Raw genomic sequence first — 142,756 nt, 5'->3', positions numbered from 1 at the left:
ATTATAAGCTCCTCGGTGCTCCACAGACTACTAGGCTGGGCTCTGTTACTTATCAGTTATCAATTTCCCTCTTTCATATCAAATCACTGTATCTGATTTGCCATCTAAGGCATTCTGTTGTGACAGTGTTCAAGTTACCAATAAGGTGGATACGTGTCCCTTAAAGTGCCTAATTGACAGAGTCAGCTGCCACCCAATTTGTCTTGTTCAGATCAGGTGGAGGAGAGTAATAATACTCTAGAGAGAAGCAGGGGAGTTCATGCAGACAATAGTATTTTCCATCAGGATGTTGCTCCTGCTGCTTCTGCTGCTCCCCAATCTGGTGTCCCAAGTACAAAGTGTTAACTGCACAACTAATAATTCTGTTCATGTTCCACACGAGTGGTATGAGCCAGGTGACCTGGTCATTGGGGCAATGGCATCTCATATGTATTATATAGTCCCCGAGGTTTCCTTCAAGAAAACCCCTTCCCAGGACTTCATTGATACTCCACTGTAAGTAATCAGTAATTAATATTATTTTATTTATTCCTTATATGCTATATCTGACTGAAAATAACTTTCATTGATTTGGAAAAATATAGCTTTAGAACTTTTTTTTTAAATGAGTGAAGAGATTTTATTAGAAATCTCTGTGCACATAGGCTATGTGCATACTGTCAATGAACAATAAGGTTTTTTTTTAGTCTAATTGAGTAAAGAGTGATAGAAAAGAGAGTACGAGAAAGCAAAAAGAGATGGCATAAAAAATAGGAAAAGCCTATAGCCAAGTATTATGTTACTGAACTTTGTTAATGATACCCAGATTTTCAACTGGTGAAAACAAACATGGGATGCTGATGATATCAAAGAAATGTACAACAGCATTTTTAATGACATAGTATTATTTGATTGTCTAAATATTTTTAAAAAAACTTTGCTGGCTTTGTCCTTTCTGTATAGGAAGGCAGGTGAGTCTCTCCATACCTAGATAATGTACAATTTACCCACTCTAACTTCATTTTCAGGGTGGTGGCAAAGTTTTACCAGCAAATCCTGGCCTTGGTGTTTGCTGTTGATGAGATCAATGAGAATCCCAGGATGTTGTCCAATGTCTCTCTTGGATTCCACATCTATGATAGCTATTATGATTCAAAGATGACCTACCGAAACACTCTGGACTTGCTCTTTAAATCACATCACTTTGTTCCCAACTACAGATGTGGCATCCAGAAAAATGTAATAGGAGTCATTGGGGGACTTAGCTCTGATACTTCCTGGTGCATGGCAAATGTCTTAGGTCTTTTCAAGATTCCACAGGTAGAATATGGCTTTTGAAAAACAGATTTCATGCTTTCCTTGCATTAGGAATCCACTGTTTCATAAATATGGAGTGGGAAAATGGACAAAGAAAAAGGGGCATAATATGCATCTCCAACAATGTGCGTAAGAAGGGAAATTTGTGTTTAATAGATGTAATAGAAAATTTCTGTAAAGTTGCCAGGTTTGTAAAGGAGGCACCTAGACTGGTTCATATACGGTATATAAGTCCTGAAAGCACTGCACTGGCTTCCTGTGAGCTACTCAATTTTTGACATTGACAATGGCTTCAAAGGTATGAATAACTTAGGACTCATTAATTAAAAAATTTCCTCCCTTTAAGAATCAAGATAGCCTTTCCCAAAGTATGATGTTAATCAAGATTTCTTGAAAACACTGTTTTCTTGCTATTGTTCTGGCATTTGGCATCTGTCCTTTCAGAAAGTTATATAGTGAAGACAGAATTGGGCTGTTCTGCTTCATTGTTGGATTTCAATTTAGTTGTCTGAATTAGTGCTGGTACATTATTTTGCATTTTACTGATATTTTATATTATGTGGTAGATAGAGAATCAATCTCTCTCTTTAACAGCTAAAAAGGTTACAGAGCAAAAGTACATGATCCACGTCCACTTTGGAGTTTTGTTGAGTCATTCATTTAGTATATTAACATGAGCGATGTTAAATGCTCCTCTCTACTTGGAGACAATCAGTGTGTACAATTATAAAGCTGTGATGGTGCCATAATCTCTATATATAAAAATGTAGAAGGTCCATGTTTGTTAAAGAACAATGTTTTCCGAAACCGCTTACCCGATTGGCCTCAAATTTGGCCACAACCTCATATGCGGCTGCGGGAGTGTTTCCATGCACTTACATTGGATAGAACACATCTAGGGCAGGTAAAGAAAACCTGGATTTCCGTAAAAAAAATAATTGCGCCCTCCAGTGGACGTCAAACTCACATACAACAAAAATACTGCCACAATCCTGCCCACTCATCAACCCCCACCACCCGGGACCCACCCCACCCCAGAGACCACACCCACCCTGAGAACAGGCCTATCCCCTGGGAGCAGGCCGCTCCACAACCCTCGCCCGCCCCAGAGATCCCGCCGCCGCTAGGCAACAGGCCACCCCGAGACCAGGCCACACCCCATACCTCACCACCCAAGGAGACCGCCACCATCCAGGGACCATGCCAATTCCCATCCCACACCCGCCCCGGAGATCGCCACTGTCCACGGAGCAGACCACGCCAGAGGCCTTGCCCGCCCCGGAGATTCCGCCGCCAACAGGGAACAGACCCCGAGACCAGACCACTCCCCATCCCACAGCCGCCCTGGAGATCACACTGCCGCCAGGGAGTGGACCGCCCCAAGACCAGGTCGTTCCACGTGACAACCCCACAACCCCCATGAACAAGGGGGATACAAGTAGAGGGGGGAGTCACAGGAGTGAGCTGAGGGGTGGGAGGAGGAAGGGGGTTCAGGAAAGGGTGTTGAGACACTCACAGGGATGTGTTCGGTGATTGGAGGGAGGGGCCACGGCAACGCATGGCAGGGTACAACTAGTAATAACAATAAATATCTACAGAAACCATGAGCAAAATTATCTCTGCTTTCTTAAGTTGGGGCTGGTGCATTTGGGATATATAGTCATACCTCAGTTTAAGTACGCTTCGGTTTGAGTACGTTCAGTTTAAGTACTCCACGGACCTGTATGGAACAGATTAATGCACTTTCCATTACTTTCAATAGGAAAGTTCGCTTCAGGTTAAGTTACGCTTCAGGATAAGTACAGACTTCCAGAACCAATTACATTCATACTTCAGGTTAAGTACGCTTCAGGTTGAGTACTCCTCGGACCCATCTGGAACGGATTAATTCACTTTCCAATACTTTCAATAGGAAAGTTTCTTTCAGGTTAAGTTCGCTTCAGGTTAAGTACAGACTTCTGAAACCAATTGTGTACTTAAACCGAGGTACCACTGTATAGTCATTGTGTGTGTGTTTATATTTGAATAAATTGGAATATCATGAGTTCTTGTTTCCACTTGAAAACATTTGGCTTTTGCATTTTCCAGATTTCATACGGTTTATTTGAACCTGCCATAAATGATGGAACCAAGTACCCTTCCTTTTACCGCATGGTCCCCAATGAAGACCTTCAGTATCGGGGAATTATCCAGTTACTTCTGCATTTCAGATGGAAATGGGTTGGGCTCATGACTCCAGCTAATGAAGCAGGAGAACGTTTCTTGCATAACATTGAGCCAATGCTTTTCAAGAATGGAATCTGTTCAGCATTCACAGAAAGAGTTAAACCCAATGTGCATTATAAGAGTAACTTACTAGATATGCTGGACACAAAGATTTTGTTACCAACTTTCACAACCAGCAAAGCTAATGCAATTCTTATATATGGAGAAAGTAGATTTATTATATGGTTGTCAAGTGCTTTAAGCATAATGGAGTTTACTCAGTTACTATTTCCTGAGAAGAAGTCAGGTGAAGGAAAAGTATGGATTACAACTACCCAAATTGATTTCATATTATATAGCCTTCAAAAAATTACTGTTAATATACGAATGTTCCATGGTGCTATATCCTTTGCAATTCACTCCAAGGAGATTCACAACTTTAAAGACTTTCTTTGGAATATACAACCTCATTGGACAGACACAGATGGTTTTATCAAAGATTTTTGGGAAGATGCATTCAGTTGTTCACTTTCAAATTCCACTCTCTCAACAACCATGTGTACTGGAGAGGAGATGCTGGAGAGCCTTCCTGCACCATATTTTGAGATGAGAATGACCGGCCATAGCTATAGTATCTATAATGCTGTCTATGCTTTGGCACATGCCTTAAACAGAATGCACTTGGCTGCAGTCATCCGCAAAAGGAGAGATGCTCAGGGAAGACTCTTTACTCAATATATAGAACCCTGGCAGGTATTTATTCCTGTTACTGCATTGTATTCACTGCATTGGTCATTATGATAGTAGGCATTCACTTATCAGTAAAGAAATAAAAGAATAAAATGTAAGAAATTACAGATAAACCTAAAGTAATTTTATTGTATCAAAGATGGGAATTAGAATATTTCCTACTAGCTGTACCCTGCCACACGTTGCCGTGGCCCCTCCCCCCTCCCCCGGCACATCCCCGTGAGTTTCTCGGCCCCCTTTCCTGAACCCCCTTCCTCCCCCCCACCTCGGCTCACCCCTGTGACTCCCCCCCCACCTGTATCCCCCCCGGTTCACGGGGGTGTTTGGGTTGTCGCACGGGTTGTGGAGTGGCCTGGTCTCGGAGCGGTCTGCTCCCTGGCAGCGCTGTAATCTCTGGGGCTGCCGTGGGAAGGGTATTGGCCTGGTCTCGGAGCAGCCTGTTCCCTGGCGGCTGTGGTATCTCCAGGGCAGGCGAGGCCTGTGGAGGGTCTGCTCCATGGATGGTGGCGATCTCCGTTGCGGGTGTGGGATGGGGATTGGCGTGTCTTTTGGGGTGGTGATGGATGGGGGCGGCCTGTTCCATGGCGGCAGCGGGATCTCCGGTGCAGGCGAGGGTTGTGGAGCGGCCTGCTCCTTGGGGATCGGCTTGTTCTTGGGGTGGGTGTGATCTCTGGGGTGGGGTGGGTTCCGTGGTGGTGGAGGTCGATGAGGAGTGGGCGGGATTGTGGCAGTATTTTTGTTGTATGTGATTTTGATGTCCACTGGAGGGCACAATTATTTTTTATGGAAATCCAGGTTTTTTACCTGCCCTAGGTGTGTTCTGTCCAATCATGGAAGTACTCCCACAGTCGCATGTGAGGTTGTAGCCAAATTTGAGGCCTATCGGGTAGGCGGTTTCAGGGAACATTGTGCTTTAAAAAACATGGACTTTCTACACACACACACACACACAATATATATATATATATATATATATATATATATATATATATATATATATATAATGATCCTAAACACACTTTATGTGGAACAGACTTTCAGAAGCAACAGACTACCAACAACTACACGTAACTGAAGCTGTGCCAATCATCTTCTCCACACTGCAAACCCCTCCATTTTCTATCCACATCCCTCCGCGATTCTCTCTGTCTATCTCTTAGTCCAGTTACCCAGTGGTATAAGGATGGAGGATGGAAGCCCGTGTCCCAGCATACATAATTCTGAGGGAGCACAACACGGACCCACACACCATGAATTCGGGGGGGGCGCCCCTGCCTGGTCACATCCTGGAAGGCCCCATCTTTCCCTGTCTGCCCACCGCCAAGGGTTTCTGAAGCCGATCCTGGCCTCACTAATAGATCCCCAGAAGAGGTTAGCAACTGTTTGATCATTGTCTCTAGACCCTGTTTTTCTCCCTCCTTTGCCCCCTTCAGTCCAGTCTCCTCTTCTGCCTCTAAGTCTGTATTGCTGTCTGCCACAGCCTCTTCCTGCTCCCTTAACCCTGTTGCTTTTTCAGTTTCTGACACCTCATCCTTCCAGTCAGCTCTCTCTTCTCCCACTGACCACTCCTTGTCATCCCACCACCAATCCCCTGGCTCTGAGCCTCCTTTCCTTGGGGTATCCTTTTGGGGTCCCCCAGCTGCTGCTTCCTCCCACTCTTCTGCATCCAGCAAGTCCATGACACCATGCTCAAGTCCACTCTATAAACTAAAGAAACGTCAAGTCAGACGTTCTCATGTTGCATTCCTATCCTTTGAGAACATGAGCTCCCATCGCTTCTCTTACATGACTTCTCAAATTCTGTGCCTCTCATGCATCTTGACAAAGTCAGGTGCCAAGCAAGCAGGTCTAGGAGCTCAATGTTCCTACATAATATCTTTATAGAAGTCTGTCGAATGTTGAATTGATACAGATTCATGATTTCCTACACCTCCTGTATGCGCAACTGAAATATGGATGTTCCCCATTGTGAACTGAAGTGTTTACCTCCTAGAGGAAAAGGAATTAATTCCCTTTTGGAAAGCTATTCAACAATCTTAATCAGGCTAATGGAATGCTTTATAGACTTTTTATTCTCTTCCTCTTAGCTCCCTTCATTCCTGCAGAGGATCTCATTCAACAACAGTGCTGGGGACGAAATTACATTAAATGAAAATGGAGAGTTAGCGGCTGGCCTTGATATTACAAACTTGGTCACATTCCCAAATAGATCATACATCAGAGTCAAAGTGGGGAGGCTGGATCCTCAGGCCCCTCCTGGCAAAGAGCTAACCATTAACGAAGACGGAATCAAATGGCCCAGAGACTTCACTCAGGTATGGGAAATAAATATACATTCCCCGAAACGCCATAATTTGTGGTTCTCCACAAAATGGGATGGAACAAAAGAACTTCAGACTTTATTAACTTTGATATTCACTATTGAAATTATTATCTCAAAACAAGAAGATTTCAATCAACATAATACTGTTTTGATGGAGAGATACACTATTGGAAAGGGTGTCCTCTATGTTTGCACCATCATCTCCTAAGGCCCTGCCTGTTTGAATGTATACATCATAATATATTGCATGTGAAACTGAAATTCCCTGTACTGTCCAGTATTTTTATTTCATGCCTATAAGCCATCTAGGAGAAAGAATAATTATCAGAGAATCTAGCATTGGCCAACATTCCTGTTTGTGGAATCCCCGAGGCAAATTTTCAGCATTAGATTGAAGGCTAAATTTGGGCTGAGAAGGAACATTATAATCTTCTTGAGTTTGTATGATGCCAATTTCAGGGTGTGTACATCTAGGAGCAGTTATAGCTGGTGAATAGGTCTAAGGTGGAAGTCAGCCCTCCTAGCCACAGAAGCCACTTAAGAATCCAGTGGTGAGTTAGAATCAAGGAGTACTCCCAGACATAAGAACCTCTGGCCTCAGAGGGAGTTCAACCTCTCACAGAATAGGTCAGGAGTAGGAACCACATTCCCAAAGCATTTCCCTCTTATCAGGATCCAGCCCCCATCCAATCCATCACTCTCTCCAGACACCTGTCCATTACCTTTACCACCTCCTCTCTTTCCAATCATCAGCATACAGATGACACTGTGTTCCGGATCCTAGGATATGATTCATACAGATGATGAATGGCAACAAAGAACAGAATGGGTCCTAAAGGGACACCAAAGCCCAAAAGCCAGAGAGTGGTTCCCTAGTACTAGTTTCTCAGAGTGACCCTGCAGGTAGGAAGAGAACCTCTATAATGGGGTACCTTTAACCCGCATCTCTTTGAGTCACAATAAATAACATATTTGATATCATTGAAGAAAATGCAGTTAGGTTGTGAGGTGAAATTAAACTGAATTCTGGCACAGCTGTAAGGGTGGATGGTCCAGGTATGAATATTGCAGTTTTCTTGAGTTTGTATAATGCTTAGAGGAGCTGTTGTTTACCACACTATATGTGCATATATGGATCATATATTTCTCATTATGAGTCCTCATATTTACTGTTAAATCACCTGATATTGGATACTAGATAAATCCCCCCAAACATTTATCTCTCCCTACCTCTTTGGATAGGTGCCACCCCCTTCCATATGTAATGACATCTGCCGTTCTGGATACGGGAAGAAAAAGAAGGAGGGGAAGAAGTTTTGCTGCTATGATTGTGATCCATGTCCAGAAGGAATGATCTCAAATGAGAAAGGTGGACAGTGTCATCTTAAGACAATACCAAACGATGCAAAAAAAATTTGTCGGCTCTGGGCTCACTGGCAATTCTGTGGTTATTATACTGCTGGAGAAGGACAGGTTTAAATCAAATTGATGTGTTGGTCTAATTTTTTTTATAGATAACTTCGATGTAACCTTATATTTCAAATGGTTTTTTCCACCCAGTGGAACGCCCTCCAACCAGATGCCAAAGAGAGAAACAACGACCAGACTTTTAGAAGACATCTGAAGGCAACCCTGTTTAGGGAAGCTTTTAATGTTTACTAGATCATTGTATTTTAATATCCTTCTGGAAGCCGCTCAGAGTAGCTGGGGAAACCCAGCCAGATGGGCGGAGTATAAATAATAAATTTATTATTATTATTATTATTATTATTATTATTATTATTATTATTATTATTTGAATAAAATTATTTAAATTGTAGGCAATATATTTCACCTTCGACTTCTGCAAACTTGGGGGGGGGGATAGAAGTGGTGGTTTCTGCTCTAAGGTTGTTTCATGAGAGAGTGAAAATCAACCTCACCTTTCTGGGCTCCAAAGATTTCGGCATGTATTTCTCATTTTGCTGTGCAGTATATGTGGTTCTAAGAAAAAGGAAGGAGGGCACTAAAAACAGATGTCCTCGGTGTAAAAATTCCAGAGTTCATACATGAGATTTATTGTTGATGCATCAAGAGGGAAGGCATATGGGCTGGAAGTTCAGAAACATTTTCAGATAGAAAGCACTATGCCGAATGAACTAGTGATGAGACAATTCTTAAGATTAGTTATGTTTGCTTCAAATTGTCATGCACTGTTTGTTTGTTTTCAGACATGGAAACATGTGTCAGTTGCCCAGGAGATCAATATCCAAAGAAAGACCAGGATCTATGCATTCCTAAGATTCCAAACTTCCTAGCCTTTGATGAAACCCTGGCCATTGTTTCAACTTCCTCTGCACTTTTATTCTCTCTGATCACAATTCTGGTGCTTGGCATCTTCATTAAGCATCGTGATACAGCCATAGTCAAAGCCAACAACCGAAGCCTCACCTATGGTCTCCTTATCTCCCTCCTCTTGTGTTTCTTCTCTTCTTTGTTGTTCATCGGAAAACCTAATAAGGTGACCTGCCTTCTCCGGCAAACTGCTTTCGGCATCGTCTTCTCTGTGGCCCTCTCCAGCATCTTAGCCAAAACTGTACTGGTGGTTTTGGCATTCATGGCTACTAAACCGGGAACCAATATGAGGAAATGGGTAGGCAAAGAACTGGCTTATTCCATTGTCTTTTCCTGCTCCATTGTTCAAGTAGGGATCTGTGTTCTCTGGCTGGCAACCTCTCCCCCATTCCCAGATGTGGACATGCACTCAATGACAGAAGAAATCATATTTCTTTGTAATGAAGGGTCAGTCCTCATGTTCTATTGTGTTTTGGGCTACATGGGCTTCCTGGCCACTGTCAGCTTCACGGTGGCCTTCCTAGCCAGGAAGTTGCCTGACACTTTCAACGAAGCCAAGTTCATCACCTTCAGCATGCTGGTCTTCTGCAGTGTTTGGCTCTCCTTCATTCCAACCTACCTGAGCACCAGAGGAAAATACATGGTGGCTGTGGAGATCTTCTCCATCTTTGCTTCTGGTGCTGGGTTACTGGCTTGCATTTTCACCCCCAAATGCTACATTATTGTAGTGAGGCCTGACCTGAACAACAAAGAGCACCTAATGCAAAGAAAGGTATAAATGACAGTGGAATTTGTGGTTCTGTTGGGTCTAAGAATACATGGACCTGCTGGCTGGTATCACTTTCCAGGTGCCTACTCCAGATATTTTTGTAGAGTTTGGTCCTTACCTTTTTCTTCTCCCAAAGATGTCTTGAAGGCAATGGGTACAGATTTTTTTCTCAGGCTCTACTCCCAAAGCCCTTTTCACAAAGGAGTAAAGCTGTAAAGCAGTGGTGGTTTAAGTTCAAAGTTTCCTTCTCCTAGATGTGACAGTGGAATTTGTGGTTCTGTTAGGTCTGAGGCTACATGGACTTGCTGGGTGGTATAAATTTTCGGGTCCCTACTCTGGATATTTGTAGAGTTTGGTCCTTACCAAAGAGAGAGCTGAGTGCAGGGTGAGGATCAGAGGTAGACACACTACCCCAGAAGGAGCATGACTTGTTCCCCACTAGAGTTACTCTCCACCCCCTTACACTCTATACACCCTTGATATGTATTGCAGTACTTTGAAACAAATAGATTCTTAATAGCCAAACTGTCAGACTATCAATTAAGAAAGGGTTAAGTTTATGGATGTTGTACATACTTGAGTGCTTGATTATTAATAAAAAGTCTCTTATCAATTATTTCATGTAATCTGCAAATTCATGTTAAAGACAACACAGGGTACCAGAAGGAACACACATTGTGAAATAGTTGAGGGCTCTACATTCTTCATCTCTCTCACACAAGGCAGCTGGGGAATAGAAGAAGGACAAATTTAAAACGGCCATTTCCCCTTATTTTTTAAAATAGTTTTTAAAAGGAAAGGAAGCAAAGATATGCAACAATATCTGGAGGGAAAAACATTGGATATTACTAACCCTAATAGGACAAGACTTTTAGTCTTCTGAATTGCAATTGTGTTGTTTCTAAAGTTGATTATATGTCTAAGTTTATGCTATTTCTTTTACAATCATTTTTGTTAATTTTCAATTACCATCCAATAATAGCCTCATTAAAACAATACCAAATTATAGTCTCCAGCCGGACAAGGACAGAATGCAACTTTTGCTACAATTAGTGTATGAACTAAGAGAGGACGTGTATGAATACACGAAACAGACACAAAATCTCAAAAAGGAGATACAACTGTTTCCCCCAAAGGTTGCTTTAGACTTACAGGAAGAAAGCAAAGAAGAGCCGAAAACGGAGGAACCCGAGCAACTTGTGAGAGAGGCTGCAAAGGACATGGATTCTACTAAGATGGCATTAGCCCAAGAGACCCAGAATGCTGGACTCTCAGTGAGAGAGGGAGCCCAGAATCTGGGCATGGACAACCAGAGAAAGTTTGCAAATTTGATCAAGTGGTGGCTTTGGGGGGGGGGTAAAGAGGTGACAGTGGGGAAAGAGAACTGGAGAAGGAGATTGTATCAACACAAAGAGGAATGGAGAGAGGAAGGGGGCATGGAGTGGGTAAGAGATGGAGTGGGGTGAAAAAATAATGAATTTTTAATAGGGGATGGATTAAATGGCTGGAAACTGGACTGTTATAAGGAACTGGTCGAGGTTTTCGCAGGGAATTCCCTAGCAGGGGAAGAAGGGGGAAGCTAATAAATTAATGGAGATTTCTTTTATTCTTTTATTCTTTTTTAAAGTAATTAATGGGGAATATGTTTTAGGGAAAATATAGGCTAAGGGGTTTAGTTTAGATACTTTAAGTATTTTTGAGGGAATTTTGATGGAATGTGAATATAAACAATTATGTAATAAATTAGATTATTGATATAAGAATAATTTGAAAATAAGGAAACTGTTAAAGATGGGTTTAAAATGGACTCGGTAAGGGAGGAACGGGGAGGTCGCAGATATGTTAAGTAATATTAGATGAGATCAAAAAAATCTTTTTTGTTTTCTCTTTTTATTATTTTTCTATTTTTCTTGTTCTTTTCTTTTTTCTTTTTTTTGGATGTGCCTTTTTTGCATTGTATTTAGGATATTATATGTTATGATGATATGGAAAATGTTTAAGTTGAAAATTCTTAATAAAAATTATTTTTTTTAAAAAATAAAACAATACCAAATTATAATACTAATCATTCATATACTGAATCATATAATTTAGGTGCCCCACCCCACATGCTAGAAGTGATGGTTTGATTATTTCCTTTATTTCTGCATTCCAAAATCTTATTAATTCTATTATATTCCGGTCAAAATAATAATCCTTTCTACAACAACTGCAATATTAATAACTTCTTTTCGTGTTGACACATTAAATGATTTATAGAACTACAAATGAGGCACTCAAACTATATCCCTGTACTTCCTGTGTGTGGCAATTATTCTGTTCGTGGTGTTTCTTCCAGTGCTTGTAAAATGTTGTGTCTCTTGTGATGGAAAAGTTCGTTCCACAAGTATTTCTTTTTACTTTTTTCTCCTGCCAGAAAATGGTTAAAGATGGCAGCCTCTGATTGCCTGTGGTTCCAAGAGGGAGAGTTTAAAAGAGAGATGGATTTAGAGTGTGGTAAGAGGGGGGTTGAGTTGAGGTGGTTGAGGAGGGAGTTAGGGAGTTAGGTAGGGAGATAGGATAGGAGTCAGGTTGAAATACAAAGAGTGTTGAGAAGGGAGAGTTGGTTCTGGAATAAAACATCCACTCCGAGTGTACAGTGAAGAACTGAGTGTAGTGTCCTGCAGGAGTAATAGGACCGAATCTTGCTGAGAGACTGGGGGTGGGACAGGAGAAGTAGGAGCTGAAAGAGATGAGTCTACAGTGGTGCCTCGCTAGACGAATTTAATTTGTTCCACAGGTCTTTTCTTACAACGAAAAATTTCTCTAGCGAATCCCATAGGAATGCATTGAATTTTTTATTTTTATTTTGCCCATAGGAACGCATTAATTGAATTTCAATGCATTCCTATGGGAAACCGCGATTCGCTAGAAGAATTTTTCGTAAAACGCATTCGTCTAGCGAGGCAACCTCCGCTAGAAAAAATCTTTCGTTAAGCGGAAATTTTGTTAAGCAGGGCATTCGTTGAGCGAGGCACCACTGTACTGAGGTCTCAAACTAATCTGGAGGGGAGATACTCTTCTGAGGAATGAAGAGACTCCCAAAACCCAGTGAAGGAAGGGTGTGTGTGGTGAGCCCTTAAGTCTATTACTGAAAGTACCTCAGGAGCTGGATTGGTTAAAGTGGTGGATAACTGAAGGAAAGTACCGTCTTAGAAAGGAACCGAACTATAAAGCAGAAACCTCTGAAAGTGAATTGAAGTGAACTAGAATATCATTATTGAAGTAACCTAAGTTTCTCTGAAGCTCAACATAAAAAAAAACCTAAGATCATGGCCACTGGTCCCATCACCTCCTGGCAAACAGAAGGAGAAGAAATGGAGGCAGTGAGAGATTTTACTTTCTTGGGTTCCATGATCACTGCAGATGGTGACAGCAGTCACGAAATTAAAAGATTCCTGCTTCTTGGGAGAAAAGCAATGACAAACCTAGACAGAATCTTAAAAAGCAGAGACATCACCTTGCCGACAAAGGTCCGTATAGTTAAAGCTATGGTTTTCCCAGTAGTGATGTATGGAAGTGAGAGCTGGACCATAAAGAAGGCTGATCGCCGAAGAATTGATGCTTTTGAATTATGGTGCTGGAGGAGACTCTTGAGAGTCCCATGGACAGCAAGAAGACCAAACCTACCCATTCTTAAGGAAATCAGCCCTGAGTGCTCACTGGAAGGACAGATTGTGAAGCTGAGGCTCCAATACTTTGGCCACCTCATGAGAAGAGAAGACTCCCTGTGAAAAATTGAGGGCACTAGGAGAAGGGGACGACAGAGGATGAGATGGTTGGACTGTGTTCTCGAAGCTACAAACATGAGTTTGACCAAACTGTGGGAGGCAGTGGAAGACAGGAGTGCCTGTCGTGCTATGGCCCACGGGGTCATGAAGAGACGGACATGACTGAACGACTAAACAACAACAACAATCCAATTCACTCAAAAAAGGTGCCAAACTGTTGCAAATCCTCCCCTGATACGTTTGGCGGTAGAAACAGAAGGTTTTTCATCATTGCCCAAAACATCAGGCCTCGAAAACTTACCCTGCGGAAAGACATTTTTTAGAAAAAATCCCTGACCCGCGGGTCAGAATTTCAAAAAAATCTGAAGTTATCCAATTCACGCAAAAATGGTGCCAAACTGTTGCAGTTCCTCCCCTGATACGTTTGGCAGTGGAAACAGAAGGGTTTTTATCGTAGGCAAGAAAATCAAGCCTTGACAACTTAACCTGTGCAAACAATCTTTTTTGAAAAAATCCCTGACCCGCCCCATGGATCAGAATTTCAAAAAAATCTGAAGTTATCAAATTCACTCAAAAATGGTGCCAAACAGTTGCAAATCCTCCCCGGATACGTTTGGCGGTGGATACAGAAGGTTTTTCATCATTGCCCAGACCATCAGGCCTTGACAACTTAACCTGCGGAAAAACATTTTTTTGAAAAAAAATCCCTGACCCACGGGTGAGAATCCCTGGTCAGAATTTCACCAAAAATCTCAAATGATCCAATTCACTCAAAAACGGTGCCAAACTGTTGCAAATCCTCCCCTGATACCTTTGTCAGTGGATACAGAAGCGTTTTTATCATAGGCAATAAAATCAGGCCTCGACAACTTAACCTGCAGAAAAACATTTTTTTGAAAAAAAATCCCTTACCCCGCGGGTCAGAATTTCACCAAAAATCAGAAGTACAGTGGTACCTCTACTTACGAATAACTCTACTTACGAATGTTTCTACTTACGAATGGAGCTCCGTCCACCATCTTGGGTGCAGTTTAGATAGGATTTTTTTCTATTTATGAATTTTTAGATAGGGTTGCTTCGACTTACAATTTTTTTCTCCCAATGCATTCCTATAGGATTCGACTTACAATTTTTTTCGGCTTACGAATGTGCGTTCGGAACGCATTAAATTCGTAAGTAGAGGTAGCACTGTAATCCAATTCACTAAAAAAAATGGTGTCAAACTGCTGCAAATCCTCCCCTGATACGTTTGGCGGTGGAGACAGAAGATTTTTAATCATTGCCCAGAACATCAGGCCTCGACAACTTACCCTGCGGGAAAACATTTTTTTGAAAAAAAAATTCCTGACGCACGGGTCCGAATTTCACCAAAAATCTGAAGTTATCCAATTCATGCAGAAATGGTGCCAAATTGTTTCAAATCCTCCCCTGATACATTTGGCAGTGGTAAAAGAAGGATTCTTCATCATAGGCAAAAAAATCAGGCCATGACAACTTGACCTGCGGAAAGACATTTTTTTTGGGGGGGGGAATCAGTGACCCGGGGGTCAGAATCTCAGCAAAAATCTGAAGTTTTCCAATTCACTCAAAATTGGTGCCAAACTGTTGCAAATCCTACCCTGGTACGTTTGGTGGTAGGAAAAGAAGCTTTGTAATCATTGCCCAGAACATCAGGCCTCAACAACGAACCCTGCGGGAAGACTTTTTTTTGAAAAAAATCCCTCAGTTACTTATCAGCTCTGTTACTTATCAGTTATCAATTTCCTTCTTTCATATCAAATCATTGTATCTTATTTGGCATCCAGGGCATTCTGTTGTGACAGTGTTCAAGAAAACAATACGGTGGATACGTGTCCCTTAAAGTGCCAGATGGACAGAGTCAGCAGCCACCCAATTTGTCTTGTTTAGATCAGGTGGAGGAGAGTAATAATACTCTAGGGAGAACCAGGGGAGTCCATGCACACAAGAGTATTTGCCATCAGGATGTAGCTCCAGCTGCTTCTGCTGCTCCCCAATCAGGTGTCCCAAGTACAAAGTGTTAAATGCACAATTAATAATCCTGTCCATGTTCCACGTGAGTGTTATGAGCCAGGTGACCTGGGATTATTTTAATTGCATGGAATGTAATGGAAATTATTAACTTAGTGGAACGCAGAAATAATGAAGAAGAATGAAGCCATCAAATCTAGCATAAAAGGGGCTAGTTTAATTAAATAATATAATTTGACATTTGAATAATTGGCATTCATAATTGCATTAATTAGATATAATTGGTATTGTTATAATGAGGCTGCTAGTGGAACAGTATAGCAAAATAAAGAAAAAATATATTTTGAAAATAATAATAGTAATATTTTGGCAGTTTCCCAACTACTGATGCGCCATAGAATACAAAAACACTGCGCAAGCGATTCTCTCCCCTATCATTATGAAAATTACAATAATCAATCCACCTGACGGAACCTCCAGGTGTCAGAGTGGAAAAAAAGGAATCAACAAGCAAGCCTGTAATGATTATAAGCTCCTCAGTGCGCCATAGACAACTAGACTGGGCTCTGTTACTTATCATTTATCAATTTCCCTCTTTCATATCAAATCACTAAGTTGTTTGGCATCCACGGCATTCTGTTGCGACAGAATTCAAATAAACAATAATTGACAGAGTCAGCTGCCACCCAATTTGTCTTGTTCAGATCAGCTGGAGGAGAGTAATAATACTCTAGAGAGAACCAGGGGAGTCCATGCAGAAAAGGGAATTTGCCATCAGAATGTTACTCCTGCTGCTTCTGCTGCTCCCCAATCTGGTGTCCCAAGTACAAAGTGTTAAATGCACAACTAATAATCCTGTCCGTGTTCCACATGAGTGGTATGAGCCAGGTGACCTGTTCATTGGTGCAATGGCATCTCATATCTATTACAAAGTCCCTGAATTATCCTTCAAAAAACACCCTTCCCGGGACTTCATTGATTCTCCACTGTAAGTAACCAGTAATTAATATTATTTTAATTATTCCTTATATGCTATATCTGACTGAAAATAACTTTGATTGATTTGAAGGGGGGACAGATTTAGAACTTTATTTTTAAACTATGTGGAGAGATTTAGAAATCTCTGCGCAGAAAGGCTATGTGCATACTGTCAATGGACAATAAGTTTTTTTGAGTCTGATTGTGTAAAATGAGAAATAAAAGAGAGTAGGAGAAAGCGAAAGGAGATGGCATAAAAAATAGGAAAAGCATATAGCCAAGTATTATGTTACTGAACTTTTTTGATGATACCCAAATTTTCAAGGTGGCGAAAACAAACATGGGTTGCTGAAAAGAACAGAAGAAATGTGAAACAGGCTTTTTTTAATGACACAGTATTCTTTGATTGCCCAAAAAAATTAAATAAACTTTGCAGGCTTCATCCTCTCTTTATAGGCAGGCAGGTGAATCTCTCACATCTAGATTCTGTGCGCTGTTTAATTTTCCCATCAAACAAAATCTCTCTTCATTTGCAGGGAGGTGACAAAGTTCTACCAGCACATCCTTGCTTTGGTGTTTGCTGTTGATGAGATCAATGAGAATCCCAGGATGTTGCCCAATGTCTCTCTAGGGTTCCACATCTATAACAGCTATTATGATTCCAAGATGACCTACCGAAACACTCTGGACTTGATCTTTAAATCACGTCACTTTGTTCCCAACTACAGGTGTGGCATCCCAAAAAATGTAATAGGAGTCATTGGGGGACTTAGCTCTGATACTTCCTGGTGCATGGCAAACGTCTTAGGTCTTTTCAAGATTCCACAGGTAGAATATGGATTTTGAAAAACAGAGTCCTGAAAACTCTGCACTGGCTTCCTGTGAGCTACTCAATGTGTGATTTTGACATTGGCTTCATAGGACACGGGTGGCGTTGTGGGTTAAACCGCAGAGCCTAGGGCTTGCCGATCAGAAGGTTGCCGGTTCGAATCCCCACAACAGGGTGAACTCCTGTTGCTTGGTCCCAGCTCCTGCCAACCTAGTAGTTCGAAAGCACGTCAAAGTGCAAGTAGATAAATAGGTACCGCTCTGGCGGGAAAGTAAACATCATTTCTGTGTACAAAATAAAAACTTAGTTGGTCTTTAAGGTGCTACTGAAGGAATTTTTTTATTTTATATCATTTCTGTGTGCCGCTCTGGTTCGCCAGAAGCAGCTTTGTCATGCTGGCCACATGACCCAGGAGCTGTATGCCGGCTCCCTCAGCCAATAATGTGAGATGAGCACCGCAACCCCAGAATGGGTCATGACTGGACCTAATAGTCAGGGGTCCCTTTACCTTTACCTTCATAGGCAAAAATAACTGAGAACACATTAACTATAAATGTTCCTCCATTCAAAAATCAAGATAGTCCTTTCCCAAAGTATAATGTTAATCAACACTGTTCATTTTAACAGGCTAATTGAAAACACTGTTTTCTTGCTAAAGTTCATTTGTCACCTGTCATTTCAGAGTGTTATATACACAGTGGTGTCACTCTTGTGCTATTCTGCTGCATAGCTGGATTTCATTTTAGTTGTTTTAATTAGTGCTTGTACAGTATTTTGCATTTTAATGATATTTTATATGATTTGGTTTATTGTGTTCAGAGAAGAATAGCATGTACAATCTAATGGAGATCTTCAGGATTTCCCAGGAAACCTTCCCAAGAGAGTAGATAGAGAATCAGCCTCCCCCATAGCTGCCAAGTTTTCCCTTTTCTCGCGAGAAAGCCTATTCAGCATAAGGGAAAATCCCTTTAAAAAAGGGATAACTTGGCAGCTATGGCCTCCCCCTACAATCACTATAAAGGTAACTGACCAAAAGAACATGATCACCAATTTCTATCACTCCACTTCCATCTTGGAGTTTTGTTTAATCAGCCACTTAATATATTAACATGAACCATAATAAATGCTCCCCTATTCTTGGATACAATCAATATGTACAGGAATGAAGCTGTGATGATGCTATAATAATAACAATAAATATCTACAGGAAACATTGAGGAAGGTTTTCTGTGTTTTCCTATATAAATTTGGTTGATGCTGTCCCTAAACTTCGTAAAATTGGGATATAGATTTAATATATATTCAATATTTAAGTGTGTGTGCGTGCACATGTTTATATTTAAATAAATGGGAATGCCTTGAGTTCTTGATTTCACTTGGAAACATTTGGCTTTTGCTTTTTCCAGATTTCATATGGTTTATCTGAACCCGCCATAAATGATGGAAACAAGGTCCCTTCCTTTTACCGCATGGTCCCCAATCAAAACCTTCAGTATCGGGGAATTATCCTGTTAATTCTGCATTTCAGATGGAAATGGGTTGGGCTCATCACTCCAGCTAACGAAGCAGGGGAACGTTTCTTAGAGACAATTGAAAAAATGTTTTTCCAGAATGGAATCTGTTCGGAATTCACAGAAAGAGTTGAATTCAATATAAATTATAACAGTAACAAACTAGAAATGATTGGCAAAAGGGTTTTGTTTTCACATTTAACAACCTACAAAGCCAATGCAGTTCTTGTATACGGAGAAAGTAGACTTATTATATGGTTGTCAAATGCTTTAAGTTTAATGGAATTTACTCAGCTACTATTTCCTCAAGAGAAGTCACTTGAAGGAAAAGTATGGATTACAACTGCCCAAATTGATTTCATATTAGATAGCCTTCAAAGATATTATATTAATATACGAATGTTCCATGGTGCTATATCCTTTGCAATTCACTTCAAGGAGATTCACAACTTTAAAGACTTTCTTCGTGATATCCATCCTCATTGGACAGAGACAGATGGTTTTATCAAAGATTTTTGGGAAGATGCATTCAGTTGTTCGCTTTCAAATTCCACTCTCGCAAAAAACATGTGCACTGGAGAGGAGATGCTGGAGAGCCTCCCGGCACCATTTTTTGAAATGAGCATGACTGGCCATAGCTACAATATCTATAATGCTGTCTATGCTTTGGCACATGCCTTAAACAGAATGCACTTGGCTGCAGTCATCCGCAAAAGGAGAGATGCTCGGGGAAGACTCTCTACTCAATATGTAGAACCTTGGCAGGTATTTATTCCTGCGTTGTATTCATTGCATTGGTCATTATGGGAGTAGGCTTATCAGTAAAGAAATAAAAGAATAAAACTTAAGAAATTACAGATGAACCTAAAGTAATTTTATTGTATCAAAGATGGGAATTAGAATATTTCCTATAATGATACAAAACAGACTTTAGATGACACAGACTTTCAGAAGCAAAAGTCTACCAACAACTACACATATGTGAATCCGTGACAACCACCTGCTCCACACTGCAACCCCCTCTGTTTTCTCTCCAAATTCCTCCGCAATTGCCTCTGTCTCCTTATCCTGTCCAGTTACCCAGTGGTGTAAGGTTGGGGGCCAGGAATGCATGGCCCCAGGCACATAATTCTGAGGGATCACATACAGGACCCCAAACCCCAGGCACTGGCTTCTGTGGGGATCCTCATCCTGTCCAAGAGAAAACAGAAGAGCAGTCAATCAGGGAGCTGCCGCTGCTTGGGCACATCCTGGAAGGCCCTTCCCCAACTCCTCATATTTCCCTGTCTGCCCACTGCCTTGGGTTTCTGGGCCCTCAAGCCACATCTGACTTCACCACTTTCTCCAAAGAAGATGCTAGCAAAATGTTTGATCACTTTCTCCAGACCCTCCTTCTCTCCATCCTCCTCTTCTACCTTTGAGCCTGGATTGCTGTCTGCCTCTTCCTGCTCCCTTAACCCTGTTGCGTCTTCATTTTCTGACACCTCCATCTCCCATTCAGCTCCTTCTTCTCCCACTGACCACTCACTGTCATCCCACCACCAATCCCCTGGCTCTGAGCCTCCTTTCCTTGGGGTGTCCCGTTGGGTTTCCCCAGCTTCTGCTTCCTACCACTCGTCTGCACGCAGCAAGTCCATGATACCATGCTCAAGTCCACTCTATAAACTAAGGAAAGGTCCAATCAGACGTTCTCATGTTGCCTTCTGATGTTTTGAGAGCATGAGCTCCCATCTCTTCTCTTACATGACTTTTCAAATTCCTTCCCTTTCTTGGGTTTTGACAAAGGCTGATCCCAAGCAACCAGGTCTATAGGCTTAACTCTCCTCAACATTTCTTTATAAAAGTCTCTTGACTGTTGAATAGAGTCTAATGCATGCTTTCCCACTCTTCCTGTATGTGCAACTGAATATGGATGCTCTCCATTGTGAACTGAAGTGTTTAACTGCTACACGGAAAGGGTTTGATTCCATCTAGGGATGCTATCCAAAAATCTTAATCAGACTATGGACTTTTTGATTCTCTTTCCACTTAGCTGCACTCATTCCTGCAGAGAATCTCATTCAACAACAGTGCTGGGGATGAAATTACATTAAATGAAAATGGAGAGTTAGCAGTTGGCCTTGATATTACCAACTTGGTCACTTTCCCAAATAGATCATACATCAGAGTCAAAGTGGGAAGGCTGGATCCTCAGGCCCCTCCTGGCAAAGAGCTCACCATTAATGAGGACAGAATCAAATGGCACAGAGCCTTCACTCAGGTATGGGAAATAAATACACAGTCCCTGAAATGCCATAATTTGTGGTTATCCACAAAATGTGATGGAACAAAAGAACTTAAGACATTAGTAATTTTGATATTCACTATTGAAAATATTTTCTTAAAATAAGAAGATTTCAATCTACATGAATACTACTTTGATGGAGAGATACTCTATTGGAAAGGGTGACTTTTCCTCTATGTTTGCATCATCATCTTCTAAGTCCCTGCCTGTTCGACTGCATATATTGCATGTGAGACTGAAATTCCCCGTATTTTTATTTTACGCCTATAAGCCATCTAGGAGAAAACATTGTATAAGTAGTACTGTAAGATCTATCCGTACATTTTTTAAAAAAATCAGCCACAATACCAAAAAAATCAACAGGTGCAGAAGACATCTCACACTAAGAAGGAAGAACAACTCATCAGAGACTCCAGCATTGGCCAACATTCCTGTTTGTGGAATCCCTGAGGCAAATCTTCAGTTAGTTGCATTAGATTGAAGACTAAGTTTGGGCTGAGAAGGAACATTATAATCTTCTTGAGTTTGTATGATGCCAATTTCAGGGTGCATACATCTAGGAGCAGTTATAGCTGGTGAACAGGTCTAAGGTGGAAGTCACCCCTCCTAGCCACAGAAGCCACTTAAGACTCTAGTGGTGAGTTAGAATCAAGGAGTACTCCCAGACGTAAGAACCTCTGGCCTTAGAGGGAGTGCAACCTCTCCCAGAACAGGTCAGGAGTAGGAACCACATTCCCAAAGAGTTTCCCTCTTATCAGGATTCAGCCCCCATCCAATCCATCACTCTGTCCAGACACCTGTCCAATACCTTCACCACCTCCTCTTTCTCCAGTGGAATGGGGGGGATAGAGCTGCAGATCATCAGCAGACAGATGACACTGTGTTCCGGATCCTAGGACATGATTCCGGAGAGTTTCATACAGATGATGAATGGCAACAAAGAACAGAATGGGTCCTAAAAGGACACCAAAGCCCAAAAGCCATAGAGTGGTTCCCTAGTACTAGTTTCTCAGAGTGGCCCTGCAAGTAGGAACAGAACCACTGTAACGGGGTACCTTTAATTCCCATCTCTTTGAGTCACAATAAATAACATATTTTATCATAGAATCATAGAGTTGGAAGAAATCATAGAATCATAGAATCGTAGAGTTGGAAGAGACCACAAGGGCCATCCAGTCCAGCCCCCTGCTGAGCAGGAAACACCATCAAAGCATTCTTGACATATGCCTGTCAAGCCTCTGCTTAAAGACCTCCAAGCATGACATATGCCTGTCAAGCCTCTGCTTAAAGACCTCCAAATCAAGATAGGCTACATCCACAGCGTTCCCTTCATCTACCAGGCTTGTGATTCTGTCAAAAAATGAGATCAAATTAGTCTGACATGACTTATTTTTCAGAAACACATGCTGACTTTTAGTGATCACAGCGTTTCTTTCTAGGTGCTCACATACCGTTTGCTTAATGATCTGCTCTAGAACCTTTCCTGGTATTGATGGTATTCTCTAGAATCTTTCCTGGTATTTTATATCCTTGAAGAAAATGCAGTTAGGTGGTGAGGTGAGGTTAGACTGAATTCTGGTGCAGCTGAAAGGGTGGATGGTCTACGTATGAATATTCCAGGTTTCTTGACTTTGTATAATGCTTAGAGGAGCAGCTTTTTACTGCACCGTATGTGCCAAATCGTATGTACTGTTACATCACCTTATATTGGATATCAGATAAATCCCGCAAAGCATTTATCTCTACCTACCTCTTTGGATAGGTGCCACCCCCTTCCATATGTAATGACATCTGCCGTTCTGGATACGGGAAGAAAAAGAAGGAGGGGAAGAAGTTTTGCTGCTATGATTGTGATCCATGTCCAGAAGGAATGATCTCAAATGAGAAAGGTGGACAGTGTCATCTTAAGACAATACCAAACAACGCAATTTATTTTAGTAAGGTCTGGGCTCGCTGGCAATTCCATGGTTATTAAACTGCTGGAGAAGGACAGGTTTAAATCAAATTGATGTGTTAATCTCATTTATGTAAATTTATATTTTGAATGGCTTGAAGAAAATTATTTAAATTGTAGGCAATATGATTCACCTCCAACTTCTTTAGGTTGTTTCATGAGAGGGGGGAAATAAAATCAACCACACCTTTCTGGGCTTCAAAGATTTCAGCTGTAATGGATTTCTCATTTTGCTGTGCAGTATATGTGGTTCTAAGAAAAAGGAAGGAGGGCACTAAAAACAGATGTCCTTGGTGTAAAAATTCCAGATTTAATACATGAAATTTAATGTTGATGCATTAAGAGGGAAGGCATTTAGGCTAGAAGTTCAGAAACATTTTCAGGTAGAATACACTATGCTAGATGGACCAGTGATGAGAAAATTCTTAAGATTAGTTATGTTTGCTTCAAATTGTCATGCACTGTTTGTTTGTTTGTTTGTTTTCAGACATAGAAACATGTGTCAGTTGCCCAGCAGATCAATATTCCAACAGCGGCCAGTATCTATGCATTCCTAAGACACTAAACATCCTATCCTTTGATGAAACCCTGGCCATTGTTTCAACTTCCTCTGCACTTCTATTCTCTCTGATCACAATTCTGGTGCTAGGCATCTTCATTAAGCATCGCAATACAGCCATAGTCAAAGCCAACAACCGAAGCCTCACCTATTGTATCCTTATCTCCCTCCTCTTGTGCTTCCTCTCTTCTTTGTTGTTCATTGGAAAACCTAATAAGGTGACTTGCCTTCTCAGACAAACTGCTTTCGGCATTGTCTTCTCTGTGGCCCTCTCCAGCATCTTAGCCAAAACCATATTGGTGGTTTTGGCATTCATGGCTACCAAACCAGGAACAAATATGAGGCAATGGGTGGGCAAAGAATTGGCTTATTCCATTGTCTTTTCCTGCTCCATTGTTCAAGTAGGGTTCTGTGTCCACTGGCTGGGAACCTCTCCCCCATTCCCAGATGTGGACATGCACTCAATGACAGAAGAAATCATATTTCTTTGTAATGAAGGGTCAGACTTCATGTTCTATTGTGTTTTGGGCTACATGGGCTTCCTGGCCACTGTCAGCTTCACGGTGGCCTTCCTAGCCAGGAAGTTGCCTGACACTTTCAACGAAGCCAAGTTCATCACCTTCAGCATGCTGGTCTTCTGCAGTGTTTGGCTCTCCTTCATTCCAACCTACCTGAGCACCAGAGGAAAATACATGGTGGCTGTGGAGATCTTCTCCATCTTTGCTTCTGGTGCTGGGTTACTGGCTTGCATTTTCACACCGAAATGCTACATTATTGTGGTGAGGCCTGACCTGAACAACAAAGAGCAGTTAACACAAAGAAAGGTATAAATGACAGTGGAATTCGCGGCTCTGTTGGTTCTTAGACTACATTGTCTTGCTGGCTGGTATCACTTTCCAGGTGCCTACTCCGGATATTTGTAGAGTTTGGTCCTTACCTTTTTCTTCTCCCAAAAATGTCTTGAATGCAATGCGTACATATTTTTTCTCAGGCTCTACACCCAAAGCCTTTTTCACAAAGGAGTAAAGTTGTAAAGTAGTGGTGGTTTAAGTTCAAAGTTTCCTACTCCTAGATGGGCTCCCTTCCTAGGTTTACGAGACCCATCTGCCCCTCATTTCCCTCTGCAGCACCTACAGTAGCCACCTTTTTGAGCATTGGACCCACTTTCGCTCTCATCCACTCAATCTGCTAGATCATGTCTTTGCATGCAGAGAAATTCCCCAACTCACTGAGGATTTGAGGCCCATTGTCTCCCCTCTCCTGGTTTAGGCAGCCAGTTGGATTTGTTTCCTGGGGTGTGGCTGCTGTTGCATCTTGACAGCTTCTAGGAGCCCCAGGTGAGAGCTGAGTGCAGGGTGGGGATCAGAGGTTGACAAACTACCCCAGAAGAAGCATGACTTGTTCCCCACTAGAGTTACTCTCCACCCCCTTACACTCTATACACCCTTGATATGTATTGCAGTACTTTGAATCAAATAGATTCTTAATAGCAAAACTGTCAGACTATCAATTAAGAAAGGGTTAAGTTTATGGATGTTGAACATATTTGAGTAATTGATTATTAATAAAAAGTCTCTTATCAATTATTTCATGTAATCTGAAAATTCATGTTGAAGACAACACAGGGTACCAGAAGGAACACACATTGTGAAATAGTTGAGGGCTCTATATTCTTCATCTCTCTCACACCAGGCAGCTGGGGAATAGAAGAAGGAGAAATTTTAAAAAGCCATTTTCCCTTTTTTAAAAAATAGTTTTTCAAAAGGAAAGGTAGCAAAGATATGCAACAATATCTGGAGGGAAATACATTGGATATTACTAAGCCTAATAGGACAAGACTCTTAGTCTTCTGAATTGCACTTCTATCCAGGTTGAAAGAGTAGTGGCAGAGAATATCTCAAGTAAGCCAAATGGCTTCAGAGAATACAGATGTGTTGTTTCTAAAGTTGATTCTAAGTCTAAGTCTATTTATGCTATTTCTTTTACAATCATTTTTGTTAATTTTCTATTACCATCCAATAATAGCCTCATTAAAAACAATACCAAATTATAATACTAATCATTCATATACTGAATCATATAATTTAGGTGCCCCACCCCACACGCTAGAAGTGATGGTTTCCTTTATTTCTGCATTGCAAAATCTTATTAATTTCTGTTATATTTCGGTCAAAATAACAATCCTTTATACAACAACTGCAATATTAATAACTTCTTTTCGTGTTGACACATTAAATGATTTATAGAACTACAAATGAGGCACTCAAACTATATCCCTGTACTTCCTGTGTGTGGCAATTATTCTGTCCGTGGTGTTTCTTCCAGTCCTTGTAAAATGTTGCGTCTCTTGTGATGGAAAAGTTGGTTCCACAAGTATTTCTTTTTCCTTTTTTCTCACAGTCTCTGATTGCCTATGGTTCCAGGAGGGAGAGTTTAAAAGGGGAGGCTTTGGAGGGAGATGGATTTAGAGTGTGGTAAGAGGGGGTTTTTGAGTTGAGGTGGTTGAGGAGGGAGGTTGGGAGTTAGGTAGGCAGATAGGATAGGAGTCAGGTTTAAATATAAAAAGTGTTGAGAAGGGAGAGTTGGTTCGGGAATAAAACATCCACTCTGAGTTTACAGTGAAGAACTGAGTGTAGTGTCCTGCAGGAGTAATAGGACCAAATCTTGCTGGGAGACTGAGGGTGGGACAGGAGAAGTAGGAGCTGAAAGAGATTAGTCTACTTCAGCCCTGAGTGCTCACTGGAAGGACAGATCCTGAAGCTGAGGCTCCAATACTTTGGCTACCTCATGAGAAGAGAAGACACCCCGGAAAAGACCCTGATGTTGGGAAAGATTGAGGGCACTAGGAGAAGGGGATGGCAGAGGACAAGATGGTTGGACAGTGTCTTTTCCAAGTTGTTGCTGTTCTCCATCATGCCTTGTGTGGATCTGATATCCCAATGGTCTATTGATGTTTTATTCCAGTGTCCCTACTTCTTGATTAGGCAAGGATAAATTATCTAATATAACGAACAGAAATCACAAGACTGTAGCTGTTATATGTGCATGGAATGTAATGGAAATTATTAACATAGTGGAACGCAGAAATAATGAAGAAGAATGAAGCCATCGAATCTAGCATAAAATGGGCCAGTTTAATTAAAAAATAGGATTTGACATTTAAATAATTGGCATTGATAATTGCACTAATTAGATAAAATTGGTATTGTTATAATGAGGCTGCTATTGGAACAATATTGGGAAATCTATAAAAAATATATTTAAAAAATAATAATAGTGGCAAATCCCCTACTACTGATGCGCCAAAGAATTCAAAAACACTGCGCAAGCGATTCTCTCCCCTATCATTATGAAAATTACGATAATCAATCCACCTGAGCCTCCTGATGCCACAGTGGGGGAAAAGAATCAACAAGCAAGCCTGAAATGTTTATAAGCTCCTCAGTGCTCCATAGAAAACTAGGCTGGGCTCTGTTACTTATCAGTTATCAGTTTCCCTCTTTCATATCAAATCACTGTATCTTGTTAGGCATTCTGTTGTGACAGTGTTCAAGTTAACAATAAGGTGGATACGTGTCCCTTAAAGTGCTAAATTGACAGAGTCAGCTGCCACCCAATTTGTCTTGTTCAGATCAGGTGGAGGAGAGTAAGAATACTCTAGGGAGAACCAGGGGAGTCCATGCAGACAAGGGAAATTGCCATCGGGATGTTGCTCCTGCTGCTTCTGCTGCTCCCCAATCTGGTGTCCCAAGTACAAAGTGTTAAATGCACAACTAATAATCCTGTCCATGTTCCACATGAGTGGTATGAGCCAGGTGACCTGGTCATTGGTGCAATGGCATCTCATATCTATTACATAGTCCCTGAATTATACTTCAAGAAACACCCTTCCCAGGACTTCATTGATACTCCACTGTAAGTAACCAGTAATTCATATTATTTTAATTATTCCTTATATGCTATATCTGACTGAAAATAACTTTGATTGAGGGGGGAATAGCTTTAGAACTTTATTTATAAAATATGTGGAGAGATGTTTTTAGAAATCTCTGTGCATATAGGCTATGTGCATAATGGACACTAAGCTTTTTTGAGTCTAATTGTGTAAAGAGAGAAAAGAGAGTAGGAGAGATCGAAAAGAGATGGTATAAAAAATAGGAAAAGCATATATTATGTTACAAGTATTTTGTCACTGAACTTTTTTGATGATACCCAAATTTTCAAGGTGGCGAAAACATGGGTTGCTGAAAAAAAACAGAGGAAATGTGCAACAGGCTTTTTAAAAATATTCTTAGATTGCCCAAATAATTAAATAAACTTTGCTGGCTTCATCCTCTCTTAGATTCTGTGCACTGTTTCCTTTTCCCATCAAACAAAATCTCATTTCATTTCCAGGGTGTTGACAAAGTTCTACCAGCACATACTTGCTTTGGTGTTTGCTGTTGATGAGATCAATGAGAATCCCAGGATGTTGCCCAATGTCTCTCTCGGGTTCCACATCTATGACAGCTATTATGATTCCAAGATGACCTACCGAAACACTCTGGACTTGATCTTTAAATCACATCACTTTGTTCCCAACTACAGGTGTGGCATCCAGAAAAATGTAATAGGAGTCATTGGGGGACTTAGCTCTGATACTTCCTGGTGCATGGCAAACGTCTTAGGTCTTTTCAAGATTCCACAGGTAGAATATAGCTTTTGAAAAACAGAGATTTCATGCTTTGCTTGCATTCAGAATCTACTGATTCATATACATGGAGTAGGAAAATGAACAATGTAAAAGGGGCATAATATGCATATAAAACAATGTGTGTGTAAGAGGGGCAATTTGTGTGTAATAGATGTAATAGAAAATTTCTGTAAAGCTGCCAAGTTTGTAAAGGAGGCACCTAGACTGGTTCATATATATCAGTCCTGAAAACTCTGCACTGGCTTCCTGTGAGCTACTCAGTATGTGATTTTGACATTGGCTTCATAGGACACAGGTGGCGTTGTGAGTTAAACCACAGAGCCTAGGGCTTGCCGATCAGAAGGTCGACGGTTCGAATCCCCACGATGGGGTAAACTCCTGTTGCTTGGTCCCAGCTCCTGCCAACCTAGCAGTTCAAAAGCACGTCAAAGTGCAAGTAGATAAATAGGTACCGCTCTGGCGGGAAAGTAAACGGCATTTCCGTGTGCCGCTCTGGTTCGCCGGAAGCGACTTTGTCACGCTGGCCACATGACCTGGAAGCTGTATGCCGGCTCCCTCAGCCAATAATGTGAGACGAGCGCCAGAGTGGGTCACGACTGGACCTAATGGTCAGGGTTCGCTTTACCTTTACATTCATAGGCAAAAATAACTGAGAACACATTGACTATAAATGTTCCTCCACTTAAAAATTAAGATAGTCCTTTCCCAAAGTATGATGTTAATCATTTTTCATCTGTCATTTCAGAGTGTTATATACATATTGGTGTCACTATGGTGCTATTCTGCTGCATTGCTGGATTTCATTTTAGTTGTTTTAATTAGTGCTGGTACAGTATTTTGCATTTTAACGATATTTTATATGATTTGGTTTATTGTGCTCAGAGAAGAATAGCATGTACAATGTAATGGAAATCATCAGGATGTCCCAGGAAATCTTCCCAAGAGAGTTCTTAGTAGATAGAGAATCAGCCTCCCCCTACAATCACTATAAAGGTTACAGAGCAAAAGTACATGATCAACAATTTCTATCACTCCACTTTCATCTTGCAGTTTTGTTTAATCATCCACTTTGTATATTAACATGAGCCATGATAAATGCTCCCCTATTCCTGGATACAATCAATATGTACAGGAATGAAGCAGTGATGATGCTATAATAATAACAAATCAAATCAGTTTATTTCAGCTTTAAGGTCATAAAAATAATAACAATAAATATCTACAGGAAACATTGAGGAAGGTTTTCTGTGTTTTCCTATATAAGTTGGGGTTGGTGCTGTCCCTAAACTTGGTAAACTTGGGATATAGATACAATATATATTCAATATATTTGGGTGTGTGTGTGTATGTTTTTATATCTAAATAAATTGGAATATCTTGAGTTCTTTTTTCCACTTGAAAACATTTGGCTTTTGCTTTTTCCAGATTTCATATGGTTTATTTGAACCAGCCATAAATGATGGAACCAAGTTCCCTTCCTTTTACCGCATGGTCCCCAATGAAGACCTTCAGTATCGGGGAATTATCCAGTTACTTCTGCATTTCAGGTGGAAATGGGTTGGGCTCATCACTCCAGCTAACGAAGCAGGGGAACGTTTCTTACAGACAATTGAGAAAATGTTTTTCCAGAATGAAATCTGTTCGGCATTCACAGAAAGACTTAAATTCAATGTAAATTATAACAGTAACAACCTAGAAATTCTGGATGACTCATGGATTTTGTTACCAACCTTAATAACCCACAAAGCCAATGCCTTTCTTGTATATGGAGAAAGTAGATTTATTATATGGTTGTCAGTTGCTTTAAGCATAATGGAGTTTACTCAGTTACTATTTCATCAAAAGAAGTCACTTGAAGCAAAAGTATGGATTACAGCTACCCAAATTGATTTCCTATTATATAGCCTTCAAAAACAAATTAATATTAATATACGAATGTTCCAAGGTGCTATATCCTTTGCAATTCACTCCAAAGAGATTCACAACTTTACAGACTTTCTTCAGAGTATACATCCTCATTGGACAGAGACAGATGGTTTTATCAAAGATTTTTGGGAAGATGCATTCAGTTGTTCACTTTCAAATTCCACTCTCTCAACAAACAAGTGCACTGGAGAGGAGATGCTGGAGAGCCTCCCGGCACCATATTTTGAAATGAGCATGACTGGCCATAGCTACAGTATCTATAATGCTGTCTATGCTTTGGCACATGCCTTAAAGAGCAAACACTTGGTTGGAGCAATCAGCAAAGGAAGAGAAGCTAAGGGAAAACTCTCTCCTCAGTATGTAGATCCTTGGCAGGTATTGTTCCCTCTTACAAAGCATTCACTGCATTGATACATTATTTGAGTTGGCATTTAATGATCAGTAAAGAAATAAAGGAATAAAACTTAAGAAATTAAAAATAAACCTTAAGAAATTTTATCGTATCAAAGATGGGAATTAGATTATTTCCTATAATGATACTAAACAGACTTCAGATGACACAGACTTTCATAAGCAAAAGTCTACCAACAACTACAGGTAACTGCAGCTTTGCCAACCACCTTCTCCACACTGCAAACCCCTCCATTTTCTCCCCATATCCCTCCCCAGTTCTCTCTGTCTCTCTTACCAGTCCAGTTACCCAGCGGTGTAAGATTGGAGGCCGCAGTCCATGGCCCCAGGCCCTTAATTCTGAGCGAGCACAACCAGGACCCCAACTCCAGGCACTGCCATTAGCATGGAATCTCTTACCCAAGAGAAAACAGCCCATCAGGGAGCTGCCACTACCAGGGCACATCCTGGAAGGCCCCGTCCCCAAATCCTCATCTTTCCCTGTCTGCTCACCACTAGGGGTTTCTGGGTCCCGAGGCCTCACTGGTAGGTCCCCACAAGAGGCTAGCAACTGTGTGATCACTGTCTCTAGACCCTGCTTTTTTCCTCTTCTGCATCTATGTCTGGATTGCAGTCTGTCACAGCCTCTTCCTTCTCTCTTAACCCTCTTTCCTCTTCTGTTTCTGACACCTCCACCTCCCAGTCTGCTCCCTCTTCTCCCACTGAACACTCCTTGTCATCCCACCAAACCCTTGGCTCTGAGCCTCCTTTCCTTTGGGTGTCCCCTTGGGGTTCCCCAGCGGCTGGTTCCTACCACTCCTCTGCATCCAACATCCAACTATGCACAAATCCACTCTATAAACAATGGAAAGGTCCAGTCAGATGTTCTGCATTCCTATTCTTTAGGAACATGAGCTCCCATCTATTCTCTTACATGACTTACATGATTTCTCAAATTCCTTCCCTTTCTTGGATATTGACAAAGGCTGTTCTCAAGCAAGCAGGTCTATGGTCTCATCTCTCCATAATATCATTATGCAAGTCTGTTGATTGTTGAATTGGCACTGATTCATGATTTCCTACTCCTCCTGTATGTGCAACTAAAATATGGATGCTCTCCATTGTGAACTGAAGTGTTTAACTTTGATTCTCTTTCCACTTAGCTGCACTCATTCCTGCAGAGAATCTCATTCAACAACAGTGCTGGGGATGAAATTACATTAAATGAATATGGAGAATTAGCAGCTGGCTTTGATATTACCAACCTGGTCACTTTCCCAAATAGATCATACATCAGAGTCAAAGTGGGAAGGCTGGATCCTCAGGCCCCTCCAGGAAAAGAGATCACCATTAATGAAGACGGAATCAGATGGCACAGGCGCTTCACTGAGGTATGGGAAATACCGTAAATGCACAGTCCCTGAAATGCCATAATTTGATTTCCTAGAGGAGGAGGAGGAGTTTGGATTTGATTTCCCGCTTTATCACTACCCGAAGGAGTCTCAAAGCGGCTAACATTCTCCTTTCCCTTCCTCCCCCACAACAAACACTCTGTGAGGTGAATGGGGCTGAGAGACTTCAAGGAAGTGTGACTAGCCCAAGTTCACCCAGCAGCTGCATGTGGAGGAGCAGAGACGCAAACCCAGATCAATAGATTATGAGTCTACCGCTCTTAACCACAACACCACACTGGCGCTCCTAGTACTAGTTTCTTGTACTGACCCTGCAGGTAGGAGCAGAACCACTATAATGGCTTACCTTTAATTCCTTGAGCCACAACAAAAAAAACACCACTTGATTTCCTTGAAGCAAATGCCGTTAGGTGGTGACTCCATCAAAAGTCAAAGCCAGGGGTGAAATTACACCGAATTCTAAGACAGCTGTAAGGTCCAGGTATGAATATTGAAATCTTCATGTGTTTGTATGATGCTTAAAACAGCAGCTTTTTACCACACTGTATGTGCCATTTGTGTACTACATATGGATCATTTCACGCTATTAGTCCTATTTACTGTTAAATCACCTGGTATTGGATATTTGATAAATTCCCCAAAAGAAGATCTTAATATTAAACTCTTCCTATCTCTTTGGATAGGTGCCACCACTTTCTATATGTAATGCCAACTGCCTTCCAGGTTACGGGAAGAAAAAGAAGGAGGGGAAGAAGTTTTGCTGCTATGATTGTGATCCATGTCCAGAAGGAATGATTTCAAATGAGAAAGGTTGGAGATGACATCTTAAGATAATGCAAAAGCTCTGGGCTCCTGTCAATATTGTTGACATTAACCTGCTGCAGGAGAGAAGGCTTTAATAATAATAATAATAATAATAATAATAATAATAATAATAATAATAATAACTATTGAGAGAAGGCTTAAATCAGGCATCCCCAAACTTTGGCCCTCCAGATGTTTTGGACTACAATTCCCATCATTCCTGACCACTGGTCGTGTTAGCTGGGGATCATGGGAGTTTTAGGCCAAAACATCTGGAGAGCCACAATTTGGGGATGCCTGGCTTAAATTAACAGATGTGTTGTTCTCATTATTTATAGATAACATCAATATATTTTTATCTTTAAAACATCTTGAAGATTTCTTTTTTAAGTGGAAGCTAATATATTTTACCTCCAAATTCTACAAAATTAGGGTGGGCTAGAAGTGGTGCTTTCTACTCTAAGAATTATTTTGTTTGACTACAGGTAGGTAGCCGTGTTGGTCTGGGTCGAAGTAAAATAAAAAAATTCCTTCAGTAGCACCTTAAAGACCAACTAAGTTTTTATTTTGGTATGAGCTTTCGTGTGCATGCACACTTCTTCAGATACAGTGAAATAGAAATCCCCAGGCACTTATGTAGAGAAGGGGTGGGGAGGGGTGGGGATGGGAGGGGAGGGGGGATCACTCAGAAGGGTGGTGGAAGTGGGTGATTGACTGACTGATAGCTGTTGATGACCGAAAACGACTGCAAATGGTTTTGCATGAAAAAACAAGGGTTGAGATGGCTGAAGATCGCTTATCATGTATAATGAGATAAGAATCCGATATCTCTGTTCAAACCAGGTCCCTCCATGGTTTTGAGCTTGGTGATAAGTTGTAATTCAGCAACTTCTCTTTCCAGTCTATTTCTGAAATTCTTTTGTAGTAAGACAGCTACTTTGAGATCTTGTATAGAATGTCCTGGGAGATTGAAGTGTTCTCCTACTGGTTTTTCTGTCTTCTGGTTCCTGATGTCAGATTTATGTCCATTTATCCTTTGGCGTAGGGTTTGGCCTGTTTGTCCAATATAGAGAGCTGAAGGGCACTGTTGGCATTTGATGGCATACACAATGATAGAAGATGAGCAATTAAATAGACTAGAGGGTGAAAATCTCATTAAACATGCCATTCTGGGCTCCTAAAATTTCAGCTGTAATTTAATCCTTAATCTGCTGAACAGTTAATTTGGTTCTAAGACACGGGTGTCAAACACAAGGCCCGGGGGCCAAATCCGGCCCGCCAGACCTCGTCATGTGGCCTGCCGAGCGCCCCAGCCAGCGGGACCCAGCAGTGGGACCTTGCTGCTGAAGCGCCGCGCCAACAAAGCGCCGGCAAACAGCTGGGGCCAGGGAAATGCTTTTTGCCCCTGGGTCCCTTCGCGCTCTTTTCTGGCGCTGAATCAAGGCGGCGACCCCCCCCTTCCCTTTCTTTGTTCCTCTCTCTCGTTCTTATTCTTTCTTTCCCTCTCCTTCCTTCCTTCTTTATCTCTGTCTTCTCTCCCTCTTTCTTTTTCTTTCCTTCTTTATTCCTTCTTTCCTACTCTTCTTTCTCTCACCTCTTTCCTTCCTCTCTCCCTCCTGCTCCCTCTTTTCTTTGTTTCTTTCTTTCTTTCTTTCTTCCTTACTTCCTTCCTTTCTTCCTTCCGTCCTTCCCAACTTTCTTCCTCTCCTTCATTCTTATTCTTTCTTTCCCTCTACTTCCTTCCTTCTTTCTCCCTTTCCGTCTTCTCTCCCTCTTTCTTTTTCTTTCCTTCTTTATTCTCTTCCTTATTTCCTACTCTTCTTTCTCTCCCCTCTTTCCTTCCTTCCTTCCTTCCTTCCTTCCTTCCTTCCTTCCTCCCCTCCCTCTCCCCTCCCTCTCCCTCTCCCTCTCCCTCTCCCTCTCCCTCTCCCTCTCCCTCTCCCTCTCCTCAGAAACATAGGATGCTGCTTTATACTTCTGGCCCTTAAACCCTGGAATCAGGAGAGCAGCTTCAGTGAGTCAACCTCAGCCAGTCCCTTTGGTGAAGGGTAGTGGCTCACTGGCAGAACATCTGTCTTGCATGCAGAAGGACCCCAGCATCTCCAGTAGCTCTGCAAAGGTCCTGCATGAAACCCTAGCGAGCCTCTACCACCCAGTGCAGTTACCAAAAATCATTTTTCAATAAATTGTACAATAATTGTACATTTAAATATCTACTTGCCATTATTCTGACTATGTTTCTGCTTTCAGAGCTAGTTATTACTTACATTATTACAAAAACAGTAATAATTGAATGCAGTGACAATAATTTATGATAATAAAGAGTGGACACATAGTCCTACAGATACAACTGGCCCTTTGAGGGTGACCAAACTGCTGATGCGGCCCCCGATGAATTTGAGTTTGACACCCCTGTTCTAAGAAAAAGCAGGGGGACTGTAAGAGCAGATGTCCTCCAAGTAGAAAATTCCAGATTTGATTCATGAGGTTGATTTTTGATGCCTCTAGGTTAAAATCATTTGGGTTTGAAGTTCTTAAACCTTTTTAGGTAGAAAAAATACTATGCTAGATGGTTACAAGTAGGTAGCCGTGTTGGTCTGAGTCGAAACAAAATAAAAAAAATCCTTCAGTAGCACCTTGAAGACCAACTAAGTTTTTACTTTGGTATCAGCTTTCGTGTGCATGCACACTTCATCAGATAGGATTATTAATGCTAGATGGATTATTGATGAGGAAATTCTTAAGAATACTTTTGTTTGCTTCAAATTGCAATGCATTTTTTATTTGTTTTCAGACATGGAAACATGTATCAGTTGCCCAGCAGATCAGTATCCAAACAATGATCAGGATCTATGCATTCCTAAGATCCCAAACTTCCTAGCCTTGGATGAAACCCTGGCCATTGTTTCAACTTTTTCTGCACTTCTATTCTCTCTGATCACAGTTCTGGTGCTAGGCATCTTCATTAAGCATCGCAATAATGCCATAGTGAAAGCCAACAACCGAAGCCTCACCTATGGTCTCCAAGTAGAAAATTCCAGATTTGATTCATGAGGTTGATTTTTGATGCCTCTAGGTTAAAATCATTTGGGTTTGAAGTTCTTAAACCTTTTTAGGTAGAAAAAAAACTATGCTAGATGGTTACAAGTAGGTAGCCGTGTTGGTCTGGGTCGAAGTAAAATAAAAAAATTCCTTCAGTAGCACCTTAAAGACCAACTTAGTTTTTATTTTGGTATGAACTTTCGTGTGCATGCACACATCATCAGATAGGATTATTTCTGCTAGATCATAGAATCATAGAATCGTAGAGTTGGAAGAGACCACAAGGGCCATCCAGTCCAACCCCCTGATGAGCAGGAAACACCATCAAAGCATTCTTGACATATGCCTGTCAAGCCTCTGCTTAAAGACCTCCAAAGTAGGAGACTCCACCACACCCCTTGATAGCAAATTCCACTGACGAACAGCTCTTACTGTCAGGAAGTTCTTCCTAATGTTTAGGTGGAATCTTCTTTCTTGTAGTTTGAATCCATTGCTCCGTGTCCGCTTCCCTGGAGCAGCAGAAAACAACATTTCTCCCTCCTCTATATGACATCCTTTTATATATTTGAACATGGCTATCATATCACCCCTTAACCTTCTCTTCTCCAGGCTAAACATACCCAGCTCCCTAATCCGTTCCTCATAAGGCATCGTTTCCAGGCCTTCAACCATTTTCGTTGCCCTCTTCTGGACACGTTCCAGCTCGTCAGTATCCTTCTTGAACTGTGGTGCCCAGAACTGGACACAGTACTCCAGGTGAGGTCTGACCAGAGCAGAATACAGTGGTACTATTACTTCCCTTGATCTAGATGCTATGCTCCTATTGATGCAGCCCAGAATTGCATTGGCTTTTTTAGCTGCTGCATCACACTGCTGACTCATGTCAAGTTTGTGGTCTACCAAGACTCCTAGATTCTTTTCACATGTACTGCTCTCAAGCCAGGTGTCGACCATCCTGTATTTGTGCCTTTCATTTTTTTGCCCAAGTGTAGTACTTTACATTTCTCCTTGTTAAAATTCATCTGGTTTGCTTTGGCCCAGTTGTCTAATCTGTTAAGGTCATTTCGAAGTGTGATCCTGTCCTCTGGGGTATTAGCCACCCCTCCCAATTTGGTGTCATCTGCAAACTTGCTCAGGGTGCCCTCAAGCCCATCATCCAAGTCATTGATAAAGATGTTGAATAAGACGGGGCCCAAGACAGAACCCTGTGGCACCCCACTAGTCACTACTCTCCAGGATAAGAAGGAGCCATTGATGAGCACCCTTTGGGTTCGGTCAGTCAGCCAGTTACAAATCCACTGAATGGTAGCATTGTCTAGCCCGCATTTCACCAGCTTCTTTACAAGAATATCATGGGGCACCTTGTCAAAGGCCTTGCTGAAATCAAGATAGGCTACATCCACGGCATTCCCTTCATCTACCAGGCTTGTAATTCTGTCAAAAAATGAGATCAGATTAGTCTGACATGACTTATTTTTCAGAAACCCATGCTGACTTTTAGTGATCACAGAGTTTCTTTCTAGGTGCTCACAGACCGTTTGCTTAATGATCTGCTCTAGAATCTTTCCTGGTATTGATGTCAGGCTGACTGGGCAGTAATTGTTTGGGTCCTCTCTTTCCACCTTTTTGAAAATAGGGACAACATTTGCGCTCCTCCAGTCTGCTGGAACTTTGCCTGTTCTCCGGGAATTTTCAAAGATTATTGCCAGTGGTTCTGAGATCACCTCTGCCAGTTCTTTTAATACTCTTGGATGTAGTTCATCTGGCCCTGGAGACTTGAATACATCTAAACTAGCCAAGTATTCTTGTACTACCTCCTTACTTATTCTGGGCTGTGTTTCCCCTGCTGAATGATCGGCTCCATATTTTTCAGGTCGGGCATTGTTTTCTTTTTTGGAGAAGACTGAGGCAAAGAAGGCGTTGAGGAGTTCTGCCCTTTCTCTATCCCCTGTTCGCATTTCACCATCTTCTCCTCTAAGTGAACCCACTGTTTCCTTCTTCTTCCTTTTGCTACGGACATACCCATAAAAGCCCTCTCTAGCAAGCCTGAGTTCATTCTGTGCTTTAGCTTTTCTGACTTTGTCTCTACACGTGCTGGCTATTTGTTTGAATTCCTCTCTGGTGATTTTCCCCTTTTCCCATGTTTTGTACATATCCCTTTTAAATCTTAACTCAGTTAAAAGTTCTTTAGCTAGCCACCCTGGCTTCTTTAGGCACTTTCCATGTTTCCGTCTCTTTGGTATTGCCTGAAGTTGTGCTTTTAATATCTCCCTTTTAACAAACTCCCAACCATCATGAACTCCCTTCCCTTTTAGTATTTCTGTTCATGGGATCTCACCCTGCATTTCCCTAAATTTTCTGAAGTCGGCTTTCTTAAAGTCTAGGATTTGAGTCTTAGTATGCTTGGTTGCTCCTTTCCTCTCAATAATAAACTCCAGAAGAGCATGATCACTCCCACCTAATGCTCCTGCCACTTCTACCCCACTAACCAGGTCATCACTATTGGTTAGGACCAGATCTAAAATGGCTGATCCTCTTGTTGCTTCTCCCACTTTTTGGACAATGAATTTGTCTGCAAGGCCAGTGAGGAATCTGTTCGACCTTATGCTCTTGGCTGAGTTTGACATCCAACAAATATCAGGATAGTTGAAATCCCCCATTACTACTATCTCACTTCCTTTAGAATGCTTGGTCATCTGTTCTAGGAAGGCATCATCTGTGTCCTCAGTTTGGCTTGGGGATCTATAGTAAACTCCCACAATGAGTTACAGGTAGGCAGCCGTGTTGGTCTGAGTTGAAGCAAAATAAAAAAATTCCTTCAGTAGCACCTTAATCTGTTAATCTTAGTTGATCTCTAATCTTAATCTTAGTTGGTCTTTAATCTTAGTTGGTCTTTAAGGTGCTACTGAAGGAATCCCACAATAAGATCACTGTTATTTTTCTCTCCCTTAATTTTGACCCAGATACTCTCAATTTGGCTTTGAAGTTTTAAATCCTGGGTCTCTTCACAGGTATACACATCCCTGACATATAACACTACCCTTCCTCCTTTCCTGTTTGGTCTATTTCTCTGAAATAGATTGTATCCCTCTATTACTACATTCCAGTCATGAGACTCATCCCACCAGGTTTCAGTGATGCCTATTATGTCGTATTTAGTTTGCTGTACCAAGAGCTCAAGTTCATCTTGTTTATTTCCCATGCTCTGTGCATTAGTATACAGACATTGAAGACCACTGATCATTCCCCCCATGTCTCTTATTTAAGGATATTTTCCTCCCACCACTAGGTCTGCGTGCTGTTTGCTCCATTTGGTCCTTGACATTTGGATGAACATCTTCAGCACTTGGTAGACTCCTACCTTCAGGACCACTGTCTCCCTCCCCCACATAAGTCAGTTTAAAGACCTCCTGATGAGGTTTTTGAGTTTCATAGCAAAAACATTCCTCCCAACCTTTGTGAGGTGCAGCCCATCACTTGCCAGAAGTCAATCTTCAAGAAACTGCAGACCATGATCTAAGAATCCAAACCATTCCTGTTTGCACCAATTGCGAAGGCAGTTGTTCACTTCCCCTATTTTTCCCTCTCTCCCAGGGCCATGTCGTTCAACTGGGAGGAGAGATGAGATGACAATTTGTGCATTTAATTGCTTCAACTTCCTGCCCAGAGCCTCATAATCACTTTTGATCTTCTAGAGGCTATGGCTTGCAGTGTCATTGGTTCCCACATGGACCAAAAGGAAGGGGTATTTATCCGTGGGTTTTATGATTCCTTGCAGCCGTTCTGTTACATCTTTGATCTTGGCCCCAGGGAGACAGCACACCTCTCGAGACATCTTCTCAGGCCCACAGATCACTGCTTCTGTACTCCTCAGTAGGGAATCCCCTATCACCACTACACGCCTCTTCATAGGCTTGGTCAGGATTCTTCCATGTGCTGTCCCTTCCAAGGTTACCTGCATATTCACGGAGGACTGACTTTGCTGCTCGTCTTCATATTCCTGACTATTGATGAGGAAATTCTTAAGAATACTTTTGGTTGCTTCAAATTGTCATGCATTTTTTATTTGTTTTCAGACATAGAAACATGTGTCAGTTGCCCAGCAGATCAGTATCCAAACAATGACCAGGATATATGCATTCCTAAGATTCCAAACTTCCTAGCCTTGGATGAAACCCTGGCCATTGTTTCAACTTTCTCTGCACTTCTATTCTCTCTGGTCACAATTCTGGTGCTTGGCATATTCATTAAGCATCATGATACAGCCATAGTCAAAGCCAACAACAGAAGCCTCACATATGGTCTCCTTATCTCCCTCCTCTTGTGTTTTCTCTCTTCTTTGTTGTTCATCGGAAAACCTAATAAGGTGACCTGCCTTCTCCGACAAACTGCTTTCAGCATCGTCTTCTCTGTGGCCCTCTCCAGCATCTTAGCCAAAACCATATTGGTGGTTTTGGCATTCATGGCTACTAAACCAGGAACCAATATGAGGAAATGGGTAGGCAAAGAATTGGCTTATTCCATTGTCTTTTCCAGCTCCATTGTTCAAGTAGGAATCTGTGTCCTCTGGCTGGCAACCTCTCCCCCATTCCCAGATGTGGACATGCACTCTATGACAGAAGAAATCATATTTCTTTGTAATGAAGGGTCAGTCCTCATGTTCTATTGTGTTTTGGGTTACATGGGCTTCCTGGCCACTGTCAGCTTCACGGTGGCCTTCCTATCCAGGAAGTTGCCTGACACTTTCAATGAAGCCAAGTTCATCACCTTCAGCATGCTGGTCTTCTGCAGTGTTTGGCTCTCCTTCATTCCAACCTACCTGAGCACCAGAGGAAAATACATGGTGGCTGTAGAGATCTTCTCCATCTTTGCTTCTGGCGCTGGGTTACTGGCTTGCATTTTCACCCCCAAATGCTACATTATTGTGGTGAGGCCTGACCTGAACAACAAAGAGCACCTAACGCAAAGAAAGGTATAAGTGACAGTGGAATTTGTGGTTCTGTTAGGTCTGAGGCTACATGGACTTGCTGGGTGGTATAGATTTTTGGGTCCCTACTCTGGATATTTGTAGAGTTTTGGTCCTTACCTTTTTCTTCTCCCAAAGATGTCTTGAAGGCAATGGGTACAGATTTTTCCTCAGGCTCTATTCCCAAAGCCCATTTCACAAACGAGTACAGGTGTATAGCAATGGTGGTTTGAGTTCGAACTTTCCTTCTCCTAGATGGGCTCCCTTCCTAGGTTTACGAGACCCACTTCCCTCTACAGCACCTGCAGTAGCCACCTTTTTGAGCCTTCAACCCACTTTCAATCTCATCCAGTCAATCTGTGAGATCCTGTCTTTCCATGAAGAGAAATTCCCTAACTCATTGAGGATTTGAAGCCCATTGTCTCCCCTCACCTGGTTTAGGGAGCCAGTTGAATCTGTTTCCTGGGGTGTGGCTGCTGTTGCATCTTGACAGCTTATAGGATCCACAGGTGAGAGCTGAGTGCAGGGTGGGGATCAGAGGTAGACAAACTACCCCAAAAGGAGCATGACGTGTTACCTGCTAGAGTTACTACCCTTCCCTCACACTCCATACTCCTCTGCCGTGTATTACTGGGTATTTAAAACAAATGAAATCTTAAATGCAAAACTGCCAGCCTTTTAATTTAGAAATGGTTCAATTGATGTATGTTGTACATATATGGATTTTTGATTGCTAATAAAAAGTCTCTTATTAGTTACTTCACAGAATCTGAAAATTCATTTTGAAGACAACATATCATACCATACCATAATCCAAATGCATTGTAAAATAGTTGAGGGCTCTACAATATTGATTTCTCTCACACCAGGTAGTTGGGGTATAGAAGAAGGGGAATAAATGCACAGTCCCTGAAATGCCATAACTTGTGGTTATCCACAATATGGGATGCAACAAAAGCACTTCATACATTATTAATTTTGAAATTAACTAGCACCTGAAACCAGTTCAGACTCTAGTGATGAGTTAGAATAGAGGAGTGCTCCCAGACCTCTTGCTTCAAATAGAATGCAACTCCTCCCAGAACAGGTCAGGCATAGGAACCACCCACCCAAAGCATTTCTCTCTGGGACAGGATGTGGCCCAACAGGAAACCACAGCCGAAAAGTCATGGAATGAAGAAGAAGAAGAAGAAGAAGAAGAAGAAGAAGAAGAAGAAGAAGAAGAAGAAGAAGAAGAAGAAGAAGAAGAAGGAGAAGGAGAAGGAGAAGGAGAGGAGGAGGAGGAGGAGGAGGAGGAGGAGGAGGAGGAGGAGGAGGAGGAGGGGGAGTAGTAGTAGTTTGGGTTTGATTTCCCGCTTTATCACTACCCGAAGGAGTTTCAAAGTGGCTAACATTCTCCTTTCCCTTCCTCCCCCACAACAAACACCCTGTGAGGTGACTGGGGCTGAGAGACTTCAAAGAAGTGTGACTAGCCCAAGGTCACCCAGCAGCTGCATGTGGAGGAGCGGAGACGCAAACCCAGATCCCCAGATTACGAGTCTACCACTCTTAACCACAACACCACACTGGCGCTCCTAGTACTAGTTTCTTGTACTGACCCTGTAGGTAGGAGCAGAACCACTATAATGGCTTACCTTTAATTTTGATTGTTAATAAAAAGTCTCTTATTAGTTACTTCATGGAATCTGCAAATTCATTTTGTTTTTGTTTTTTAAATGTATTTATTGAAGATTTTTTAACAAACAACAAAAACATACAGAAATACAAAACACAAAAAATAAAAAATAAAAAAACAAAAATTCTATTTTATATCCCTTATTTCTAATCTACTTCCTCATTCCACCTACTTCTGTGTTTCTTTACAGATCATCCTTAGTAAACTCTAAATCTTTATACCTATTCCATACATTATATAAGGATTTTCTAATAATATGACTTTTAAAACCTTTATGGAACTTAACTTTGTCATACCGTAAATATGCATGCCATCCAAACACATTATCATGTCCTTCCAGATCAAGTATATCATTATTATCTAACAGAAACCATTCTCTTAACCAACAAAAGGCTGCTGCTTCAAAGTATAACTTCAACTCTTGCAGGGGAAAACCTACTCTTTCTTTAACATCCATTAAAGGTTTATACTTGATTCTTGGTTTTTTCCCTTGCCAGATAAATTTTGATAATACCTTTTGCCATTCTTTAAAACAACCAACAGAATGAACTCAGCCTTGCTAGAGAGGTTAAAAGCAACAAAGAGGGCTTTTATGGGTATGTCTGTAGCAAAAGGAAGAACAAGGAAACAGTGGGATCACTTAGAGGAGAAGATGGTGAAATGCAAACAGGGGACAGAGAAAGGGCAGAACTCCTCAATGCCTTCTTTGCCTCAGTCTTCTCCAAAAAAGAAAACAATGCCCCACCTGAAGAATATGGAGCAGATGATTCAGCAGGGGAAACACAGCCTGGAATAAGTAAGGAGGTAGTACAAGAATACTTGGCTAGTTTAGATGTATTCAAGTCTCCAGGGCCAGATGAACTACATCCAAGAGTATTAAAAGAACTGGCAGAGGTGATTTCAGAACCACTGGCAATAATCTTTGAAAATTCCCGGAGAACAGGTGAAGTTCCAGCAGACTGGAGGAGGGCAAATGTTGTCCCTATTTTCAAAGGGGGGGAAAGAGAGGACCCAAACAATTACTGCCCAGTCAGCCTGACATCAATACCAGGAAAGATTCTAGAGCAGATCATTAAGCAAACGGTCTGTGAGCACCTAGAAAGAAACTCTGTGATCACTAAAAGTCAGCATTGGTTTCTGAAAAATAAGTCATGTCAGACTAATCTGATCTCATTTTTTGACAGAATTACAAGCCTGGTAGATGAAGGGAATGCTGTGGATGTAGCCTATCTTGATTTCAGCAAGGCCTTTGACAAGGTGCCCCATGATATTCTTGCAAATAAGCTGGTGAAATGCGGGCTAGACAATGCTACCATTCAGTGGATTTGTAACTGGCTGACTGACCGAACCCAAAGGGTGCTCATCAATGGCTCCTCCTCATCCTGGAGAGTAGTGACTAGTGGGGTGCCACAGGGTTCTGTCTTGGGCCCCGTCTTATTCAACATCTTTATCAATGACTTGGATGGTGGGCTTGAGGGCACTCGGAGCAAGTTTGCAGATGACACCAAATTGGGAGGGGTGGCTAATACCCCAGACGACAGGATCACACTTCGAAATGACCTTAACAGATTAGACAACTGGGCCAAAGCAAACCAGATGAATTTTAACAAGGAGAAATGTAAAGTACTACACTTGGGCAAAAAAATGAAAGGCACAAATACAGGATGGTCGACACCTGGCTTGAGAGCAGTACATGTGAAAAGGATCTAGGAGTCTTGGTAGACCACAAATTTGACATGAGTCAGCAGTGTGATGCAGCAGCTAAAAAAGCCAATGCAATTCTGGGCTGCATCAATAGGAGTATAGCATCTAGATCAAGGGAAGTAATAGTACCACTGTATTCTGCCTTAATTTCTGTCAACGCCATTAACAGTTGCTCAAATTGTGATCCTTGTTGTCCTTGTTGTGCAACTCGTGGTTCTCCAGGTAGCTTAGATGGGATAGATGGTCTTCTTGGTTGGGCCACAAGTTGAGCTTGTCTTGCTTTTTCCAATTTTTCTTGCGCTTTTGATATTTCCTTTGGGGATTTTGAACCTGTTCCCGACATCCTATAAACAAATTCTTGCAGAATAGACAATCTTGATAAACAATACTCTGCAGCTGCACTTCAAGGTCAATGCTAAGCAAAACAATAGGGCCTCATAGAATATTCCCAGAGACTTATTAAATGAGATCCCAGTATCGCCCAGCAGGGGGCAGAGTAATATCTTTTACATTCTATCCCAGCTCCTTTATTTTGTTTCCACATCCCTTGCTTTTTACTTTCAAAAGCACTTATTTCTTCCCTAACAGCATACAGGCAGGAAAAAATGCAATTTTTCAGTTCTGTTACAGCTCTGACAGCTGTCAAAATACTTCAAAGAAGTCCTTTAAGAAGCGAGAGTTGAAGAGTTCATGAGAATAGCAGAAGCCTTTGTGACGTCACAATGGTAACTGTCTGGATCCGGGGGGGGGCACTTTTGGAGCAAATTGCAGCGGAAATACACGACCAAATTGAATTAAACTTCAGGGGTCTCTCAAACACAGTTTTTTCCCCCTTTCCCCGATTTTGGGGGGATTTCGGATTGCCGTTGAGGAGATATTATTTTTAAAAGTCCATATCCGGCTATAGCTGCTTGTTTTTACTTTCATTTTTAGCGCAGCGGAGGGGGGTGACTTCCCGTCCCTTTTAAACCCCTCTCCGCACTTCGAATTTTCTCAGAATTACAATTGATGTTACGGGGTCCAAATAATCCTTCTAATCCAATTTGGGAAGGATCCATCGCTCCAATTGGTGCCGACTCGAAGCTGAGCTTGGTAGAAGTAGCGTCGGTCCAAGAGCCTATTGAAGTGTAGCAGAGAATTTAGCAGGCAGCGCAATAGTGTGGCGGTGTAATCCAGGACTCAGGAAACAGAACTTGATGAACAGTAGCTTTTATTATAAGCTGCTTTGTACAAGTTACTATATACACAGACTCTCAGAACTCTCCTCACTAATTCCTTCTCCAAAGAGCTTCACTTTACCTCAGCAGAGAACTGCTAGTGACAAGCTGCCTATAGGGGGAGTTTAAACCAATCAGCAGCCTGTCACCATGCTTCTCTGTCTACCTATAGGGGGAGTTTAAACCAATCAGCAGCCTGTCAACATACTTCCCTGTCTCCAGGCAAAAACTCCCTTGTTTAACTTAGCTTCTGGCCAACTCACTAATTGTCTACTTTAAAGCTGCAGTTTATCACAAAAACTTCAACAGAGCCTTAATCTACCACTCGCCTGCTCTCGCAGACTCCTAACAGGGGCTTTCGGGGGGCGAGGAGACAAGTCCTGGCTCCCCTGAAACCACGTACTCAGGCAGCTCAGCCTGAGGTTTCTTCACGGGGGGTCGTGTCACTTTCACGTCCCCCCTTCTTCCACCAGGCAGGGAATCTCGGAGCCCCGAGTTTCCCCCGTTGGCTGGCCACAATGGCGGTAGACCGGAAGTCCTGCAAATTCATTTTGAAGACTACATACAGTAGGGTACCATAATCAAAATGCATTTTGAAATAGTTAAGGGCTCTACAATCTTTATTTCTCTCACACCAGGTAGTTGGGGAATAGAAGAAGGAGAAGTTTAAAACAGCCTCTTCCCCCTTGTTTTTTTTTTAAAAATAGCTTTAACAAAGAAAAGTAACAGATATATGCAACAATATCTGGACGGAAACACATTGGATATTACTAACCCTAATAGGACAAGACTTTTAGTCTTCTGAATTACACTTCTAATGAGACTGAAAATAAATATCTTATGCCAAATTGCTTCAGAGAATATGGATGAGTTCTTTCTCAAGTTGTTTGTAAAGTATATTAATGCTTTTATCCAGGGTCTCCACATCTTGATAAGGCAAGGATGCTCTGCAGAATTGCTGCCACAATTCAGTTAGGGTGATGGCAAACCATGTCTGATCAGTGTTACATAGGTGGGAGAGTGACGGATCTCCCAAATTAGGAAGCGAGGAAAGGATGGAGCCAGCTCAACTCTAGAAATCCTGCCATAGCAAGGAGTGAACTAGAAGACCTTGTAGGTTCATTCCTTACCTATGATTTTGTGCTGTGACAGATATACTTGCATTGGCAGATCCAGCTTCCGGTCTACCAGCTGCAGGAATAGAAGTGTTTGGATTAACTATCAGCAGTCTGGGTTCAGACCATACCTCCTAGGCTGGAAAAAAATGGTGAACACTGCTTTTTTACATGAAGCAGAAGCACAGGTCAAAGCGATGGAGTGACTTTTGGAAACGTTGGGATAACCGCTTCTCACAGGGCATGATGAGAACAATCAACAGCTGTAGGAATGAAGGATACAATAGCATATATGGACGGGAAAACATCATGAGGGAAACCTGTCACGCAGGAAAGAATAAGGAATACATTAAAGCTCCTCACTTGAAAATTTATATAAATTACCTAATATACCAACACAAATAGAAATCACAAGACTGTAGCTGTTATATAAGGGATTATTTTATTTGCATGGAATGTAATGGAAATTATTAACATAGTGGAAAGCAGAAATAATGTAGAAGAATGAAGGCATCAAATCTAGCATGCAAGGGGGCCAGTTTAATTAAATTATATTATTTGACATTTGAAAAATTGGCATTCATAATTGCATTAATTGGATATAATTGGTATTATAATGAGGCTGCTATTGGAACTATACTGGTAAATCAAGAAAAAATATATTTAGAAAATAATAATAGTTATATTTTGGCAGTTCCCCTACTACTGATGTGCCATAGAATCCAAAAACACTGCACAAGTGATTCTCTCCCTATCATTACGAAAATTACAATAATTAATCCGCCTCACAGAACCTCCAGATGTCAGAGTGGAAAAAAAGAATCAACAAGCAAGCCTGAAATGATTATAAGCTCCTCAGTGCTCCATAGAAAACTAGGCTGGGCTCTGTTACTTATCAGTTATCAGTTTCCCTCTTTCATATCAAATCACTGTATCTTGTTAGGCATTCTGTTGTGACAGTGTTCAGGTTAACAATAAGGTGGATACGTGTTCCTTAAAGTTCCAAATTGACAGAGTCAGCTGCCACCCACTTTGCTTTATTTAGATCAGGTAGAGGAGGGTAATAATAGTCTAGAGGGAAGCAGGGGAGTCGATGCAGAAAAGGGAATTTGCCATCAGGATGTTGCTCCTGTTGCTTCTGCTGCTCCCCAATCTGGTGTCCCAAGTACAAAGTGTTAAATGCACAACTAATAATCCTGTCCATGTTCCACACGAGTGGCATGAGCCAGGTGACCTGGTCATTGGGGCAATGGCATCTCATATCTATTACATAGTCGCCGAATTATTTTTCAAGAAACACCCTTCCCAGGACTTCATTGATACTCCACTGTAAGTAACCGGTAATTAATTTTTTTTAATTATTTCTTATATGCTGTATCTGACTAAAAATATCATTCATTGATGTGAAGGGGGGATAGCTTTAGAACTTTATTTTTTAAATGTGTGGAGAGATTTTATACAGCATATAAGTGCCTACAGGCTATCTGCATACTGTCAATGAACAATAAGCTTTTTTTTAGTCTAATTGTGTAAAGAGAGATAGAAAAGGAAGTAGGAGAATGAGAAAGCAGATGGCATAAAAAATAGGAAAAGCATATAGCCAAGTAGTATGATACGCAGCATTGTTGATGATACCCTAATTTTCAAGCTGGTGAAAACAAACATGTGTTGCTGAAGATATAGAAGAAATGTGCAACAGCTTTTTTAATAGACAGTATCATTCTATTGCCCAAATAATTAAATAACTAAAAATAACTTTTATTGATTTGAAGGGGGGATAGCTTTAGAAATTTATTTTTTAAATGTGTGGAGAGCTATTATTCGAAATCTCTGTGCATATAGGCTATGTCCATACTGTCAATAATAATAAAGCTCATTGTTCGAGTCTAATTTTGTAAAGAGAGTTAGGAAAGAGAGTAGGCGAAATAGAAAAGTGACGGCAGAAAAAAATAGGAAAAGCTTATAGCCAAGTATTCTGGTACTCAACTTTGTTGAAGATACCCAAATTTTCAAACTGGTGAAAACAAACATGGGTTGCTGAAGATATAGAAGAAATGTGCAACAGCTTTTTTAATGAGACAGTATCATTCTATTGCCCAAATAATTAAATAAACTTTGCTGGCTTCATCCTCTCTTTATCAGAAGGCAGGTGAATCTCTCATATCTAGATTCTGTGCACTGTTTAATTTCCCCATCAAACAAAATCTCATTTCATTTCCAGGGTGGTGACAAAGTTCTACCAGCACATCCTTGCTTTGGTGTTTGCTATTGATGAGATCAATGAGAATCCCAGGATGTTGCCCAATGTCTCTCTGGGGTTCCACATCTATGACAGCTATTATGATTCCAAGATGACCTACCGAAACACTCTGGACCTGATCTTTAAATCACATCACTTTGTTCCCAACTACAGATGTGGCATCCAGAAAAATGTAATAGGAATCATTGGGGGACTTAGCTCTGATACTTCCTGGTGCATGGCAAACGTCTTAGGTCTTTTCAAGATTCCACAGGTAGAATATGGGTATTGAAAAACAGAGATTTCATACTTTCCTTGCAGTAGGAATCTACTGATTCATATATATGGAGTGAAAAAATAGACAAAAGGGGCATAATATGCATCTCCAACAATGTGTGTAATAGATATAATAGAAGATTTCTGTAAAGCTGCCAAGTTTGTAAAGGAGGCACCTAGACTCGTTCATATACATTAGTCCTGAAAGCACTGCACTGGCTTCCTCTGAGCTACTCAATATAGGATATTGACTTAGGGTTCATTGCCAAAAATAACTGAGAACACATTAACTAAAAATGTTCCTCCCCTTAAAAATCAAGATAGTCCTTTCCCAAAGTATTATGTTAATCAACATTGTTCATTTTCAGAGGCTAATTGAAAACACTCTTTTCTTGAAAGAACAATAGCATTTGTCACCTGTCATTTCAGATAGTTATATACATAATGGTGTCACTATTGTGCTGCATTGTTGGATTTCATTTTAGCTGTTTTAATTAGTGCTGGCACAGTATTTTATATTTCACTGATATTTTATATGATTTGGTTTATCGTGCTCAGAGAAGAATAGCATATACTATTTAGTGCAAATCTTCAGGATTTCCCAGGAAATCTTCCCAAGAGAGTTCTTAGTAGATAGAGAATCAACCTCCCCCTACAATGAGCAGAGCAAAAGTACATGATCAACAATTTCTATCACTCCACTTCCATCTTGGAGTTTTGTTTAATCATCCACTTAGTATATTAACATTAGCCATGATAAATCCTCTCCTATTCCTGGATACAATCTGTCAGAGGGTCGTCGTGGCTACTCTAGAGTAACTCCGCTTGAGTCTAGTTTGTCTTTAAAGACTTTTATTGTGCATAGTATTTACAGTGCATGACCTCTCAGTCCGAACCAGAATCCGGCAATTGCGTACGTCTCTTGGGGCACCCCAAAACGCTTCCCCCTTGACCTGCGTCACGGTCCTCTCCTTAACTCTTGCGCTGAAAGGAGCAATACCCTCTCAGCCTCCTCCTGGTTAAAGCGGTGTAATTGCTCTCCAGCATCCTGGAGCCCTTGCCTACATCTCTCCTCCCCTGAGCTTTCCCATCGTTCCGCACGCTTGCTGCTCTCTCCCTCCGAGTCTCTCCCTTCCCCCCTGGCTGCTTCAGACCCACTGCTGTTCCCTGTACTTGGCGAGGTGGACGTTAGGATGATGGGGGCTGGCTCCCTGTGGGGAATCACGCTTACACAATCCATATGTACAAGAATGAAGCTGTGATGATTCCACAATAATAACAATAAATATCTACAGAAACATTCAGGAAGGTTTTCTGTGTTTTCCTATATAACTTGGGGTTGGTGCTGTCCCTAAACTTGGCAAACTTGGGATATAGATTCAATATATATCCAATATTTAAGTGTGTGTCTGCGCGCATGTGTGTTTATATTTAAATAAACAGAAATATCATGAGTTCTTGTTTCCACTTGGAAACATTTGGCTTTTGCATTTTCCAGATTTCATACGGTTTATTTGAACCCGCCATAAATGATGGAACCAAGTTCCCTGCCTTTTACCGCATGGTCCCCAATGAAGACCTTCAGTATCGGGGAATTATCCAGTTACTTCTGCATTTCGGATGGAAATGGGTTGGGCTCATCACTCCATCTAACGAAGCTGGGGAACGTTTCTTTAAGACAATTGAAAAACTGTTTTTCCAGAATGGAATCTGTTCGGCATTCACAGAAAGATTGAAATTCAATATGAATTATAACAGTAACTATCTAGAGATGCTGGAGGAATCAAGGATTTTGTTACCAACTTTCACAAGCAGCAGTGCCAATGCAGTTCTTGTATATGGGGAAAGTAGGTTTATTATATGGTTGTCAGTTGCTTTAAGCATAATGGAGTTAAGTCAGCTACTATTTCATCGAATGAAGTCACATGAAGCAAAAGTATGGATTACAGCTACCCAAATTGATTTCATATTATATAGCCTTCAAAAACAAATTAATGTTAATATACGAATGTTCCAAGGTGCTATATCCTTTGCAATTTACTCCAAAGAGATTCACAACTTTACAGACTTTCTTCAGAGTATACATCCTCATTGGACAGAGACGGATGGTTTTATCAAAGATTTTTGGGAAGATGCATTCAGTTGTTCACTTTCAAATTCCACTCTCTCAACAAACAAGTGCACTGGAGAGGAGATGCTGGAGAGCATTCCTGCACCATATTTTGAAATGAGCATGACTGGCCATAGCTACAGTATCTATAATGCTGTTTATGCTTTGGCACATGCCTTAAAGAGCAAACACTTGGGAAGAACCATCCGCAAAGGAAGAGAGGCTATGGGAAAACACACTCCTCAGTATGTAGATCCATGGCAGGTATTCTTCCCTCTTACAAAGCATTCACTGCATTGATACATTATGTGAGTTGGCATTTAATCATCAGTAAAGAAATAAAGGAATAAAACTTAAGAAATTAAAAATAAACCTTAAGAAGTGTTATCGTATCAAAGATGGGAATTAGATTATTTCCTATAATGATACTAAACAGACTTCAGATGACACAGAGTTTCATAAGCAAAAGTATACCAACAACTACAGGTAACTGCAGCTTTGCCAACCACCTTCTCCACACTGCAAACCCCTCCGTTTTCTCCCCATATCCCTCCCCAATTCTCTCTGCTTCTCTTACCAGTCCAGTTACCCAGCGGTGTAAGATTGGAGGCCGCAGTCCATGGCCCCAGGCCCTTAATTCTGAGCGAGCACAACCAGGACCCCAACTCCAGGCACTGCCATTAGCATGGAATCTCTTACCCAAGAGAAAACAGCCCATCAGGGAGCTGCCACTACCTGGGCACATCCCGGAAGGCCCCGTCCCCAAATCCTCATCTTTCCCTGTCTGCTCACCACTAGGGGTTTCTGGGTCCTGAGGCCTCACTGGTAGGTCCCCACAAGAGGCTAGCAACTGTGTGATCACTGTCTCTAGACCCTGCTTTTTTCCTCTTCTGCATCTATGTCTGGATTGCAGTCTGTCACAGCCTCTTCCTTCTCCCTTAACCCTGTTGCCTCTTCTGTTTCTGACATCTCCACCTCCCAGTCTGCTCCCTCTTCTCCCACTGAACACTCCTTGTCCTCCCACCACCAATCCCCTGGCTCTGAGCCTCTTTTCCTTTGGGTGTCCCCTTGGGGTTCCCCAGTGGCTGCTTCCTACCACTCCTCTGCATCCAACATCCAACCATGCTCAAATCCACTCTATAAACCATGGAAAGGTCCAGTCAGATGTTCTGCATTCCTATTCTTTAGGAACATGAGCTCCCATCTATTCTCTTACATGACTTACATGATTTCTCAAATTCCTTCCCTTTCTTGGATATTGACAAAGGCTGTTCTCAAGCAAGCAGGTCTGTGGTCTCATCTCTCCATAATATCATTATACAAGTCTGTTGATTGTTGAATTGGCACTGATTCATGATTTCCTACTCCTCCTGTATGTGCAAGTAAAATATGGATGCTCTCTGGTGTGAACTGAAGTGTTTAACTTTGATCCTCTTTCCACTTAGCTCCACTCATTCCTGCAGAGAATCTCATTCAACAACAGTGCTGGGGATGAAATTACATTAAATGAATATGGAGAATTAGCAGCTGGCTTTGATATTACCAATTTGGTCACTTTCCCAAATAATTCCTACGTCAGGGCCAAAGGCTGGATCCTCAGGCCCCTCCAGGAAAAGAGCTCACCATTAATGAAGATGGAATCAGATGGCACAAGCGCTTCAGTAAGGTATGGGGAATAAATGCACAGTCCCTGAAAACCCATAATTTGTGGTTATCCACAATATGGGATGTAACAAAAGCAATTCATACCTTATTAATTTCGAAATTCACTAGCACCTGAAACCACTTCAGACTCTAGTGATGAGTTAGAATAGAGGAGTGCTCCTAGACCTCTTGCTTCAAACAGAATGCTACTCCTCCCAGAACAGGTCAGGCATAGGAATCACCCACCCAAAGCATTTCTCTCTGAGACAGGATGTGGCCCAACAGGAAACCACAGCCCAAAAGTCATGGAATGATTTCAAAGGAGGAGGAGGAGGAGGAGGAGGAGGAGGAGGAGGAGGAGGAGGAGTTTGGATTTGATTTCCCACTTTATCACTACCCGAAGGAGTCTCAAAACGGCTAACATTCTCCTTTCCCTTCCTCCACCATAACAAACACTCTGTGAGGTGACTGGGGCTGAGAGACTTCAAGGAAGTGTGACTAGCCCCAGGTCACCCAGCAGCCACATGTAGAGGAGCGGAGACGCAAACCCGGATTCCCAGATTACGAGTCTACCGCGCTTAACCACAACACCACAGTGGCGCTCCTAGACCTCTTGCTTCAAACAGAATGCTACTCCTCCCAGAACAGGTCAGGCATAGGAATCACCCACCCAAAGCATTTCTCTCTGAGACATTTCTTGTACTGACCCTGCAGGTAGGAGCAGAACCACTATAATGGCTTACCTTTAATTCCTTGAGCCACCACAAAAAAACACCACTTGAACTCCTTGAAGCAAATGCCGTTAGGTGGTGACTTCAAAAAAAGTCAAAGCCAGGGGTGAAATTACACTGAATTCTAAGACAGCTCTAAGGTCCAGGTATGAATATTGAAATCTTCATGAGTTTTAGAACAGCAGCTTTTTACCACACTGTATGTGCCATTTGTGTACTACATATGGATCGTTTCACGCTATTAGTCCTCCTATTTACTGTTAAATCACCTGATACTGGATATTTGATAAATTCCCCAAAACAATATCGTAATATTAAACTCTTCCTATCTCTTTGTATAGGTGCCACCACTTTCTATATGTAATGCCAACTGCCTTCCTGGTTACGGGAAGAAAAAGAAGGAGGGGGAGAAGTTTTGCTGCTATGATTGTGATCAATGTCCAGAAGGAATGATTTCAAATGAGAAAGGTTGGAGATGACATCTTAAGATAATGCAAAAGCTCTGGGCTCCTGGCAATATTGTTGACATTAAACTGCTGCAGGAGAGAAGGCTTTAACAACTACAACAACAACAACAACAACAATAATGACTTGAAAGAAGGCTTAAATTAACAGATGTGCTGTTCTCATTGTTTATAGATAGCATCAATATATTTTTATCTTTAAAACATCTTGAAGATTTCTTTTTTAAGTGGAAGCTAATATATTTCACCTCCAAATTCTACAAAATTAGGGTGGGCTAGAAGTGGTGCTTTCTATTCTAAGAATTATTTTGTTTGACAAGAGGGCAAAAGTCTCATTAAACGTGCCATTCTGGGCTCCTAAGATTTCAGCTGTAATTTATTTCTTAATCTGCTGTACAGTTAATTTGGTTCTAAGAAAAAGCAGAGGGACTGTAAGAGCAGATGCCCTCCAAGTACAAAATTCCAGATTTGATTCATGAGGTTTATTTTTGATGCCTCTGGGTTAAAATCATTTGGGTTTGAAGTTCTTAAACCTTTTTAGATAGAAAAAAACTATGCTAGATGGTTACAGGTAGGTAGCCGTGTTGGTCTGAGTCGAAACAAAATAAAAAATTCCTTCAGTAGCACCTTAAAGACCAACTAAGTTTTTACTTTGGTATCAGCTTTCGTGTGCATGCACACTTCATCAGATAGGATTATTAATGCTAGATGGATTATTGATGAGGAAATTCTTAAGAATACTTTTGGTTGCTTCAAATTGCAATGCATTTTTTATTTGTTTTCAGACATAGAAACATGTCTCAGTTGCCCAGCAGATCAGTATCCAAACAATGATCAGGATCTATGCATTCCTAAGATCCCAAACTTCCTAGCCTTGGATGAAACGCTGGCCATTGTTTCAACTTTTTCTGCACTTCTATTCTCTCTGATCACAGTTCTGGTGCTAGGCATCTTCATTAAGCATCGCAAAACAGCCATAGTCAAAGCCAACAACCGAAGCCTCACCTATGGTCTCCTTATCTCCCTCCTCTTGTGCTTCCTCTCTTCTTTGTTGTTCATCGGAAAACCTAATAAGGTGACTTGCCTTCTCCGACAAACTGCTTTTAGCATCGTCTTCTCTGTGGCCCTCTCCAGCATCTTAGCCAAAACCATATTGGTGGTTTTGGCATTCATGGCTACCAAACCAGGAACCAATATGAGGAAATGGGTCGGCAAAGAACTGGCTTATTCCATTGTCTTTTCCTGCTCCATTGTTCAAGTAGGGATCTGTGCCCTCTGGCTGGCAACCTCTCCCCCATTCCCAGATGTGGACATGCACTCAATGACGGAAGAAATCATATTTCTATGTAATGAAGGGTCAGACCCCATGTTCTATTATGTTTTGGGCTACATGGGCTTCCTTGCCATTGTCAGCTTCATGGTGGCCTTCCTAGCCAGGAAGTTGCCTGACACTTTCAACGAAGCCAAGTTCATCACCTTCAGCATGCTGGTCTTCTGCAGTGTTTGGCTCTCCTTCATTCCAACCTACCTGAGCACCAGAGGAAAATACATGGTGGCTGTGGAGATCTTCTCCATCTTTGCTTCTGGTGCTGGGTTACTGGCTTGCATTTTCACACCGAAATGCTACATTATTGTGGTGAGGCCTGACCTGAACAACAAAGAGCAGCTAACACAAAGAAAGGTATAAATGACAGTGGAATTTGTGATTCTATTGGGTTTGAGAATACATGGACTTGCTGGCTGGAATCACTTTCCGGGTCCCTGCTCTGAATCTTTGTATACTTTGCTCCTTACCTTTTTTTATGTCCTGAAGGCAAGGGGGTACAAATTTTTCTTCAGGGTCTACTCCCAAAGCCCTTTTCACGAATGAGTACAGGTGTAAAGCAATGGTGGTTTAAGTTCAAACTTTCCTTCTCCTAGATGGGCTCCCTTCCTAGCTTTTCGAGGCCCATATGTCCCTCATTTCCCTCTGCAGCACCTGCAGTAGCCACCTTTTTGAGCATTGGACCTGTTATTGCTCTCACCCACTCAATCAGTCTGAACCTGGTTTTGCATGCAGAGAAAGTTCCGCTTCCGCCTGCAGGAATGGCTGACCCTTGTTCCATCCCTCCGACCTTCATGAGGAATTTGGCGGTTGCTAGGGGAGTAAATGGCAACCCCCCTACCTCTCCGGGGGTTACAGAGAGGGCCCATGGGCCCGCGATGCCCCCAAACCCACCATGACTGTTCAAGGGGTGGGGCTTGGGCTGAGAGCACTCATGAGGAGTCGGAACTCCCGGACGCTAACCTGCATGGCGGGATCTCCATGATTAAAGAAGATAATTAGGCTTAAATTCATGGACATGCTTCAGAAGGAGGGGCAGAAGCTCTGTTTACTGCCAAGGAATTTACGCTGCTGAGGGTGAGAAGTCGAAGTTGTATTTTATCTGAAAGGAAGATTGATGGGCACGGAACGAGAAGGGAAGCGAGCTTTTTTATTTTCTTCATATACTCTACGACACGGGTGTCAAACACAAGGCCCAGGGGCCAAATCCGGCCCGCCAGACCTCGTCATGTGGTCCGCCGAGCGCCCCAGCCAGCGGGACCCAGCCGACAAAGCGGCGACAAACAGCTGGGGCCTGAGGGGGGGGTAGAAAGGTGGCCGGAGCAGCACTGCGTGGAGCGCCCCGAGCCACAGCAGGAGAAGGAGGAGGCAGCTTGCCAGGTCAGCTCCCAGCAGCGCCGCACGGAGAGTCCCAAGCCTCTGCGACGCAGCAGTGCTCTGTAGCACTTTGAATCCTCCTCCTCCTGCCGCGGCTCGGCGCCTAGAAACAGCTGCTGCTGCTGCTGCTGAAGCACAGACAAAGCACCCAGCAGCGCCGCGTGGAGGAGGAGGATTCAAATTGCTACAGAGTACTGCTGCGTCCCAGAGGCTCAGGACTGTCCGTACGGCGCTGCCGGGCACCGACCCGGCAAGCCGCCTCCTCCTCTTGCCTCACCTCCACCTCCTCCTCCTCCTGCCGCGGCTCAGCCTCATGAACGTGCAACTCTGAGGCTTCATGCACGTCTCCTAAAACGGACACCCGCTGCCTCACGCTGCACGGGAAATGCTTTTTGCCCCTGGGTCCCTTCGCACTCTTTTCTGGCGCTGAATCAAGGTGGCGACCCCCCCTTCCCTTCCTTCCTTCCTCTCTCTCGTTCTTATTCTTTCTTTCCCTCTCTACTTCCTTCCTTCTTTTCTCCCTTTCCATCTTCTCTCCCTCTTTCTTTTTCTTTCCTTCTTTATTCCCTTCCTTCTTTCCTACTCTTCTTTCTCTCCCCTATTTCCTTCCTCTCTCCCTCCTGCTCCCTCTTTCCTTCCTTCCTTCCTTCCTTCCTTCCTTCCTTCCTTCCTTCCTTTCTTCCTTCCGTCCTTCCCATCTTTCTTCCTCTCCCTCATTCTTATTCTTTCTTTCCCTCTCTACTTCCTTCCTTCTTTCTCCCTTTCCGTCTTCTCTCCCTCTTTCTTTTTCTTTCCTTCTTTATTCCCTTCCTTCTTTCCTACTCTTCTTTCTCTCCCCTCTTTCCTTCCTTCCTCTCTCCCTCCCACTCCCTCTTTCCTTCCTTCCTTCCTTCCTTCCTTCCGTCCTTCCCATCTTCCTCTCCCTCATTCTTATTTTTTCTTTCCCTCTCTACTTCCTTCCTTCCTTCTCCCTCTTTCTTTTTCCTTCCTTCTTTATTCCCTTCCTTCTTTCCTACTCTTCTTTCTCTCCCCTCTTTCCTTCCTTCCTCTCTCCCTCCCACTCCCTCTTTTCTTTCTTTCTTTCTTCCTTCCTTCCTTCCTTCCTTCCTTCCGTCCTTCCCATCTTTCTTCCTCTCCCTCATTCTTATTCTTTCTTTCCCTCTCTACTTCCTTCCTTCTTTCTCCCTTTCTGTCTTCTCTCCCTCTTTCTTTTTCTTTCCTTCTTTATTCCCTTCCTTCTTTCCTACTCTTCTTTCTCTCCCCTCTTTCCTTCCTTCCTTCCTTCCTTCCTTCCTCTCTCCCTCCCACTCCCTCTTTTCTTCCTTCCTCCCTCCCTCCCTCCCCTCCCCTCCCCTCCCTCTCCCTCTCCTCAGAAACATAGGATGCTGCTTTATACTTCTGGCCCTTAAACCCTGGAACCAGGAGAGCAGCTCCAGTGAGTCAACCTCAGCCAGTCCCTTTGGTGAAGGGTGGTGGCTCACTGGCAGAACATCTGTCCTGCATGCAGAAGGACCCCAGCATCTCCAGGTACCAGTAGCTCTGCAAAGCTCCTGCATGAAACCCTAGCGAGCCTCCACCACCCAGTGCAGTTACCAAAAATCATTTTTCAATAAATTGTACAATAATTGTACATCTGAATATCTACTTGCCATTATTCTGACTATGTTTCTGCTTTCAGAGCTAGTTATTACATTATTACAAAAAAAACAGTAATAATTGAATGCAGTGACAATAATTTATGATAATAAAGAGTGGACACATTGTCCTACAAATACAACCGGCCCTTTGAGGGTGACCAAACTGCTGATGTGGCCCCCGATGAATTTGAGTTTGACACCCCTGCTCTACGAGTTACTTCATACCTTCCCGGACGCAATGTCCTTGTTTGTTTGGAACAAACAAGAAAATTAGGATACCAGAGTGAGTAATGAACTGTATAAACTATTGACATTGAGCATATTTTTTGAAGTTGTAAAATTGCTGAAGAGAGAAGCCCCCCCCCCCTCTAACTGGATAGTCGGAGTGCCTGGAATGCGTTCGGTGGTTTTATGGGGTGTGACGCACTTTGAATTTGAACAGCGATCTGAAGCTAAGTTCAGCTACAGGGCAAGGAGAGCCACAAATTTATCAAGAGTTAATGCATAATGTGACGGCTGTGTCTTTTGCCTGGAAAAGCTGTAAATTTTACAAAGATTGTTAGTTTAAAAAAGTTTTGAGAAGAAGCGAAAGTGATCTAAGCTTTCTAAGATGGCGCTGCTCTGTGTTGAAAGACTCCATGTTGAAAGACTCTGTGTTGAAAGACTGACGCAACAGGGGACACTCCAGACAAGAAGATTTATGGGGGGGGGCGGACTGATTAAAACCCACACAGGAAAAAGAATATATATAATCTTCCTAACAATACTATACTAGCCACTATGGATGTGGAATCTCTATATACCAACATCCCACACAATGATGGTTTACAAGCCATAAGGAACACCATTTCAGATAAAACCACAGCGGACTTTGCTACCAAACTCTGCCACTTTGTCCTTACCCACAACCACTTCAAATTTGGTGATGACCTGTTCCTCCAGATCAGCGGCACAACCATGGGCACCCGCATGGCCCCACAGTATGCCAACATCTTCATGGCAGATTTAGAACAACGTTTCCTAAACTCCTACCCACTCAAACCTCTCTTGTACCTGCGATACATTGACGATATTTTTATTATCTGGACACATGGACAACAGACCCTGGAAACCTTCCACCAGACATTCAATGACTTTCACCCCACCATCAACCTACCAATGAACCAATCTATGCAAGAAATACATTTTTTGGACACTACTATAAAAATACAGGATGGAAGTATAGACACCACCTTATACAGAAAACCAACTGACCGACAAACATATCTACATGCTTCTAGCTACCATCCCAAACATACCAAACAATCCATCGTATACAGCCAGGCCCTACGTTACAACCGCATCTGTTCCAACTCTACAGACAGAGAATCTCACCTAAGAGATCTACAGCAAACCTTTTTAGAACTAAAATATCCACCTGATGAAGTTAAACAACAGATCAACAGAGCCAGACTGATACCTAGAGAGAACCTGCTGCAAGACAGACCCAAAAATAATAATAACAGAACACCACTAGTCATCACATACAGCTCCCAAGTTAAAACAGTACAACGCATCATCAGAGATCTACAGCCTCTCCTGGACAATGACAGCTCCCTTTCTCAAGCTCTGGGAGGAAGACCTTTCATTGCCTACAGACAGCCACCCAATCTTAAACAACTCCTCACCCACAATAATACAACCACCAGACTTAACATGGACACTGATACCAGAGCCTGCAATAAACCCAGATGCCAACTTTGCTGCCACATACACCCAGACAACACCATTACTGGCCCCAACAACATCCAACATACCATCTCAGGACTATTTAATTGCTCATCTTCTAACATTGTGTATGCCATCAAATGCCAACAGTGCCCTTCAGCTCTCTATATTGGACAAACAGGCCAAACCCTACGCCAAAGGATAAATGGACATAAATCTGACATCAGGAACCAGAAGACAGAAAAACCAGTAGGAGAACACTGCAATCTCCCAGGACATTCTATACAAGATCTCAAAGTAGCTGTCTTACTACAAAAGAATTTCAGAAATAGACTGGAAAGAGAAGTTGCTGAATTACAACTTATCACCAAACTCAAAACCATGGAGGGACCTGGTTTGAACAGAGATATCGGATTCTTATCTCATTATACATGATAAGCGATCTTCAGCCATCTCAACCCTTGCTTTTCCATGCAAAACCATTTGCAGTCGTTTTCGGTCATCAACAGCTATCAGTCAGTCAATCACCCACTTCCACCACCCTTCTGAGTGATCCCCCCTCCCCTCCCCATCCCCACCCCCTCCCCACCCCTTCTCTACATAAGTGCCTGGGGACTCCTATTTCACTGTATCTGAAGAAGTGTGCATGCACACGAAAGCTCATACCAAAATAAAAACTTAGTTGGTCTTTAAGGTGCTACTGAAGGATTTTTTTTATTTTACTTCGAAACAGACCAACACGGCTACCTACCTGTAATAAAAATAGATTATTAAAAAAAGAGAGAAAGTTCCCAAGTCATTGAGGATTTGAGGCCCATTGGCTGCCCTCTCCTCGTTTAGGCAGCCAGTTGAATCTGTTTTGTGGAATGGCTGCTGTTGCATCTTGACAGCTTTTAGGATCCACAGGTGAGAGCTGAGTGCAGGGTGGGGATCAGAGGTAGACAAACTACCCTAGAAGGAGCATGACTTGTTCCCCGTTAGAGTTACTACCCTTCCCTAACACTCCATACTCCTCTGTCGTGTATTACTGTGTATTAAAAGCAAATGGAATCTTAATAGCAAAACTGTCAGCCTTTTAATTTAGAAATGGTTCAGTTGATATATGCAGGGCCCGCGCCTCCATTTAGGCGAACTAGGCCACTGCCTACAGCGTGGAAATGGAGAGGGCGCTGGCCCGCCACCGCCCACTGCCGCCACCGCTCGCCCCCGCCGCCCGCTGCCCCCGTGAGTGTGGCGAACAGGAGGGACGCGCGAGCCTGGGTCTCCCTCGCCGCGCCTCTCAGCTGTTCAGCGTAGGCGCCCCAGGCTACCGCTCGAAGCCAAAAGCCGGCCGCGCCCACCCAGCGGCTCTCAGCCAATGAAAGGGCTGTTTCTACCGCTCGGCAATCTTTTTCCTGGGAGCCTCACAGAAGTGCCGCCCCTGGCAGAGAGGTCCTGACTGCGGGCAGGTGGCGCAGGAGGGAGTGGGCACTGGGGCGCGCAGCTCCTGCCGGGGAAGGAGAAGGGAGGCGCTGTGGAGGAAGGTGCCTTTCCCTCAGGGAAAGGAAGGGAGGAAACCTCGTTTTGCAGGGTAGGCCGCCTGCAAGTCCCTCCTTCACCTTCCCTCGTCCCGCTCACCGCCTTCCTGGAAGAGGCGCCCAGAGGCGTCCTTCCCAGTGGTGCGGGGCGCTGAGAGGCGCCCCAGCAAAATCGCACACAGGACCACGCTGGGGACTGCACTTGGGACCCTGCCCCTCCATCCCCTCAGCAACCGTCACTTTCCTGCCGTTGCCGGGCAGGGCTTCTCGTCACCCTTTCAGCTGCCCTCTGCCCTGTTTGCCGTGCCCTGTCAGGGCGAGGGAAAGGATGCCCGGCACTTAGTGAGGGAAGGCGAGCGAGCGGGCAAGGGATGTCACCGCCGCTTGGCGCTGGGTCCCTCCGCCACTGCAGCAGCAGCCACCACCCTAGTGGCTCCCACTGCTGTCTCTGCCCTCCTCCGGCCATGGGCGACACCCGGAACCGGAGGAGGGCAGAGGCAGCAGTGGGAGCCCAGCAGTGACTGCCGCCGCTTCTCCTCACAGGGTGACCCCGCGGAAGGAGGAAGGCGAGGGCTTTGCGGCTGCAGCAGGCTTTTCCCCTTTGGCGAGGCGCGCAGAGAAGGAGGAAGGCGAGGGCTTTGCGGCTGCCCTTCCCAAGCAGGCTTTTCCCCCTTCAGCGAGGCATGCGGAGAAACTGAAGCGTCACTCCCTTCCCTTCGCTCAAGCCCTGATTTCTATGAGAAGGATTATTAGTGGAAGAGCACAGGCTGGATATGCAGAAGGTCCCAGGCTGAACTGCTGACATCACAAGTTAATGCTTCTGAGTTGCCAGCCTGGGAAACAGGGGCGTACCCAGGATCAAAACTGGGGGGGGGCAAGCCATGGTTGTTCAGGCACGGGAGGGGAGGGGCCACAAAGTGGGAACGTGGGCGGGGCTATGGAGCCCAGGTGAAACTGACTCCAGGAAGAAGTTTCATCCTGGGCGCCGCCCTGGGGGAAGGCACGCGTGTGCGGCCAGGGGAGTCACAATAGGGGGCGGGGGGGCGCGGGCTCCACTTTGTGGGGGGCAGTGCGGCGCCACCTCCACCGACGGCTGCCCTGCCTGAGTAGGAGGGGGAGAGAGGGAGGGCTGGCCGTGCAGCCAAGAAGCTGCGCACTCAAGTTGCCTCTGCTTCCCACAGACTCGGCGGGGGTGCAAGCTGAGATCTGCCTTCCTTTCCATCCGTCCCTCCCTGGGGGCAAGGCCTGGCTCTGTAGCTTAGAGCCCCTCTGCCTTCTCCGCCTCCTGCTGCAAAGCCCCCTCCCCTTTCTGCGGCTCCTGCTCCCGCTGCAGCTCAAGCAGAAACGGTGGCGGCATCTGCTGCGCGCTCCGAGGGCGCACCGACCGAGGAGCTGCTGAGGTGTTGTGCCGCCGTGGGCTATTGTTGCAGCCACCAGGAGCAGCCCATGTGCAGCCCTCGGAGTTGGGGCCAGCGGGGTTGGGCACGCTGGCAGGAGCAGTAAGTGGCGCTGCCTAGGCTGGGCTGGGCTGGGCTGGGCTGGGCTGGGCAGGGACGCAGCTCCCACACTGCCCTCACGCTGGAGCTCAAGGAGCGGAGGGAGAAATGGAGAAGAGGAGGAAGCCGCTTCCCTGTCTCCATTCCTCCTCCTTTCCCTTCGTGTGGGTCCCTTTCTCCCAGCGGCGTTGCTAGCCTTTATGCGCGCGACAGACGCCCCGCCCCCCGGCGGGGTGCCTTCTGATTTGCTGCCACTTCAGGCTCTTCTTGCGGGACCCCGATGCGTCTCCAGCTCAGCTGCAGCCACCATGAAGCAGGACGATTTAATTATTATTATTTGCTTCTGGGGGGGCATCTGCCCCCCCCGCCCCATGCTGGGTACACCCATGCAGGGAAATGACCATTTTCTGCCTGTATCCCTGTGTCGAGAGTGATTTGCAAATTGTATTATTGAACTAGATCTGATCCTATAGTTTGCATTGCCTGCATTGTATAATTGTGAGTGTATGGCTTAGCCCCCCCCCCCCAATATCCCTGGCTTAGCCTCTATGCCAAAGGGTAAGCCTCAGAAGGAGGCATTGCATAGAACAGACAGGAAGACAGAACAGCCTTGTAAAATGAAAACATTCCTCTTATCAAAAGGAATGATGTGTTAGCTGCCGAAGACACGGAACTTACCCAAGGGCACCGGGGCCAGCCAGAGATATGAATTCGACAGTAATTGATTTTTGATTGTTAATAAGTTATTAGTTACTTCATGGAATCTGCAAATTCATTTTGAAGACAACATACAGTAGGGTAGCATAATCAAAATGCATTGTGAAATAGTTGAGGGTTCTACAATTTTTATTTCTCTCACACCAGGTAGTTGGGGAATAAAAGGAGAAGTTTAAAACTTCCTTTCCCCCCTTGTTTTTTTAAATAACTTCAACAAGGAAAAGTAACAGATATATGCAACAATATCTGGATGGAAACACATTGGATATTACTAACCCTAATAGGACAAGCCTTTTAGACTTCTGAAATACACTTCTAATGAGACTGAAAATTAATTTCTCAAGCATGCCAAATTGCTTCAGTGAATACAAATGTGTTGTTTCTGAAGTTGTTTGTAAAGTATATTAATGCTTTTATCCAGGGTCTCCACATCTTGATAAGGCTAGGATGCTCTGCAGAATTGCTGCCAAAATTCAGTTAGGGTGATGGCAACCCATGTCTGATCAGTGTTACATAGGTGGGAGAGTGAAGGATCTCCCAAATTAGGAAGCGGGGAAAAGATGGAGCCAGCTCAACTCTAGATATCCTGCCATAGCAAGGAGTGAACTAGAAGACCTTGTAGGTTCATTCCTTACCTATGATTTTGTGCTATGACAGATATACTTATACTGGCAGATCCAGCGTCCAGTCTAACAGCTGCAGGAATAGAAGTGTTTGGATTAACTATTTGCAGTCTGGGTTCAGACCATTCCTCCTAGGCTGGAAAAAATGGTGAACACTGCTTTTTTAGTGGAAGCCGAATCACAAGACAAAGCGATGGAGTGACTTTTGGAAACTGTGGGATACCGCTTCTCCCAGGGCATGATGAGAACCATTAACAGCTGTAGGAATGAAGGATACAATAGCATATATGGACGGGAAAACCTGTCATGCAGGAAAGAATAAGGAATACCTTTAGAGCTCCTCACTTGAAACTTTATATAAATTACCTTATATACCAACACAAATAGAAATCACAAGACTGTAGCTGTTATATAAGGGATCATTTTATTTGCATGGAATGTAATGGAAATTATTAACATAGTGGAAAGCAGAAATAATGTAGAAGAATGAAGCCATCAAATCTAGCATGCAAGGGGACCAGTTTAATTAAATTATATCATTTGACATTTGAATTATTGGCATTCATAATTGCATTAATTAGATATAATTGGTATTGTCATAATGAGGCTGCTATTGGAACAATATAGCAAAATCAAGAATTTTTTTTTAAAAAAGTAATATTTTAGCAGTTTCCCTATTGCTAATGCGCAACAGACTCCACAAACAATGCACAAGTGATTGTCTCCCCTATCATTGTGAAAATTACAATAATCAATCCACCTGATGGAACCACCTGATGCCATAGTTGAGAAAAAGAATCAACAAGCAAGCCTGAAATGATTATAAGCTCCTCAGTGCTCCATAGAAAACTAGGCTGGGCTCTGTTACTTATCAGTTATCAGTTTCCCTCTTTCATATCAAATCATTGTATCTTATTTGGCATCCAAGGCATTCTGTTGTGACAGTGTTCAAGTTAACAATAAGGTGGATACGGGTCCCTTAAAGTGCTAAATTGACAGAGTCAGCTGCCACCCAATTTGTCTTATTCAGATCAGGTGGAGGAGAGTACCAGGGGAGTCCATGCAGAAAAGGGAATTTGCCATCAAGATGTTGCTCCTTGTGCTTCTGCTGCTCCCCAATCTGGTGTCCCAAGTCCAAAGTGTTAAATGCACAACTAATAATCCTGTCCATGTTCCACATGAGTGGTATGAGCCAGGTGACCTGGTCATTGGGGCAATGGCATCTCATATCTATTACAAAGTCCCTGAATTATCCTTCAAGAAACACCCTTCCCAGGACTTCATTGATACTCCACTGTAAGTAACCAGTAATTAATATTATTTTAATTATTTCTTATATGCTGTATCTGTCTGAAAATAACTTTGATTGATTTGAAGGAGGGATAGTTTAGAATTTTTTAAGAAAATGTGTAGACAGATTTTATTAAAAATCTCTGCACATATAGGCTATGTGCATACTTTTAATGAACTAAGGTTTTTTTTAGTCTAATTGTGTAAAGAGAGATAGAAAAGAGAGTAGCTGAAACAGAAAAGTGACGGCATAAAAAAATAGGGAAAGTATATAGCCAAGTAGTATGGCACTCAACTTTGTTGATGATACCAAATTTTCAAGCTGGTGAAAACAAACATGGGTTGCTGAAGATATAGAAGAAATGTGCAACAGCTTTTTTAATAAGACAGTATCATTCTATTGCCCAAATAATTAAATAAACTTTGCTGGCTTCATCCTCTCTTTATCAGAAGGCAGGTGAATCTCTCATATCTAGATTCTGTGCGCTGTTTAATTTCCCCATCAAACAAAATCTCATTTCATTTCCAGGGTGGTGACAAAGTTCTACCAGCACATCCTTGCTGTGGTGTTTGCTATTGATGAGATCAACGAGACTCCCAGGATGTTGCCCAATGTCTCTCTGGGGTTCCACATCTATGACAGCTATTATGATTCCAAGATGACCTACCGAAACACTCTGGACCTGATATTTAAATCACATCACTTTGTTCCCAACTACAGGTGTGGCATCCAGAAAAATGTAATAGGAGTCATTGGGGGACTTAGCTCTGATACTTCCTGGTGCATGGCAAACATCTTAGGTCTTTTCAAGATTCCACAGGTAGAATATTAATTTTGAAAAACAGAGATTTCATACTTTCCTTGCAGTAGGAATCTACTGATTCATATATATGGGGTGGAAAAATGGACAAAAGGGGCATACTATGTATAACAGTGTTTCTCAACCGGTGTTCCGCGGCACACTACTGTGCCGCGAGACGCTGGCTGGTGTGTCACGACGAGAAGGGCGATTTGCATTGTCACGTCGCTGACCCGCCAGAAAGGAAGCAAATCGCCCTTCTCTTCGCTGCATGTCGCGGCAAAATTTAGAGTTGGCATCCAGCCGGAGGCCAGAGAGGGCGCCGCCGCCACCTGGGGAGGAGGAGGCAGGCAGGGAAGGCTGTGCAGGGCTTCCCTTCGTCGGGCCAGAGCGGCGGCGGCTGCCTGGGGCGGCTGGGAGGGAGGCGGCGGCAGCTGCGCGCCCGTGTCTGCCCGCCTGGGGTCTGTGCGTGCCATCAAACGTGTCCCCGCTCGCTCCGCAGGCTCTGCGCCTGGTGGGTCCGCCTGGCTACCGCGCAGCAGTTCTTCAGTGGCATGCTTTACGTCTCCCCTCCAAACTAAACTAAATATAGGGCGGCACAGAGTTGGTGTGCCGCGGGATTTTTTTTATAGAACAAGTGTGCCGTGGCCCAAAAAAGGTTGAGAAACACTGATGTATAATATGCATTTCCAACAATGTTTGTAAGAAGGGAAATTTGTGTTTTTCATTTTAGTTGTTCTAATTAGTGCTGGTACGTTATTTTGTGTTTTACTGATATTTTATATTATGTGGTTTATTGTGCTCTGAGAAGAATAGCATATACAATCTAATGAAGAGCTTCAGGATTTCCCAGGAAATCTTCCTGAAAGTGTTCTTTCTGAAAGTGTTCTTTCCATCACTCCACTTCCATCTCGGAGTTTTGTTTAATCATCCACTTAGTATATTAATATGAACCTTGTTAAATGCTCCCTATTCTTGGATACAATCAATGTGTACAAGAATGAAGCAATGATGATGACATAATAAAAAGAAATAAATATCTACAGAAAACATTCAGCAAAAATATCTCTGTTTTTCTATGTAAGTCCCTAATCTTGTCCAATTGGGATATATATATTCTGTGTGTGTGTGTGTGTGTGTGTGTGTGTGTGTGTGTGTGTGTGTGTGTGTGTACGTGTGGGTGGGTGGGTGTCTGTGTGTGTTTATATTTAAATAAATTGGAATATCTTGAGTTCTTGTTTCCACTTGAAAACATTTGGCTTTGGCTTTTTCCAGATTTCATATGGTTCATTTGAACCAGCCATAAATGATGGAACCAAGTTCCCTTCCTTTTATCGCATGGTCCCCAATGAAGGCCTTCAGTATCGGGGAATTATCCAGTTACTTCTGCATTTCAGGTGGAAATGGGTTGGACTCATCACTCCAGCTAACGAAGCAGGGGAACGTTTCCTACAGACAATTGAAAAACTGTTTTTCCAGAATGGAATCTGTTCGGCATTTACAGAAAGACTTAAATTCAATATAAATAATAACAGTAACAAACTAGAAATGCTGAAGGAATCAAGGATTTTGTTACCAACTTTCACAACCAGCAGTGCCAATGCAGTTCTTGTATACGGAGAAAGTAGATTTATTATATGGTTGTCAAATGCTTTAAAGATAATGGAGGTAACTCAACTACTATTTCTTCATAAGACGTCACTTGAAGGAAAAGTTTGGATTACAACTGCCCAAATTGATTTCATATTAGATAGCCTTCAAAGATATTCTATTAATATACGAATGTACCATGGTGCTATATCCTTTGCAATTCACTTCAAGGAGATTCACAACTTTACAGACTTTCTTCAGAGTATACGTCCTCATTGGACAGAGACAGATGGTTTCATCAAAGATTTTTGGGAGGATGCATTTATCTGCTCACTTCCAAATTCCACTCTCTCAAAGAAAATGTGCACTGGAGAGGAGATGCTGGAGAGCCTCCGGGCACCACATTTTGAGATGAGCATGACTGGCCATAGCTACAGTATCTATAATGCTGTCTATGCTTTGGGACATGCCTTAAATAGCAAGCAATTGGCTGGAGCAATCAGCAAAGGAAGAGAAGCTAAGGGAAAACTCTCTCCTCAGTATGTAGAACCTTGGCAGGTATTGTTCCCTCTTACAAAGCATTCAGTGCATTGATACATTATGTGAGTTGGCATTTTAACTTAAGAAGTTAAAAATAAACCTTAAATAATTTTATCATATCACAGATGGTAATTAGAATATTTCCTATAGTGATACTAAACAGACTTTAGATGACACAGGCTTTCAGAAGCAAAAGTCTACCAACAACGACACATATGTGAAGCTGTGACAAACACCTCCTTCACACTGCAAACCCCTCCATTTTCTCCCCATATCCCTCCGCAATTGTCTCTGTCTCCTTATCCTGTCCAGTTACCCAGTGGTGTAAGGTTGGGGGCCAGGAATGCATGGCCCCAGGCACATAATTCTGAGGGATCACATACAGGACCCCAAACCCCAGGCACTGGCTTCTGTGGGGATCCCCCTCCTGTCCAAGAGAAAACAGAAGAGAAGTCAATCAGGGAGCTGCCGCTGCTTGGGCACATCCTGGAAGGCCCTTCCGCAACTCCTCATCTTTCCCTGTCTGCCCACTGCCAGGGGTTTCTGGGCCCTTAAGCCAAATCTGACCTCACCAGAAGATGCTAGCAAAATGTTTGATCACTTTCTCTAGACCAGGCATCCCCAAACTGCGGCCCTCCAGATGTTTTGGCGTACAACTCCCATGATCCCTAGCTAACAGGACCAGTGGTCAGGGATGATGGGGATTGTAGTCCAAAACATCTGGAGGGCCAAAGTTTGGGGATTCCTGCTCTAGACCTTCTTTCTCTCCATCCTACTCTTCTACCTCTGAGCTTGGATTGCTGTCTGCCTCTTCCTGCTCCCTTAACCCTGTTGCCTCTTCAGTTTCTGTCACCTCCACCTCCCAATCAGCTCCTCCTTCTCCCACTGACCACTCACTGTCATCCCACCACCAATCCCCTGGCTCTGAGCCTCCTTTGCTCGGGGGGGGGTCCCATTGGGATTCCCCAGCTTCTGCTTCCTACCACTCCTCTGCATCCAACATCCAACCATGCTCAAGTCCACTCTGTAAACTAAGGAAAGGTCCAGTAAGACGTTCTCATGTTGCCTTCCAAAGTTTTGAAAGCATGAGCTCCCATCTCTTCTCTTACATGACTTCTCAAATTCCTTCACTTTCTTGGGTCTTGACAAAGGCTGATCCCAAGCAAGCAGGTCCATAGGCTTAACTCTCCTCAACATTTATTTATGAAAGTCTCTTGGCTGTTGAATTGAGACTGATTCGAGGTTTCCTACTCTTCCTGTACGTGCAACTGAAATATGGATGCTCTCCATTGTGAACTGAAGTGTTTAACTCCTACAGGAAAAGGAATTGATTCCATCTAGTGATGCGATCCAACAATCTTAACCAGACTATAGACTTTGATTCTCTTTCTACCTAGCTCCACTCATTGCTGCAGAGGATCTCATTCAACAACAGTGCTGGGGATGAAATCACATTAAATGAAAATGGAGAGTTAGCAGCTGGCTTTGATATTACAAACATGGTCACATTCCCAAATAGATCATACATCAGAGTCAAAGTGGGGAGGCTGGATCCTCAGGCCCCTCCTGGCAAAGAGCTCACCATTAATGAGGACGGAATCAAATGGCACAGAGCCTTCACTCAGGTATGGGAAGTAAATACACAGTCCCTGAAATGCCATAATTTGTGGTTATCCACAAAATGTGATGGAACAAAAGAACTTAAGACATTAGTAACTTTGATATTCACTATTGAAAATATTTTCTTAAAATTAGAAGATTTCAATCTACATGAATACTACTTTGATGGAGAGATACTCTATTGGAAAGGGTGACTTTTCCTCTATGTTTGTACCATCAACTTCTAAGGCCCTGCTTGTTCCACTGCATACATGATAATATATTGCACATGAGACTGAAATTCCCATTATTTTTATTTTACGCCTATAAGCCATCTAGGAGAAAACATTGTCCTATAAGAAGTACTGTAAGATCTATCCGTACATTTTTTAAAATAATCAGCCACAATACCAAAAAAATCAACAGGCACAGAAGACATCTCACACTTAGAAGGAAAAATGGCTATCAGAGAGTCCAGCATTGGCCAAATTCCTGTTTGTGGAATCCCTGAGGCAAATCTTCAGTTAGTTGCATTAAAACAGGGGTCAGCAAACTTTTTCAGCAGTGGGCCGGTCCACTGTCCCTCAAACCTTGTGGGGGCCAGACTATATTTTGGAAAAGAAATGAACAAATTCCTATACCCCCCAAATAACCCAGAGATGCATTTTAAATAAAAGAACACATTCTACTCATGTAAAAACATGCTGATTCCCGGACCATCCGCGGGCCGGATTTAGAAGGCGATTGGGCCGCATCCGGCCCCCAGGCCTTAGTTTGGGAACCCTGCATTAAAATCTCCTTGAATTTGTATGATGTTAATTTCAGGGTGTGTACATCTAGGAGCAGTTGTAGCTGGTGAATAGGTCTAAGGTGGAAGTCAGCCCTCCTAGCCACAGAAGCCACTTAAGACTCTATTGGTTCATCAGTATGCGGACGATACCCAGCTCTCCCTCTCTTATAAATCAGAACCAGTGAAGGCAGTGAACGTCCTGTGTGAGTGCCTGGAGGCGGTTGGAGGATGGATGGTGGCTAACAGATTGAGGTTGAATCCTGACAAGACAGAAGTACTGTTCGTGGGGGACAGGAGGCGGGCAGGTGTGGAGGATTCCCTGGTTCTGAATGGGGTAACTGTGCCCCTGAAGGACCAGGTGCGCAGCCTGGGAGTCATTTTGGACTCACAGCTGTCCATGGAGGTGCAGGTCAATTCTGTGTCCAGGGCAGCTGTCTATCAGCTCCATCTGGTACGCAGGCTGAGACCCTACCTGCCTGCAGACTGTCTAGCAAGAGTGGTGCATGCTCTAGTTAAGGGGCCCCAAACTAAGGCCCGGGGGCCAGATGCGGCCCAATCACCTTCTAAATCCGGCCCGTGGACAGTCCAGGAATCAGCGTGTTTTTACATGAGCAGAATGTGTCCCTTTATTTAAAATGCATCTCTGGGTTATTTGTGGGGCATAGGAATTCGTTCATATTTTTTTCCAAAATATAGTCCGGTCCCCCACAAGGTCTGAGGGACAGTGGACTTGCCCCCTGCTGAAAAAGTTTGCTGACCCCTGCGTTTATCTCCTGCTTGGACTACGGCAATGCGCTCTACGTGGGGCTACCCTTGAAGGTGACTCGGAAACTACAACTAATCCAGAATGCGGCAGCTAGACTGGTGACTGGGAGCGGCCACCAAGACCACATAACACCAGTCTCGAAAGATCTACATTGGCTCCCAGTACGTTTCCGAGCACCATTCAAAGTGTTGGTGCTTACCTTTAAAGTCCTAAATGGCTTCGGTCCAGTATACCTGAAGGAGCGTCTCCTCCTCCATCATTCTGCCCGGACACTGAGATCCAGCACCAAGGGCCTTCTGGCCGTTCCCTCGTTGCAGGGAACTAGGCAGAGGGCCTTCTCGGTGGTGGCGCCTGCCCTGTGGAACGCCCTCCCAACAGATGTCAAATAGGAAAACAACTACCAGACTTTTAGAAGACATCTGCCGCCCAGAGTGGCTGGGGAAACCCAGCCAGATGGGTGGGGTATAAATAATGAATTATTATTATTATTATTATTATTATTATTATTATTATTATTATTGGTGAGTTAGAATCAAGGAGTACTCGCAGACTTAAGTTTTCTTGAGTTTGTATAATGCTTAGAGGAGCAGCTCTTTACCGCACCGTATGTGACATCTGTGCGCATATGGAAGATATATTTCACACTATTAGTCCTCGTATTTACTGTTAAATCACCTGATATTGGATATTCAATAAATCCCCCCAAACATTTATCTCTCCCTACCTCTTTGGATAGGTGCCACCCCCTTCCATATGTAATGACATCTGCCATTCTGGATACGGGAAGAAAAAGAAGGAGGGAAAGAAGTTTTGCTGCTATGATTGTGATCCATGTCCAGAAGGAATGATCTCAAATGAGAAAGGTGGACAGAGTCATCTTAAGACAATACCAAACAATGCAATTTATTTTTGTAAGCGCTGGGCTCACTGGCAATTCCGTAGTTATAAAACTGCTGGAGAAGGACAGGTTTAAATCAAACTGATGTGTTGATCTCATTTATGTAAATTCATATTTCAAATGGCTTGAAGAAAATTATTTAAATTGTAGGCAATATGATTCAACTCCAACTTCTTTAGGTTGTTTCATGAGAGGGAAAAAAATAAATCAACCACACCTTTCTGGGCTTCAAATATTTCAGCTATAATGTATTTCTCATTTTGCTGTGCAGTATATGTGGTTCTAAGAAAAAAGGAAGGAAGGCACTAAAAACAGATGTTCTTGGTGTAAAAATTCCAGATTTAATACATGAAATTTAATGTTGATGAGGGAAGGCATTTGGGCTGGAAGATCAGAAACATTTCCAGGAAGAAAACACTATGCTAATGTTTTCATTGGACCAATGAAGAGAAAATTCATTAGGTTAGTTAAGGTTGCTTCAAATTGTCACACATTGTTTGTTTGTTTGTTTGTTTGTTTGTTTTCAGACATAGAAACATGTGTCAGTTGCCCAGCAGATCAATATCCAAACAAAGACCAGGATCTATGCATTCCTAAGATTCCAAACTTCCTAGCCTTGGATGAAACCCTGGCCATTGTTTCAACTTCCTCTGCGCTTCTATTCTCTCTGATCACAATTCTGGTGCTTGGCATCTTCATTAAGCATCGCAATACAGCCATAGTCAAAGCCAACAACCGAAGCCTCACCTATGGTCTCCTTATCTCCCTCCTCTTGTGCTTCCTCTCTTCTTTGTTGTTCATTGGAAAACCTGATAAGGTGACTTGCCTTCTCCGACAAACTGCTTTCGGCATCGTCTTCTCTGTGGCCCTCTCCAGCATCTTAGCCAAAACCATATTGGTGGTTTTGGCATTCATGGCTACCAAACCAGGAACCAATATAAGAAAATGGGTAGGCAAAGAACTGGCTTATTCCATTGTCTTTTCCTGCTCCATTGTTCAAGTAGGGATCTGTGTCCTCTGGCTGGCAACCTCTCCCCCATTCCCAGATGTGGACATGCACTCAATGACGAAAGAAATCATATTTCTATGTAATGAAGGGTCAGTCCTCATGTTCTATTGTGTTTTGGGCTACATGGGCTTCCTGGCCACTGTCAGCTTCACGGTGGCCTTCCTAGCCAGGAAGTTGCCTGACACTTTCAACGAAGCCAAGTTCATCACCTTCAGCATGCTGGTCTTCTGCAGCGTTTGGCTCTCCTTCATTCCAACCTACCTGAGCACCAGAGGAAAATACATGGTGGCTGTGGAGATCTTCTCCATCTTTGCCTCTGGTGCTGGGTTACTGGCTTGCATTTTCACACCGAAATGCTACATTATTGTGGTGAGGCCTGACCTGAACAACAAAGAGCAGCTAACACAAAGAAAGGTATAAATGACAGTGGAATTTGTGGTTCTGTTGGGTCTGAGAATACATGGACCTGCTGGCTGGTATCACTTTCCAGGTGCCTACTCCGGATATTTGTAGAGTTTCGTCCTTACCTTTTTCTTCTCCCAAAGATGTCTTGAAGGCAATGGGTACAGATTTTTTTCTCAGGCTCTACTCCCAAAGCCCTTTTCACAAATGAGTAAAGCTGTAAAGCAGTGGTGGTTTAAGTTCAAAGTTTCCTTCTCCTAGATGTGCTCCCTTCCTAGGTTTTTGAGACCCATCTGCCCCTCATTTCCCTCTGCAGCACCTGCAGTAGCCACCTTTTTGAGCATTCAGCCCACTTTCGCTCTCATCCACTCAATCTGCCAGATCCTGTCTTTGCATGCAGAGAAATTCCCCAACTCACTGAGGATTTGAGGCCCATTGGCTGCCCTCTCCTGGTTTAGGCAGCCAGTTGGATCTGTTTCCTGGGGTGTGGCTGCTGCTGCATCTTGACAGCTTCTAGGAGCCACAGGTGAGAGCTGAGTGCAGGTTGGAGATCAGAGGTAGACAAACTACCCCAGAAGGAGCATGACTTGTTCCCCACTAGAGTTACTCTCCATCCCCTAACACTCTATATACCCCTGAATTGTATTACTGTACCTTTGAAACAAATAGATTCTTAATAGCAAAACTGTCAGACTATCAATTAAGAGAGGGTTTAGATGATGGATGTTGTGCATATATGAGCATCTGATTATTAATAAAAAGTCTCTTATCAATTATTTCATGTTATCTGCCAATTCATGTAAATGACAACACAGGGTAACAGAAGCATAATACATTGTGAAATAGTTGATGACTCTACAATCTTTATCTCTCTCACACCAGGAGGCTGGTGAATAGAAGAAGGACAAATTTAAAACAGCCATTTCCCCTTATTTTAAAAAATCTGGAGGGAAACACATTGGATATTACTAACGCTAATAGTACAAAACTTTTAGTCTTCTGAATTGCACTTCTATCCAGTTTGAAAGAGTGGTGGCACAGAATATCTCAAGTAAGCCAAATGGCTTCAGAGTATCCAGATGTGTTGTTTCTAAAGTTGATTCTAAGTCTGTTTATAATCATTTTTGTTAATTTTCAATTTCCGTCCAATAATAACCTCATTAAAGCAATACCAAATTATAATACTAATCATTTATATAATGAATCATATAATTTAGGTGCCCCACCCGACATGCTAGAAGTAATGGTTTGATGATTTCCTTTATTTCTGCATTCCAAAATCTTATTAATTTGTATTATATTCCGGTCAAAATTATAATCCTTTATACAACAACTGCAATATTAATAACGTCTTTTCGTGATGACACATTAAATGATTTATAGAACTACAAATGAGGCACTCAAACTATATCCCTGTACTTCCTGTGTTTGGCAATTATTCTATCCATGGTGTTTCTTCCAGTCCTTGTAAAATGTTGTGTCTCTTGTGGCAGAAAAGTTCGTTCCACAAGTATTTCTTTTTACTTTTTTCTCCTGCCAGCAAATGGTTAAAGAATGGCAGCCTCTGATTGCCTGTGGTTCCAGGAGGGAGAGTTTAAAAGGAGAGGCCTTGGAGGGAGATGGATTTAGAGTGTGGTAAGAGGGGGGTTCAGTTGAGGTGGTTGAGGAGGGAGGTAGGGAGTTAGGTAGGGAGATAGGATAGGAGTCAGGTTGAAATACAAAGAGTGTTGAGAAGGGAGAGTTGGTTCGGGAATAAAACACCCACTCCGAGTGTACAGTGAAGAACTGAGTGTAGTGTCCTGCAGGAGTAAGAGGGCCGAATCTTGCTGGGAGACTGGGGGTGGGACAGGAGAAGTAGGAGCTGAAAGAGATCAGTCTACTTAGGTCTCAAACTAATCTGGAGGGGAGATACTCTTCTGAGGAAAGGAGAGACTCCCAAAACCCAGTGAAGGAAGGGTGTGTGTGGTGAGCCCTTAAGTCTATTACTGAAAGTACCTCAGGAGCTGGATTGGTTAAAGGGGTGGATAACTGAAGGAAAGTACCGTCTTAGAAAGGAACCGAACTATAAAGCAGAAACCTCTGAAAGTGAATTGAAGTGAACTAGAATATTATTATTGAAGTAACCTAAGTTTCTCTGAAGCTCAACATAAAAAAAAAAAACTAAGATCATGGCCACTGGTCCCATCACCTCCTACCGGTAGCAAATAGAAGGGGAAGAAATGGAGGCAGTGAGAGATTTTACTTTCTTGGGTTCCATGATTACTGCAGATGGTGACAGCAGTCACAAAATTAAAAGACACCTACTTCTTGGGAGAAAAGCAATGACAAACCTAGACAGCATCTTTAAAAGCATAGACATCACCTTGCCGACAAAGGTCCGTATAGTTCAGGCATCCCCAAACTTCAGCCCTTCAGATGTTTTGGACTACAATTCCCATCATCCCTGACCATTGGTCCTGTTAGCTAGGGATCATGGGAGTTGTAGGCCAAAACATCTGGAGGGCCGCAGTTTGGGGATGCCTGGTATAGTTAAAGCTATGGTTTTCCCAGTAGTGATGTATGGAAGTGAGAGCTGGACCATAAAGAAGGCTGATCGCCGAAGAATTGATGCTTTTGAATTATAGTGCTGGAGGAGACTCTTGAGAGACCCATGGACTGCAAGAAGATCAAACCTATCCATTCTGATGGAAATCAGCCCTGAGTGCTCACTGGAAGGAGAGATCCTGAAGCTGAGGCTCCAATACTTTGGCCACCTCATGAGAAGAGAAGACTCCCTGGAAAAGACCCTGATGTTGGGAAAGATGGAGGGCAGAAGGAGAAGGGGACGACAGAGGACAAGATGATTGGACAGTGTCTTTTCCAAGTTGTTGCTGTTCTCCATCATGCCTTGTGTGGATCTGATATCCCATTGGTCTATTGATGCTTTATTCCAGTGTCCCTACTTCTTGATCAGGCAAGGATAAATTACCTAATATAACAACACAAATAGAAATCACAAGACTGTAGCTGTTATATGTGCATGGAATGTAATGGAAATTATTAACATAGTGGAACGCAGAAACAATGAAGAAGAATGAAGCCATCAAATCTAGCATAAAAAGGGCCTGGTTTTTTGTTTTAAAAATATTTATTAATAAGTTCAAATAAAAAATATATATGCACAATTTGAACATACATATACATGTAAAAGAAACAAATACGTATCACCAGGAAGAAATGAAACAAGAAAAGAAAGAAAAAGAAAAAAGCAAAAGAGAGAATTAAAAGGACAAGAAAAAGGAAAGAAAAAAGAATTTGTTCAAACAATCAAAGAAAAGGGGCAGATAATGAAAAAGAAATAGAATAAAGAATAAAGAACATTGCAAAAGGACCTTATACAACGTTCCTGGCTTCCACCGCTTCTCCGTACAGTGATTAATTCAACACCTGTCTTTCTATTATTGTCATCACTTTAAGTCATTTTCCATCGTAAATATTTAAATTCTCCCATTTTCCACTTCCAGCAAAGTTATTCTAAACACAACCAGATTTTTGCTCCCAGACCTTGTTTTCCTAAATATTCATTTGGACACTCCCATTGTTTTTTAATTTTAGCTTTGGGTTTATGGTGGATTATATCTGTCAGTTTTGCTAGTTCTAAATATTGACATAGTTTATCGATCCATTCTCCCTTTGTTGGAATATTTGTACTTTTCCATTTATTCGCTGTTAACAATCTTGCAGCTGTTGATGCATACATGAAAATATTCACTTTTTCACCGGGTATGTTGTTATGTAAAATGCCTAATAAATACATTTCTGCTTTTTTAACAAAGGATGTTTTTAGTAAATTTTTAATCTCTTCATGAATTAATTCCCCCAAAAAATTAATAATTGGACATGTCCACCATATGTGAATGAAACTACCAATTGTGCTGTTGCACCTCCAACATTTGTTACTAAGCGAATTATTCATTTTTGCCAATTTTTTCGGTACCATGTACCATCTATAGTGCATCTTCATGTAATTTTCTCTTAGCGCGAAACAGGCAGTAAAGTTTATGTCCTTTGTCCAGAATTTCCCCCAATTTTCATATGTTATTTCATACCCCAGGTCTTGTTCCCATTTTAACATCCATCTTCCCTTTATATCTTCCTCTGCATCTGTATTTTCTAATATTCTATACAATTATCTTTTCATTATTTAAAAGTACTTCTTTTTCAAATTTAGTTATTTTAATTCCAATTCCCCTAGTTTTTATATCTTTTTTCATATGTCGCTTTCAATTGAAAAAATTCCAGCCAACTTATCCCTGTTGTTTTGAGTTGTAATATATTATAAAGCTAAAGCATTCGCTGACAATTTGATCATAATTACAGAAAAATCTAAAGAAAGTATTTTAAAAGCATTAATTAAAATGAAAAAAATTCGGCAGAGTATGTGGATTTGTATTAAACAAAGATAAATCTAAAATGTTGGTAAAAATATGAGTGAAAAAGATAAGGAGGATTTAGGCAAGATAACAGGAATAAAAATAGAAAAAAGGTTAATTATTTGAGAATTTGGATTACGAATAAAAATAAAAATTTGCTTAAAGATAATTATATTTAAAAATGGAAAGAAATTAAGGAAAGCATGGGAAAATGGAACAAATTAAAATTGTCAATATGGGGGAGAGTTTCAATGATTAAAATGATGGTGTTACCGAAATTGATATTCCTCTTTCAAAACATCCGAATAATTATAAGAATGAGACATTTCAAGGACTGGCAAAAGGATTTAGCTGATTTCATCTGGCAGGGTGGAAAAGCCAGAATAAAAATGGAAAATTTGATGAAATCAAAAGAATCTGGAGGATTTGCACTTCCAGACCTGAGAAGGTATTATGAGGCAGCTCCTAAAAGATACGGAAATTTGAGTCTAGAGGGTTGGGGAAAAATATTCGGGTGGCATGGCTACCTGATATATGGGAAAGTCCAAATGCATAAAGGGTTCAAGAACCATCTTATAAGGAAAGCCCTACTGGAGGTTTAGGAACGAACCAAAGAGAAAATTATAGATAAAACACACGGATGGGTATCCCCAGTAGAGGCCAACTCTACACTAAAACTTAACAAGAAAAAACCCTGGCCAACCTACAGAGAAGTGACAGAAGACAAGAACGGGAATATCATCTTAAAGGATTATGAAAAGGGGGCAGTTTAATTAAATAATATAATTTGAGATTTAAATAATTGGCATTCATAATTGCATTAATTAGATAAAATTGGAATTGTTAAAATGAGGCTGCTATTGGAACAATTTTGGGAAATCTATAAAAAAAATTTTTTAAAATAATAATAGTTATATTTTGGCAAATCCCCTACTGCTGATGCACCATAGAATCCAAAAACACTGCACAAACGATTCTCTCCCCTATCATTATAAAAATTACAATAATCAATCTACCTGACAGAACCTCCTGATGCCACAGTAGAAAAAAAAGAATCAACAAGCAAGCCTGAAATGTTTATAAGCCCCTCAGTGCTCCACAGACTACTAGGCTGGGCTCTGTTACTTATCAGTTATCAGTTTCCCTCTTTCATATCAAATCTCTGTATCTTGTTAGGCATTCTGTTGTGACAGTGTTCAAGTTACCAATAAGGTGGATACGTGTCCCTTAAAGTGCCTAATTGACAGAGTCAGCTGCCACCCAATTTGTCTTGTTCAGATCAGGTGGAGGAGAGTAATAATGCTCTAGAGGGAAGCAGGGGAGTCCATGCAGAAAATGGAATTTGCCATCAGGATGTTGCTCCTGCTGCTTCTGCTGCTCCCCAATCTGGTGTCCCAAGTACAAAGTGTTAAATGCACAACTAATAATCCTGTCCATGTTCCACACGAGTGGCATGAGCCAGGTGACCTGGTCATTGGTGCAATGGCATCTCATATGTATTACATAGTCCCTGAATTATTCTTCAAGAAACACCCTTCCCAGGACTTCATTGATACTCCACTGTAAGTAACCAGTAATTAATATTATTTTAATTATTCCTTATATGCTGTATCTGACTGAAAAAACTTTCATTGATTTGAAGGGGGGATAGCTTTAGAACTTTATTTTTAAAATATGTGGAGAGATGTTTTTAGAAATCTCTGTGCATATAGGCTATGTGCATAATGTCAATGGACAATAAGCTTTTTTGAGTCTAATTGTGTAAAGAGAGTTAGTTACAGGTAGGTAGCCATGTTGGTCTGAGTCGAAGCAAAATAAAAAAATTCCTTCAGTAGCACCTTAAAGACCAACTAAAAAATAAAAAAATAAAAACTTAGTTGGTCTTTAAGGTGCTACTGAAGGAATTTTTTTTATTTTGTGTAAAGAGAGAAAAGAGAGTAGGAGAGAGCAAAAAGAGATGGTATAAAAAAAGGAAAAGCATATATTATGTTACAAGTATTATGTTACTGAACTTTTTTGATGATACCCAAATTTTCAAGGTGGTGAAAACAAACATGGGTTGCTGGAAAAAAAACAGTAGAAATGTGCAACAGGCTTTTTTAATGACACAGTATTCTTAGATTGCCTGAATAAATAAATAAACTTTGCAGGCTTCATTCTCTCTTCAAAGGCAGGCAGGTGAATCTCTCACATCTAGATTCTGTGCACTGTTTAATTTTCACATCAAACAAAATCTCATTTCATTTCCAGGGTGGTGACAAAGTTCTACCAGCACATACTTGCTTTGGTGTTTGCTGTTGATGAGATCAACGAGAATCCCAGGATGTTGCCCAATGTCTCTCTCGGGTTCCACATCTATGACAGCTATTATGATTCCAAGATGACCTACCGAAACACTCTGGACCTGATCTTTAAATCACATCACTTTGTTCCCAACTACAGGTGTGGCATCCACAAAAACGTAATAGGAGTCATTGGGGGACTTAGCTCTGATACTTCCTGGTGCATGGCAAACGTCTTAGGTCTTTTCAAGATTCCACAGGTAGAATATGGCTTTTGAAAAACAGAGATTTCATGCTTTGCTTGCATTAGGAATCTACTGATTCATATAGATGGAGTAGGAAAAGGGACAATGTAAAAGGGGCATAATATACATAAAAAACAATGTGTGTGTAAGAAGGGCAATTTGTGTTTAATATATTTAATAGAATATTTCAGTAAAGCTGCCAAGTTTGTAAAGGAGGCACCTAGTACTGTAAATTCTGAACTGGCTTCCTGGGAGCTACTCAATATGTGATTTTGACATTGGCTTCATAGGACACGGGTGGCGTTGTGGGTTAAACCACAGAGCCTAGGGTTTGCCAATCAGAAGGTCGCCGGTTCGAATCCCCAAGACAGGGTGAACTCCTGTTGCTTGGTCCCAGCTCCTGCCAACCTAGCAGTTCGAAAGCACGTCAAAGTGCAAGTAGATAAATAGGTACCGCTCTGGTGGGAAAGTAAACAGCATTTCCGTGTGCCGCTCTGGTTCGCCAGAAGCGGCTTTGTCATGCTGGCCACATGACCCAGGCTCCCCCAGCCAATAATGCGAGATGAGCACCGCAACCCCAGAATGGGTCACGACTGGAACCAATGATCAGGGGTCCTTTTATCTTTACGTTTACCTTCATAGGCAAAAATAACTGAGAACAAATTAACTATAAATGTTCCTCCATTCAAAAATCATTTCCCAAAGTATAATGTTAATCAACACTGTTCATTTTAACAGGCTAATTGAAAACACTGTTTTCTTGGTGAAGTTCATTTGTCACCTGTCATTTCAGAATGTTATATACATAGTGCTGTCACTCTTGTGCTATTCTACTGCATTGCTGGATTTCATTTTAGTTGTTTTAATTAGTGCTGGTACAGTATTTTGAATTTTAATGATATTTTATATGATTTGGTTTATCGTGCTCAGAGAAGAATAGCATATAGTATTTAGTGCAAATCTTCAGGATTTCCCAGAAAATCGTCCCAAGAGAGTTCTTAGTAGATAGAGAATCAACCTCCCCCTACAATCACTATAAAGGTTACAGAGCAAAAGTACATGATCAACAATTTCTATCACTCCACTTCCATCTTGGAGTTTTGTTTAATCATACACTTTGTATATTAACATGAGCCCAAGTTGGGGTTGGTGCTGTCCCTAAACTTGGTAAACTTTGGATAATAGATTCAATATATATTCAATATTTGTGTGTGTGTGTGTGTGTGTGTGTGTGTGTGTGTGTTTATATTTAAATAAATTGGAATATAATGAGATCTTGTTTCCACATGGAAAAAATTGGCTTTTGCTTTTTCCAGATTTCATATGGTTTATTTGAACCCGCCATAAATGATGGAACCAAGTTCCCTTCCTTTTACCGCATGGTTCCCAATGAAGATCTTCAGTATCAGGGAATTATCCAGTTACTTCTGCATTTCAGGTGGAAATGGGTTGGGCTCATCACTCCAGCTAATGAAGCAGGGGAACGTTTCTTACAGACAATCGAGAAAATGATTTTCCAGAATGGAATCTGTTCGGCATTCACAGAAAGACTGAAATTCAATATAAATTATAACAGTAACAAACTAGAAATGCTGGATGACTCATGGTTTTTCTTCCCAACTTTAACAACCAGCAGAGCCAATGCAGTTCTTGTATATGGAGAAAGTAGATTTATTATATGGTTGTCAGTTGCTATAAAGACAATGGAGTTAAGTCAGCTACTATTTCATCGAAAGGCGTCACATGAAGCAAAAGTATGGATTACAGCTACCCAAATTGATTTCATATTATATAGCCTTCAAAAACAAATTAATGTTAATATACGAATGTTCCAAGGTGCTGTATCCTTTGCAATTCACTCCAAAGAGATTCAAAACTTTAAAGACTTTCTTCAGAGTATACATCCACATTGGACAGAGACAGATGGTTTTATCAAAGGTTTCTGGGAAGATGCATTCAGTTGTTCACTTTCAAATGCCACTCTCTCAACAAACATGTGCACTGGAGAGGAGATGCTGGAGAGCCTCCCGGCACCGTTTTTTTGAAATGAGCATGACCGGCCATAGCTATAGTATCTATAATGCTGTTTATGCTTTGGCACATGCCTTAAATAGCAAGCAATTGGCTGGAGCAATCCGCAAAATAAGAGATTCCGGGGGGAAACTCTCTCCTCAGTATGTAGATCCTTGGCAGGTATTGTTCCCTCTTACAAAGCATTCACTGCATTGATACATTATGTGAGTTGGCATTTAATCATCAGTAAAGAAATAAAGGAATAAAACTTAAGAAATTAAAAATAAACCTTAAGAAATTTTATCCTAACATAAATGGGAATTAGATTATATCCTATAATGATACTAAACAGACTTCAGATGACACAGACTTTCATAAGCAAAAGTATACCAACAACTACAGGTAACTGCAGCTTTGCCAACCATCTTCTCCACGCTGCAAACCCCTCCGTTTTCTCCCCATATCCCTCCCCAAATCTCTCTGTCTCTCTTACCAGTCCAGTTACCCAGCGGTGTAAGATTGGAGGCTGGAATCCATGGCCCCAGGCCCTTAATTCTGAGGGAGCACAACCAGGACCCCAACGCCAGGCACTGCCTTTTGCAGAGATCCTCATACCCAAGAGAAAACAGAAGAGCAGCCCATCAGGGAGCTGCCACTACCTGGGCACATCCTGCAAGGCCAAATCCCAAAATCCTCATCTTTCCCTGTCTGCTCACCACTAGGGGTTTCTGGGCCCTGAGGCCTCACTGGTAGGTCCCCACAAGAGGCTAGCAACTGTGTGATCACTGACTCTGGACCCTGCTTTTCTCCTCTTGTGCCTCTAAGTCTGGATTGCAGTCTGTCACAGCCTCTTCCTTCCCCCTTAACCCTCTTTCCTCTTCTGTTTCTGACACCTCCACCTCCCAGTCTGCTCCCTCTTCTCCCACTGAACACTCCTTGTCATGTTACCACCAATCCCCTGGCTCTGAACTGGGGTGTCCCTTTGGGTTTCCCCAACTTCTGTTTCCTACCACTCCACTGTATCCAGCAAGTCCATGATACCATGCTCAAGTCCACTCTATAAACTAAGAAAAGGTCCAATCAGACATTCTCATGTTGCCTTCCGATTTTTTGAATATTGTTTTGTGAACTGAAGTGTTTAACTTTGATTCTCGTTCCACTTAGCTCCACTCATTCCTGCAGAGAATCTCTTTCAACAACAGTGCTGGGGATGAAATTACATTAAATGAATATGGAGAGTTAGCAGCTGGCCTTGATATTACCAACTTGGTCACTTTCCCAAATAATTCCTACGTCAGGGTCAAAGTGGGAAGGTTGGATCCTCAGGCCCCTCTGGGCAAAGAGCTCACCATTAATGAAGATAGAATCAGATGGCACAGGCGCTTCACTAAGGTATGGGAATTAAATGCACAGTCCCTGAAAACCCATAATTCTGTTGGGTTTCTTGAATAATCAAAGTTGCTTTTGATCTGGTCTAATGTCAATACTGTCTGTTTAAGAAAAACAGGTGCTGGTAATTTCTGTTTAATTGCTCACAGGCATGGGCTCTACTCCATGTATATAAGGCTCTGTTGGAAAGCATTTTGTGTGGTAGTATGGTGGGAGGGTTGAAGGGTTGGAATGTGGGTATGTAAAGTTGTTGGGAGAGAGAGCGTTTATCTTTAGTTTAAAATCTCTTCTGAGTCAGTTTGTTTTTCTGTTAAATTCTTCTGTATACTTTAAACGGTATACTGCTAGTCAGGGGTTTCTTGCTAGGTTGGGAAAAATCTTTAAACTCTTGGTGGTGTATTTTAGCCAAGTCAACTTTGTGTATTTTGTTTTTCTATAAACTCTGCGTGAAGCATACTTTGAAGGGCCACTGGGAAACTGGGTGTGGCGGTTACCTCAACCTGCACAGAACCCCCAGACGTTTCACGGTCCGTTGGTACCTGCACCAACCACGTTTTAATTCCGCTGCCACCAACCAGTATATGTCTGGTAATCTCTCCACTCACTCCAGTCAGGGATGGCATTGGAATAAACTATCTTTATTTAGATTTAGTACATATACATGTGGTTTCCAAAAGATTAGTTCTTATTTCCTTTCATAACAGTTCCTATACCGGCCTATACCTTTAGCTTATAATCAATAACAGTTCCAAACTCTCTCTCCCTTCCAGTTACCTCTCTACCTCTGCCTCACCCTCCGACTCTCTCAACCACACCTCCTCAAACCTTTAATCCCTTTAACTCCTTCTATGCTGTCCCTAAATTTGGGTGATCGTCACATACCTTCCCCCTTTAGAAATTTTGATTCAGGAGGGTTACTTTGCCAAGTGACCTCCTGATCAAACTGCTTGGTGCAATTCTAAACATATTAAACATTTATTTGTGTGTTTTTTCTTTCTTTCACTCAATCTTAATAACTATCCAACTTACTTTCACGTGTGCAAACACCAAAAAGCATATACTTATACATAACTTTTGTTACAACTTATGAATTCATATATACACATTTCAGGAGTTTATTTACTGTCCATGTTTTCTTCTCCTTCCGGCCGTCTGGATAAGGTATTGACAAGAAATTTCATGGATCCTTTTCCGTTTCTTAAAGTCCTGTAGCAATTTGTCCCATCTCCTCACCTTACGGCAGTTCTTCCTCGATCTCAGCTGCATCAAAGGTGACTGGTTGATACCTGAAGCCAAGGTTCGGCTCCCAGTGTACTGTGTCACCCACTGGAACATCCACACAATCAAAAGCCTTTTGTCACTGTTGGTCGAAAGATGCTTTCCTCTCGCCATTTCTTCTCAAGGACACTTTCCGCTTTTCTGTTCAGCTTCAGACTGTGCGAAACACTTAGAGAGGTGACTCTCAAGGGTTGACTTTTCATTCAGCTGTTTTGCTGTCTGCAACAGGACGTTAGATGGAGTCTCGCTTTCCCCCAATGTTACATTTGTTCTTGAAAGGTGACTTGCCTTTCTATTTTTATGGTTCAGGCCTCGGTCTTGATTACTAGTGGTCTTCCTGAATTAATACTCTGTTTTCTCAACTGGCACTTGATTAAAACTGCCAATATTTTGTACTTGGTTTACATGGTACAGGTCCTTCTGCCACTGCTTAGTATGATCACCCAGACATGTATTTGAGAGATTTGTTGAGTCAGTTACAGAAGTGGTCCAGTTTTCAGGCACTGAACTTGCCCCATTGAGTTTCCTTGGAACATTGTTAACCTGTGTCCCTCTGGGTTTGTCAGCAATACTGGAGCAGCCCTTGTTCACACGTACTGTTATAATGGTAACAGTCACATGGAATGAGAAAATTGTCCTACCCATTCGGTTCCTTGGCAACTGTGGGACATTAGAAAGTTTTTGTGTGGGTCCTACGAGGTAAGGGCCAATCTCTAACCTGGAAATATTTCCTATTACTAATTTGGCCTTTTTATCTTTCTTCACTGCAACTGGACTCAAACTAGTTTTTCCTTCATTCCCACAGACTTGATAACATGTGTTGCTGTTATCGGCATCATTACCACTTGTGCTCCAAAGACTAGTGGCTTCCCACAATAATTCTAAAACTTGCTCTGATGACTTCTGCTCATTCCCATTATCAAATAAAAACACATTCTTCTTTGGCACTTCTAGTTCCTTTAGATAATCTGAGCTGGTTTGCTTAGCCACTTTAAGTCATGAAGTCCTGTATTAGCAGAAACCTTAGATGACTGATAGCTTATATGGTGCCTATCATTTCTGCTGTTCTCAGTCTGTAATATTGGGACATCAGAATGAATTTGGAAAACAGATTTTAATTTATTGGGTTTTGAATTACAAACATCATTCAGGTCACCCTTTGCCTTTTCTATCTTCACATTTTGCTTTTCCACCTCATTGGATGCTGTAACACTGTAATAAGAATTTAAAACTGAATCATTTGTCAGCAGATCAGCGTCTTCATTTTGATTTTTAATCAAACTAGGTGCTTGGTTTTTAATAAAAGGTACTAGAAAAGTCTCTTTTCCCTTTCTGGATGGTGTATCTAGGACTTTCCTCTTTAACAGGCCTTGGCTCAAACAACCCCGTTCTGGGCTCTCAGGGGTTAAAGTTTTATTTGCCTCTGCCGCCTCAAAATACTGTTTTAATTCTAAATCCACCATTTGTTTCTCTGCTAAGCTTGGGGTTTGTCCATAAGTCAGTGGAAATAAAAAGTGTCTTTTGTCTTCTCAGGCAAACTCCCTCTCAGCTGTTCTCCTTTACTACTTACCTCAGTAACTGTATAAATTGGTTCAGGACTGGGCAACTGTAGCTTGCCTTGTGCTCTGCTGACTGTTAAAGCACTCTGAATATTATCTATAATATCCCAACCGATAATGACTGCAGTGGGAATCTCTTCAGATATCGCTACTTGACACTGTCCTGACCTGTCCTTATATTTAATATTAACCTCCGCCATCGGTAATACCTCAGGATGTTTTGAAATTCCCTTTATCTTTAGGGTTTTCCCAGGAATAATGGCCTCCTCTTTCACGATATCAGGGTGAATTATTGTTATCTGTGACCCTGTATCCTTTAACCCACGGTATCTTTTCCCCTCTACCCAAATGTTTCCCCCAGTTTTTCTTAATAAATGTTCTTATTGCTGGATGGTATAACAATGTAGAACCCTGGCCTCAACTACCTCAGCAGGCTCCGGCCTAGTTGTGTGCCTGTCGGTTTCCCTGGCAGCTGGGTCAGTTGGGCCCTGCTCTACAGCCTGGACACAAAATGTTTTCTACAGAGTGGCGTTACTAAATATCTTTTCTTTTCCTTTTTCTTCCCAGCATTGAGCCTGTGACCTCTCTTTCTGCAAGTCCAGCAAACTAGTTCTTGGTATTCTACATTGTTGTTGTTTAGTCGTTTAGTCGTGTCCGACTCTTCGTGACCCCATGGACCATAGCATGCCAGGCACTCCTGTCTTGCATTGCCTCCCACAGTTTGGTCAAACTCATGTTCGTAGCTTCAAGAACACTGTCCAACCATCTCGTCCTCTGTCGTCCCCTTCTCCTAGTGCCCTCAATGTTTCCCAACAATCTTTTCCAAGGATTCTTCTATTCTCATGAGGTGGCCAAAGTATTGGAGCCTCAGCTTCACGATCTGTCCTTCCAGTGAGCACTCAGGGCTGATTTCCTTAAGAATGGATAGGTTTGATCTTCTTGCAGTCCATGGGACTCTCAAGAGTCTCCTCCAGCACCATAATTCAAAAGCATCAATTCTTCGGCGATCAGCCTTCTTTATGGTCCAGCTCTCGCTTCCATTCTACATTACTGGGTTTATTAATTCTTCCCTCAGCAATCCCTGATGGTAGGGATGCCTTCTCATGTGAGCCTTGTCTGTGGGATAATTTCTCTTAGTGGGGTCTGAGGTAACTTTCCCTTGATTTGGGGCATTTTTATTTTTATTGTGGTCCCAGTTCTTCCACCCATATCTGGGTCCGTCATACACATGGTCTCTAATTTCATTGATTTCAGCCCCCAGCCGGGCAGCTTCTGTGATGGTCTTGGGCTGTCTTTCTTTTATTAAATATTTTAAATGGTCGTTTATGGTTTCATATAACTGTTCCAGAGCTATTACTTCTTTAATTTTTGACACGGAGTCAGCACCCTCCTGCTCTAACCATTTATTAAGAAAATTTGTAATTTTTGCACCTAATTGCGCAAAAGTCTCCTCATGCACTTTTGTTATGTTTCTGAATTTCCTTCTCAATTTTTCTGAGGTGATTCTGAATCTGGTGTAAACTAGCTGCTTGAATGCCTCAAAATCTTTATATTGTTCCTCGGTCATTTGTGAATAGATCTCCACTAAAGGACCACTAATTCTTGCCCTCAGGATCAACATTTTATCTTCCTCCTTAACTTGGAAGTCCTGACACGCCCTTTCAAACGAAATTATAAAGGCTTCTGGGCTATCTTTATCTTTATATTCAGGGAATCATTTTAAATCTATTTTCACTGATGTTTGCCATTAGTGTTGTTACTATTATTCTGATTTTCCATTGCAGTTAATTCCAATCTCCTCATCTCTAATTGAAACTGCATCTCCTTTCCTCTCATTTCTTGTTCAGCTTTCAATTTTTTCTCCTCCATTTCTTTCTCAGCTTTTAATTTCATTTCTATCTCCCTCATTTTATATTCTTGTACTAGTTTCCAACTTTCAAAATCCTCTGAGCTTTTAGGAATCCCTCCCTCTGGTGGGGTTACAATTATGTTTTCTTCCCTTTGCAGATTCCCATTTTCCTCCTCATAACTTTCAATAGAGGTTTCCCTCACAAGGGGCTTAGTCTTTTTGGGTGGCATTTTTGTAGCGATAGTGGTTCAATAAGTTTATCAAAGAAAAGAACTTTTCTCTCCGACTATTCGCTCAGGCAAGGCTCTCCAAAACTATGATCCAAAAGTCACACCTAAAGTTCTTACTCTAACTTCGCCCAGCATACTTCTTCTGACCACAGCCTAAACCCTTCCGCCAGAACAGTTTTGAGATCACTAGTTCTTAAATTCTCCCTCAGACTCACGGCTACCAGGAGCTTCCACAATTATACCCTAGGGTCGGCTAATCCACTTTCCAGATTTACCCTCTCCCCTTTCCAGGTGTATTGCTACTTCCACTCCAGTCACTGGACTTTCAGATCCCACCGCTGTGCCACCACTTTTGTGGCGGTTACCTCAACCTGCACAGAACCCCCAGACGTTTCACGGTCTGTTGGTACCTGCACTAACCACGTTTTAATTCTGCGGCCACCAACCAGTATATGTCTGGTAATCTCTCCACTCACTCCAGTCAGGGATAATGTTGGAACAAACTATGTTTATTTAGATTTAGTACATATGCATGTGGTTTCCAAGAGATTAGTTCTTATTACCTTTCATAACAGTTCCTATACTGGCCTATACCTATAGCTTATAATCAATAACAGTTCCAAACTCTCTCTCCCTTCCAGTTACCTCTCTACCTCTGCCTCACCCTCCGACTCTCTCAACCACACCTCCTCAAACCTCCTGCAACCAGCTGCTTGAATGCCTCAAAATCTTTATATTGTTCCTCGGTCATGTTCCTCGGGTGGGTTTACACAGTCCTCCTAAACCTGCCCACTAGGGTTCTAACTGGCTAATCCCTTTAACTCCTTCTATGCTGTCCCTAAATTTGGGTGATCGTCACACTGGGGTATATGATTTATGTTAGCACTCTTAATACCCAGTTTCCCCCAATATAATTTCACGATAAATTTGTGGTTATCCACAATATGGGATGCAACAAAAGTACTTCATTCATTATTAATTTTGAAATTCACTAGCACGTGAAACCAGTTCAGATGCTAGTGATGAGTTGGAATAGAGGAGTGCTCCCAGACCTCTTGCTTCAAACAGAATGCAACTCCTCCCAGAACAGGTCAGGCATAGGAACCGCCCACCCAAAGCATTTCTCTCTGAGACAGGATGTGGACAGGAAACCACAACCCAAAATTCATTGAATGATTTTGAAGAAGAAGAAGAGGAGGAGGAGGGGGAGGGGTTTGGATTTGATATCCCACTTTATCACTGCCCGAAGGAGTCTCAAAGTGGCTAACATTCTCCTTTCCCTTCTTCCTCCACAACAAACACTCTGTGAGGTGACTGGGGCTGAGATACCTCAAAGAAGTGTTACTAGCCCAAGGTCACCCAGCAGCTGCATGTGGAGGAGCGGAGACGCAAACCCGGTTCCACAGATTACGAGTCTACCGCTCTTAACCACAACACCACACTGGCTCTCCTAGTTCTAGTTTCTTGTACTGACCCTGCAGGTAGGAGAAGAACCACTATAATGGCTTACCTTTAATTCCTTGAGCCACCACAAAAAAACACCACTTGAACTCCTTGAAGCAAATGCCGTTAGGTGGTGACTCCATCAAAATTCAAAGCCAGGGGTGAAATTACACCGAATTCTAAGACAGCTGTAAGGTCCAGGTATGAATATTGAAATTTTGATGTGTTTGTATGATGCTTAGAACAGCAGCTTTTTACCACACTGTATGTGTCAATTGTGTACATATGAATCATTTCACGCTATTAGTCCTCCTATTTACTGTTAAATCACCTGATATTGGATATTTGATAAATTCCCCAAAACAAGATCTCAATATTAAACTCTTCCTATCTCTTTGTATAGGTGCCACCACGTTCTGTATGTAATTCCAACTGCCTTCCTGGTTACGGGAAGAAAAAGAAGGAGGGGGAGAAGTTTTGCTGCTATGATTGTGATCCATGTCCAGAAGGAATGATTTCAAATGAGAAAGGTTGGAGATGACATCTTAAGATAATGCAAAAGCTCTGGGCTCCTGTGAATATTGTTGACATTAAACTGCTGCAGGAGAGAAGGCTTAAATTATTATTATTAATACTACTACTACTACTACTACTATTGAGAGAAGGTTTAAATTAACAGATGTGTTGTTCTCATTGTTCATAGATAGCATCAATATATTTTTATCTTTAAAACATCTTGAAGATTTCTTTTTTAAGTGGAAGCTAATATATTTTATCTCCAAATTCTACAAAATTGGTGTGGGCTAGAAGTGGTGCTTTCTACTCTAAGAATTAGGTTGTTTGACAAGAGGGTGAAAATCTCGTTAAACGTGCCTTTCTGAGCTCCTAAGATTTCAGCTGTAATTTATTTCTTAATCTGCTGTACAGTTAATTTGGTACTAAGAAAAAGCAGGGGGACTATAAGAGCTGATGCCCTCCAAGTAGAAAATTCCAGATTTGATTCATCAGGTTTATTTTTGATGCCTCTAGGTTAAAATCATTTGGGTTTGAAGTTCTTAAACCTTTTTAGGTAGATAAAAAACTATGCTAGATGGATTATTGATGAGGAAATTATTAAGAATACTTTTGGTTGCTTCAAATTGTCATGCATTTTTTCTTTGTTTTCAGACATGGAAACATGTATCAGTTGCCCAGCAGATCAGTATCCAAACAATGACCAGGATCTATGCATTCCTAAGATTCCAAACTTCCTAGCCTTGGATGAAACCCTGGCCATTGTTTCAACTTCCTCTGCACTTTTATTCTCTCTGATCACAATTCTGGTGCTTGGCATCTTCATTAAGCATCGCAATACAGCCATAGTCAAAGCCAACAACCGAAGCCTCACCTATGGTCTCCTTATCTCCCTCCTCTTGTGTTTCCTCTCTTCTTTGTTGTTCATTGGAAAACCTAATAAGGTGACCTGCCGTCTCAGACAAACTGCTTTTGGCATTGTCTTCTCTGTGGCCCTCTCCAGCATATTAGCCAAAACCATATTGGTGGTTTTGGCATTCATGGCTACCAAACCAGGAACCAATATGAGGAAATGGGTAGGAAAAGAACTGGCTTATTCCATTGTCTTTTCCTGCTCCATTGTTCAAGTAGGGATCTGTGTCCTCTGGCTGACAACCTCTTCCCCATTCCCAGATGTGGACATGCACTCAATGACAGAAGAAATCATATTTCTTTGTAATGAAGGGTCAGTCCTCATGTTCTATTGTGTTTTGGGCTACATGGGCTTTTTGGCCACTGTCAGCTTCATGGTGGCCTTCCTAGCCAGGAAGTTGCCTGACACTTTCAACGAAGCCAAGTTCATCACCTTCAGCATGCTGGTCTTCTGCAGCGTTTGGCTCTCCTTCATTCCAACCTACCTGAGCACCAGAGGAAAATACATGGTGGCTGTGGAGATCTTCTCCATCTTTGCCTCTGGTGCTGGGTTATTGGCTTGCATTTTCACACCAAAATGCTACATTATTGTGGTGAGGCCTGACCTGAACAACAGAGAGCAGCTAACACAAAGAAAGCTATAAATGACAGTGGAATTTGTGATTCTGTTGGGTCTGAGAATACATGGACTTGCTGGCTGGAATCACTTTCCGGGTCCCTGCTCTGAATCTTTGTATAGTTTGCTCCTTACCTTTTTTTTATGTCCTGAAGGCAAGGGGTACAAATTTTTCTTCAGGGTCTACTCCCAAAGCCTTTTTCACGAATGAGTACAGGTGTAAAGCAATGGTGGTTTAAGTTCAAACTTTCCTTCTCCGAGATGGGCTCCCTTCCTAGGTTTACGAGACCCATCTGCCCCTCATTTCTCTCTGCAGTACCTGCAGTAGCTACCTTTTTGAGCATTGGACCCACTTTCACTCTCATCCACTCAATCTGTCAGATCCTGTCTTTGCATGAAGAGAAATTTCCTAACTCACCGAGGATTTGAGGCCCATTGGCTGCCCTCACCTGGTTTAGGCAGCCAGTTGAATCTGTTTTTCTGGGGTGTGGATCCTGTTGCATCTTGAGAGCTTCTAGGATCCCACAGGTGATAGCTGAGTGCAGGGTGGGGATCAGAGGTAGACAAACTATCCAGAAGGAGCATGACTTGTTACCCGCTTGAGTTACTCTCCACCCCCTAACACTCTATACACCTCTGATATGTATTACTCTACTTTGAATAAAATAGATTCTTACGGTTATAGCAAAACTGTCAGACAATTAATTAAAATACAGGTTAAAATACAGTTTGTTTATTTTTTAAATAAAAAAAATGCAGCCTTATTTTAAAATAGCCCAAATCAAAACCATAATGGAGGAAAAACATAGGGGCCAGACTGAGTCCAGCCCAAACGGCAGGTGGAACAGCTCCATCTTGCAGGCCCTCTGGAAAGATATCACATCCCGCAGAGAGCGTTCCACCAAGTCGGGGGCAGTACTGAAAAAGCCCTGGCCCTAGTTGAGACCAGTCTAACCACCTTATGGATAGGGATCTCCAAAATGTTGATATTTGTGGACATTAGGGTCCTCCTCAGAACATAGCAGGAGAGGCGCTCCCGTAGGTACGAGGGTCCTAAGCCACATAAAAAGTCTCTTATCAAATATTTCATTTAATCTGCAAAATCATGTTGAAGACAACACAGGATACCAGAAGGAACACACATTGTGAAATAGTTGAGGGCTCTACATTCTTTATCGCTCTCACACCAGGCAGCTGGGGAATAAAAGGAGAACTTTAAAAAAGACATTTTTCCTCTCTCTTTTTCAAATTAGTTTTTAAAAGGAAAAGTAGCAAAAATATGAAACAATATCTGGAGGGAAACACATTGGATATTACTAACCCTAATAGGACAAGACTTTTAGTCTTCTGAATTACACTTCTAACCAGATCGAAAATGTTGTGGCAAAGAATATCTCAAGCATGCCAAATGGCTTCAGAGAATACAGATGTGCTGTTTCTAAAGTCTACTCATGCTATTACCCACAGTCTCCACATCTTGATAAGGCTTGGATGCTCTCCATAATTTCTGCCACAATTCAGTTAGGGTGATGGCACCCATGTCTGATCAGGGTTACATAGGTGGGAGAGTGGAGGATCTCCCAAATTAGGAAGCGGGAAAAGGATGGAGTCAGCTCAACTCTAGATATCCTGCCATAGCAAGGAGTGAATTAGATGACCTTGTAGGTTCATTCCTTACCTATGATTTTGTGCTGTGACAGATATAATTACATTGGCAGATACAGCTTCCGGTCTACCAGCTGCAGGAATAGAATTGTTTGGATTAACTATCTGCAGTCTGGGTTGAGACCATTCCTCCTAGGCTGGGGGGGGGGGGAATGGTGAACACTGCTTTTTTACTGGAAGCAGAAGCACAGGTCAAAGTGATGGAGTGACTTTTGGAAACTGTGGGATAACCGCTTCTCCCAGGGCATGATGGGAACCATTAACAGTTGTAGCAATGAAGGACACAATAGCTAATATGGACGGGAAAACATTATGGGGGAAGCCTATCACGCAGGAAAGAATAAGGAATACATTTAGAATTCCTCACTTGAAATTTTATATAAATCATCTAATATGCCAACACAAATTGAAATCACAAGACTGCATTGAATGTAATGGAAATTATTAACATAGTGGAACACAGAAATAATGAAGAAGAATGAAGCCATCAAATCTAGCATAAAAGGGGCTAGTTTAATTAAATCATATAATTTGACATTTGAATTATTGGCATTCATAATTGCATTAATTAGATAAAATTGGTATTGTTATAATGAGGCTTCTATTGGAACAATATTGGGAAATCTATTAAAAATATATTTTAAAAATAATAATATCATATGTTGGCAAATCCCCAACTGCTGATGCGCCTTAGAATACAAAAACACTGCACAAGTTATTCTCTCCCCTATCATTGTGAAAATTACAATAATCAATCCACCTGATGGAACCTCCTGATGCCACAGTTGAGAAAAAGAATCAACAAGCAAGCCTGAAATGATTATAAGCTCCTCAGTGCTCCATAGAAAACTAGGCTGGGCTCTGTTACTTATCAGTTATCAGTTTCCTTCTTTCATATCAAATCACTGTATCTTATTTGGCATCCAAGGCATTCTGTTGTGACAGTGTTCAAGTTACCAATAAGGTGGATACGTGTCCCTTAAAGTGCGAAATTGACAGAGTCAGCTGCCACCCAATTTGTCTTGTTCAGATCAAGTGGAGGAGAGTAGGAATGCTCTAGAGAGAACCAGGGGAGTCCATGCAGACAAGGGAATTTGCCATCAGGATGTTGCTCCTGCTGCTCCCCAATCTGGTGTCCCAAGTACAAAGTGTTAAATGCACAACTAATAATCCTGTCCATGTTCCACACGAGTGGTATGAGCCAGGTGACCTGGTCATTGGTGCAATGGCATCTCATATGTATTATATAGTCCCCAAGGTTTCCTTCAAGAAAAACCCTTCCCGGGACTCCATTGATACTCCACTGTAAGTAACCAGTAATTAATATTATTTTAATTATTCCTAATATGCTATATCAGACTGAAAATAACTTTGATTGATTTGAAGGGGGGATAGGTTTAGAACTTTATTTTTAAACTATGTGGAGAGATTTTTTTAGAAATCTCTGTGCATATAGGCTATGTGCATAATTTCAATGGACAATAAGCTTTTTTGAGTCTAATTGTGTAAAGAGAAATAGAAAAGAGAGTAGGTGAAACAGAAAAGTGACAGCATAAAGAATAGGAAAAGCATATAGCCAAGTATTATGTTACTGAACTTTTTTGATGATACCCAAATTTTCAAGGTGGCGAAAACAAACATGAGTTGCTGAAAAAAACAAGCAGGCAGGTGAATCTCTCATATCTAGATTCTGTGCGCTGTTTAATTTTCCCATCAAATAAAATCTCACTTCATTTGCAGGGTGGTGACAAAGTTCTACCAGCACATCCTTGCTTTGGTGTTTGCTGTTGATGAGATCAACGAGAATCCCAGGATGTTGCCCAATGTCTCTCTCGGGTTCCACATCTATGACAGCTATTATGATTCCAAGATGACCTACCGAAACACTCTGGACCTGATCTTTAAATCACATCACTTTGTTCCCAACTACAGGTGTGGCATCCACAAAAACGTAATAGGAGTCATTGGGGGACTTAGCTCTGATACTTCCTGGTGCATGGCAAATGTTTTAGGTCTTTTCAAGATTCCACAGGTAGGATATGGCCTTTGAAAAACAGAGATTTCATGCTTTGCTTGCATTAGGAATCTACTGATTCATAGATATGGAGTAGGAAAATGGACAATGTAAACGGGGCATAATATACATATAAAACAATGTGTGTGTAAGAAGGGCAATTTGTGTTTAATATAGTTAATAGAAGATTTCAAGTTTGTAAAGGAGGCACCTTGACTGGTTCATATATATCAGTCCTGAAACTCTGCACTGGCTTCCTGTGAGCTACTCAATATGTGATTTTGACTTTGGCTTCATAGGACGTGGGTGGCAATGTGTGGGTTAAACCACAGAGGCTAGGGCTTGTCAATCAGAAGGTCGGCGGTTCAAATCCCCACAATGGGGTGAACTCCTGTTGCTCGGTCCCAGCTCCTGCCAACCTAGCAGTTCGAAAGCACATCCAACTGCAAGTAGATAAATAGGTACCGCTCTGGCGGGGAGTAAACAGCATTTCCGTGTGCCGCTCTGGTTCGCCAGAAGCGACTTTGTCATGCTGGCCACATGATCTGGAACCTGTATGCCGGCTCCCTCAGCCAATAATGCGAGATGAGCGCCGCAACCCCAGAGTGGGTCCCGATTGGACCCAATGGTCAGGGGTCCTTTCATCTTTACGTTTACCTTCATAGGCAAAAATAACTGAGAACACATTAACTATAAATGTTCTTCCACTTAAAAATCAAGATAGTCCTTTCCCAAAGTATGATGTTAATCAACATCTGAAGAAGTGTGCATGCACACAAAAGCTCATACCAAAATAAAAACTTAGTTGGTCTTTAAGGTGCTACTGAAGGAATTTTTTTATTTTACTTCGACCCAGACCAATACGGCTACCTTCCTGTTAATCAACATTGTTCATTTTAAGAGGCTGATTGAAAACACTGTTTTCTTGCTATTGTTCATTTGTCATCTGTCAATTCAGTGTTATATACATAGTGCTGTCACTCTTGTGCTATTCTGCTGCATTGCTGGAAATCATTTTAGTTGTTTTAATTAATGCTGGTACAGTATTTTGCATTTTAATGATATTTTATATGATTTGGTTGATTGTGCTCAGAGAAGAATAGCATGTACAATCTAATGGAGATCTTCAGGATTTCCCAGGAAATCTTTCCAAGAGAGTTCTTAGTAGATAGAGAATCAACCTCCCCCTACAATCACTATAAAGGTTACAGACCAAAAGTACATGATCAACAATTTCTATTACTCCACTTCCATCTTGGAGTTTTGTTTAATCATCCACTTTGTATATTAACATGAGCCATGATAAATGCTCCCCTATTCCTGGATACAATCAATATGTACAGGAATGAAGCTGTGATGATGCTATAATAATAACAAAACAAATCAGTTTATTTCAGCTTTAAGGTCATATAAATAATAACAATAAATATCTACAGGAAACATTGAGGAAGATTTTCTGTGTTTTACTATATAAGTTGGGGTTGGTGCTGCCCCTAAAATTGGTAAACTTAGGATATAGGTAAAGATAAAGGCAAAGGGGCCCCTGACCATCAGGTCCAGTCGTGTCCGACTCTGAGGTTGCGGCACTCATCTCGCTCTATAGGCCAAGGAAGCCGGCGTTTGTCCGCAGACAGCTTCTGGGTCATTTGGCCAGCATGACAAAGCTGCTTCTGGCGAATCAGAGCAGTGCACGGAAACGCCGTTTACCTTCCCACCGGAGCGGTCCCTATTTATCTACTTGCTTTTTGATGTGCTTCGAACTGCTAGGTGGGCAGGAGCTGGTACTAAGCAATGGGAGCTCACCCCGTTGCAGGGATTCGAACCGCCGACCTTCTGATCAGCAAGCCCTAGACTCTGTGGTTTAACCCACAGCGCCACCTGCTTCCCAAATTCTATATATATTCAATATATTTGTGGGGTGTGTGTGTGTTTATATCTAAATAAATTGGAATATCTTGAGTTCTTGTTTCTACTTTGAAACCTTTGGCTTTTGATTTTCCAGATTTCATATGGTTTATTTGAACCCGCCATAAATGATGGAACCAAGTTCCCTTCCTTTTACCGCATGGTCCCCAATGAAGACCTTCAGTATCGCGGAATTATCCTGTTACTTCTGCATTTCGGATGGAAATGGGTTGGGCTCATCACTCCAGCTAACGAAGCGGGGGAACGTTTCTTACAGACAATTGAAAAAATGTTTTTCCGGAATGGAATCTGTTCGGCATTCACAGAAAGAGTGGAATTCAATATAAATTATAACAGTAACAAACTAGAAATGATAGACAAAAGGGTATTGTTTTCAACTTTAGCAAGCTACAAAGCCAATGCAGTTCTTGTATATGGAGAAAGTAGATTTATTATATGGTTGTCAAATGCTTTAAGTTTAATGGCGGTAACTCAGCTACTATTTCCTCAAGAGAAGTCACTTGAAGGAAAAGTATGGATTACAACTGCCCAAATTAATTTCATATTATATAGCCTTCAAAAAATTATTGATATTAATATACGAATGTTCCATGGTGCTATATCCTTTGCAATTCACTTCAGGGAGATTCACAACTTTAAAGACTTTATTCAGAGTATAAGTCCTCATTGGGAAGAGACAGATGGTTTTATCAAAGATTTTTGGGAAGATGCATTCATCTGTTCACTTTCAAATTCCACTCGCTCAAAAAAGAAGTGCACTGGAGAGGAGATGCTGGAGAGCCTTCCTGCACCATTTTTTGAAATGAGCATGACCAGCCACAGCTACAGTATCTATAATGCTGTCTATGCTTTGGCACATGCCTTAAATAGCAAGCAATTGGCTGGAACAATCAGCAAAAGAAGAGAGGCTATGGGAAAACTCTCTCCTCAATTTGTAGAACCTTGGCAGGTATATTTTCCACTTAAGGCTTTGTATTTACTGCATTGATACATTATGTGAGTAGCCATTTAATCATCAATAAAGCAATAAAACTTAAGAAATTTAAAATAAACCTTAAGTAAATTTAAAAGCTGAGAAATATAATATTTCCTATAATTATACTAAACTGACTTTAGATGGAATAGACTTTCACAAGCAAAGGTCTACCAACAACTAAACATATGTGAATCTGTGACAACCACCTGCTCCACACTGCAAACCCCTCTGTTTTCTCTCCAAATTCCTCCACAATTGTCTCTTTCTCCTTATCCTGTCCAATCTCCCAGTGGTGGAAGGTTGGGGGCCAGGAATGCATGGCCCCGGGCACATAATTCTGAGGGATCACAACCAGGACCCCAAACCCCAGGCACTGGCTTCTGTGGGGATCCTCATCCTGTCCAAGAGAAAACAGAAGAGCAGTCAATCAGGGAGCTGCTGCTGCTTGGGCACATCCTGGAAGGCCCTTCCCCAAATCCTCATATTTCCCTGTCTGCCCACCACAAGGGGTTTCTGGGCCCTTAAGCCAAACCTGGCCTTACCACTTGTCCCCAGAAGATGTTAGCAAAATGTTTGATCAATGTCTCTAGACCAGGGTTCTCCAAACTAAGGCCTGGGGGTCGGATGCAGCCCAAACGCCTTCTCAGTCCAGCTCGCGGATGGTCCGGAAATCAGCATGTTCTTCAATGAGTAGAATGTATCCTCTGCATCTCTGGGTTATTTGTGGGGCCTGCCTGGTATTTTTACATTAGTAGAATGTGTCCTTTTATTTAAAATGCATCTCTGGGTTATTTGTGGGGCATAAGAATTCGTTCAAATTTTTTTTCAAAATATAGTCCAGCTCCCCACAAGGTCTGAGGGACAGTGGACCGGCCCCCTGCTAAAAAAGTTTGCTGACCCCTGCTCTAGACCCTCTTTCTCTCTATCCTACTCTTCTACCTCTGAGCCTAGATTGCTGTCTGCCTCTTCCTGCTCCCTTAACCCTGTTGCCTCTTCAGTTTCTGACACCTCCTCCTCCCAGTCAGCTCCCTCTTCTCCCACTGAACACTCCTTGTCATCCCGCCACCAATCCCCTGGCTCTGAGCCTCCATTCCTAGGGGTGTCCCTTTGGGTTTCCCCAGCTTCTGCTTCCTACCACTCCTCTGCATCCAACATCCAACCTTGCACAAATGCACTCTGTAAACTAAGGAAAGGTCCAGTAAGACGTTCTCATGTTGCCTTCCAAAGTTTTGAAAGCATGAGCTCCCATCTCTTCTCTTACATGACTTCTCAAATTCCTTCCCTTTCTTGGGTCTTGACATAGGCTGATTCCAAGCAAGCAGGTCTATAGGCTTAACTCTCCTCAACATTTCTTTATGAAAGTCTCTTGGCTGTTCAATTGAGACTGATTCATGGTTTCCTACTCTTCTTGTATGTGCAACTGAAATATAGATGCTCTCCATTGTGAACTGAAGTGTTTAACTCCTAGAGGAAAAGGAATTGATTCCATCTAGGGATGCGATCCAACAATCTTAATCAGACTATAGACTTTTTGATTCTCTTTCCACTTAGCTCCACTCATTCCTGCAGAGAATCTCATTCAACAACAGTGCTGAGGATGAAATTACATTAAATGAAAATGGAGAGTTAGCAGCTGGCTTTGATATTACCAACTTGGTCACTTTCCCAAATAGATCATACATCAGAGTCAAAGTGGGAAGGCTGGATCCTCAGGCCCCTCCTGGCAAAGAGCTCACCATTAATGAAGATGGAATCAAATGGCACAGAGTCTTCACTCAGGTATGGGAAGTAAATGCATAGTCCCTGAAATGCCATAATTTGTGGTTATCCACAATATGGGATGTAACAAAAGAACTTAAGACATTATTAACTTTGATATTCCTACTGAAAATATTTTCTTAAAATAAGAAGATTTCAATCTACATGAATACTACTTTAATTTTTCCTCTATGTTTCCACCATCATCTTCTAAGGCCCTGCGTGTTTGACTGCATACATGATAATATATTGCATGTGAGACTGAAATTCGCCGTATTTTTATTTTACACCTATAAACCATCTAGGAGAAAACATTGTCCTATAAGAAGTACTGTAAGATCTATCAGTACATTTTTTTAAAATCAGCCACAATACCAAAAAAATCAACAGGCACAGAAGACATCTCACACTAAGAAGGAAGAACAACTCATCAGAGACTCCAGCATTGGCCAACATTCCTGTTTGTGGAATCCCTGAGGCAAATCTTCAGTTAGTTGCATTAGATTGAAGACTAAGTTTGGGCTGAGAAGGAACATTAAAATCTGCCTGAGTTTGTGTGATGCTAATTTCAGGGTGCATACATCTAGGAGCAGTTGTAGCTGGTGAACAGGTTTAAGGTGGAAGTCACCCCTCCTAGCCACAGAAGCCACTTAAGACTCTAGTGGTGAGTAGTCCCAGACGTAAGAACTCCTGGCCTCAGAGGGAGTGCAACCTCTCCCACAACAGGTCAGGAGTAGGAACCACATTCCCAAAGCGTTTCCCTCTTAGCAGGATTCAGCCCCCATCCAATCCATCACTCTGTCCAGACACCTGTCCAATACCTTCACCACCTCTTTCTCCAATGGAATGGGGGAATAGAGCCGCAGATCATCAGCAGACAGATGACACTGTGTTCTGGATCCTAGGATATGATTCCGGAGAGTTTCATACAGATGATGAATGGCAACAAAGGACAGAATGGGTCCTAAAGGGAAATCAAAGTTTCCTAGAGTGACCCTGCAAGTAGGAACAGAACCACTGTAACGGGGTACCTTTAATTTCCATCTCTTTGAGTCACAATAAATAACATATTTTATCATAGAATCATAGAGTCATAGAGTTGGAAGAGACCACAAGGGCCATCCAGTCCAACCCCCTGCCAAGCAGGAAACATCATCAAAGCATTCTTGACATATATATGTCAAGCCTCTGCTTAAAGACCAACAAAGAAGGAGACTCCATCACACTCCTTGGTAGCAAATTCCACTGCCAAACAGCTCTTACAGTCAGGGAGTTCTTCCTAATGTTTAGGGGGAATCTTCTTTCTTGTAGTTTGAATCCATTGCTCCGTGTCCACTTCTCTGGAGCAGCAGAAAACAACCTTTCTCCCTCCTCTATATGACATCCTTTTATATATTTGAACATGGCTATCATATCACCCCTTAATCTTCCCTTCTCCAGGCTAAATATACCCAGCTCCCTAAGCTGTTACTCATAAGGCATCGTTTCCAGGCCTTTGACCATTTTGGTTGCCCTCTTCTGGACACTTTCCAGCTTGTCAGTATCCTTCTTGAACTGCGGTGCCCAGAACTGGACACAGTACTCCAGGTGAGGTCTGACCAGAGCAAAATACGGTGGTACTATTACTTCCCTTCATCTAGATCAGGGGTACCCAAACTACGGCCCCCGGGCCGGATGCGGCCCAATCGGCCTCCCAATCCGGCCCGCAACGACCCCCGCCGCCCGCTGCCGCCGCCCGCTCTTACAGTGCGCGGCGCGGCGACGATCTTAAAAATCGGCAAAAAATCGCCGAAAATCCTTTGTGCGCATGCGCATGGGCCTCTCCCGACCCAGAAGAGGTCATTTCCGATGCACTTCCGGGTCAGGGGAGGCCCATACGCATGCGCACAAGCGATTTTCGGCGATTTTTCCCCCCGACCGTGTGCGTGTGCGCATGCGAACGGGCGCGCACTCCCCCGCCCTCCGGCCCACTGCACGCGCACTCCCCTGCCCTCCGGCCCGCCGCGCGGTCGGCGCTGCGGGCACCGGCCCGCTGCGCGGTAAGTCTGGGGACCCCTGATCTAGATGCTATACTCCTATTGATGCAGCCCAGAATTGCATTGGCTTTTTTAGCTGCTGCACCACACTGTTGACTCGTGTCAAGTTTGTGGTCTACCAAGACTCCTAGATCCTTTTCACATGTACTGCTCTCAAGCGAGGTGTCTCCCATCCTGTATTTGTGCCTTTCTTTTTCTTTCTTTCTTTTTTTGCCCAAGTGTAGTACTTTATATTTCTCCTTGTTAAAATTCATCTTGTTTGCTTTGGCCCAGTTGTCTAATCGGTTAAGGTCATTTTGAAATGTGATCCTGTCCTCTGGGGTATTAGCCACCCCTCCCAATTCGGTGTCATCTGCAAACTTGATCAGGATGCCCTCAAGCCCATCATCCAAGTCATTGATAAAGATGTTGAACAAGACTGGGCCCAAGACAGAACCCTGTGGCACCCCACTAGTCACTACTCCCCAGGATGAGGAGGAGCCATTGATGAGCACCCTTTGGGTTTGGTCAGTCAGCCAGTTACAAATCCACTGAATGGTAGCACTGTCTATCCATAGCTGCCACGTTTTCCCTTTTCTCGCGAGGAAGCCTATTCACCATAAGGGAATTTCCCTTTAAAAAAGGGAGAACTTGGCAGCTATGTGTCTATCCCGCATTTTACCAGCTTCTTTACAAGAATGTCATGGGGCACCTTGTCAAAGGCCTTGCTGAAATCAAGATAGGCTACATCCACAGCGTTCCCTTCATCTACCAGGCTTGTGATTCTGTCAAAAAATGAGATCAAATTAGTCTGACATGACTTATTTTTCAGAAACACATGCTGACTTATAGTGATCTTTCTAGGTGCTCACAGACCATTTGCTTAATGATCTGCTTTAGAATCTTTCCTGGTATTGATGGTATTCTCTAGAATATTTCCTGGTATTTTATATCCTTGAAGAAAATGCAGTTGGGTGGTGAGGTGAGGTTAGACTGAATTCTGGTGCAGCTGAAAGGGTGGATGGTCTACGTATGAATATTCCAGGTTTCTTGAGTTTGTATAATGCTTAGAGGAGCAGCTTTTTACTCCACCGTATGTGCCAAATCGTATGTACTGTTACATCACCTGATACTGGATATTCGATAAATCCCGCAAAGCATTTATCTCTACCTACCTCTTTGGATAGGTGCCACCCCCTTCTATATGTAATGACATCTGCCATTCTGGATACGGGAAGAAAAAGAAGGAGGGGAAGAAGTTTTGCTGCTATGATTGTGATCCATGTCCAGAAGGAATGATCTCAAATGAGAAAGGTGGGAGATGTCATCTTAAGACAATACCAAAAAACGCAATTTATTTTAGTAAGGTCTGGGCTCGCTGGCAATTCCGTGGTTATAAAACTGCTGGAGAAGGACAGGTTTAAATCAAATTGATGTGTTGATCTCATTTATGTAACTTTATATTTCGAATGGCTTGAAGAAAATTATTTAAATTGTAGGCAATATGATTCACCTTCAACTTCTTTAGGTTGTTTCATGAGAGGCGGAAAATAAAATCAACCACACCTTTCTGGGCTTCAAAGATTTCAGCTGTAATGTATTTCTCATTTTGCTGTGCAGTATATGTGGTTCTAAGAAAAAGGAAGGAGGGCACTAAAAACAGATGTTCTTGGTGTAAAAATTCCAAATTTAATACATGAAATTTAATGTTGATGCATTAAGAGGGAAGGCATTTAGCCTAGGTCAGAAACATTTTCAGGTAGAATACACTATGCTAGATGGACCAGTGATGAGAAAATTCTTAAGATTAGTTATGTTTGCTTCAAATTGTCACACATTGTTTGTTTGTTTTCAGACATGGAAACATGTGTCAGTTGCCCAGCAGATCAATATTCCAACAGCGGCCAGTATCTATGCATTCCTAAGATACCAAACTTCCTATCCTTTGATGAAACCCTGGCCATTGTTTCAACTTCCTCTGCACTTCTATTCTCTCTGATCACAATTCTGGTGCTTGGCATCTTCATTAAGCATTGTGATACAGCCATAGTCAAAGCCAACAACCGAAGCCTCACCTACGGTCTCCTTATCTCCCTCCTCTTGTCCTTCCTCTCTTCTGTGTTGTTCATCGGAAAACCTAATAAGGTGACCTGCCTTCTCCGGCAAACTGCTTTCGGCATCGTCTTCTCTGTGGCCCTCTCCAGCATCTTAGCCAAAACTGTACTGGTGGTTTTGGCATTCATGGCTACTAAACCAGGAACCAATATGAGGAAATGGGTAGGCAAAGAACTGGCTTATTCCATTGTCTTTTCCTGCTCCATTGTTCAAGTTGGGATCTGTGTTCTCTGGCTGGCAACCTCTCCCCCATTCCCAGATGTGGACATGCACTCAATGACAGAAGAAATCATATTTCTTTGTAATGAAGGGTCAGTCCTCATGTTCTATTGTGTTTTGGGCTACATGGGCTTCCTGGCCACTGTCAGCTTCACGGTGGCCTTCCTAGCCAGGAAGTTGCCTGACACTTTCAACGAAGCCAAGTTCATCACCTTCAGCATGCTGGTCTTCTGCAGCGTTTGGCTCTCCTTCATTCCAACCTACCTGAGCACCAGAGGAAAATACATGGTGGCTGTGGAGATCTTCTCCATCTTTGCTTCTGGTGCTGGGTTACTGGCTTGCATTTTCACACCGAAATGCTACATTATTGTGGTGAGGCCTGACCTGAACAACAAAGAGCAGTTAACACAAAGAAAGGTATAAATGACAGTGGAATTTGTGGTTCTGTTGGGTCTGAGAATACATGGACCTGCTCGCTGGTATCACTTTCCAGGTGCCTACTCCGGATATTTGTAGAGTTTGGTCCTTACCTTTTTCATCTCCCACAGGTGTCTTGAAGGCAATGGGTACAAATTTTGCCTCAGGCTCTACACCCAAAGGAGTAAAGCTGTAAAACAATGGTGGTTTAAGCTCAAAGTTCCCTTCTCCTAGATGGGCTCCCTTCCCAGCTTTACGAGACCCATCTGCCCCTCACTTACCTCTACAGCACCAGCAGTAGCCACCTTTTTGAGCATTCGACCCACTTTCACTCTCATCCACTCAATCTGCCAGATCCTGTCTTTGCATGCAGAGAAATTCCCCAACTCACTGAGGATTTGAGGCCCATTGTCTCCCCTCTCCTGGTATAGGCAGCCAGTTGTATATGTTTCCTGGGGTGTGGCTGCTGTTGCATCTTGACAGCTTCTAGGAGCCACAGGTGAGAGCTGAGTGCAGGGTGGGGATCAGAGGTAGACAAACTACCCCAGAAGGAGCATGACTTGTTCCCCACTAGAGTTACTTACAATCCCCCTGATATGTATTACTGTAATTTTGAATCAAATAGATTCTTAATAGCAAAACTGTCAGACTATCAATTAAGAAAGGGTTAAGTTTATGGATGTTGTACATATATGAGTGCTTGATTATTAATAAAAAGTCTTTTATCAATTATTTCATGTAATCTGCAAATTCATGTTGAAGACAACACAGGGTACAGAGATGTGCAACACTCTATACACCCCTGATATGTACTGCGGTACCTTTGAATCAAATAGATTCTCACGGTAATAGCAAAACTGTCAGACTATCAATAAGAAAGGGTTAAGTTGATGGATGTTGTATATATATGAGTGCTTGATTAAGAATAAAAGTAAGAATAAGAATAAACTTTTATTTATACCCCGCCCTCCCCATTCAAAACCGGGCTCCGGGCGGCCAACAGCAGTAAAATTACAATATAAAAGAAAGAAAAACAATTAATTAAAATGCAGGTTAAAATACAGTTCATTTTTTATTTTTTAAATGTAGCCTTATTTTAAAATGGCCCAAATCAAAACCATAATGAAGGAAAAACATAGGTGTTAGACTGAGTCCATCCCAACGGGCAGGGGGAACAGCTCCATCTTGGAGGCGCTGCGGAAAGATATCAAATCCCGCAGGGCCCTGGTCTCCTGTGAGAGAGCGTTCCACCAAGTCGGGGGCAGTACTGAAAAAGCCCTGGCCCTAGTTGAGACCAGTCTAACCACCTTATGGATAGGGATCTCCAAAATGTTGATATTTGTGGACAGTAGGGTCCTCTGCCGGACATACCAGGAGAGGCGGTCCCGTAGGTACGAGGGTCCTAAGCCACATAAAAAGTCTCTTATCAAATATTTCATTTAATCTGCAAATTCATGTTGAAGACAACACAGGATACCAGAAGGAACACACATCGTGAAATAGTTGAGGGCTCTACATTCTTTATCTCTCTCACACCAGGCAGCTGGGGAATAGAAGAAGGAGAACTTTAAAACAGACATTTTTCTTTGTTTTTTAAAATAGTTTTATTCAGAGAATACAGATGTGCTGTTTCTAAAGTCTACTCATGCTATTACCCACAGTCTCCACATCTTGATAAGGCTTGGATGCTCTCCATAATTTCTGCCAGCTGTGAGAATGGTGTTTGGATTAATTATCTGCAGTCTGGGTTCAGACCGTTCCTCCTAGGCAGTAAAAAATGGTTAACACTGCTTTTTTACTGGAAGCCGAATTACAGGACAAAGCGATGGAGTGACTTTTGGAAACTGTGGGATAACTGCTTCTCCCAGGGCATGATGGGAACATCAATGGCTGTAGGAATGAAGGACACAATAGCATGTATGGACGGGAAAACATTATGGGGGAAACCTATCACGCAGGAAAGAATAAAGAATACATTTAGAGTTCCTCACTTGAAACTTTATATAAATTACATAATAAAGGTAAAGGGACCCCTGACCATTAGGTCCAGTCGTGACCGACTCTGGGGCTGCGCGCTCATCTCGCATTATTGGCCGAGGGAGCCGGCGTATAGCTTCCAGGTCATGTGGCCAGCATGACAAAGCCGCTTCTGGCAAACCAGAGCAGCACATGGAAACGCCGTTTACCTTCCTGCTGTAGCGGTTCCTATTTATCTACTTGCAATTGGATGTGCTTTCGAACTGCTAGGTTGGCAGGAGCTGGGACCAAGCAACGGGAGCTCACCCTGTCACAGGGATTCGAACCGCCAACCTTCTGATCAGCAAGTCCTAGGCTCAGTGGTCTAACCACAGCGCCACCTGGGTCCCTAAATTAAATAACATACCAACACAAATAGAAATCACAAGACTGTAGCTGTTATATAAGGGATTATTTTATTTGAATGGAATGTAATGGAAATTAGTAACATAGTGGAACACAAAAATATGTAGAAGAATGAAGCAATCAGGTCTGCCAAGCAAGGGGGGGCAGTTTAATTAAATTATATAATAGGACACTTGAATAATTTGCATTCATAATTGCATGAATTAGATATAATTGGTATTGTTATAAGGATGCTTAAATTAGAACAATATAGGGAAATCAAGAAAAAAAATATTTTTAACAAATAATGGTAATATTTTGGCAGTTGCCCTACTACTGATGCGCCATAGAATCCAAAAACACTGCGGAAGCGATTCTCTCCCCTATCATTATGAAAAATACAATAATCAATCCATCTGACTGAGCCTGAATCAACAAGCAAGCCTGAAGTGATTATAAGCTCCTCAGTGCTCCATAGACAATTAGGCTGGGCTCTGTTACTTATCAGTTATCAGTTTCCCTCTTTCATATCAAATCACTGTATCTTGTTAGGCATTCTGTTGTGACAGTGTTCAAGTTAACAATAAGGTGGATACGTGTTCCTTAAAGTTCCAAATTGACAGAGTCAGCTGCCACCCACTTTGCTTTATTTAGATCAGGTAGAGGAGGGTAATAATAGTCTAGAGGGAAGCAGGGGAGTCGATGCAGAAAAGGGAATTTGCCATCAGGATGTTGCTCCTGCTGCTTCTGCTGCTCCCCAATCTGGTGTCCCAAGTACAAAGTGTTGAATGCACAACTAATAATCCTGTCCATGTTCCACACGAGTGGCATGAGCCAGGTGACCTGGTCATTGGTGCAATAGCATCTCATATCTATTACATAGTCGCTGAATTATTCTTCAAGAAACACCCTTCCCAGGACTTCATTGATACTCCAGTGTAAGTAACCGGTAATTAATAGTATTTTAATTATTCCTTATATGCTGTATCTGTCTGAAAATAATTTTTATTGATTTGAAGGGGGCATAGCTTTAGAACTTTATTTTTTAAATGTGTGGAGAGCTATTATTCGAAATCTCTGTGCATATAGGCTATGTCCATACTGTCAATAATAATAATAATAAAGCTCATTGTTCGAGTCTAATTTTGTAAAGAGAGGTAGAAAAGAGAGTAGGCGAAATAGAAAAGTGACAGCAGAAAAAAATATGAAAAGCATATAGCCAAGTATTCTGGTACTCAACTTTGTTGATGATACCCAAATTTTCAAGCTGTGAAAACAAACATGTGCAACACCTTTTTTAATGAGACAGTATCGTTCTATTGCCCAAATAAATAAATAAATAAACTTTGCTGGCTTCATCCTCTCTTTATAGGCAGGCAGGTGAATCTCTCATATCTAGATTCAGTGCACTGTTTAATTTCCCCATCAAACAAAATCTCATTTCATTTCCAGGGTGGTGACAAAGTTCTACCAGCACATCCTTGCTTTGGTGTTTGCTATTGATGAGATCAATGAGAATCCCAGGATGTTGCCCAATGTCTCTCTCGGTTTCCACATCTATGACAGCTATTATGATTCCAAGATGACCTACCGAAACACTCTGGACCTGATCTTTAAATCACATCACTTTGTTCCCAACTACAGATGTGGCATCCAGAAAAATGTAATAGGAGTCATTGGGGGACTTAGCTCTGATACTTCCTGGTGCATGGCAAACGTCTTAGGTCTTTTCAAGATTCCACAGGTAGAATATGGGTATTGAAAAACAGAGATTTCATACTTTCCTTGCAGTAGGAATCTACTGATTCATATATATGGGGTGGAAAAATGAACAAAAGGGGCATATTATGCATACTCCAACAATGTTTGTAAGAAGGGCAATTTGTGTTTTTAGTTGTTCTAATTAGTGCTGGTACATTATTTTGCATTTTACTGATATTTTATATTATGTGGTTTATTGTGCTCTGAGAAGAATAGCATATACAATCTAATGAAGAGCTTCAGGATTTCCCAGGAAATCTTCCTGAAAGTGTTCTTAGCAGATAGAGAATCACGCTCTGCATACTATCATTATAAAAGTTACAGAGTAGAAGAGCAAGATCAACAATTTCTATCACTCCACTTCCATCTTGGAGTTTTGTTTAATCATCCACTTAGTATATTAATATGAGCCTTGTTAAATGCTCCCTATTCTTGGATACAATCAATGTGTACAAGTATAAAGCAATAATGATGACAAAATAAAATGATATAAATATCTACAGAAAAAGTTGAGCAAAATAATCTCTGTTTTTCTATGTAAGCTGTGGTTCGTGCTGTCCCTAAACTTGTCCATTTGGGATATAGATATATATTCTCTGTGTGTGTGTGTGTGTGTGTGTGTGTGTGCGTGCATGCGTTTATATTTAAATAAATCGGAATATATTGAGTTCTTGTTTCCACTTGAAAACATTTGGCTTTTGCTTTTTCCAGATTTCATATGGTTCATTTGAACCCGCCATAAATGATGGAACCAAGTTCCCTTCCTTTTACCGCATGGTCCCCAATGAAGACCTTCAGTATCGCGGAATTATCCTGTTACTTCTGCATTTCAGATGGAAATGGGTTGGGCTCATCACTCCAGCTAACGAAGCTGGGGAACGTTTCTTACAGACAATTGAAAAACTGTTTTTCCAGAATGGAATCTGTTCGGCATTCACAGAAAGACTTAAATTCAATATAAATTATAACAGTAACGAACTTGAAATGCTGGAGGACTCAAGGATTTTGTTACCAACTTTCAGAACCAGCAGAGCCAATGCAGTTCTTGTATACGGAGAAAGTAGATTTATTATATGGTTGTCATTTGCTTTAAAGATAATGGAGGTAACTCAATTACTATTTCATCGAAAGACGTCACATGAAGGAAAAGTATGGATTACAGCTACCCAAATTGATTTCATATTATATAAACTTCAAAGAAATTCTATTAATATACGAATGTACCATGGTGCTATATCCTTTGCTATTCACTTCAAGGAGATTCACAACTTTAAAGACTTTCTTCAGAGTATACGTCCTCATTGGACAGAGACAGATGGTTTCATCAAAGATTTTTGGGAAGATGCATTCAGTTGTTCACTTTCAAATGCCACTCTCTCAACAAATAAGTGCACTGGAGAGGAGATGCTGGAGAGCCTCCCGGCACCGTTTTTTGAAATGAGTATGACCGGCCATAGCTACAGTATCTATAATGCTGTTTATGCTTTGGCACATGCCTTAAATAGCAAGCAATTGGCTGGAGCAATCAGCAAAGGAAGAGATGCTAAGGGAAAACTCTCTCCTCAATATGTAGAACCTTGGCAGGTATTGTTCCCTCTTACAAAGCATTCAGTGCATTGATGCATTATGTGAGTTGGGTTTAATCATCAGTAAAGAAATAGAAGACTAAAACTTAAGAAGTTAAAAATGAATAAAAAATAATTTTATCATATCACAGATGGGAATTAGAATATTTCCTATAATGATACTAAACAGACTTTAGATGACACAGACTTTCAGAAGCAAAAGTCTACCAACAACTACACATATGTGAAGCTGTGACAACCACCTCCTTTACACTGCAAACCCCTCCATTTTCTCCCCATAAAGGTAGAGGTAAAGGGACCCCTGAACATTAGGTCCAGTCGTGACCGACTCTGGAGCTCACCCCATCACAGGGATTCGAACCGCCGACCTGATCGGCAAGCCCTAGGCTCAGTGGTTTAACCACAGTGCCACCTGGGTCCCCTTTTCTCCCCATATCCCTCCGCAATTGTCTCCGTCTCCTTATCCTGTCCAGTTACCCAGTGGTGTAAGGTTGGGGGCCAGGAATGCATGGCCCCAGGCACATAATTTTGAGGGATCACAACCAGGACCCCAAACCCCAGGCACTGGCTTCTGTGGGATCCTCATCCTGTCCAAGAGAAAACAGAAGAGCAGTCAATCAGGGAGCTGCCGCTGCTTGGGCACATCCTGGAATGCCCTTCCCCAACTCCTCATCTTTCCCTTTCTGCCCACTGCCAGGGGTTTCTGGGCCCTTAAGCCAAATCTGACCTCACCAGAAGATGCTAGCAAAATGTTTGATTACTTTCTCTAGACCAGGCATCCCCAAACTGCGGCCCTCCAGATGTTTTGGCCTACAACTCCCATGATCCCTAGCTAACAGGACCAGTGGTCAGGGATGATGGAAATTGTAGTCCAAAACATCTGGAGGGCCGAAGTTTGGGGATGCCTGCTCTAGACCCTCTTTCTCTCCATCCTTCTCTTCTACCTCTGAGCTTGGATTGCTGTCTGCCTCTTCCTGCTCCCTTAACCCTGTTGCCTCTTCAGTTTCTGACACCTCCACCTCCCAATCAGCTCCTTCTTCTCCCACTGACCACTCACTGTCATCCCACCACCAATCCCCTGGCTCTGGGCCTCCTTTCCTTGGGGGGGTCCCATTGGGTTTCCCCAGCTTCTGCTTCCTACAACTCCTCTGTACCCAGCAAGTCCATGACACCATGCTCAAGTCCACTCTATAAACTAAGGAAAGGTCCTGTCAGACGCTCTCATGTTGCCTTCCAATGTTTTGAGAGTATGAGCTCCCATCTCTTCTCTTACATGACTTCTCAAATTCCTTCCCCTTCTTGGGTCTTGACAAAGGCTGATCCCAAGCAAGCAGGTCTAGAGGCTTAACTCTCCTCAACATTTATTTATGAAAGTCTCTTGGCTGTTGAATTGAGACTGATTCATGGTTTCCTAATCTCCCTATACGTGCAACTGAAATATGGATGCTCTCCATTGTGAACTGAAGTGTTTAACTCCTAGAGGAAAAGAAATTGATTCCATCTAGGGATGCGATCTAACAATCTTAATCAGACTATAGGCTTTTTGATTCTCCTTCCACTTAGCTGCACTCATTCCTGCAGAGAATCTCATTCAACAACAGTGCTGGGGATGAAATTGCATTAAATGAAAATGGAGAGTTAGCAGCTGGCTTTGATATTACAAACATGGTCACATTCCCAAATAGATCATACATCAGAGTCAAAGTGGGGAGGCTGGATCCTCAGGCCCCTCCTGGCAAAGAGCTCACCATTAATGAGGACGGAATCAAATGGCACAGAGTCTTCACTCAGGTATGGGAAATAAATACACAGTGCCTGAAATGCCATAATTTATGGTTATCCACAATATGGAATGTAACAAAAGAAATTAAGACATTATTAACTTTGATATTCGCTATTGAAAATATTGGCTTAAAATAAGATTTCGATCTATTTGAATACTCCTTTGATGGAGAGATACTCTATTGGAAAGGGTGACTTTTCCTCTATGTTTGCATCATCATCTTCTAAGGCCCTGCCTGTTCGACTGTATACATGATAATATATTGCACATGAGACTGAAATTCCCATTATTTTTGTTTTACGCCTATAAGTACTGTAAGATCTATCCGTACATTTTTTTTAAAAAAAATCAGCCACAATACCAAAAAATCAACAGGCACAGAAGACATCTCACACTTAGAAGGAAGAATGACTTACCAGAGACTCTAGCATTGGCCAAATTCCTGTTTGTGGAACCCCTGAGGCAAATCTTCAGTTAGTTGCATTAAAATCTCCTTGAGTTTGTATGATGCTAATTTCAGGGTGTGTACATCTAGGAGCAGTTGTAGCTGGTGAATAGGTCTAAGGTGGAAGTCAGCCCTCCTAGCCACAGAAGCCACTTAAGACTGCAGTGGTGAGTTAGAATCAATGAGTACTCGCAGACTTAAGAACCTCTGGCCTCAGAGGGAGTGCAACCTCTCCCACAACAGGTCAGGAGTAGGAACCACATTCCCAAAGCATTTCCCTCTAATCAGAATTCAGCCCCCATCCAATCCATCACTGTCTCAAGACTCCTGTCCAGTACCTTCACTACCTCCTCTCATTCCAATGGAATGGAGGGATAGAGCTGCAGATCATCAGCATACAGATAACACTGTGTTCCGAATCCTAGGATATGATTCCGAAGAGTTTCATACAGATGATAAATGGCAACAAAGGACAGAATGGGTCCTAAAGGAACACCAAAGCCCAAAAGCCATATAGTGGTTCCCTAGTACTAGTTTCTCAGAGTGAGCCTGCAGGTAGGAACAGAACCACTGTAACAGGGTACCTTTAATTCCAATCTCCTTCTGTCACAATAAATAACATCCTTGAAGAAAATGCAGTTAGGTTGTGAGGTGAGACAAGACTGAATTCTGGTGCAGCTGTAAGGGTGGATGGTCTAGGTATGAATATTGCAGTTTTCTTGAGTTTGTATAATGCTTAGAGGAGCAGCTCTTTACCGCACCGTATGTGACATCTGTGCGCATATGGAAGATATATTTCACACTATTAGTCCTCATATTTACTGTTAAATCACCTGATATTGGATATTCACTAAATCCCCCCAAACATTTATCTCTACCCACCTCTTTGGATAGGTGCCACCCCCTTCCATATGTAATGACATCTGCCGTTCTGGATACGGGAAGAAAAAGGAGGGGAAGAAGTTTTGCTGCTATGATTGTGATCCATGTCCAGAAGGAATGATCTCAAATGAGAAAGGTGGACAGTGTCATCTTAAGACAATACCAAAAAATGCAATTTATTTTAGTAAGCGCTGGACTCGCTGGCAATTCCGTGGTTATAAAACTGCTGGAGAAGGGCAGGTTTAAATCAAATTGATGTGTTGATCTCATTTATGTAAATTTATATTTCAAATGGCTTGAAGAAAAAATTTTAAATTGTAGGCCAGGGGTCAGCAAAATTTTTCAGCAGGGGGCCGGTTCACTGTCCCTCAGACTTTGTGGGGGGCCGGACTATATTTTGAAAAAAAAAATGAATGAATTTCTATGCCCCACAAATAACCCAGAGATGCATTTTTTTTTTAAAAAAAGGATACATTCATGTAAAACACCAGGCAGGCCCCAGAAATAACCCAGAGATCCATTTTAAATAAAAGGACACATTCTACTAATGGAAAAACATGCTGATTCCCGGACCTTCCGTGGGCCGGATTTAGAAGGTGATTGGGCCACATCCGGCCCCCGGGCCTTAGTTTGGGGCCCCTGTTGTAGGCAATATGATTCAACTCCAATTTCTTTAGGTTGTTTCATGAGAGGGGGAAAAATAAATCAACCACACCTTTCTGGGCTTCAAAGATTTCAGCTGTAATGTATTTCTCATGTTGCTGCGCAGTATATGTGGTTCTAAGAAAAATGAAGGAGGGCACTAAAAACAGATGTTCTTGGTGTAAAAATTACAGATTTAATACATGAAAATTAATGTTGATGCATTAAGAGGAAAGGCATTTGGGCTGGAACATCAGAAACATTTTCAGGTAGAAAACACTATGCTAGTGTTTTCATTGGACCAATGAAGAGAAAATTTATAAGGTTAGTTAAGGTTACTTCAAATTGTCACACATTGTTTGTTTGTTTGTTTGTTTTCAGACATAGAAACATGTGTCAGTTGCCCAGCAGATCAATATCCAAACAAAGACCAGGATCTATGCATTCCTAAGATTCCAAACTTCCTATCTTTTGATGAAACCCTGGCCATTGTTTCAACTTCCTCTGCGCTTCTATTCTCTCTGATCACAATTCTGGTGCTTGGCATCTTCATCAATCATCGCAATACAGCCATAGTCAAAGCCAACAATAGAAGCCTCACCTATGGTCTCCTTATCTCCCTCCTCTTGTGTTTCCTCTCTTCTTTGTTGTTCATTGGAAAACCTAATAAGGTGACTTGCCTTCTCCGACAAACTGCTTTTGGCATTGTCTTCTCTGTGGCCCTCTCCAGCATCTTAGCCAAAACCATATTGGTGGTTTTGGCATTCATGGCTACCAAACCAGGAACCAATATACGGAAATGGGTAGGCAAAGAACTGGCTTATTCCATTGTCTTTTCCTGCTCCATTGTTCAAGTAGGGATGTGTGTCCACTGGCTGGGAACCTCTCCCCCATTCCCAGATGTGGACATGCACTCAATGACAGAAGAAATCATATTTCTTTGTAATGAAGGGTCAGACTCCATGTTCTATTGTGTTTTGGGCTACATGGGCTTCCTGGCCACTGTCAGCTTCACGGTGGCCTTCCTAGCCAGGAAGTTGCCTGACACTTTCAACGAAGCCAAGTTCATCACCTTCAGCATGCTGGTCTTCTGCAGTGTTTGGCTCTCCTTCATTCCAACCTACCTGAGCACCAGAGGAAAATACATGGTGGCTGTGGAGATCTTCTCCATCTTTGCTTCTGGTGCTGGGTTACTGGCTTGCATTTTCACCCCTAAATGCTACATTATTGTGGTGAGGCCTGACCTGAACAACAAAGAGCAGTTAACGCAAAGAAAGGTATAAATCACTGTGGAATTTACATGGACCTGCTGGCTGGTATCAATTTCCAGGTGCCTACTCCGGATATTTGTAGAGTTTGGTCCTTACCTTTTTATTCTCCCAAAGATGTATTGAAGGCAATGGGTACAGATTTTTTCTCAGACTCTACACCCAAAGCCCTTTTCACAAAGGAGTAAAGCTGTAAAGCAGTGGTGGTTTAAGTTCAAAGTTTCCTTCTCCTAGATGGGCTCCCTTCCTAGGTTTACGAGACCCATCTGCCCCTCATTTCCCTCTGCAGCACCTACAGTAGCCACCTTTTTGAGCATTGGACCCACTTTCGCTCTCATCCACTTCATCCACTCAATCTGCCAGATCCTGTCTTTGCATGCAGAGAAATTCCCCAACTCACTGAGGATTTTTTTCTTTTCTTTCTTTCTTTCTTTTTTTTTTTTGGAAAAACTTTATTAGTTATTTCCTCCATATATAAAAACAGAAAGAGAAATTACAAAAATTACATTGCATTACAGTTTTAATATACTATCCTATACATGCCCTCTTCCTCCTTCCCCCTCCCCCTTGTTCCCTCCCATAACCCACCCTTGTTACTTCTCAGCCTATACTGGACTCATCTGGACCTAACCCTATGTTAACCACACACTGTACTCCTTCTATAATTATTTAATTTATAATGTAATATACTAATTTAATTTATAATGAAATAAACTAAATTATCAAATATCAATATAATGTTTATCTGACTGATCTAATTTCTAGAACCATTAAACATCTGAGAGAAGAGTTGGTCTTTCCACAAATGCATTTATATAGTCCGTAAACAATTTCCAATTGCTTTCGCATTCTTCTAGCTTCACTTCTTTTATAGCCTCATGTTTTTTGCGAGGTTGTAATATGATAATAATTTCTGTAACCAATATTCCTTATTCGGGACTTCTTGTGATTTCCACGCTTTTGCTATTAATAATCTAGCTGTAGCCATCGCATAACTCACTATACATCTCTCCTTGGGTTTTATGTCATCACCTAGCATTCCTAGTAGAAAAATTTCTGGTTGTTTTTTAAACGAATACTTCAATATTTTTTTAAAATTCTTTATATACTAATTCCCAGAACTCCTTGATGTTACTGCAATTCCACCACACATGTATATAGGTACCTATATCTTTGTGGCATCTCCAACAAATATTGCCGGTGTTAGATGCCATTGGTTTCGCATTTTTAGTAAATTTTCTATCAAATCATAATTTGGGGTGAATTTCGAATCTATTTTCCACAATTTTCCCATCTCTGTAAATTAATAATTTTTCCCAAATCCTGGCTCCCCTTGATCATAGAATTTTTAGTTAATTCCTCATCAGTTTCCCATTTTAACAATATTTGATATAAATTTGTTATATATTTATCTTTATTGCCAATTAATATTTCCTCCAATTTTGATTTTCCCTTTTCAAATCCAATTTTTTAATCTATTTGAAACCTTTGGTTAATTTGGAAATATTGTAGCCAATTATTTAAAAAAAAATTCTATATACTCCTTTAATTTAAATACTCCATCTTTTTCCTCTATGAGCATTCGATAGGTTGGCCAGCTATCACCCGTGTTACGTCTCTTCACTGCTACTAATTCTAAAGGGGAAAGCCACCAAGGTGTTTTTGGTTCGAAATATCTCCTATATTTTTGCCATACTTTGAATAAATATTTTCTAATAATATTGAACATAAAAATATTCCCTTTTTCAATTTTTTCCTTCAGCAAATACCAATGCCATCCAAATGCCAGCCCTTCACCTTCCAAGTCTAGTAGGTCTGAGTTTTTTAATTCTATCCATTCCTTAATCCATGTCAATGCCACTGCATCATGGTAGATTTCTAGCTCTGGTAGCCCATATCCCCCTCTGTCCCTGTGGTCTATTAAAATCTTGTATTTTATCCTGGGTTTTCCCCCGTTCCATATAAAGTTAGCAATATCTTTCCTCCAATCTTTAAAATGCTTCTCCTTTCCCAGTAGAGGTAGATTTTGAAAAAGATAATTCATCTTTGAAATAACACACATTTTAATCACCGATATCCTACCCAGGAATGATAATTTTAATTTCTTCCATACTTCAAATTTTTTCTTTATTTGTTTCCAGGTTTCAATGTAATTTTCTTGTATCAAATCTATCCCTTTAATTGACATCTGCACTCCTAAATATTTAATTTTTTTGCTAATTTTTAGCTTTGTTATTTCCTGCAATTGTTTTTCTTCATTCTTTTCCAATTTTTTTACTAGAACTTTAGTTTTTTCATAATTTATTTTTCAGCCTGCCAGCTCGCCATATTCTTCTATTTTGTTTATAGCACTAGAGATACTTAGGATGGGGTTTTCTGTTGTAATAATTATATCAGCAAAGGCCTTGACTTTATACTTTTTTTTAACCAATCACTATTCCTTTAACCTGGTCCTCTTCCCTTATGTTTTTTAACAAAATTTCAAGTGTGATAATGAAGAGGATTGGAGACAAGGGGCAGCCTTGTCTCGTGCCCCTCATAATACTTATTTTGTTGGTAAATCTCCCATGTATAATTAGGCTGGCTTTTTGAATCCTATAGATTGCATAGATTGCCTTTTCTATTCCCCCCTCCCCAATCTCAAATCTTCTATTAATTTTAACATAAAATCCCACGCAACCCTATCAAAGGCTTTTTCCGCATCAACAGACAGTGTCGCTGCCTGTTTATCTCTTCGGTTTCCCAAACATTCCAAGATATTTATGATGTTTCTTATGTTATCTTTAGCAAATCTGCCTTTTACAAATCCCACTTGGTCCTTATGGATTATATTTTCTAGTATTGTTCTTAATCTGTTGGCTAGGATTTTTGTGAATATTTTGTAATCGCAATTTAAAAGCGAAATTGGTCTGAAATTGCTAGGTGACTCCACATCTGCTTTTACTTTCGGTATTAATATAATTTGCGCTTCCGCCCAAGTTTGTGGAATAGAACCTTTTTCTAATATTATATTAAATAACTCTTTGATAGGTACCAACATTACTTCTTCGAATGTCTTATAATATTCAATAGGAAGCCCATCTGGCCCTGGGGCTTTCCCCCTTTTCATTGTTTTTAATGTTTCTTTTATTTCAGAAATTGTGATTTCTTTATTTAAAGCTATAAATTTTTCTAATGGAATTTGTGGTAATTTATGTCTTTTGATGTATTCCTCTACTTTCTGGTTGTTTCCGTCCTCTCTCTGGTATAATAGTTCATAATACTTTTGAAAAGCTTTCACAATTTCACTTGTTCTATCTAGGACTTTTCCTTCAAATTTGATTTTATTGATATATTTTTTCCTTTTGTCTTTCCTTTAATTGCCACATCAATAACTTACTTGGTTTATTTGCCCATTTGAAATTTTTATATTTCCAGAATTGTATTTGTTGTTCTAATTGATAATCAATTATCTTCTCATATTCCGTCCTTAGAATTTTTAATTTTTGTTTTATGGCCTTATTTTATTTTTGGTTATTTTTTTTCCTTTTTCCTAATTTCTTTCCTTTTTAACCTCTCTGATTTTCCTTAATTTAGCATTTTGTTGAATGAAAAACCCTCGCATTGCAACTTTTCCCGCATCCAACACAGTTTACGGTTCTACCTCACCTTTATTATTTAGATCAAAATATTCCTTGAGTCGTTTGGTAGCTTCTTGAATTATTTTTGTATTATTTAAGAGGAAGACATTAAGTCTCCATCGTCTCTCTCTGACTTCTTCTGCTAGTGTTAATGTTACAGGGCTATGATCCGATATTGTGTGGGGCCTGATCTCCGCTTTTAATAACCGTAACATAACTTCCTTAGGTATCCAAATTGCATCTATTCTGGTGGATAATTGGTGTCTAAAAGACGCACTGAAGATTTGAGGCCCATTGGTTGCCTTCTCCTGGTTTAGACAGCCAGTTGGATCTGTTTCCTGGGGTGTGGCTGCTATTGCATCTTGACAGCTTCTAGGAGCCACAGGTGAGAGCTGAGTGCAGGGTGGGGATCAGAGGTAGACAAACTACCCCAGAAGGAGCATGACCTGTTCCCCACTAGAGGTACTCTCCATCCCCTAACACTCTATACACCAATGATATGTATTGCTGTACCTTTGAAAGGAATAAATTCTTAATAGCCAAACTGTCAGACTATCAATTAAGAAAGGGTTAAGATGATGGATGTTGTACATATATGAGTGCTTGATTATTAATAAAAAGTCTCTTATCAATTATTTCATGTAATCTGAAAATTCATGTTGAAGACAACACAGGGTACCAGAAGGAACAACACAATGTGAAATAGTTGAGGGCTCTACATTCTTTATCTCTCTCACACCAGGCATCTGGGGAATAGAAGAAGGAGAAGTTTAAAACAGCCATCTCCCCTTGTTTTTTTAAAATAGTTTTTAAAAGGAAAAGTAGCAAAGATATGCAACAATATCTGGAGGGAAACACATTGGATATTACTAACCCTAATAGGACAAGACTTTTATTCTCCTGAATTACACTTCTATCCAGTTTGAAGGAGTGGTGCAGAGAATATCTCAAGTAAGCCTAATGGCTTCAGAGAATACAGATGTGTTGTTTCTAAAGTTGATTCTAAGTCTAAGTCTATTTATGCTATTTCTTTTATAATCATTTTTGTTCATTTTGAATTACCATCCAATAATAGCCTCATTAAAACAATACCAAATTATAATACTAATCATTCATATACTGAATCATATAATTTAGGTGCCCCACCCGACATGCTAGAAGTAATGGTTTGATGATTTCCTTTATTTCTGCATTCCAAAATCTTATTAATTTGTATTATATTCCGGTCAAAATAATAATCCTTTATACAACAACTGCAATATTAATAACTTCTTTTCGTGTTGACACATTAAATGATTTATAGAACTACAAATGAGGCACTCAAACTATATCCCTGTACTTCCTGTGTCCGTGGTGTTTCTTCCAATCCTTGTAAAATGTTGTGTCTCTTGTGACGGAAAAGTTCGTTCCACAAGTATTTCTTTTTACTTTTTTCTCCTGCCAGCAAATGGTTAAAGAATGGCAGCCTCTGATTGCCTGTGGTTCCAGGAGGGAGAGTTTAAAAGGAGAGGCCTTGGAGGGAGATGGATTTAGAGTATGGTAAGAGGGGGGTTGAGTTGAGGTGGTTGAGGAGGGAGGTAGGGAGTTAGGTAGGGAGATAGGATAGGATAGGCGTCAGGTTGAAATACAAAGAGTGTTGAGAAGGGAGAGTTGGTTCGGGAATAAAACATCCACTCTGAGTGTACAGTGAAGAACTGAGTGTAGTGTCCTGCAGGAGTAAATAAAACATCCACTCCGAGTGTACAGTGAAGAACTGAGTGTAGTGTCCTGCAGGAGTAAGAGGACCGAATCTTGCTGGGAGACTGGGGGTGGGACAGGCGAAGTAGGAGCGGAAAGAGAATACTCTACTTAGGTCTCAAACTAATCTGGAGGGGAGATACTCTTCTGAGGAAAGGAGAGACTCCCAAATCCCAGAGAAGGAAGGGTGTGTGTGGTGAGCCCTTACGTCTATTACTGAAAGTACCTCAGGAATGGATTGGTTAAAGGGGTGGATAACTGAAGGAAAGTACCGTCCTACTAAGGAACCGAACTATAAAGCAGAAACCTCTGAAAGTGAATTGACGTGAACTAGCATATTATTATCGAAGTAACCTAAGTTTCTCTGAAGCTCAACATCAAAAAAACTAAGATCATGGCCACTGGTCCCATCACCTCCTGGCAAACAGAAGGAGAAGAAATGGAGGCAGTGAGAGATTTTACTTTCTTGGGTTCCATGATCACTGCAGATGGTGACAGCAGTCACGAAATTAAAAGACACCTGCTTCTTGGGAGAAAAGCAATGACAAACCTAGACAGCATCTTAAAAAGCAGAGACATCAACTTGCCGACACAGGTCCATATAGTTAAAGCTATGGTTTTCCCAGTAGTGATGTATGGAAGTGAGAGCTGGACCATAAAGAAGGCTGATCGCCGAAGAATTGATGCTTTTGAATTATGGTGCTGGAGGAGACTCCTGAGAGTCCCATGGACTGCAAGAAAATCAAACCTATCCATTCTGATGGAAATCAGCCCTGAGTGCTCACTGGAAGGAGAGATCCTGAAGCTGAGGCTCCAATACTTTGGCCACCTCATGGGAAGAGAAGACTCCCTGGAAAAGACCCTGATGTTGGGAAAGATGGAGGGCAGAAGGAGAAGGGGACGACAGAGTACGAGATGGTTGGACAGTGTCTTTTCCAAATTGTTGCTTTTCTCCATCATGCCTTGTGTGGATCTGATATCCCATTGGTCTATTGATGGTTTATTCCAGTGCCCCTACTTTTTGATCAGGCAAGGATGCTATCCTGAATTGCTGCCACAATTCAGTTAACGTGATGGCAAACCATGTCTGATCAGTGTTACATAGGTGGGAGATTGATGGATAACCCAGTACTAACAAATTAGGAAGCGGGGAAAGGATGGGGCCAGCTCAACTCTAGATATCCTGCTGACCTTGTAGGTTCATTCCTTCCTTTTCATTTTGTGATGTTACAAATATAATTACATTGGCAGATCCGGCTTCTTGTCTACTGGCTGCAGGAATAGATGCTTTTGGACAGCTCCAGCTCAGCCCAGACTCCCAAGCAGGCGCCCTCCGGAGCTTGGCGCCCTGGCGCATTGTGCCACCCAGCCCAGCCTTAGAGCCGCCCGTGACTCTAATGACGAGTTAGAATAGAGGAGTGCTCCCCGACCTCTTGCTTCAAAAGGAATGCAACTCCTCCCAGAAAAGGTCAGGTATTGGAACCACCCACCCAAGGCATTTTTCTGTGATAAGGATTCAGCCCCCATCCCATCCCATCCCATCCACCCATCACTCCAGACACCTGTCAAACAACTTCACCACCCCCTTTCATTCGTATGGAATGGAAAGGTAGAACTGCACATCAACAGCATACAGATGACATCATGTGCCAGATCTTAGGATATTATTCCAAAGTGTTTGCTATATTTGATTAATACCATAGGAGACAGAATGGGGTCTAACAGGGCACCACAACCCAAAAGTCATGATTTCCTTGTACTAGTTTCTTGTGCTGACCCTGCAGGTAAGAGCAGAACCACTATAATGGCTTACCTTTTATTCCTTGAGCCACCACAAAAAAGCACCACATGAACTCCTTGAAGCACATGCCATTAAGTGGTGACTCCATCAAAAGTCAAAGCCAGGGGTGAAATGATACCGAATTCTAACACAGTTGTAAGGTTGGATGGTCCACGTATGAATATTGAAATCTTCATGAACTTTGTATGATGCTTAGAACAGCAGCTTTTTACCACACTGTATGTGCCATTTGTGTACTACATATGGATCATTTCACGCTATTAGTCCTCCTATTTACTGTTAAATCACCTGATATTGGATATTTGATAAATTCCCCAAAACAATATCATAATATTAAACGCTTCCTATCTCTTTGTATAGGTGCCACCGCTTTCTAGATGTAATGCCAACTGCCTTCCTGGTTACGGGAAGAAAAAGAAGGAGGGGGAGAAGTTTTGCTGCTATGATCCATGTCCAGAAGGAATGATTTCAAATGAGAAAGGTTGGGGATGACATCTTAAGATAATACAAAAGCTCTGGGCTCCTGTCAATTTTGTTGACATTAACCTGCTGCATGAAAGCGGTGTTTTCTACTTTAAAAAGCAGGTTGTTTAAAAATAGGGGGAAAGTCTTATCAAACTCGCTTTTATGGGATCCAAAGATTTCAGCTGTGATGTATTTCTCATTTTGTTATACAGTTTAGGTGGTTCTAAGAAAAAGCAGGGGGCTGGTAAAAGCAGATGTCACGCATGTAGAAAATTCCAGAATTGATACACAAGTTTTATTCTTGATACACCTAGTGCAAAGGCAATTGGGCTTGAAGCTCTTATACATTCTGACGTAGAAAACACTATGCTAAATGGACTAGTGATGAGGAAATTCTTAAGAATACTTTTGCTTACTTCAAATTGTCACATATTGTTTGTTTGTTTTCAGACATAGAAACATGTGTCAGTTGCCCAGCAGATCAATATCCAAATAAGGACCAGGATCTGTGCATTCCTAAGATTCCAAACTTCCTAGCCTTGGATGAAACCCTGGCCATTGTTTCAACTTCCTCTGCACTTCTATTCTCTCTGATCACAATTCTGGTGCTTGGCATCTTCATTAAGCATCGCAATACAGCCATAGTCAAAGCCAACAACAGAAGCCTCACCTATGGTCTCCTTATCTCCCTCCTCTTGTGTTTCCTCTCTTCTTTGTTGTTCATCGGAAAACCTAATAAGGTGACCTGCCTTCTCCGACAAAACGCTTTTGGCATTGTCTTCTCTGTGGCCCTCTCCAGCATCTTAGCCAAAACTGTACTGGTGGTTTTGGCATTCATGGCTACCAAACCAGGAACCAATATGAGGAAATGGGTAGGCAAAGAACTGGCTTATTCCATTGTCTTTTCCTGCTCCATTGTTCAAGTGGGGATCTGTGTCCTCTGGCTGGCAACCTCTCCCCCATTCCCAGATGTGGACATGCAATCAATGACAGGAGAAATCATATTTCTATGTAATGAAGGGTCAGTCCTCATGTTCTATTGTGTTTTGGGCTACATGGGCTTCCTGGCCACCGTCAGCTTCACGGTGGCTTTCCTAGCCAGGAAGTTGCCTGACACTTTCAACGAAGCCAAGTTCATCACCTTCAGCATGCTGGTCTTCTGCAGTGTTTGGCTCTCCTTCATTCCAACCTACCTGAGCACCAGAGGAAAATACATGGTGGCTGTGGAGATCTTCTCCATCTTTGCTTCTGGTGCTGGGTTACTGGCTTGCATTTTCACCCCTAAATGCTACATTATTGTGGTAAGGCCTGACCTGAACAACAAACAGCAACAACAAACTGACCTGAACAAAAGAGAGCAGTTAACACAAAGAAAGGTATAAATGACAGTGGAATTTGTGGTTCTGTTGGGTCTGAGAATACATGGACCTGCTGGCTGGTATCACTTTCCAGGTGCCTACTCCGGATATTTGTAGAGTTTGGTCCTTACCTTTTTCTTCTCCCAAAGATGTCTTGAAGGCAATGGGTGCAGATTTTTTTCTCAGGCTCTACTCCCAAAGCCCTTTTCACAAAGGAGTAAAGCTGTAAAGCAGTGGTTTCAATGTTCAATGTTTCCTTCTCCTAGATGGGCTCCCTTCCTAGGTTTAAGAGACCCATCTGCCCCTCACTTCTCTCTGCAGCACCTGCAGTAGCCACCTTTTTGAGCAATTTACCCACTTTCGCTCTCATCCACTCAATCTGCCAGATCCTGTCTTTGCATGCAGAGAAATTTCCTATCTCACTGAGGATTTCAGGCCCATTGTCTCCCCTCACCTGGTTTAGGCATCCAGTTGTATCTGTTTCCTGGGGTGTGGCTGCTGTTGCATCTTGACAGCTTCTAGGAGCCACAGGTGAGAGCTGAGTGCAGGGTGGGGATCAGAGGTAGACAAACTACCCCAGAAGGAGCATGACCTGTTCCCCACTAGAGGTACTCTCCATCCCCTAACACTCTATACACCAATGTTATGTATTGCTGTACCTTTGAAAGAAATATATTCTTAATAGCCAAACTGTCAGACTATCAATTAAGAAAGGGTTAAGATGATGGATGTTGTACATATATGAGTGCTTGATTATTAATAAAAAAGTATCTTATCAATTATTTCATGTTATCTGCACATTCATATGATGACAACACAGGGTAACAGAAGCATAATACATTGTGAAATAGTTGATAAGTCTACATTCTTTATCTCTCTCACACCATGCAGCTGGGGAATAGTAGAAGGACAACTTTAAAACAGCCATTTCCCCTTGTTTTTTAAAATAGTTTTTAAAAGGAAAAATAACAAAGATATTGTGAGGGGCAAGGGATATCGCGAAGCCCCTCCCCTCCTGAGTTCCAGCCCAGCCCAGAGCACGACTGAAAGCAGGGAAAGCTCCAGCTCAAGTGGGGAAACAGGAAGTGGGGTCCAAGGCTCTGGCAGGGTAGAAGAGCCATCGTCCCAGGTGGGACAGGAAGGAGGAAGAAAGGGGGGCAGACCCATCCCCCCAACTCCGGAACTTCGCAGAAACCGTCGGGGGAAGAGGATGGGTCTCCCCAAGTTGTTATGCTGGCGCAAGACGCGCCAAACGCCATTCGGAGGTACTGATTCAAGCTGAGAAGATGTGTCTCTGTAAATAGCTCCACCTTTAGCACTGTAAATACGCAGCACAAATAAAAAGATAAAATGCAGAGTGGTGTAGAGTCGTTACTCTGAAGTAGCCCTATCCGGTCACTGTGACAGATATGCTACAATATCTGGAGGGAAACACATTGGATATTACTAACCCTAATAGGACAAGACTTTTAGTCTTCTGAATTGCCCTTCTATCCAGGTTGAAAGAGTGGTGGCAGAGAATATCTCAAGTAAGCCAAATGGCTTCAGAGAATACAGATGTGTTGTTTCTAAAGTTGATTCTAAGTCTAAGTTCATGCCTTTTCTTTTATAATCATTTTTGTTAATTTTGAATTACCATCCAATAATAGCCTCATTAAAACAATACCAAATTATAATACTAATCATTTATATACTGAATCATATAATTTAGGTGCCCCACCCGACATGCTAGAAGTAATGGTTTGATGATTTCCTTTATTTCTGCATTCCAAAATCTTATTAATTTCTATTATATTCTGGTCAAAATAATAATCCCTTTTACAACAACAGCAATATTAATAACTTCTATTCGTGTTGACACATTAAATGATTTATAGAACTACAAATGAGGCACTCAAATTATATCCCTGTACTTCCTGTGTGTGGCAATTATTCTGTCCGTGGTGTTTCTTCCAGTGCTTGTAAAATGTTGTGTCTCTTGTGACGGAAAAGTTCGTTCCACAAGTATTTCTTTTTCCTTTTTTCTCCTGCCAGCAAATGGTTAAAGAATGGCAGCCTCTGATTGCCTGTGGTTCCAGGAGGGAGAGTTTAAAAGGAGAGGCCTTGGAGGGAGATGGATTTAGAGTGTGGTAAGAGGGGCGTTGAGTTGAGGTGGTTGAGGAGGGAGGTTGGGAGTTAGGTATGGAGATAGGATAGGAGTCAGGTTGAAATACAAAGAGTGTTGAGAAGGGAGAGTTGGTTCGGGAATAAAACATCCACTCCGAGTGTACAGTGAACAACTGAGTGTAGTGTCCTGCAGGAGTAATAGGACTGAATCACAGAAAGAGGAAATAGTAAGCACACTTTTATATGAGTGTAGTGTCCTGCAGGAGTAATAGGACCGAATCTTGCTGGGAGGCTGAGGGTGGGACAGGAGAAGTAGGAGCTGAAAGAGATCTGTCTACTTAGGTCTCAAACTAATCTGGAGGGGAGATACTCTTCTGAGGAAAGAAGAGACTCCCAAAACGCAGTGAAGGAAGGGTGTGTGTGGTGAGCCCTTAAGTCTCTTACTGAAAGTACCTCAGGAGCTGTTTGGAGGTTCCAGCAGGGGAGCGCAGCTATTGTATACCCTTGATCGAAGAACGGTACACTCCTTCTATCTGGGATGGTCGTCCTCTTCCACCGAGCGCGCAGCTTCGGAAGGGACGCACATGGAGCGGTGAGGGAGGAAGGGGACACCCGCCTAGCCAGCCAGATCAGCCGAATCAACCCTGGCGATCAATGGGGTGACAGATGTCGCAGCCAGATCGCCCTCACTACTTATTCCTTATCGCTAGTGAGTGGAAGGAAGATGGCGACGAGGAGAGCAGCTTAGTCAGCTTCGCCGCCTTTAACCAATATTTTAAACTGTTCCTAAGTCCTTTAGGAACCTTTTTACAGTGGAACCCCTACTTACGAATGACTCTACTTACAATAAAATCGACTTACGAATGAAAAAAATTGGGGCGCGCTTTTGAATTTCTTCGACATCCGAATGGCCTCGGTGCCCCGCACTTGCCACCGCCGCTGGATCAGGCCTTCGCTGGCCTTGGTGCCCCGCGCTCGCTGGCGTATCTGGCCCTCACCGGCCTCGTTGCCCCGTGCTCGCCGCCGTATCGGGCCCTCACCGGCCTCATTGCCCCGCGCTTGCCGGCACCGCCGGATTGGGCCCTTGCCAGCTTCATTGCCCCGCGCTTGCTGCCGCCGCTAGATCATTCCCTCATGGTTGTTGCCGCCGCCGCGAGGCCGGCCTTCTACAGCGTGCAGGGCCTGGGAGGAGCGAAAGGCAGAGGCCTCGGCCACCCGCCCGCCTGGCTCCTACCTGTAGCTCACTTGCCTGCCTGCCTGCCTGCCGATGGCTTCTCTTTCACCTTCGCCTGCTCTGAGCTCCACAAACGCTCGGAGCAGGTGAAGGAGAAAGAGAAGCCATTGGCAGGCAGGCAGGCGGGCGAGCGAGCGAGGAGCAAAAGGCAGAGGCCTCAGCCACCCGCCCGCCCCCTACCCGTAGTGCGCGCTCGCCTGCCTGCCGATTGCTTCTCTTTCTCCTTCGCCTGCTCCAAGCTCCATGGGCACTCGGAGCAGGCGAAGGAGAAAGAGAAGCATCGGCAGGCAGCCAGGCAGCCAGGTAAGCGAGCACGAGCGTGCTACAGGTAGGGGACGGGTGGACGGGTGGCCAAGGCCTCTGCCTTTCGCTCCTCCGTGGCCCCGCTCACTGCAGAAGGTCGGCCTCGCAGCGGCGGCGGCCATGAGGGCATGATCTAGCGGCGGCAAGCACAGGGTAACGAGGCCGGCGAGGGCCCGATCTGGAGGTGGCAGCAAGCGCGGGGCAACGAGGTTGGCGAAGGCCTGATCTGGCGGTGGCGGCGAGCGTGGGGCAACGAGGCCGGCGAGGGCCTGATCCGGTGGTGAGCGCGGGGCAACGAGGCCAGTGAGGGCATGATCCAGCGGCGGCGGTGAGCCCGGGGCAGCGAGGGAGGTAAGGCTCTGGAACGAATTAATCCATTTCCAATGAATTCCTATGGGAAACATCGTTTCGATTTACGAATGTTTCTACATACGAATGTGCATTTGGAACGGATTAAATTCGTAAGTAGGGGTTCCACTGTATACAGTCCACAGTTTTAATGACTTACTGTTTGCCCTATCGCCCCATCTCCGCTTCTGTCTTCGCCTCCCTAACCGGCGTTTTTATTGTTTTATTGCCCTGCGGCCGACGCTTTGATACAGCTCAAGCTAATCGGGGAGAACGAGATACGGAAATCCCCGCATTGTCAAAGGTGAGAAAGCCGGCTCGATAGTGTAAACGGGTGGAGAGTCATTTTGGTTTTAACACGATAACCATCAGTATTGCGACTTAAGCATATATATATGGGATGTGTGTGTGTGTGTGTGTGTGTGTGTGTGTGTGTGTGTGTGATATATATATATATATATATATATATATATATATATATATATATATATCTACACATCCCAGCCTGGGGAACAAAGTGGAAGCAAGGGCGTAGCCCTACTCCTACTCAGCTACAACTGTGCGAATCTCTGAATTAAAGAGACCCCAGCAACTGTTGTTAACTATTTACTTTCTGCCTTCCACCCCCTGCTCTTTATCCAAGATGGTATTCACCAGAAAGCACTGTAAGGATTTGGGAATTGTGCTAACATCGCCTCAGGATGAGAAGGAGGTGAAGGGGCCCCGAAGGAGGCAAAGTAAAATCACTACCATAATTATTTTTCCCACAAAGAAGGGGATAAGGGAGCCCAGAATGAGCTATCCCTAATAGAAGCCACCCCTGCAGTGCTGGATTGGTCAATCCAACGTAAATACCTACAAACTGAACATGAAAGCACCAACTATTCTATGAGCCTGGCACAGGAACTCGCTCTAGCCGAGAATAACACGGCGACTAGCTTCCTCAACATTATGGACTCCAAACCCCCAAGATCACCGCAAAAACCCAGGGTAAATCACCAAGGACCCCAAGGACTTTGGCCCATAGTGAATGTTGATAATACAGAAGAGCAGGGTGACCAGTTGCAGAACCAGATACAACAGATATGCACAGACCTTCTCAATATTACAAACTTCTTAGCAATAACAAATGGGTTACTCCTGACACTTGTGGATAATTTCAAACAGATAGACAGAGCTCCAGACCTCGTCCCCAACGCAGAAGTCAGAACCCACACATTATGTAATGTCAAATCAAGCAAGAGAAGACCTAAGATGAAGATGAAGAAAAGCAAAAATATTAAAAACATAAAGCAGTCTAGAAGAACACAACACATCAGCAAAAAAACAGTGGCAGAAACTCTTTAACCTGCTACCATCCCCCCCCTACCTGCAATAAAAAAACCCCAAAGTACAAGGTAAGAAAGAGACTGGCAAAGAAGGCTCGACAAAGATCAAAAGTGACTCTGGGTGTGAGAATAAATCCCCGAGTACACTCAATGAAAGCACTTCTCCCATGGACGCCTCTCTCCCCAGTCTAACTAAAGAAATAAATTTACCCACAGACACTTGCGACTCGAGCTTACTTAGAGCTCCCGCTGTAATTGCGAACAGAAGTGAATTAGGGGCACCTAACATCGCCGGGCTTGTATCATCAGAACCACCAGCCCCGCGCACCAAGAATGGATGGAATCTGGTCCTAAACCCAAAAAAAATCGTATTCGCGAACTACCCTTAACCTCCGGGCCCCTGCATAGGGATAGACCGTGTGAAACATCTGCTGACTGTCATAAATGGCATTCTACTGGGGGTAGTGAAAGCAGTCGAACTTGCCGATATAGAATATCTATATCAAGACGGACAATCGTTACGAGCCCTGATCACATTTACTGATCACAACTTGGTCAACTTTATCCTGAGAACAAGGAATCTATTCAAAATGAAAAGAATAGAATTACTAAGAATCTTTGAAAACAGAGCCCCACCAACCTCCTTATTGGCAGCGAAGGAGGACAGGAGTAGAGGAACAAAAAGGAAGAGCACACAAGCAATATACCAGGAGCCAAGAGCAAAAGCGGGAGCATGCCGAACATGACACACCAAAATTAAAGAAGGAAGTCATTGCCTCCCCGGAGAGCCTAGTACATCCGTGTGCCAAAGAAGACTCTGTCTCTGCAGAAGAGGACGCTTTAATAAATCGATTTTGGACACTACAGCTGCCAGCCCAAACTGAAATCCTGAGAAGACTGGACACGCTGAGAACAAGGCTGGCTAGAAAGGAGGACCATGGAGAGATGATGGAGGGCCCACATATATGGCCCATTTCCCCTAAATGCTTAGTGGACAAGAGGACGACGGGAGGCTCCTTTAAATGTGTAGATGTGGAACACCAAGAGCAGCCCCCGCTGGCCTATGGAAAGGCAGAAGTAAATCAGGCGGCGACATCCCCGAGTGCATGGATTGGCTATCTCAAGCTCTCCACCAATGAAATGGCTACTCCCGTAACTGCAAACCCCACATCAAGAGCAATGGCATACCACTCTCCCTTGAAGCAGATGCCTACTAATAGATCCAATGGGAGCGGTTTTTTAGACAAAAAAGGACTGTTGGACAGTGTGGAATCAACGATCTGATATCACGGAGACGTCGGAACTTAAAGCTGATGTCCTGGAATATTGCAGGATGGCAAGCAAAGAAAAATAACCAACATTTCATAACACTTCTCAAGCAATACGACATCATCCTTCTGCAGGAGACCTGGTACATTGATCCCATCCTGCTCAATGGATATTCCTGCCATTCTCTGCCCGCCACGCCATCCCTAAGGGGAGGCAGGCCAAGTGGAGGCTTAGCCAGTCTTGTCTCCACAGAGCTAGAACACTCTCTAACAGTCCTACCAAGCTGCAACTCACTAGTGACGGCTATTTTATTTAATCTCAGGAAAGAAGCACTATTGCTGGTAAATGTTTATCTGCCCCCCCTGTAATAAAAAATCCATAGTTAAAGCTAATTGGGAAGAGCTGGAAGCGTTTTTAGAGCCCCTTGAATCCTCCTTTCCATCCACCCCAATAATAATCGGTGGGGACTTTAATGCACGCATGGGAACAGATGATTACAACCTATACAGACAATACAATCAGATTCAGGACCCTGGAAGTACAATAGCCATAGGCCCCACACAACTCTCCAGAGACAGCAGATGCAACTATTCGGGGCTATGCTTAGCCCAGGCTGCAAAAAGAAGGGAATTGACAATACTAAACGGCAACCAAGCCGGGGACCGCCCAGGGGAATATACCCACTTCGCAAAGGTGGGCGGAAGCGTTATCAATTATATATTGATATCAAGTTTTGTCTACAACCTTGTGTCGAAGTTCCAGGTGGAGCATAACACCGAGAGTGACCACCTACCACTAACCTTAGTATTAGATGGCCTATCTCCAAACAAATCCAAGGCTAACCCATTTTTCATCCCCATCGTCAATCTGGATCAACCTGCACCTAGAAGAATAAAATGGACTCCCATTCTCAATATTGAGTTAACCCACCTTCTTCTCTTGGAAGACGTGAAGACTATCTATTCGGCCATCACATCAGCTAATGTAACAAGTTTGGCCATGGACCTATTTGAAGAGCTTTTAGAGAGGCTGAAAAGCTTTCTAACATCAGAAATCCTTAAAATTGCGACAAAGCGGGCAAAAGACTCAGAGAGGTGGTTCGACGCGGAGTGTAGAAAAGCAAGGAAACTTCTGAGACTAACATACCGCAAATACAGAAACACCGGAGCACCCTCTCTATTTACAGCATACGTCACCTTAAGACGAAATTACAAACAAACATTAAAGAGAAAAAAGCAAGAAGCCGAGAGAACTGCATGGGGTTGTTTACTAAAGGCTTCGAACGAGAGAGAGACAGGTTGTTTCTGGCGTACCATCTCGGGCCTCCTGGATCAGGAGCGCTATGGGCCTTTATGTACGGTCGAACCACAGGAGTGGATCAGATACTTTCAAACTCTGTATCAAGATGAGGAATTCCAACACAAAGAGATAGGTGCTCACCCAGGGGAGTTACCACCTTGGCCCCCAGTCTCTGCAGAGGAGGTAGGGAAACTAATCGGGCAACTTAAGAACAACAAAGCCCCGGGAACAGACTGTATACCCGCAGAACTTCTGAAGGCAAATCTGGGCTGGTGGGCCCCCCTATTGGCAACCATGTTTTCTCACATCGATTCTACAGGCACAATCCCTGACTGCTGGGCAGAGGCAATAATTATCCCCATCTACAAGAAAGGACCCAGGTCAGACCCGGCAAGTTACAGGCCTATTAGTCTCCTCCCAATACCCAGCAAGCTATATGCCAAACACCTCTATACTAAACTAACCAGCTGGATGGAATCAGAGGCAATTTTGGCGGAGGAGCAAGCCGGGTTTAGACAGGGCAGATCGACTATAGATCACTGCTTTGTACTATCACATCTCATTGATAAGTATGCTAAAGAAACACGCGGGGTGCTATATGCAGCCTTCATAGACCTGAAGGCGGCTTTCGACTCAATTTCTCGAGCCAGACTTTGGACCAAACTGAATACAACCAACATTGATAAAAGACTATTGCTCTTGATAAGCTGTCTTTACAAGGACACCAAGCTTTTTGTAAGAACTTCACTCAACGGGCAACTCATTGGTCCCATTTCATCTACCAAAGGGGTCAAACAAGGCTGCATCCTAGCCCCAGCCCTATTTAATTTATACATCAATGACATGATTAACTGTCTAAGAGGCCCGGAGTTCCACGCCCCCAAATTGGCTGAAAAACCAATTTCGGCACTACTGTACGTGGATGACGCGGTCCTCCTCTCACGAACCAAAATTGGCCTTAAAAGATTGATGAGGGAATTCTTGGCTTATTGCAGGAGAGAACAATTGGTGGTGAACTGCCAGAAAACTAAGGTTATGGTGTTCGCCAGGAGACACAGACCACACAGATGGGTAATGGACGGTCAGATAATAGAACAGGTCAAGACCTTCAAATACCTGGGAATTGTCTTTCAGTCAACAGGCTCGTGGGTGGCACACCAAAAATATGCCAGTGAAAAAGCATCCCAAAACTCTAAGGTTTTGTCGCGATTCTTTTACACGAAGAGAGGCAGGAACATTCCAGCAGCTCTTGAGGTATTCCAAGCAAAACCTCTGGCGCAATTACTTTATGGGGCTCCAATATGGACGGGGAATCAGTGTAGTACTCTTGAAACAGTCCAGTCAAAATTTCTAAGACAGATTTTTGCTGTTCCATCATGCGCTCCAAATGCGGCTTTACGCCTCGAAGCCAACCTTTTATCTGTCGAAACACGGACTTGGCAAAGAACACTTAAATACTGGCTCCATCTAAATCTAAATCCACCTGGGCTATTTACTTATAATGGGCCCATCCAAGGCAAAAAGCCTCATATACCAGCGCCTGAAGAACATTGAACAACAAAACAATATGGCCATTATTAAGATATTTAGCGCATGGTATATCCATCTTCCACCTTCCTACATGGACTTCCGGTCACCATACCTGTCCAATCTAACCATCCCAAAATACAGACGAGCCTTCACACTGGCCAGACTGGACATGCTACCCTCCGCCGTCCTTGAAGGTCGATTCTCAAAAACACCATACCAGAATCAACTATGTCCCTGCGGAGTTGGCAGTGTGGAGACTGTATCACATGTACTCCTGTCCTGTCCCCTATATAAAGACCTCAGGGATGAGATCATTACACCGCTGATATCCGCCATTTCGGGCCGCCCATCAGAGGATATACTGTTTTTCCTCCTGGAAGACCAGACTGCCCAGACAACAGAGAAGCTAGCCAGATTTACTGAGAGGGCCATGAGACTGAGGGCCGCCAGCTGAAGGACAATAGTGCCTCCTGTGTGAACATATAATTAAGATCTCACCTGTTTCATTTTAATTGTGTTATGCTGAATCCTGAGACAGCACATTTTATTGTTATATATAGCATTTTTTTTTACCAGGATATGTAATATGAATCCTTTGTTGCAATGGCCTGTAGGCCACGCAAATAAATAAAGTTTTACTTACTTACTTACCTCAGGAGCTGGATTTGTTAAAGGGGTGGATAAGTACCGTCTTAGAAAGGAACCAAACTATAAAGCAGAAACCTCTGAAAGTGAATTGAAGTGAACTAGCATATTATTATTGAAGTAACCTAAGTTTCTCTGAAGCTCAACATCAAAAAAACTAATACCATGGCCACTGGTCCCATCACCTCGTAGCAAATAGAAGGGGAAGAAATGAATTCTCCAGTGCACCTTCTTCAATCCCCAATAAAAATGACAATTTTCCCAAGGGAGAAAATAATAATAATCCCATTGTATTTAAAACTCTGCAGTATAGCCAGCATGCAGGGAGAAAAGTTCACATTTAAAAAACAAAACAACAACACAAAATAAATAAGTCTGATACCCTAACTCCACTTCCTGCACATAAACGTTGAGAAACGTTATCAAAAGCTTTTTCCGCATCGATGAACAGCTTTGGTATTGATTCTTACTTCTAATCTCTCTAAAATATCAATATTTCTGATATTATCTTTCATATGTCTTGTAGGCAAAAAAGCCTGCTTGATCTTGATGAATCTGGTCTTTCAATACCTTCTTCAATCTTGTGGCCAAAATATTTGCAAAATTTTTGTAATCCACATTTAACAGGGAGATGGGGCAGTAATTCTTCATTTGCATTTTGTCTGTATCTGGTTTCGGTATCAGAGTTACAAAGGCATGCTTCCAGGTGTCAGGTGCTTTGTCCCCTCCTAAAATATTGTTGGCTCTATTAGCCAGTCTTTCAATGTTTTATAATATTTTGCTGTCAATCCATCTGGTCATCCTTTACCTATCTTCATTTGACCTATTGCATACTCTATCTCTTGCGTTGTTATTCTGTAATTAAGTAGGTTTTTCTTTTCCATTGGAATCTTTTGCAGTCCATTTTTTCCTAAAAACTGCTTGATCTTTTCCATCTGTTCTTTATCTTTCTTATACTGTTGTTTGTAATAATTTTGAAAGCTCTTCCTTATTTCCACAGGGTTCTGTATTATTTTCTCTTCCATCTTAACGTTTGTTATTGTATTCATTTTTTGTCTCTTCTTCAGCTGCCATGCAAGCAATTTCCTACATTTACTGGCTGATTCAAAAGTCTTTTGATTCATCATTTTAACCTTCCATTCTATTTCTTGATTTAATAACTGTGAATACTGTACTTGTAATAATTTTATACTTTTTTGAATTTGCTGATTCTTTGGATCCGACCTTAATTTCTTCTCTTTATCCTTTAATTGATCCAATATCTTTTCTTTTTTCTCATTTTGTTGCTTTTTCATTATTGCATTTTGCTGTATCAGAAATCCTCTCATGACAGCTTTACTCGCATCCCAAATCACCCTTTTGTCCATTCCTGTCTTCAAATTAATTTCAAAATAATCCTTCTGGGTTTTTTGGGTCTCCTTTATTAGTTTTTCATTTCTCATTCAAACATCATTCATTCACCATCTAAAAGCTCCCTGTATAGTCAATTTTACTTCCAAAGCCACCGCATTATGATCAGGGCCAAATCTCTGGAAATCCAAATATAATCTATTCTTGACCACAATTTTTGAGATTCTGAATAGAAAGTACCTTCTTTCTCCAATGGATTTCTAATTCTCCAAGCATGTATCAAGTCCATATTTTCCACCATCTCAAAGAAGGATTTTGGTAGTCTTTCATCATTGGTAAATTTCTGTCTCTGAGATCTGTCCATCAAGGTGGAGACTACTGCATTCAAATCACCCATCACCACCATTTTGTAATCCATATAATCTAGCAAAATATCGTGGATCTTTTTGAAGAATTCGGCTTTTGCGTCATTTGGAGCATAGATTCCAAGAACTAGTAGTTTTTCGCCTTGTGCTGTTACTTCAACTGCAATAAATCTGCATTCTTCATCCTTAAATAATAATTTAGATTCCCATTTATCTTTCACATAAATCACCACTCCTCTCTTTTTCACTCTGTCTGAAGAAATAAATGCTTAACCTAATTTTTTTGTTGTTCAAAAGTTTTTTATGCTGTCTTTTCACATGTCTCTTGTAAACAATTAATGTCCAAATTCTGCTTTACCAATACATGTTGTATCTGGTTCCTTTTTATTCTAGAATTTAAGCCTCAAACATTCCAGGTCAAAACTTTTAGAGCCATGTCTTTTTTAGATTACTTATCTCCTCCACCAGCTGCTCCTAACTGTTCCAGTGGTAATTCTGGTAATTCTGGTGTTTCCAAGTTGAAATCCTTTGTGTGCTTCTCCAGGAACTTCCTCTTTTCATCAGGGTTCCTAATTTTTATGTTTCTCTCTCTGTATTTGAACAACAATCCTTGTGGATATTCCCAGCGAAATGGGATCTTCTTCTTCCTTAACGCGTTTGCCAAGTCTAGGTATCTATTCCTAAAAGAGATGAACAATTTTGGAATTTCTTTAAACAATATCACCTGCTCTTGTTTCACCCTCAGATTGTTCTGGAAATGCAGGCCAAGTATTTCGTCTCTTTGTGCTCTTGTCTGAAATTCTATGATGCAATCTCCAACTGTTTTGGTTCCTTTCTGGCCTCCTGGTCCCAGTCTATACACTTTAACAATCGACTTGTCTAGTTGTTCCTTGTCCAGGTTCCACTGTGCACTGAAGTCTTTGATCACAATTTCTTTCAAATTATTCTTCTCTTTTTCCGACTCCAGATAATTTCTCAGGCACAAAAATTATTCCCATTCCTTCATCTGCAAGAATGCGACGTCAATCTGTGTAGCCTCTTCCTGTCATTCCAGTTGGAGTCTGTGTACCTCAAAATCTGTAATTCTGTCTGCCACTTCTTTCACTTGTTCCTTGCACTCTTGCGCCTCCTTTGTTGCCTTTTCTGCGTCTTTTTGAATCTGTTGAATGGCCTTGGTGTTTGCTTTCACACTTGCATCAATTCCATCCAATCTTCTAATCACAGATTTAACATCATTAGAATTAGATTTTAATTCGGTGGAATTGGCATCTAACTGTGCCTTAATTTCTGTCAACGCTGTTAACAGTTGCTCAAATTGTGATCCTTGTCCTTGTTGTGCAACTTGTGGTTCTCCAGGTAGCATAGATGGGATAGATGGTCTTCCAATTTTTCTTGCACTTTTGATCTTTCCTTTAGGGGATTTTGAGCCTGTTCTCGACATCCTATAAACAAATTATTGCAGAATAGAGAATCTTGAGAAACAATACTCTGCAGCTGCACTTCGAGGTCAATGCTAAGCAAAACAATAGGGCCTCATAGAATATTCCCAGAGACTTATTAAATGAGATCCCGGTATCTCCCAGCAGGGGGCAGAGTAATATCTTTTACAGTCTATCCCAGCTCCTTTATTTTGTTTCCACATCCCTTGCTTTTTACTTTCAAAAGCACTTATTTCTTCCCTAACAGCATACAGGCAGAAAAATGCAATTTTTCAGTTCTGTTACAGCTCTGACAGCTGTCAAAATACTTCAAAGAAGTCCTTTAGGAAGCGAGAGTTGAAGAGTTCATGAGAATAGCAGAAGCCTTTGTGACGTCACAATGGTAACTGTCTGGATCCTGGGGAGGCCCTCTTTTGGAGCAAATTGCAGCAGAAATACACGACCAAATTGAATTAAACTTCAGGGGTTTCTCAAACACAGTCTAATCCCCCCTTCCCCGATTTTGGGGGGATTTCGGATTGCCATTCAGGAGATATTATTTTTTAAAGTCCATATCCGGCTATAGCTGCTTGTTTTTACTTTCCTTTTCAGTGCAGCGGAGGAGGGTGACTTCCCGTCCCTTTTAAACCCCTCTCCGCACTTCAAATTTTCTCAAAATTACAATTGATGTTACTCACAGGGTCCAAATAATCCTTCTAATTCAATTTGGGAAGGATCCACTGCTCCAATTGCTGCCGACTCGAAGCTGTGCTTGGTAGAAGTAGCATCAGTCCAAGAGCCTTAGTCTACCACTCGCCCGCTCTCGCAGCCTCCTAACAGGGGCTTTCGGGGGGCGAGGAGACAAGTCCTGGCTCTGCTGGAACCACGTCCTAAGACAGCTCAGCCTGAGGTTTCTTCACGGGGGGGGTCGTGTTGCTTTCACGTCCCCCCCCCTTCTTCCACCAGGCAGGGAATCTCGGAGCCCCGAGTTTTCCCCGTCGGCTAACCACAATGGTAGACTGGATGTCCTGCAAATTCATTTTGAAGACAACATACAGTAGGGTACCAAAATCAAAATGCATTTTGAAATAGTTAAGGGCTCTACAATCTTTATTTCTCTTACACCAGGTAGATGGGGAATAGAAGAAGGAGCATGTTCCCCACTAGACAGGGTTAAGTTCACTTGATGGATGTTGTACATATATGAGCATCTGATATATGAGCATTGGATTATTAATAAAAAGTCTCATCAATTATTTCATGTAATCTGCAAATTCATGTTGATGACAGCACAGGGTAACAGAAGCATAATACATTGTGCATAATACATTCTTCTGGGGATCAGAAGAAGAAGAAGTTTAAAACAGACATTTTCCTTGTTTTTTAAAATAGTGTTGAAAAGGAAAAGTAGCAGAGATATGCAATATCTGGAGGGAAACCCATTGGATATTATTAACCCTAATAGGACAAGACTTTTAGTCTTCTGAATTACACTTCTAGTGAGACTGAAAATTAATATCTTATGCCAAATTCCTTGAGAGAATACAGATATGTTGTTTCTAAAGTTGTTTGTAAAGTATATTAATGCTTTTATCCAGGGTCTCCACATCTTGATAAGGCAAGGATGCTCTGCAGAATTGCTGCCACAATTCAGTTAGGGGGATGGCAAACCATGTCTGATCAGTGTTACATAGGTGGGAGAGTGAGGGATCTCCCAAATTAGGAAGCGGGGAAAGGATGGAGCCAGTTCAACTCTAGATATCCTGTCATAGCAAGGAGTGAACTAGAAGACATTGTAGGTTCATTCCTTACCTATGATTTTGTGCTGTGACAGATATACTTACATTGGCAGATCCAGCTTCCAGTCTACCAGCTGCAGGAATAGAATTGTTTGGATTAACTATCTGCAGTCTGGGTTGAGACCAATCCTCCTAGGCTGGGGGGGGGAATGGTGAACACTGCTTTTTTACTGGAAGCAGAAGCACAGGACAAAGTGATGGAGTGACTTTTGAAAACTGTGGGATAACCGCTTCTCACAGGGCATGATGGGAACAATCAACAGCTGTAGGAATGAAGGATACAATAGCATATATGGACGGGAAAACATCATGAGGGAAACCTGTCACGCAGGAAAGAATAAGGAATACATTAAAGCTCCTCACTTGAAACTTTATATAAATTACCAAATATAACAAAACAAAGAGAAATCACAAGACTATAGCTGTTATATAAGGGATTATTTTATTTGCATGGAATGTAATGGAAATTATTAACATAGTAGAAAGCAGAAATAATGTAGAAGAATGAAGCCATCAGATCTAGCATGCAAGGGGGCCAGTTTAATTAAATTATATCATTTGACATTTGAATAATTGGCATTCATAATTGCATTAATTATATATAATTGGTATTGTTATAATGAGGCTGCTATTGCAACAATATAGCCAAATCAAGAAAAAATATATTTTAAAAATAATAATAGTAATATTTTGGAAATTTCCCTATTGCTGATGCGCCATATAATCCAAAAACACTGCACATGTGTTTGTCTCCTCTATCATTGCGAAAATTACAATAATCAATCCACCTGATGGAACCTCCTGATGCCACAGCTGAAAAAAGAGTCAACAAGAAAGCCTGAAATGATTATAAGGTCCTCAGTGCTTCATAGACAACTAGGCTGGGCTCTGTTACTTATCAGTTATCAGTTTCCCTCTTTCATATCAAATCACTGTATCTTGTTAGGCATTCTGTTGTGACAGTGTTCAAGTTAACAATAAGGTGGATACGTGTTCCTTAAAGTGCCTAATTGACAGAGTCAGCTGCCACCCAATTTGTTTTGTTCAGATCAGGTGGAGGAGAGTAATAATACTCTAGGGAGAACCAGGGGAGTCCATGCAGACAATAGTATTTGCCATCAGGATGTTGCTCCTGCTGCTTCTGCTGCTCCCCAATCTGGTGTCCCAAGTACAAAGTGTTAAATGCACAACTAATAATTCTGTTCATGTTCCACACGAGTGGTATGAGCCAGGTGACCTGGTCATTGGTGCAATGGCATCTCATATGTATTATATACTCCCCAAGGTTTCTTTCAAGAAAAACCCTTCCCAGGACTTCATTGGTACTCCACTGTAAGTAACCAGTAATTAATATTATTTTAATTATTCCTTATATGCTGTATCTGTCTGAAAATAACTTTGATTGATTTGAAGGGGGGATAGCTTTAGAACTTTATTTTTTTTAATGTGTGGAGAGATTTTATTAAAAATCTCTGTGCATGTAGGCTATGTCCATACTGTCAATGAACAATGAGCTTGCTTTTTTTTTAGTCTAATTTTGTAAAGAGAGGTGGAAATGAGAGTAGGCAAAATAGAAAAGTGACGGCATAAAAAATAGAAAAAGCATGTAGCCAAGTAGTATGGTACTCAACTTTGTTGATGATACCCAAATTTTCAAGCTGTGAAAACAAACATGGGTTGCTGAAGATATAGAAGAAATGTGCAACAGCTTTTTTAATGAGACAGTATTATTCTATTGCCTAAATAAATAAATAAACTTTGCTTGACTTCATCCTCTCTTTATAGGAAGGCAGGTGAATCTTTGACATCTAGATTCTGTCCACTGTTTAATTTCCCCATCAAACAAAATCTCACTTCATTTGCAGGGTGGTGACAAAGTTCTACCAGCATATCCTTGCTTTGGTGTTTGCTGTTGATGAGATCAATGAGAATCCCAGGATGTTGCCCAATGTCTCTCTCGGGTTCCACATCTATGACAGCTATTATGATTCCAAGATGACCTACCAAAACACCCTGGACCTGATTTTCAAATCACATCACTTTTTTCCCAACTACAGATGTGGCATCCAGAAATATGTAATAGGAGTCATTGGGGGACTTAGCTCTGATACTTCCTGGTGCATGGCAAACGTCTTAGGTCTTTTCAAGATTCCACAGGTAGAATAT

At 42.1% G+C, this 142,756-nt stretch overlaps 12 protein-coding genes and 2 pseudogenes across 12 annotated transcripts in view; 13 read left to right on the top strand and 1 right to left on the bottom strand.

The window, feature by feature from the left end:
- Positions 1-6,473: 6,473 nt before the first annotated feature.
- LOC118095735 (vomeronasal type-2 receptor 26-like) lies at positions 6,474-9,686 on the top strand. The gene is made up of 3 exons (XM_035136975.3): positions 6,474-6,566; positions 7,817-7,943; positions 8,785-9,686. Exons 2-3 carry the CDS (start codon positions 7,925-7,927, stop codon positions 9,684-9,686), a joined length of 921 nt encoding a protein of 306 aa, XP_034992866.3. The 5' UTR covers positions 6,474-6,566; positions 7,817-7,924.
- Positions 9,687-17,080: 7,394 nt separating this feature from the next.
- LOC148684079 (vomeronasal type-2 receptor 26-like) lies at positions 17,081-20,977 on the top strand. Its single transcript, XM_088655097.1, has 3 exons — positions 17,081-17,242; positions 18,650-19,519; positions 20,909-20,977. Exons 1-3 carry the CDS (start codon positions 17,081-17,083, stop codon positions 20,975-20,977), a joined length of 1,101 nt encoding a protein of 366 aa, XP_088511223.1.
- Positions 20,978-20,992: 15 nt separating this feature from the next.
- Positions 20,993-24,381, top strand: LOC148684078 (vomeronasal type-2 receptor 26-like). The gene is made up of 2 exons (XM_088654823.1): positions 20,993-21,014; positions 23,480-24,381. The coding sequence occupies exons 1-2, from the start codon at positions 20,993-20,995 to the stop codon at positions 24,379-24,381; spliced, it is 924 nt and encodes a 307-aa protein (XP_088510949.1).
- A 3,005-nt stretch (positions 24,382-27,386) lies between these two features.
- Positions 27,387-40,796, top strand: LOC148684077 (vomeronasal type-2 receptor 26-like). The gene is made up of 6 exons (XM_088654822.1): positions 27,387-27,466; positions 27,947-28,238; positions 29,670-30,545; positions 31,724-31,951; positions 32,656-32,782; positions 39,895-40,796. The coding sequence occupies exons 1-6, from the start codon at positions 27,387-27,389 to the stop codon at positions 40,794-40,796; spliced, it is 2,505 nt and encodes an 834-aa protein (XP_088510948.1).
- A 6,792-nt stretch (positions 40,797-47,588) lies between these two features.
- Positions 47,589-55,646, top strand: LOC148684076 (vomeronasal type-2 receptor 26-like; annotated as a pseudogene).
- Positions 55,647-66,306: 10,660 nt separating this feature from the next.
- On the top strand, positions 66,307-70,165 carry LOC148684075 (vomeronasal type-2 receptor 26-like). Its single transcript, XM_088655866.1, has 3 exons — positions 66,307-66,468; positions 67,723-68,595; positions 70,097-70,165. Exons 1-3 carry the CDS (start codon positions 66,307-66,309, stop codon positions 70,163-70,165), a joined length of 1,104 nt encoding a protein of 367 aa, XP_088511992.1.
- Positions 70,166-72,306: 2,141 nt separating this feature from the next.
- Positions 72,307-74,059, top strand: LOC148684074 (vomeronasal type-2 receptor 26-like). Its single transcript, XM_088654821.1, has 3 exons — positions 72,307-72,336; positions 72,469-72,595; positions 73,158-74,059. Exons 1-3 carry the CDS (start codon positions 72,307-72,309, stop codon positions 74,057-74,059), a joined length of 1,059 nt encoding a protein of 352 aa, XP_088510947.1.
- An 11,442-nt stretch (positions 74,060-85,501) lies between these two features.
- Positions 85,502-87,123, bottom strand: LOC148684073 (uncharacterized; annotated as a pseudogene).
- A 4,787-nt stretch (positions 87,124-91,910) lies between these two features.
- LOC118095597 (vomeronasal type-2 receptor 26-like) lies at positions 91,911-92,810 on the top strand. Its single transcript, XM_060281340.2, has one exon. The coding sequence runs from the start codon at positions 91,911-91,913 to the stop codon at positions 92,808-92,810; it is 900 nt and encodes a 299-aa protein (XP_060137323.2).
- A 2,862-nt stretch (positions 92,811-95,672) lies between these two features.
- LOC118095596 (vomeronasal type-2 receptor 26-like) lies at positions 95,673-102,089 on the top strand. Its single transcript, XM_088654820.1, has 5 exons — positions 95,673-95,752; positions 96,188-96,479; positions 98,464-99,336; positions 100,915-101,142; positions 102,027-102,089. Exons 1-5 carry the CDS (start codon positions 95,673-95,675, stop codon positions 102,087-102,089), a joined length of 1,536 nt encoding a protein of 511 aa, XP_088510946.1.
- Positions 102,090-104,993: 2,904 nt separating this feature from the next.
- On the top strand, positions 104,994-106,888 carry LOC148684072 (vomeronasal type-2 receptor 26-like). The gene has a single exon (XM_088654819.1). It carries the CDS (start codon positions 104,994-104,996, stop codon positions 105,891-105,893), a length of 900 nt encoding a protein of 299 aa, XP_088510945.1. The 3' UTR covers positions 105,894-106,888.
- Positions 106,889-109,830: 2,942 nt separating this feature from the next.
- On the top strand, positions 109,831-113,349 carry LOC148684071 (vomeronasal type-2 receptor 26-like). Its single transcript, XM_088655670.1, has 3 exons — positions 109,831-109,992; positions 110,721-111,593; positions 113,281-113,349. The coding sequence occupies exons 1-3, from the start codon at positions 109,831-109,833 to the stop codon at positions 113,347-113,349; spliced, it is 1,104 nt and encodes a 367-aa protein (XP_088511796.1).
- A 15-nt stretch (positions 113,350-113,364) lies between these two features.
- On the top strand, positions 113,365-116,630 carry LOC148684070 (vomeronasal type-2 receptor 26-like). The gene is made up of 2 exons (XM_088654818.1): positions 113,365-113,386; positions 115,729-116,630. Exons 1-2 carry the CDS (start codon positions 113,365-113,367, stop codon positions 116,628-116,630), a joined length of 924 nt encoding a protein of 307 aa, XP_088510944.1.
- Positions 116,631-142,585: 25,955 nt separating this feature from the next.
- LOC148684069 (vomeronasal type-2 receptor 26-like) overlaps positions 142,586-142,756 on the top strand; it is a 3,531-nt gene continuing 3,360 nt past the window's right edge. The window contains exon 1 of the mRNA XM_088655523.1: positions 142,586-142,747. Within this exon, the coding sequence (XP_088511649.1) occupies positions 142,586-142,747 (162 nt within the window). The remainder of the gene's footprint in view (positions 142,748-142,756) is intronic.

Source organism: Zootoca vivipara, chromosome 12 (genome assembly GCF_965207765.1).
Source record: "Zootoca vivipara chromosome 12, rZooViv2.hap1.1, whole genome shotgun sequence".
In the NCBI taxonomy this organism is placed as follows: domain Eukaryota; kingdom Metazoa; phylum Chordata; class Lepidosauria; order Squamata; family Lacertidae; genus Zootoca; species Zootoca vivipara.
This window is presented reverse-complemented; position numbering and strand designations above follow the sequence as displayed.

Bases quoted from the DNA above. Each gene is read 5' to 3' on its own strand.
- LOC148684074 (XM_088654821.1), top strand. From the start codon at position 72,307: ATGCTTAGAGGAGCAGCTCTTTACCGCACC. The intron at 72,337-72,468 runs GTATGTGACATC...CTCTTTGGATAG, and splicing joins GAGCAGCTCTTTACCGCACC to GTGCCACCCCCTTCCATATG. The intron at 72,596-73,157 runs GTGGACAGAGTC...GTTTGTTTTCAG, and splicing joins AATGATCTCAAATGAGAAAG to ACATAGAAACATGTGTCAGT.
- LOC148684079 (XM_088655097.1), top strand. From the start codon at position 17,081: ATGACCTACCGAAACACTCTGGACTTGATCTTTAAATCACGTCACTTT. The intron at 17,243-18,649 runs GTAGAATATGGA...TGCTTTTTCCAG, and splicing joins GTCTTTTCAAGATTCCACAG to ATTTCATATGGTTTATCTGA. The intron at 19,520-20,908 runs GTATTTATTCCT...TTTCCCAAATAG, and splicing joins AATATGTAGAACCTTGGCAG to ATCATACATCAGAGTCAAAG.
- LOC148684078 (XM_088654823.1), top strand. From the start codon at position 20,993: ATGGCACAGAGCCTTCACTCAG. The intron at 21,015-23,479 runs GTATGGGAAATA...GTTTGTTTTCAG, and splicing joins GGCACAGAGCCTTCACTCAG to ACATAGAAACATGTGTCAGT.
- LOC148684070 (XM_088654818.1), top strand. From the start codon at position 113,365: ATGGCACAGAGTCTTCACTCAG. The intron at 113,387-115,728 runs GTATGGGAAATA...GTTTGTTTTCAG, and splicing joins GGCACAGAGTCTTCACTCAG to ACATAGAAACATGTGTCAGT.
- LOC148684072 (XM_088654819.1), top strand. From the start codon at position 104,994: ATGGAAACATGTGTCAGTTGCCCAGCAGATCAATATTCCAACAGCGGC.
- LOC148684077 (XM_088654822.1), top strand. From the start codon at position 27,387: ATGGCATCTCATATCTATTACATAGTCCCTGAATTATACTTCAAGAAA. The intron at 27,467-27,946 runs GTAAGTAACCAG...TTTCATTTCCAG, and splicing joins GACTTCATTGATACTCCACT to GGTGTTGACAAAGTTCTACC. The intron at 28,239-29,669 runs GTAGAATATAGC...TGCTTTTTCCAG, and splicing joins GTCTTTTCAAGATTCCACAG to ATTTCATATGGTTTATTTGA.
- LOC148684075 (XM_088655866.1), top strand. From the start codon at position 66,307: ATGACCTACCGAAACACTCTGGACCTGATATTTAAATCACATCACTTT. The intron at 66,469-67,722 runs GTAGAATATTAA...GGCTTTTTCCAG, and splicing joins GTCTTTTCAAGATTCCACAG to ATTTCATATGGTTCATTTGA. The intron at 68,596-70,096 runs GTATTGTTCCCT...ATTCCCAAATAG, and splicing joins AGTATGTAGAACCTTGGCAG to ATCATACATCAGAGTCAAAG.
- LOC118095596 (XM_088654820.1), top strand. From the start codon at position 95,673: ATGGCATCTCATATGTATTATATAGTCCCCAAGGTTTCCTTCAAGAAA. The intron at 95,753-96,187 runs GTAAGTAACCAG...CTTCATTTGCAG, and splicing joins GACTCCATTGATACTCCACT to GGTGGTGACAAAGTTCTACC. The intron at 99,337-100,914 runs GTATATTTTCCA...CTTTCCACTTAG, and splicing joins AATTTGTAGAACCTTGGCAG to CTCCACTCATTCCTGCAGAG.
- LOC148684071 (XM_088655670.1), top strand. From the start codon at position 109,831: ATGACCTACCGAAACACTCTGGACCTGATCTTTAAATCACATCACTTT. The intron at 109,993-110,720 runs GTAGAATATGGG...TGCTTTTTCCAG, and splicing joins GTCTTTTCAAGATTCCACAG to ATTTCATATGGTTCATTTGA. The intron at 111,594-113,280 runs GTATTGTTCCCT...ATTCCCAAATAG, and splicing joins AATATGTAGAACCTTGGCAG to ATCATACATCAGAGTCAAAG.
- LOC118095597 (XM_060281340.2), top strand. From the start codon at position 91,911: ATGGAAACATGTATCAGTTGCCCAGCAGATCAGTATCCAAACAATGAC.